Source organism: Ammospiza nelsoni, chromosome 3 (genome assembly GCF_027579445.1).
Source record: "Ammospiza nelsoni isolate bAmmNel1 chromosome 3, bAmmNel1.pri, whole genome shotgun sequence".
NCBI classification, from domain to species: Eukaryota; Metazoa; Chordata; class Aves; order Passeriformes; family Passerellidae; genus Ammospiza; species Ammospiza nelsoni.
Genome location: NC_080635.1, coordinates 15,681,393 through 15,824,778, shown reverse-complemented (window position 1 = coordinate 15,824,778; position 143,386 = coordinate 15,681,393). Strand labels below are relative to the sequence as shown.

Below are 143,386 nucleotides of genomic sequence, written 5' to 3'. Positions count from 1 at the left end.
CACTAATTAATGGCAGCTATTTTCCTAAGAGTCTGGCTAATGCACAGAACAAACCAGAATGCCTCTGTGGGTTTTATTTCTTCATGCAAAGGTCTATGCATTTTCCCAAAACCTATAATGAAATACAGAAAAATTCTGCAGCCTAAGTTGCCATCACAACCCATTTAAGGGTCATTTATTTGGTCTTAGTCACAAACAACACAAAGACCTCCTTTGCTTAATGCAAGGCCTGGCCAGTTGAGCAGTTCAGCCAAATAGTAGCAGCTTGGTGGTTCTGCTGCAGAAACTCAGCGGTTGATGTTTGGATCCTAATGTGAGACTTCTAATCTGGTCATTTAGTGAATTTTAATTGCTTCAACATGAAGTACAGATGAGCAGCATCTCTGGAAACCAGGCCACAGATCACTGAAAATAGTAGGTACAGGGCTCTCTAAGATGTGGGTCCTAAGGCTCTGCGCCTCATTGAATTTAATTACAGCTTGGAGTCAAAAGACACACACAAATTTGTCTTTGGCTTGGTTTCTTACAGATTTGTATTTGCACCATTAATCTTCTGCTTGTCCTGTCCATTGCTCCAGTAATGTTTCTTGAGCCACATGTCCAGGAAAAACCAAACCTAGATCTCGAAGACATTAATCTCCCACAGGCTTCATAAAAACAGGCATCTGGGTAAAACAGAGAGCTCTTAGTACCCTTGCTGAGCTCATCCCTGATTAGACACTGGGCAAACAGTGTGGGAAAATCCTTGTTACGAGTGCCTTACCTGTGGATAAACTCAGCTGACAGTCATGCCATGCTGGACACTAAACAGCCACCCCACAAGGGCAGCTTTGCTTTCACACCATACCTCTCACTTAAACAGCCAGTCGTGCTCAGACACATCCTTTAGAAACCAAGCCCTGTTTATTTCATCACTTGTGGAATACTTGTTTTAACATATACCAGTGATATCTAGGAGGGAAGTGACATGTTTTCTCAATCAGAGCAAAGATATGTGTCAAGTAATGCCCTGGGTTTTTTCAGTTTGACTCCAGCTCCTAGAGGGTCTGCTTCACAATTTGTTAATTCAGCTGCAAGTGTTGGCTGCATCTTTGAAGGACTGTATGTGGCTGATTTTTTGTTGTTGTTGTCAGATTGAAGTCTGCTTTCACCTTTTTTTACCATTTTCTTGTGCATCAGTATCAGTATTTTTCCATCTATGAAACTAAATTATTATAGCTGCAAAGCCAGTGATTCCAAGAGATTTCTTTGGTCCTCTGCTTGTATGATGAGAGAGATTCCTGCACTCCAAAAGGCTTAAAATGTCTGGGTCTTGCTAATAATAACAACCCAAAAGGGAATAGTCTAGCTGACTGTATGTAGGCCAGACTTAATCAATTAACACACTGAGATAATGACATACCAGCCTATGGAGCCTTCTAAATATAATTGTGTGTGAAGAAGGCCACTGGCTACAGGATGGCTTCACAAGTTAAATAGTACAGGACTGCCAATATTTAGATCTGGGATTTCCAGAAGACCACACAGAGACAGAGAGCAACAGCAGCTTCTGAAGAAATGTGCATCTTTCCATGCTAATATCTCTACTGAAAGCACAGCTCAGGGGACACTGAGATCAGAAATTTATTTCCACTGCCATCCTTTATGGCTGGTGGCTGCAGGCTGATACCTGCTGGAGTTGTTCAGCCAATGGGGTTGTTCCCATGTACATCATTGCAGAGCACACAGAAACTTTGCTTGCCTTGAAAGTTTCGGTTGTATGCGCTGCCGTATTGTTTGAGCTCATGTGAGCAGAAGTTTGCATAACAGCTCTTAAGCAAGTGGGCCTCAAAATGTCAGAGGGAGCCCCCTTTCATGTAGAAGATGAAAGCCACATTGTCTTGGCTGGATTCCAGCATCTATCCTTGTGTGTTCGAGCGGATGATGGAGGATTTCTGGTGGTGGCTCCTGAACCGGGCGCCCTTTTACAGCCAATAAAGCTGAGTTGATTTGCCTTGATTTTGCCATGGGCTAAGTTGGGTACAAAGGGGTTACAGTAAACTCTTAATTGGTGGCTGCTTGAATATGTGTGCAAGCCCCTAGTTCACCCATGTGTACAAGGAGGGCAAAATAGGGGTGCCTTCCTTTTTGACCCTTTTGTCTAATCTGGTTTGATTGTAAGATCTTCCAGGCAGAGATTGTTACCGCATGGTTGCACATTGTCTGCTGTACTGGGGACCCTGGTTCCAGTGGTATATAACAGCCCTCAGCAGCTACTCTCATGTGAATAAATTATGACCAGCAGAGTGGTCTGAGTAATCTATCAAATAATCCCCAGCTCCACCCACATACAGCTCCTCCATGTGAATCCTGAGGTTAATTAAAAGAATCTAGAGAATGGTAGGGTTAGAGTGATTTTGGTTGAGCGCCGAAGATTGATGTAACCTCACAAGCTCCCCAGGCTTGGGGTTTTACATCGTTGCTGGCTAGTCCCCAAAAGACCAGGACTAGGTTTCTAGCTGCTCTGTGGAGGCTATGCCAAACTACAGGTTTAAATATTCATTGCATTCTTCACATGCCAAATCATCTAAATTGGAAAGCAGGAGTCTAAGATTTTGCAAAGCTGCTCTTGCACAAAAAGACCATTAAAAATTCATCGTGACAGAGAAAAAACAACAACATTGCCAGTAGTAGGGAACTTTCTGTTGACTTGGCTAATGCTGTGTGGAGCTAACCCACATTAATCCACTTAAATGGAAGGGGTGAGCCTGATCCAGTAAAAGCAATAAATCCTCTTTAGAGCTGACCAGACTCCAGTTGCACTATAGGAGAACCAGGCTGAATGGCAAACAGTTGGCAGGGGGTAACTGGATGGGGCCTGAATTTCCAATGCACCAGATAATTTAACCCACAGCATCCCCTTTCCCTTATATGTGCAAACCAGCTGTGGGTATGACCATATCCCAAAGCTCTTGGCACCAGAGGTGGAATGATAGACTGCAGGACAGGGAAAGTCCCTGCCAGTACAGAACTGGAAAGATTGAAGCAGCTCTCTGTTATCACAGGGACTGGGTACCTGAAATGTCTGTGTTGGAAGAGTTATCCCAGGCAGCTCAAGCAAAAGGGGTGAAATGAAGGGAGCAGATGGGGACAGAGAAATGCCTGACCTGGACCTGGAGCTGCCTTGGAGGCAGTTTGCAGGTGTTAAGAGAGAACGGTCAGCTGCTGTTGCCTTGCTATGGGTGAGGGACTAAGTGGGTTGCTCTTAAACTCCACAGAATTACATCTGAAGCTGAACCGGCTTGGGAGCAAGAGGATCTGCGTGCCTGGGAAGTGGCTGTTACTATCAGAGAGCAATTTTCTCAAGGCTGACCCAAGACATGGAACTAAAGCCAGACTGGGTGAATATCTCTGTTTCCTTATTCCTCTGAGAAACTGGGCCTGCATTTAAAAGGCTGCTTAACACTTTGAAGCCACCCACAGTTCTGTCTTTGCCTCCCACGCAAGCTCCAAGGAACTGACTCATTCCCACCGTATTTTCAGCTGCGCATAGATCCTGCTCACAGCTCGGGAAGTTCCCCGTTCAGCCAAGCAAATCAAGTGCACATTGTGCCTTGAGTTAGCTGAGCTTGAAAGGGCTTTGCGACACCGACTCACAGCCGACTGTATCTGAAGACATCTGGCCTGCCTTTTTAAGTCGAGTAGGGGCCATATTCTTGAGTAAGCTGTATAATTTATGCCTTATCTGCTGCTCTCTATTCATGATGCTTCTTTATGTTAAATAGCTGTGAAAATAAGTGACACTGTCATCTGCAGTTAAATGGAAAGAGGTCTGCTCATGAGCAGGCATTCACCTCTCTTCTCCTCTTCCAAATGGCAAACTCTCATTTCTCTTGCCATGGGGACACTGTATTGGGTTTTGCAAAGCTTTCAAGGGTGTGAATGATACATACAGCTCTGGATGGTTTGTGACTCAGGAAAACTTTTCTTCAAGGAGAGACATAGGATCGTCCCTCTGTCTCTTGCCAATCTGGTGAGCTGAAGTGTTCTTTCCAGTTTGGACGAAAGTCCTGACATCCCTGGATTTCTAACTCACTAATTCTTTCACTGCTGAGGAGAATAACTCACTTCTTGCTGACATCATGCTGTCCTCCCGCTATGCCATATCCACTGTCAGTCTTTGAAGCTTCATGCTAAGCCTGAACAATTACACCCACGTTTTGACTGGGAAACAGAGACAGATGAAGGCAGTTAGAAGGAGGACGTGGGAGCCTTGCCTTCTATTTTCCTGTTCTTCACACTGGGCTCATTACTGCCGTCTCTTTCCATGCCTGGTAGCAAATTTCCAATAAATGAATTGGGGTCACCACTCCCAACTTCTCTATAGAAAATAACTCTGGTCTATTTGGGCTCTAGACCACTTCTGCATGCCATTACACTACAGCAGAGTCTTTACAGATAAACATTTGCAGGTTTGTAAGCACAGTCCTACTCACTATATCATTACAGAAGAGAGGGGGAGTAAACATCCTTTGCAGTACAAAGGAGTTGTCAACAAACTCAGAGAGAAGGGGAGAAATATCCAAAGGCACTGTCCATTTTTGGCTTGTTGCATTTGGTTTCTTTCATGCTACTCACTGAACGTTTGCTCCCTCTGCAAAAATCCAGGGCAAAGGCCTGGCTGTTGTCTGCACTATTAACTAATGAAGTCAGGAATTTACCTCTGTTGCCACCTGGGAATTGAATAATATAAAACCTATCTCCTCAGTCCTGCTGGTACTGGGCTGAGTTCCATCAGCTTCTGAGGAGCTTTTTGGAGTGCAGAGTCCTGACCTGCTCACAGTGGCTTGTATGAGCTGAGACATGAATAAACAATAAAGGAGATAAAGGAGAGGCTGGGTTGAAAGCAACAGCTGTTTCCTATGGACTCCTGAATAAACTCCAGCTCCTCTTGCTGATGGGCTGGGCTTTTGTCACTGTGCAAAGGAATGAACTGCTCTGGGAATCACATTCTGATATGAGAGCAGTGGTGTTTGTGTATCACTAAGTATAAAGGGTCTGCTCAAAACCTTTTAAGAAGAAAAAGATGTCTACTTAAAAATGTATTTATTTCAGGTAGTAAACTTTATTTGTATTATCTCACTTCAGCTGTGGTTCTAGAAGTAGAATTACACCCAGACTTGCACATGTAGCTCTTATATGGCAAAGAGCAAAGTCCTTAGCCCAAGATAAGGACCAAGATTTGCTGACTCCAGATGTGCTCCTCTACTGTAAAACGCTTTGGAGGCCCAATGCTACATTACACAAGCCACTCAGTGGTTTTAACATTCATTTCACCAGGAGCAATCCCTTCTCTGTGTAACTAAGCAAAAGGTTTGGCTTGAGCCTGTTGCTATAATGAATTTCTAAAGCTGGGCTTGTGGGAATGACTCCATTAGTTAAGCATGAGCCTCTGTCTCTGCTCTACCCCCAGGAGTTCATATCAAGTTTTGGAGCTTTAGGCATTTACTCCTGTTTTCCACCAGTGGAGCAGAGAGATGAGCTTGGCCAGGAGAAGTGGATTTTCCTTGTACTTCTGTTGTGCAAGCTCATCCCATTTGTTTGGAAATCAAGTATTTTTCTTTTATAGAGAGCCAGAGGTTTTGGTTATCTCAAAAGCACACCAAGAGAAAATTCTAATATCAGATCCAGGAAAGAGATAAATGCAATATATCTTAATGCAACAATGTCCTTTGCAGTTACTAGTACCAATTTACTGCATCTGAAAATCCTTTAGAAAGTCTATTCACTTAAGGTAATCTCTCACTTTGGGGAAGACCTGGTCACTTCTATTTATATGTGTAAATCCTCCCACAAATTATTCCAGATTAGCGAGTCCCTATCCTCCCTCTCTGTCTCCCAGCTGAGGAAGGGTGGCTGCAGACTTCTATTGACACTGTCACTGCAGAGACCTTCCTCACAAAAATGAAGATCTTGTAGGGAGCCAGAATTTCCATTTGGCTCCATAGGGAGCCATTTATAATTTTTCCTTTTTTTTTTTTTTTTTTTAACCAGTGTGTGTAACCTGTTCTAAAATGTGGATAAGCAGAACCTGGAGTGGGTCCACTGGTGCATCCCCTCTTCAGTATGAGGCACTTGGCTCCAGCTGTGGTGGGAATTGAGGGCAGCTGGGTCTAGTGGGCTGTGCTCTGGGCCTCTGTGTGACTCTCTGGGGTGGCTGCAGGGTACCTGGGCTGCTGGCAGACCAGAGCAGAGCATACCAGCCCCATCTCCCCCGTGAACAGAGAAATGGAGCTGTGACTCCATCCAGGTTGTCTGTATCTTCCTTTTTTATAGGGAGAAGGGTAGGTAAAATCCCTGGGAAAGTGAAATCTAAGGGCAATCAAGACTCAAAACTTCCATTTGTATATTTGAACTAAGTAATACCTTGCCTTAGAGCAAACCTAAATATATAAAAACACAAACCTGCTAGATTTCTAATGCTGTTTCTGAAGTCAGTGCATTTAAAGGCCAATATTAGTTAGAACTCAATCCCTTCAATATTTCCCTTTTAATTTATATTTTCTATTTTTCACCAAGTCTTGCCCATCTCAACTGCTTTCCTGAGGCTCTTTTTTGTTTATCCTACACAACTTCCTTCCTTCCTTCAAGTCCAGACCCCTTTGCTCCCCTGGGACTCTGTATGATAGCTAAGCACTAATCATGTACTTCTGCCCCAGAAGCACAGATAGGGGCTTCCTCCCCCTGCTTCCAGTCAAAGGAGGATGTAAGGCATAATGGTAATCTTAAACAACACTGCTATTCATTGTTTGAGAGATCTGGGAAATATCCTTGAATTCAGCTTGCTAAATTAGCTGCTTCTTGAGTAACCCACAGCTGGCTGCGTATCTGTCCCATTACATTTTCCAAATTGCAGCAGTTCTCATTACGTATGATATTCTCTAAACATATGGACCTTCCACTAGTTTATGTCTCTGTGTAGCTCTGTTGCCATGAATGTACACACAGAAACATTTTCTTTTGTACTTAAAAAAAAAAAAACCCCAACAATTCTTGAAAATAGATTAAAGACAGGCATTTGCAATTACTCAGATGGAGCAAAGATGTTGGAGTGCTTCAGAATACAGTCTCTGTCAGGAGCCAATACTTAGATTAAAATGTTGCTTCTGGCAGTAAAAGTGTAACTACCAGTGGTTTTAAAGCTTCATCCTGCCTGTTGTGCACATGAACATCTCTCTTGAAGTTGGCAGGCATCATCCTGTGCTTGCAAATCTTGAAAATCAGATGGACCATCAGTGTAAGGTGATGCTTAACTGTCTATATGAGGCAATGACATGGGTTTGGATTTGGTCTTGTGTGTTTGCTCCTTCACATTGATTTACAGTGGAATTTGGTTTGCAAGAAATTGTATTTCTGGTGTTACTGTGTTTACCCTTCCTACTCTTTGATAACTTCTCTGTATGTGCAGGGAACTTAAGCAAATCTTGAAGAGGAACATTTCTGTGTCTCCTCCCTCTTGTGTGTTTTCTAGGCTTTGTCCTTCAAAATGGAGCAGCATCCTTGAGGAAATCCCAAACTTCTGTATTCATTGTGTTCCTTGGGACACAGCTGGTTCCAACAGGGAGTAATTGAAGCATCAAGAACTTTAACTAAAAATGCACTGCTGAACAAGTGAAAATTTTCCTTGTACCCCTAGAACTCTGTTCAATGCCTCTGATCCCATTCAGGGTTTATTTCATTGACTTTAGGAGGAGTCTGACCAGCGAGGAGCATCTACTGCACTCTAAACCTTGGGAGAAGTGCCATGCATTTGCATTTTGTCTGTTGTCACATCACACAAAACAAGGGGTGACAAACTACATCCTCTGTAGTGCATCCCTGGGCTATGCTTGATTTTGTGGTCACCAGCAAGGGGCAGCAAGTGTCTCTGTCACATTGGTCTTGACTGTGTTATTAGGGTTAGTAAGCTAGTGGTATTTATCTCATCACCTTCCTTCCCTCTGTTCCTGGTCACATCTTATCCCTCTTCTGTTTTACTCCTCTTTGCTCCTTTTATAGCTAAAGATGTCCCTCAAACACACCCACCTAAGTACAGGTGCAGCCTGATTCTCTTCTGTATCTGAGGCTTCCTGCAACACACATTTCTATCCAACCCCTGCTTAGTGCTTTGGTGCTGCAGAAGGGGAGGATCATCTCTCTCCAGCAGGAGTTACAGAGCAGCTGGAGATGGGAATCCATGCAAGGATGTGGCTCTCCTGCAGCCTGGGGGAGCTGCCCATTCTGGGGGCTCTCAGGTACCACTTCCATGCTGGTGCATTTGGGAGGCTGTGTGATGGATCCCTAGGAGCTGGGCAGCTGTGGGCAAGGAGCTGCCAAGCCCTGGCAAATCAGAGCTGTGAAGACAGAGCTGTGGGCCCTTGAAATCAGCCAGGTGCTTCATCCTCTGTTACAAGATGTCTCCTCCTCCTCAGGATGCACAGGCAGGAACTCTGCAAGAGAGGCCCTTCTCACGAAATAGAGGAAGAGGGTTTGGGTTTCCTTTCAGTGGCCTCTAAATCATTTGTCCAGAACAGAGAGCTGTCTCTTCCTGGAAATATTTAGGCTCATTCCTTTAGAAGTCATCTATGATTGTGTTAGTATTTGTGCATAAATGAATATTAATAGTGAATGTGGTCTGACTACTGGGCCCATTTCCTCCCACAGCTGTTTTTGTGAGAGACCTGATGCAAAAACATCTTGTGCACACATCTTCCAGCCTGGCTCCTCCGCAGGCGAGCTTGATGGAAAACGCTTTGCTGCTTGTGGTTTAGGCATGGATGCAGCACATAGCTGCTCAGTGCCGTCAGGACCTCTACAGATCTGCATTCACCTCACAGCAGACATTTAGGTACCAAGGGAACTTGTGTTTTAACTGGAAAAAAGCTTATGTGCCAAAGGCCTCCTGTTATAGGGGAGGTTGTAGCTGAGCAGAGGTTTGGAGGGGCTTAATGCTGGACTTGGCTGCTCCAGCTGGCAAGGAAAGCCCACCCACAGCTTAGGTGGGACCAGCACCTGAAATCAAGTATTGAAACACCTGCATTAAGCCCTTTTATTTTATTTGGATATGATCCTGTGCAGTTCTACACTTACTGTTTTTTTGTGGATTTATCCCAAAGAGTGCTGGGAGTAAACCTGGGATTCCTGCAGAAAAAGATGATCCCAGAGATAACAAGTTCTGAGAAGAAATACTCCAAATGCCCCATTTTTTAATCATTAAATGACTATATCCTTACAGACGTAGATTGATTTAAGTAGGAAAAGGGATTGGCTGTATGACTCACATGTCTGAAGTATTGCTACTCATTTTTTGATGTAAAACCCTCTCAACTGCTTGCAAATGAGCTGCAAAGGATTCCTGTGCTGGGAAACTCTTGAGCAAGTGATTTTGGCTTGGAACACTTGAAGAGGTTGTTTGCAGATGATGCACATGCTGACCACTTCTGTTGAGAAGAAGCCTAATTCAGAGTATACAACAGGCAGCAAAAAGGCTCCCATTGCCCCAAATTAGTGACAAATAACTTGCCTTACTCCAGGTTTTAATAATATGATCCAATTACAACTTAAGCCTATCAATATGAAATAAATGTTCCCACCTTTGGTTATATTGTTGGTGTGGAAATCTGCTCACAGCCTCATGCCCAGCAACGAGTCTGTGTTTTGTGTTCCTGTTGCAGAAGAGGAAGGGGGACACAGGAAGGCTTGTTGGGGAAACAGGCAGCTTGAAAACCTTTCTTTCAGCCCAAAGTGGGAGCAGAGCAGCCCATGGAGATACTGTCACAGATCCAAGCAGGTTGGGGTTAAACGGTTTCCTCAGCTTTTCTTCCTAAATCAATTTGAATATTCTTGGCAAGCTCTGTTACTATGCATGGTGGGCAGCTGTGATTCAAGCAGGGAATTTTTTTTCCCCTTTCTACTGTCCCAGTCTTCCTGTCTTGTGCAGATGTGATCCTTTCCCTCTGTCTGCCTAACAGCTAATTATTTTACCAGATGAGCCAATATTCTGAAGAAAACAGACCATGCATATTCTTGAAAGCAGCAACTGTGTTACAATGTCGGGGGATGGGTAATTAAAAAAAATAAGGAGTCACTTCCTTCTGACCTACTCTACTCCTTAAGAAAACCTCCAGAAATAGCAAGCATTCTGATTTACAAGGGACCAACCTACCTCCCAAGTTAGTACCCCCCACATTTAACAGCAGAACTTTGCACTATGCTTTTTGGGAAAGCAGGCAAAAAGACAGTTTGAATATGTAAGACATCCAGCTAACAGCTCTGCAATCTGTGGCAACCCATACACACCCTTGCAGCTGCAAGAATGTGGACAAGAGTGCATCAGCTGCCCCCCAGAAACTGCCTGGGTGTCACTGCACTCACTGAACCTTCATTCCTAAATCACATTGTGCATTTCTGATTAAAATTGTTAGTCTCAGGCTCTGGGAAGGGCAGAAATTCTGCTTCTCGTGTTTGCTGGCTATGCTAGAGGGGGCTTTTCTGGTGAGGCTTTGGAGCTCCCTGCAAAGCTCTAAACCAGTGTCTGCCACTGTGTCCCAGGTGTGAGCTGTGAGCTACCAGAGAGCACCATAACCACGCAGGTGTGTTTTACAGCCTGCAGACTGTGCTTTGAGAATGCCTGCAGGGTTGGGTTACACGGGCAGGACAGGCAGGGAACGCTGCATATGCACAAATCCCACAGAAGCTCAGCACCTGTTGCTTGCTGGAGCACTGCTGTGGTAGAAGCTGAAGTGTGTGGTCCTGCTGAGCCGTGCCTCCTGCCTTCTTTTCACTCCAGCACCTCAGGAACAGCAGGTCAGCACTGTGGGCCCTGGAAAGGCTGGCATGTCCCTTGTGTTTGGGGGACCCTGGTTTAAGCAGTGGTTTTGCCAGGGCAGCAGTGGCACATGAATGCCAAGAGGCAGGAAGGAGGGCTCCAAAGGAGGTCATGTGGCTCAAGATGAGGTAGGGGCTGGAAAAGTCAAATTAGGGCGTAAGGTGCTAATCATTGCTGCATTTGGCAGGATAAGGGTTTTTACAGAGATCTACTACTGCTGGAGCAAAAGCTGCAGGGTCTTGAATCACAGGAAAATGCCACCACTTTTTTTTGCAGGCAGCTACTTTTCCTAGGCAGAAGCAGCATGCTTCAGGTATGGGATAAAACCAAGGCCTGCCCCTAGAACACAACATCCACATCAAGGGACCAAGTGCTCTGGGCATTTTATCTTTAAAATTCTGCACAAGCAAACGTAAAAGGTGACCCATACTGCTCTGAAGGCCAGCACCTGCTGCCCTCCTGGATAACCTGGGTCAATGAATCCTCCAGCATTTTGAGTTGCAGCTTAAAAGTTGAGGTGCTTACTTTTGACTAAGCAGGCCACCCTCCTGAAAGTAAGCTTCCAGCCTCAATCCCTGCAGCAGGATGGAGAGAACTCTGTCCATCCTGGACAGTCTCATTCACTTCTCAAGGAACACGTGACTTTGCTGACAGCAACAGAACAAGGGCCAAAAGAATGAATTTTCCTCTTTTTTTTTGTTGCCATTTTAAGAATAGATAACCATTTAATTAGTTTTCACCCTCTGGGGCTGTAAATTCTTGTATAATTAGATAATTATCATTACTGCATTTTGTTCTCACATGGCACTAGGTGGATTCCAGCAGTGACCACATTTCAAAGGCTCATGTTCCAGGTTATTACCCAGTAATGCTATGAGAAGCCCTAATACCTCTCTTACAAGAAGACTTTAGAGGGGACAAATCTACCAGTTATTACAGGTGCTAACATAAATCCCACCTGCTCTTACTGGACTTGTCCCACATGATTTGTGCCAATACCGACTACAACAGGAAAACCCTAAAATATTCCAGGGAGATTATGTGGTTGGGTCCTTCCCGAAATACCGCCTTTCATGTCCTTAATGCCACCCTTGCTTTTCCTGCTTTGGCAGGGAAAGCCAAAATCAGGGTTACACAGAGTGGTTTAGAACAGAAAGTTCCAGGCCAACATAAAGGTTTCAATTTGGAGGAGCACCCAGAAGAGCTGCTGTGCTAAGAAAAGTGCCTGATGGTAGTCAGGACTTACAGGATCTGCTTGCACTGAGGCCAACAACTGGCAATCAATTCTTTAAAATGCCTGGCGAGATTTTAAATGGGCACGTGGTGAGAACATGCATGCAAGAGGAAGGTCTTGAAACCACTTAGGCTTTAGGGCAAACAAAAACCAGATGGGAGATGGGTGCAGAGATTAAAAGGTGCAGGCAAGGGGCCCATATCTGTCATTATTCCTGCAGCTACACTTTAATTACTACTCCTAGGCTTTGGGAACATAGATTTTTTTTTTTAGTAATAATTTTTTAAAAAAGGTAAGTAAAGGAACATTAGTTCTGCAGCTGAAGATGGCCCTTAGTATCATCCCAAGTTTCTGCTAGGATTCTTAATATGCTTTATTCATGACCCAGAATAGAAACTGTTTCCCTAATCTTCAATGTTAAGATTGCTTTCAAAAGGAAAAACAAAATTTAAAAAAACCCAAATAAACCATTTGAGAAACAAAGCCCCAGGCTGCCTCTCCTCCCTGAACTTCTCCTTTTCCCAGCAGCACCAAAACAGATTTCTGCATGAGGCACAAAGAAGGCAAGAAGCTCTTCTCCAGCTGTTTGGGCAATAAGCAGATGTGCACAGAAATCTTGTTTTGTGCAGCTGCTAGTTGGTTCAATGGGCTGCAGCACCAGCTTGCAGGAAGGTAAGCAATTTACATGGAGGATGTTATTAAAGAGCTATTTTAATGCGGTAATGCAGTAAAGGTAAGAAGCAAAATTAGCAGCCTATTCTGAATAGAAGGGGTTTTCCTTGAGGCCTATAATGGCAAAGTTGCAGTGGCTTACAGCACCAGGACAACAAACCAACCCAATAGGAAGGAACAAGCATAACATAGCAGGGTCCAAATAAAGCAAAATTTTAGCTGAAATACTTGCTGAAAAAATCCAAATCCATTTTCTCAAATACCCTTCTTAGTTAGAACATAGAAGCAGATATACTTGGATTAAAAAAAAAACCCAAACCAAACAACAACAACAAAAAATCCCTCAAAAAACCCCCACAAACAAACAAGCCCTCAAAACTCCACAACAAACCAAACAAGCAAACTCCCCCTTCAAACAACAAACTAGATCTAGAAACTAGATCAAAACTAGATCTTCCACAGTTTTGGAACAGCTAATGGCACTTGTTTGTGGAAAACAGCTGAAGCGCCCACAGGGAGGAATTCACTATTGAAAAAATTGACTAGCAAATGTTCACACAAAAGCCATGTCAGGCAAAGCAAGCAAAAGGGGAGGAGCAGTGACCATGCATTAGTACTGAGCAGAGGTGTAGCCAAATGGATTTATTTTTTCCCAAGAATGCAAAGTGATGAAACACAAATTTGGGGTTAAGGGTGGCATTACTTTTTTTTCCTATTAAAATGCTGTGTATCTGCATCTGTCCCTAAGATGGCAAGTGTTTGACCCAGCTACTGAGGCAGATGCATCCAGAGCCAAACTGCACATAATGGCTCCATCTAAGAAAAGCAAAGCTGTTATTCTACCAGGAACAAGATGCCTGGGGAACATTCCTCCAGCCCAGCACGTGCAATGAGCTGGGGGGAAAAGCTGGTTGAGTCCATTTCAAAAGCCAAATAAATGCACCATGAGTGGTGGACCAGTCACTAATCCACCCAAGTCCTTCTAAACACAAAAGGTCAACCCCACGTGCACTTTTTCTATCAGGTAAAATCAAGGATGCAGGTGAAATAGCACATGAAGTCATAATGCCAAGGAGACTTTCCTAAACAGGGCATGATTATATGGCTTCTGAGCTTAGCCAAGGATGCTGAGGTCAATACAAGTTGAGGGCCCTTCCCACTTTGCAGTATGGAGGTTGAACTAGAAAAGGATTCCTGTCCAAGGATAAGGATTCTTCCTCTTTTTAAAGAAAAGGATGGAGGGAGTGGAGTATTGGCTAAAGGATGGAGTATGACAGCAATCAGTAGACAATGTGTTATTTTGTCATGTCAGATTTCCTCAGCAAAAGCAGCTCATGATGGTTTTGTGATGGAAGTTAAGTTAGAGAAAAACTGACAGAACTGTGATTTCCCAAAGGAAACAAAGCAAACATAATCTACTTTGAAAAAAATCTGATTTTATTTTTGTATTGAAAAGACCTGTCAATTTAAATAGATGTTTATTTCCATTCATGGTCTCAACCAGTGTTGTGTGTTAACATTATTCAGAACTGTATAAAAAGCCATCTGTGTTACATTGGTTAACATCCTAGAACACTGGGGGAGGGTTTGAAGCAGCTTAACATTAAAAATAGGATGTTCTCAAAAAACTTACAACTGATGCGGCATCTTCTATTCTAATTTTAAAGGAGCTAAAGCATTTTGCAAATACAATTCAAGTTATTTGGTCTTCAAAAAAACTTTAAAACCAGATTGCTTTCATAGCAGTATTGAAGCTGTCAGCTGAGAGAACACACACACAACACTTCTGTGTGTGCAAACACATACATGGAGAACCACACTGAACACAACTGGAACACCCCATTCAGTATTTGGATTACAAATGTGTTCCTCTGAATCCATGATCACAGTTAATTTAAAATGCTAGTTTCTTTTTTTAATATATACATGGTTTCCATGGAAACCCAAGATTCTGCACAATCAACTGACATTTATTACTCATGGTGCTGTGAAGTTCTCTAGTGAAGGGGCCAAATTCCAAAACCTTTACTCAAACATGCACATACCTCACTGAAGCCAGTGGTCAGGGGAGAAGATGGTTTAGAAAAGGGGTTGCAGGGTCAAGATCTAGATTTGAAAAACCACATGACAGATTGTCATTTAAAAAAAGTTTTTAAGTCATTCTTTGGTTTATTTCCATGATTCCCAACACTGTCTGAAAAGCCCAGAGACAGTCACATGAGAAATCATAGCTCTAAAGCAAGCCCACAGCATTTTTAAGTCTTGTGTATTAAATGTTTAGAAGACTACAGGAATTCAGAGTACCCCTTACATTCATGTCCCCAAAAATCTAGTAACTGCTTAAGTGCATGCACTGAGGCACGACCGGCATGCCTGGAAATTCGCATTGTTCAAGTTAAGAGCAAATATAGCTGCGAAAAACCCCACCCACCTATAATTAAATGGTCATCACTAGCAATGCTATAGTGACTGTCTTGTTATTAAAGAAATGCAGACATGGGTTCTGCCCCTTTGGCTCACTCGGCCAAAGGAAGCTGTCTGCTCAATTTAGAAAGGAAGCACATTTTAGGAGTCCAAGGGAGTTTAATATTTCCATTTAATATTTCCAATAATTGACCGTTTCTGGGGTCAATTATTAAAGATGTAGACAAATGGCAAGTATATGAAAGCATCTCTCATACATTCCAAGGTTTGGAAGTCAAGAGCAGATCTTGACTTCCTTATCCTTAAATGTTATGGTAGGCTTCAAAAACCAGTAAGAAGTAATATAATATTTCTATGGAAAGCAAAGTAGAACTAAGTCTAGCTAGCATTTGTATGCAAGCAGTTTTTGCTATGCTTAATGTAAGGCAGATTTTATTGCAACAATAGTTACCAGTCTGCTATAGGAAAAAAACACAGGCAACTATACTCAAAGAAGGTGGCTGATAATTATTAGTGACAACTTCTATTTTTTAGAACAACTCAGCTTTAATGTACTTTCTGGAAACAGCATTTTCATCACTGGTTTTCACTTCCTTCCCCATCCCATGTTAAGTATCAAAAATCAAGACTGGATAAAATGAATTGTGGCTATTTACCAACCAACATCTTCTATTCCAATATTATTCTTAACTGGAACAAATATAAGTCATTCTTTATAACCTACTGCCACTGGTTGTTTATAAATATCTGCTTGCTGCAATAAACATTGGTCATTGAAATATTCATTTGCAGTAACTACTTGGCACTAGGTTAATATACTTGTAAAGTTTAATGGAAGTGCTTCTGATGTACATACAAGCACTTAAAACATCAGACTTTTTAAAACTTAGTTCTGGGGCTTTAAATATTTATAGTTACAGTTTTCACAAGCATTTCTGAAAGTATTAAATCTGTTCAATAAGTTCAGAGTCTCCTGTCTCAGCATATCTAAGTTTCTTCAACAATTACAGAATAGCTAATTTAACATTCTTGCTTCCTATGCTGAGACAACATGATACCAAAATTTAGTTATAAAAAGAGGCATTTTTGGTCAGGCTGACCCCCCCATCTGTCCCTTAACAAAAAGAAACACAGCTCAAACCTGTCTCCTCTCTCCAGAAAAAAGACACCTAAGGCCACAAATGTACACTTGCCAGAACATCAGGTGTTGCTCCATTTGTGGCAACTGTACATTCATTCCCACGTAGAGAAATACAGTCTGAAGGCCCCACCACCACCTTGAAGGATGAACCATCTCAGAAGTCTGTTTAGGCAGCAGTGCATATGAAACCACATTACATCAAAACAGTGTGTTAAAGTCATTCCAGCTACTTCAACTAGTTTTTAACAATGTTTAATCAAAATTTCTAGTTGCAGGAAAGAAAAAACCCCCAAACTTAATGTAGAGAGAGGCATAAAGATGCAAAGATAACCACCACAATGATCCAATAGCAAAAACTCCTGTTTAAAGGTTTTCTTATGCTAAAAAAGGCACACAACCCTTTGTGAACTAGAGACAAAAGCTAGCAGGACTAGAGCAATAAACCCAGAAGAAAAAGCCTACCAGAATTACCCAATTGCCTACTGGGAGGGAACAATGAAGTAGACAGGCTGCTCTTGCCCTGTTTTGTTTGCAGGGAAGTGGTCAAATCTAATAGTCAAATTTAGCCACATTAAGAAACATTTAACAAAAGCTACCCCAAGAAACCAGAACAAAACCTGACGTTTGGGTCAAAAGGCCACAGGCCCTTCCATAGCATGTAGCTGAGTGAGTTCAGAGATTGGCAATGAAAGAAAAAAGCTTTAGACATGTGATGGGAACAAGCTTTGGGATTTATCGAACAGTCACACCAAGCTTCTCCAGCACACGCACTCCCTTCTCTTGGTACTCTTGTCGGGTCATCCAGAAGTTGTCTTTGTCTTTCATGATGTCTGCTAGAACAGCACCCCCCAGAAACACCATGTGCTTCCGACGAGGGGGATCTTCAATTCGGATCTTAAATTTCTGAGAAGAAAAGAAATCATTACTAGGATTCTTGAAACAAAGCCTTGCAAAATAAAATTGGGCTTTCCACCACAACAATGAAGTGAAAATTGTCTAGTGAGAAAAATGCAACTAAAAAACTGAAATGCTAGCACGGGGCACTCTGCGAGCTTCTGGCTTGCACAGCTGAAGTATACTAATGACTCTGCATTGCAAATTACACACAGCTATTCACACTTGCCCAAAAATTGTACTTTCAGTATATCAACAAAAAGCCCAGGATTCAGAATACTGACAGAAAATTAGAGACCCAATTTCTGCATTTCAGGAACACTATTAAAAGTAAAATAATTCCTAATCTTTGATGGCTGAAATTATCAGAAGTAACAAGATCATCAAATCACACATATTTTAGAATTATACCAATTTACACAATCTAAACCAGCTTAACTAATTAATATTCCCTTAACTTCTTCAGTGCTAAAGCTCTAACCTCAGGAGCTACAAAGAGAGTACAAAGCTATGACTGAAACACTGCCTCAGATGTAAAACATTCTGTTCAATTGAGTCATTCCACAGAAGACCTTCAGAGAACACTGTATTAAGAACCAGTGAAGTTCAATTCAGTTCACCATTAGAAACTCCACTCAAAGGAATTTTCAGTACAACACACTGTTACCTCTGTAACAAGTGTGGCTGTTGCCTGCTTATCACAGTAACAAAAGGAAAAGGGAAACTTACTCCACCTGAAAGTGTGTTAGAGCCCTAGCCTCTCTCACTCTTTTGAGTATTTCACTTGTAATATGAACCAAAATTTTCACAGACTTAAAAAAAAAAAAAAATTTTTTTACTCAATGACAACTTGAAGGCACAGAAACTCCTTAGCTTTGTTTAACCAACATTACAATATGTGTCCTGGTATTTCTCAGCCTATTTTACCCAAGACTTCGGGAATTACCGGCTACTAGCCGGGTCTAGAAGGTAACTTTACTGCAAGTATGCACCAAGCAAAGGCAGGAGTGTGAGGAAGGAGGGGCAGCGATTTCGCAAGCTGCAGGGAGGGCCGCCCGCAGCCTCCGTCATTTCTGGCCCCCCGGTTCCCCCTAGCGGGGACTCGGGGAAGCCTCTGCGCCCCCGGCCGCAGCAGCCGCCCCATACCCACCGAGAGCTTCTCCACGTCCCCTTTCAGAACTCGCTCCAGGTAGAGCTGCTTCAGTTCCCGCTCCAGTCGTGAAGGCAGCCCAGGGTACATGGTGGACCCTCCAGACAGCACAATGTGCTTGTAGAATTCAGACCTGACCCAAAAAATACATTTTTTGTAGTGCTGAACACTTTGCTCTGTACCTGTAAAGGTACCTGTACACACAGGGGAGTAAACACAAATCTAAAAAACAGACACTATGCAAAGACAGACTGCACAATTTCAGCAGACTTGCTCATGGAAATAAAAAAAAAAAAGTGCTTTCAAGATTTTATCTTTGCTCATTCTTACTGAAATAGTTTCCAGCAACTGGTTAAGCTCCAGAAGCTTAGCCTGAGCCCCATTCCCAGCATACACCCTTCTCCCAGGAACACACATTAGTGTCTAAAGCAAAAGATGTTACTCTGAAGACAGCTCCTGTGCCACCCCTGCACCCAGACAAAGGATTCTAAATGTTCTGCTCATACCTGGTATCAATGTCAGCAGCCTGGATGGTGTTGAACAGCAACTCAGCCACACCAACCCCTTCGACATTGATTAAGTGAGGCTGGAAGAGAGCCTCCGGTGCCTCAAACCGTTCTCCACCAACTTTGATAATCCTGCCATCTGGGAGCTAGGGAAGAAACAACACCATTGAAAAGACTACTTTTAGCCACTTGAATGCTAAAAAAAGCCAAGAGGAAATGACCTACATTGCTCCCAAATGTTTTAACACAGGAAATTGTTGATAATTGTCAGCACTGCAAGAAGTCATTCAGTAGTACTGAAAGAATACACAAATTCTTTAATCACTCTGCAATTCAGTTGGAGACATCAGGGACCAGATACATCAATACTGAGATACCAAATATTTCCTTGCAATACCAACTCCTAGTACCAATTTTAAAAATTATCTTACAAGCAAGAATAATAATTTTCTGCACATTTTCCCAACTGTGATCACAAAGTTTCAACTAAGAGCAAGTTCACCTTTCCTGACACCAGATATCAGTCTCATGTCTCAGCGCTGCATGGATGAAGCTGAAACAATTTCATATGCTAGAATAAGTCCACTTTCTCTACAAATTCCTGTACTATAATATTAAAACTTCAAAGATCTACAATGACAAAAGTGAGTACAAAGATTTACAGACAATTTGAAAAGAAAAAAGCCGGTAGAAGACTTTCCCAGAACGAATTAATTTGATTCTACAAGCCGAGAGGTGAGCGCTACTGCCAAGAAAAATTGTGAAGGAATGAAAGCTAAATGCTACCCAAATTTAAACCTAGGAAGTTTAGGACAAGGAGAGCTGTCTTGAGATACTCACCGTGTAGGATTCAACTAGAACTGTGGTCTCTAGTGCCAGCTTCTGCTCCTGCTCAATGTTGTATCCCACATAACACAACTTCTCCTTGATCATGCGAACCGTCTCAAAGTCAGCAGAATGGTTGAAAGCGTAACCTCGCAGCAAGAGAAGCTGGAGGGAGCACAGCAGGTTAGCAGGAAATGAGAGGAACTCTAGATCTCTCAGAAGAGGGGTAACACATTTAGACACATATCTCTGTTCATCTCCCTTTTTTAGTGGCAAATTTGGGTATTAAGAGAAATCCGTCCCAGTGTATCCATTATCCCCCGAAAAGCAGCAGCATTACTCCAAATGGGAAATTTTCTTCATTACAATTATCAGCATAACCAGAACAAAGACAAATGAAGAAAACCCAAAATAATTCTTGTCTTTAGAACTTCACTTCAGAACATTCCTGTATTCCAGGTTAACCATAAGATTTGTCAATCTAAGATGTTGCTTATATTTAAAACTCCCAAACAAATGAATTGTCTATCAAACATGTTCTCTTATTGAATTATCAGGGAAGAATCACTACACTATTATCCACACTGCAAGGATGTCTTTCTGAAAACAGATGAGTAGAGCTGAGAAAATACAATTTAGCTTCCACTTTAGGTGAGAAAGCCAACTTTTGAGCTTTTCCTTCCCAAATATGGAACAAATTCCCTTCCTACAAGATTGCCACTAAGAAAATGTGATGTCTCTGAATAACATCAACATCATCACTGTGATTTAGATGAGGAAACACAGTAAGAATACAGGACTGAAGTAACACAGAGAAAACAGGAGTTCTTAATCTAATTAACATGAATAATCAAGGGAAAATACACAGTGGTTTCTTGCTGTCAAGGGATTTTGACCTGAACCACAGAGAGCATCACCTCAACCTTAAACCCTCTTCCCTCCCAGCTTACCTTAATGAGGTACCTGGTGATATCCCTCCCAGCAATATCTAACCGTCTCGTGAGGTGAGGGAGGGAGAAACCTTCATAAACTGGGCAAATGTGAGTCACACCATCTCCAGAGTCCACAACAACACCAGTCAACAAACCTGAAAGAATGGGGGCAAGCACAATTTTACTGCACTTTCATAAATAGAGCAGAACAGCAGCAAGTTTAAGATATGTTTTTCACTGTAAACTAATACAACCTTTCCTCCCTCAGTCATCAGTAGATATTAAACTTCAGGTTTTCATAGTAACAAATGCTTTCATACATTTTTTTAAAATTATTACTTTTACCTAGATGTTTAGAATTGTATCGCTCACAATTTTATGAGGCATTTTAGCATCTTTAAATTGCATTCTAATTAAAGGGAGTATCTATGTTCATTAAATGCTGATTGGGGCACAAATTCCTCCACAGATTCAGTTGTGTAGTCTTATATTAATTTCTGAAATATTAAGAAATTTAGAGATATTCAAGCCACAAGTTTACCTTGTTAAATTCTTAGGACTTGTTGATTTTTACTGGTATACAAAAAACCATATACTTTCATAAGGTAGAAAATATTTGGGCTATACAGCACATGCCTAATATTTCTTCACACAAGTGGCATTAGGCTGAAAGAGATCCACTTTCTTAGACTAAAAAAATCAACTCTCATGAAAAAAAGTTCACTACAAGCTATTAAATTCTAAGCTATACAAAGCAGATATCATGAACATGTAGAAACAGGAGTTTCTATACTTAAGAGGGCAAAAATCAATAATGGAAGTTGATCAGAAAACAGTTTTATAGTGTCTCATAAGCTACCAAAGCAAGAAACCATATTTTAAGGACAGACCTCAGAAGTGTGCACTAAAATGAGGCACATCTCTATAAAACTTTAGCCACTACTTTAATTTTTGAAGGAATATAAATAAGTAAGATGTTTTAAAGAGCTTTTAAAAAAAATTTCCAAAAGCAAATGTTTGATTTATATGCCCCTTGATTTTTGTCTTAGAAGGTCTTCAGCTTTGTTTTAGATGATAGTATGTAGAAACTCTGCAGACTGCTCAAAGTTGTCTCACATTCTGTTATTCACGAAGCAATTGAGCACTACACAGTGAGGTACATGTACAATTACAGCAGAATTTAAGACTGTAGATGTCAGATATGTAAATAGTTGTAAGGAATCAAACCAAAGAAAACCAAGGAGGAAAAAAGGTAATAACACAGACTGCAGCAAATAAAATTACTATTCAGGTTTGCAAAAGTGGTTTTGGTTCAAGTAATTATATTGACTTGCATGGCAGAGCCACCCTTGCAGTACCCCACTGCTTTTGGTCCTGCACAGTGACACGTTAATGGACATGGATACTTGTGTCCTGCTATGTGACAGCTCAACACACCAAGTCACCAACAAACAGATCCAAGGAGTCATGGTATTAGAACTGATGTGCTTGAGTAACTTCATAGAATCCTAGATGGACTGAACTTGATGGTAGAATTTCCATTTAATTCAGTCAATCCATAATTTTCTGCTCAGGCTAAGGATCATTTCAATTTAGTTTATCTACAGCAAAAGACTCAACTTCCCCTCCCCCCCGAAAATAGTGTAGAAGTCATATGATCACCTCTTTGAAATTACTCTCTTACTCATGGTAAAAAGTTCTTCCTTTTTCAGAAAACTCAAAGTAAGCCATTAAGACTTGATGGCAAAGGCAAAATAATTACACCCTGAAAGAGTAAGAGTTTTGAGGAACACGGTTTTTTGCATTTATCCATGAAAATAACACCAACAGTGGTATCTAACAGTAGTTCCTCACAACAAAAAGCAAGCTGTCAGTCAGAGCCGAGCTTCCTTAGAGAACAGCATGGAATTAAGCCCAAGACACAGTGATGCCATGTTTGTACTTTGCCTCAGCAACACTGGAAACTAAAGAAATTTTAGGTTGATTTTGCCTACCTTGAGCATACAGAGTAAGAACAGCCTGGATGGCTACATACACCCCAGAAAACTGGTACGTCTCAAACATAACCTGTAAGATGAAGGCAAAAGTCAGCTTCCAAAACAGGCCAAATACCTCAAAGAAATTTCACTGGTGTTTGAAAACTGTATTTCTAGAATTTTGCATTTTTACTAATCAAAAACACTTCCCAAGAATTTTCATCACACAAGATTCCACAGGAACATTAGAAACCTATGTGCTTTGGGACAGTAAGAAGTACATTCAGTTCTGTATCTTACCTGTTCACACCAGACAAGCCAGGTGAGATATTCCACATCCATTAAGCAACAAAAGCAAACACAAGAAACCCACACATCAATTTTTGCAGCTTTACACAAATTTTTACTTTTCCAAAGTGCTTAATGAGTGGGAGGCAGTACTTGTAGACCAGCCAAGCAGCTCATTACTGAAGTGTGACTGGGGAATAAAATGTTTAAGATGTATGCTTTAAAACAAAGTTCAGGCATTTTTCATTCCTCATATTAAGCCATAGACTTTATACAACTGCACATTATGTCAAATAAAGACCAGACTCCTTCATATCTTAATCTAGAATGAGCCCAGTATCACAGGTTGCTCTCTGGATCTGGATCACTTTCTTCCCTTCTTTAAAGGGCAACCAATTACAAACTTTTAAATTTAGTGTAAAATCCACTACAGAGAGAAGACTGCAGGTTTGCAGATTTCATACTGAAACAGGAAAAGTAACTCCTTGTCTTGTGAACTAGGTTTCCCTAATCACTGAACTAGTTTCAGTTAAGAAGCAGAACAAGATTAAAGGATGTAGAGTTTATAGGATCTTGTCTTCTTCCTAAACACGAGAAAAGGCCAAGTAAACAAATCATGCTGTACAGCAATTTTCCCCTCAATAAGCTTTACCAGGAAAAATGGATGAACTCTGATTATTCCAACAAATACAGCTTTGCTTTTGCTACCCTGCAGCCTTCAGAACCCTTCTGCAACTTCTAGGGTTAGAAACAGATTCAATCCTAAGTGCTCCCACAGTTCAAGTAAAAGATATCTAAATATTTTTGAAGAAAAAAGCTGATGCCTGACAATTTTAGAATTCTGAACTATTTAAAGAACCTCCTCCATTAGAACAGTGTGAAAAAGAACAGAAAGGGAACAGCTGAAAGGGCAGCAACTCAAAATAGAACCCCTTTGAGTAGTCATTGTCTAAACCCAACACTATTCCAATGAATACTTTCAAACAACCTGAGTGCTTATTAAATCAAAAAATAATGTAAGAAAAATCTAAACTATCACCTTCATACAGCAAAATCAATATTCAAATGGCACTAGTTACTGCCTTCACATGTACCAAACCCTAAAGGCTTCTACAAAACCTTTCATAACCTTTGGGAGTGTTGTCATTCTTTCAAGAAAAAAAGAAATGGATTCTCCTCTGCATTACTTTATTTGACATGGAACGTGCCTTGACACAGGGCTTTTATGTTAACAAATCTTGAGATATAAATACTGAGCAATATGTTTCCCTGAAAAGATTCTTCTTCACATAACAGCAGATTTTTGATTCTATGTTCTAACTGGGTACAGAAAGAATTAAAAACTGGGAAAAATATAAGAAATCCTAGGTTGATTTAAATGGAAGTGACTCTGCAGTGAAGCATCTCTGCAGCTTCTTGATTTGCCACTACAGTCTGGCTGCTTCTGAGGGTGTTACACAATGAGAATGCAGCAGATGAAGACAAACAGTAAACACCCCATTAAGCTGAGGAGCAATCCTGGTCTTTTACGTGCTATGAAAGGAAAAGACTTTTTAAACATACAGCTGTATAGCTGACATGTGAACACTTGCTGCCTTACTATTGCAGGTGGGCCTGACAAAGTGATGGAATGAGGAGAGAGAATTACTGGAAACAGAATGAAGGACAGCATATATAATTATCTATCATCTTTGTATGGTCCAGATGACTAAGCTTTTCTTCTAAAACACTACTGCACTGTATCCCAAAATGCAGAGACATTATTACATTTACTGCAGGCTTTAGGAAGTATCTTCATTCAGTCCTCTGCCTCATACCGGGCTCACCTCCCTGGAAAGGAGGAGGCTATATCAAAAATGGAAGGAGCATACATTGCAGTTAAACTAAATATTCTAAGTTCTCATAACCTTGTGCTCCATTACAAACATTAGTAGAAACAATGAGCTTCTGTGTAACTCAAATTTAAATTTACAAAAATGGATTCTAGTTCTCACTAATCTTCTGCAACATGATCTTTCAATGTTATTCTTGCAACTTGCAAGGTTAAGTATCTATGGTCTCTGGGGTAGTGTTAAACAGGCAAATGGAGCAATGCAAATATTCCATCACAATTCAGAGGCCGTACTAGACTCTTGGATTTTTGGTATAAAATTATTTGGCACAAGAATAACTAAAATCTATCCTTTTGTATTTACCAGGAAAACAGAAACAAGAACACTACTGTTGACAACTAAAAAGCAAAGAATCCTGGGCAGGAAATAGAGCCATTCCAGCTCCATGGAGGCCACCCAGAATAACCTGCTCTGCCTATACACCACAGCTGGCTGATATACAGTGCATGATATTACTAGTGTTGCATTACCTGATACTTAGGTCACAGGACCTTAATGTCCACAATTGCTAAAAAAAATGCTGAATTTAGATTGCACAGTCTGATTTATTTTTCACTTAAGTTTTCCCAACTTTGCTAGACTTCATTTGCTCCCTGGTCACTGAAAGAAAGGATTAGTGCACACGTATTCACTGCCAAGTTGTGGAAAGCACTACTGTAGCTGTGACATCAAAAGGATTTCAAAGAAAGGTGCTAATAAATGTAAATTCTTAACAGACTAAGGAATGATTTTGGGAAATATATATACAGAAGTTTTGATATTCAAACTTATATGAACTGAAAATACCTATGATGCTTATGAGAAAAAAAATCAACAAAACAGAAAACTAAACATTCTGTTCTCATCAAACATTATCGCTCTTCAAGCCTGAGTCTTTATCACAGGTAGGGCACCTAAACAATATATATCTGACAACCTACATTGAATACAAAGCTCAGCTGGAGCTTAGATCACCCAGGGCAGCACTCTGAGCTTGAGGATGCAAGAACCAGGCTTTCCTTCTTAGAAGGCTTTCATTGATAATCCCTTGCACTAATTAAAGATTAGTGCATTGGCTGTCATCACACCTTCGTCTCAACCACCTCCAACAACACTGCTCCATCTGGTAAGCATCATCTAGCTCCAATCTCCTCTGCATTACTGGCTTATACAAGTCCAAGTCATTTAAAGTAATTAACATTCATCCAACAGCTAGTAATCAACGTATCCTGGGTATGTGAAGACAGACATGTATTTCCAATTCTGTGTTTAATGCTGCTATTAATGCTTGAGACAAGAAGCCTGCTTACAGCTTGTGAATGAGATCAGCTGGTTTGAATTTAAGCACAGTAGCATTCATGCCTATGGCTGAGAACGGGTTTTGGTTAGAGAACAGAACTGCTTTGCTTCAGACAGTCACTGCGTGTGGCTGGAACAAGGAATCTCTTAGCAGTGCTCCAATGTATATCAGCTGTGTATCAGCTCCTACTAGACACACATACCTCCACAATCTTCTCCCTATTTTTAGTCGGATTCATGGGCGGCTCTGTGAGTAGTATTTTACAATTTTTTGTGTCAATATTAAGTTTTTCTGGACCAAAAGTGTAATCCCAAAGGTGCTTCATATCATCCCAGTTTCGAACGATGCCATTCTCCATCGGATAATTCACTTCCAGCATCGATCGTAGTTCACTGGCTTCATCACCAACCATCAGATCCTGTAAAATTTTAACACAAAAACATGTCAGTGTTTACAAAACACCAAACTCCTCATGAATGACAGTGAACTGCTTCAGCCTGTGTCCAATGTGCTCTTAAACAATGCCCACATTTTTTAATCACTTGCAGGCACTTAGGAGAGAAGTAGAATATATTTCATGTAATATTTAAATTTGGCTCTTACCCATCCCACAGCTTTTCCAAAATAAACATTACTAATTTGATTTTTTTCAATTAACCAATAAACCTTGTTAGAGCTAGAGACTACAAAGACTTAAGTATAGGTGTTTCTCCACTGACACCTTCAAAATTATTTTACCAAATAGTAATTTCTAAGAGCCGAGATGCAAAACAGCACATAAGGGTAGTAGGTGGGATTGGCAGAATATTTTTCCATGCATGTTGCAAATTTCTGTGCACAATACCAAAAAAGGAATAATGAGTGGTGAATAAGCATACCGAACAGGAGCAAAAGCAAATAAGAGATTATAAATTCCACACCAGACATTAAAAGAAACAATGGTTTACATATTGCCTGTGTCAATAGGGTGTGAAGAGACACATCTGAATATAAAATATAACCTCATCTGTTCCTTGCCAGAAGTCCCAAGCCAGAAACCCCAGAAATGCATTCTTGCACAAACACAACCAACTAATGCAATTTGTATAGTCATTTCACACTGATTAAGCAATCTGTTTATTAACGTTAGTTAGGCAAACGCTGCACATTCAAATTAGTAGCATCACATCTTCTCCTTTCCCACGTATTTCCCACAGGAAGTATGCACAGTTACATCTTATCTTTGCTCCTCATTATATCCCATACTTTTCTAAAGAAGCCTGAACTGACTCACTTGTACTTAGGCTGTAAAATCATATTTCTAGGTACCATGAGTTCTGTAGTTCTGTGTCAATAATATTAATTGGGAAAAAAAAAAAAAAGCCAGCCGCTTCATCCAACCATATGCCACGACAGTTTGCAGTTGCTGTGGCACAGTGGAAGTGAGGGTTATACTATTCAGTGCCAGGGGAAAAAAAAGATGCACAAGAAAAAATCTGGCATGTGGTTTATAATGCCCATTTTAGAAGTAACCTAAGCAGTTGCTGTTGACTATATAAAAAGGAAGCGAATTGAAAATAGTTTAAGTGAAACCATTCCTCTTTCATCCCCTCTCCCTGACAAGGTGTTTTATTTGTGTCAAGACTCCAACACTCTCAATCCAAAGCACTCTGGTGAAATCATACTATGAGAACTCCACCATGTAGCCACATTACTCATGAGAATTTAAGACAACACAAACTCCACCAGTTAGAAGAATCAGAAATCAGAAGCCTTTTTTGTGCACTGCTCTTTGAGGCTCCAAGCTGCCCAAGAGGACACAGCCCAGGAAAAGCCGCTATTCAAAGGTGCAAAGCGAAAGTTGCACAAAACTTTCACATCCTTTCAAAACAAAGCTAAAGGGCAGAACAATTGTTCTCTCTTGAGAACATCAGCACTAGCACACTAACAAACACGTACACTTGGCAGTTGAAGAGCAAGAAGGACAACACAACCAAATTTGCAGACAGGAATCAGTATCGTGGCATCCACTATTTCCACCACTTCAGTACTCAGTAATATCTGTCTAACTGAAATCTGAACATTTCTTCAAACTCTTGGTTTGTTAGGTTAAATAGAGCAATTTCTACTGTTAAAGATGCTGAGTTCACGTTGATCTTCCAATGTTATTCTTGCATCTTGCAAAACTTCACGTTATATAGCATTTAAAAGCAATACATAAAATATTCTCATTAATTAGTTGCCAGTAAACCAAAGCAATGAACAATGTCCAAAATAAGTATGTATTCAAATGTAAAATGTAAGACAAGACAAAACAATGAATAGCATTTAAAAAATAACATAACAGCTACTAGGTCTCATCAAGCAAAAATGGTAAACAAAAAGCACAGGGGCACCTCACTTACCATCATTTTGTTATTCTACTTCAACAGGTCAAGAAAGGTGAAGAAAAGGTAGAAGCAAGAAAGTCAGAAAAGGCCTAAATGAAATTCTCAAATTATTTTAAGTACACAGTAGAATTAGGCTGAAAAGAGATGCATGTACAGCAGGAAATTATCTGAGTTAGTTTAGTTAGGGCCAAACTAACAGGACATCAGATTAAACTGTCTCTTTAAAGGAAGCTATTGCTACATGTCAGTGGCAAGTCATGTTTAGGCTTCCTAGACTGCAAGCAAGAACAGTGTATGTGCCTATCTCTCATAAATAGGAATCTCTGTATAAATATTCTGTAACAGTGGAGTGTTACCCTGGGCTAGGTGTATATCTGAACTAGACAAGACTCTGCACAGGACAATTGACTAGCTCTGACAATTGCTAAATTTAAATTTTATTTTAGAAATCCACTTAATATATTCAAGAACTGAAAACTACTCCTTAGTACTGACTTATTAATACCCCCCAAACCTGCTGCAGACTAGTAAGTCAGGAAAAGCCCAGAGCAATATCTATGCTTCTGGATTTAGCTGCAATTTTAAGCAAAATAATCCCAGTAATGAATGAATTCCTGAGTAGGAAAAAAAGCTATATCCCTGCTGCTAGCTGAAATGAGAATCCATAAGGAAAATGTGGTCAAAGCAACTTGAAATTGGTAACTTGATGGATGATAACCACTGTTTTGATCAGCTTCCAGGCTCCTTTCACTGCATTTCTGAATTCCACAGGAGTGTAGTTTTCCTCAATAGTTTTGAAAAGTTAAACTGAAAATCTCCTTGCCAGCTTCCCTTACTCAGTTTTAAACTTATCCCAGAAGAACTCACAGTGTATGCATGGAATTAAATTTTGGCATAAAACTCATCTGCTAAAATACATTTTTTTATGAAATCTGCAAGATTCTCATGAGGAAAAGCAGCACTCACACTTATCAAGTCTTTCTACTGTATTATCCTACTGGGATACCCAAAGTGCCTGTGGCAGAGATTTCTCCTCTTGATACACTGCCTCCTTAAGAAAGGGTTACAAGCTGTTAGGCAAATTATATAAAACTACCAGAAACAATCTAGACACCGTTTATACTCTTTGAAATACACCCACATGATCTGTGCTCAAGCAGAAGACCAGCAATGCATGCAAAATGATTGTTTAAGGTTCTTTTGCTGATCTCATAGCAATTACCAACTTCTACATCCTATCTTTTCAATGCACCACTGTTATCTGTAACAATATTAAATGATCAGATAATCAGAGGATACCAAAACTGATGGGGCAGGCTGTATTGAATCAGCTAGAAAGAGAACATGACTTCAACAGTGAGATTTCATGCAAGAAAATTCTGGGGGGAGTTTAGACTCAAATCACTGCATAATTTTATAAAACTTTAACAGGACCTCCTTTAAGGAGACTCCTCACATTAAGTTCACGAAGATACCCAAAGAAATACCTCTCCCCAAATCTTACTAGAGAAAGGATTGTTTTCTGTCTCCTTACAAAAAATCCTCTTTATTGTGAAAGGGAAAGATGTCTATCCTCTAAAACACTAAAACAAACTGTCCTAGCTGATACAAGGTAAAACACTATTGAGATAGTAACGAGACAAACCCACAATCACATTTTGGGAAGCTCTAGCATCTTTCAGCCTTTTGACTTCCTTGTATGGCCTTCTGCTGATACTACAACCATTTCACAGGCAGAAGCAGAAACCCAACAACTCAAGTTCCCCTTGTCAACAACAGGGTTCTGAAAATAAGGAACAAGACCGGACTGATTTTTTTTTCCTCTTCCTAAACTGCTGCTCAGACGAATACGGAAGGGAAAATTGAAATCCTGTTATGTGTGGCGCTACCTAACCTTCACTGGCCTAAGTGGGCACTTCTACAGTTCTGCATTGCCTCCTGCTTCTCCCTAACTCTTCTCTCCTAACTGGAGCTTGCACCATGGTCTAGTAAGGCTGTCATTACTTTACCTGACCAAGAAATCCCTCTTTTTCAGCTGGATCAACTCACAACACGCCTGCACAAGCAGCATGACCAGCACAAGGTGAGAATTGTGTGGCTAGAAGCAAGAAGGGAGGATGTGACCACAGCAGGGCCAAGACATTTACCAAAGCCTATATAGCAGAAGCAACTAATAACATTTGAAGTGTTACTCTCTAATTACAAAATAAGTGAAAAATTATAGCTCCCTGGACATTAGAAAATGAATTCTCCAACAGTGGTTCTCTCCTCATGCCTTGGAATAATGCCCCAAGACAAAGCAGCCTGAACAGAGCCTCTCCATCTCTAACTGGTGTGGAGCACCTACATCCATCAACAGCAAAAAGAAAACAAAAACCATAGAAACAATGAAACGCAAACACAGCCAAGGTTAAACATCTCATACAAGATCACAGATGATCAACTCTGAGTAGAAAGCAAACCATACAGAAAAACCAGGAAGCTCCAGCAGTTCTTCAGCACTGTCTTAAAATCCCACACGATAGCTTGGTGACAGTCAGTCACTTCTGTCTGATTTCTGCCTTCTGATCTTGACACCATTTTCATTACTGGCATTTGAAGCCCCTTTTTGCCCAGAACCACTCAAGCCCTACCTGCTGCCTCCTCAGGTGCACTATCTGAAGGCCTCCAATGCTTTAGAGCACCCTCTTCTTAACTTTGTAGTTTGTGACAGGCTAAAATCCAATACAGAAATGAGTCAAGAGATACTGAAACAGCATAAAAGGGAGTTAAGGAAAAAACATTTCCAAACAGTACACAAGTCAAAAGCTGCCCTACATATTTTTATCTGTCAGAAAGAAATAACAATAAAAAAATTTACCTTGATTTCAATGTTTCCTACTTTAGCAGTTGATCTTATAATGGGTCTGCCAACCAAAGCTGGAAAAATGTGCTCAGGAAAATTCGAGCCTGCATAGCCACATTTCACAAACTGAAAAGGAAGAAATAATTTTATTAGAATATGCATTATTTTTGTTTACAAATAGAAACCTGGTTTGGGGTAAAAAATTAGAAGTCCAAATTTAAGAGCATGTACCCCGCTGGAACCAAATGAATTTATACTTTCAAATCAATTTTACACATTTTAGACAATGCATATATTTTTAAAACAGAGTAAAAGTATTTTCCAGAATGTTTTCTGAATCAAGACTACCAGATTTTTGAGAAACAGTTTAAAATGAATACATTGCAAGGTGTAAAAGAGTCCAGTGTCTGAATTTGGATTTCCTGCCACTCTATTAAAAAAGTCCTCTAGCAACCTGAAATCTGTAATTTTGTAATGGATCACCTTATAATGAGTACCCAATGAAACCTAATTAAATCACCTCTCCAATTAGAACACATGGTAGCATAATGAATTACACAGCAGAAAAAGCCCCAAAAGCTTGTAAATTCAAGTTTTATACTCTTGTAAAAAGTGCTCAAATGTGAACTAGTAATTCAGACAGATTTCTCAATTTTCATAATTTTGAAGCTTTCCTTTAAGGATAAAGTCTGCTGCAAGCACTTCTAAAACCAACAGCACAACCAAAACCTCAGATGATGGCAGTTCACACCAAACAGGATAAAAAGAGTGTTTATTACCCAAATATATACAAAAGGAAGCTTTATATCACTGGGTTCCAAGACAGTATACACACTAAGAAAACAATGACAATTTATTGAACAATAAAAAAATACATAGTCACTAGAGGAAGTTCAGCTGTAAAATGTGAACTTTAAATGTGCCAGCAAGACATTTCGTTCATAGGGATCAGCAAGTTGTGCTCTTCAGCTCTCCTATTTTGATAGGGCACTTCCATGTATCATACCCTACTGTTCTGCCTGCAGCTCATACAGAGAGCACTCCTGGTTTACTCTGATGCACAGTTTGCACACCAGGCTGTATTAACATGCCAGAACAAAAACATTTTTATCTGCAAAATGACCCAAGCACTGAGGTGCAGCAGCAGTAACCCAGCACCCCGGCATCCCTGGCATTGGAGGGACCCTCAGGAGCTGTGTGATCCAACACTGGGCTCAAACCAGTCACTGCTGAATTCTGAGCAGCTTGCTCAGAGCTTGGACCAGCTGGCTGCTGGGAACCTTTAAGAACAGGCAATTCACAGACTCCGTGGGACCCTGTCCCAAAATGTAATTATCCACCACAGGTTGTATTAAAAGCCATCTGCTAGAATTTTCCAAATATTCGCCGAGTTTTCTGAAGCAAGGTCTGAAGACTGCCACTGGAACAATTATCCCAGCAAAGAGCACAGCTAATTGCAGCTGAGAGGAATTCTGTCATTACACTAACGGTAACATGAAAAGTCACTTGTGCTGCTGCTCGTAATTATTCACCTTACTGCAGTAAAAAAGGGCACCTGTTGTGGAAAGAAATTTAGAGAGCTGGTTACAGACAAAACCAATAGATATTTTAATTAAAGCTAGGGTAATAGAGGGGAGAAAAAATTTAGGTTTTTTGACCCTAGTTTCTTTCACTCCTTCAGTGCTTGCCCTCCAAAGGCAGAGCTGTTTGGAATACCTGAAGAATGACACTGTGTACACAACTCATTTCACTCATTCTACTTCAAACCCAGAATACTCTGAAAAGGCAAGTATTTATCAATTTTTTTGGTTATACTAAGGCCAAACCTGCCTAGGAGTTGCATAGATTTAATCTGTGCATTCAAAAATGCAATGCTGCTATGACAAAGCAAAGAGCAGCCACAAGCACTTCTGGATTGCATACTTGAATACACCAGTATATCAGAAGTAACAGGATAAGAAATATCTAAATAAATCTTTAAAACTTAAACTCCTGGAACACCCCCTCAAGAAGCTCCACTACTCAAATTTTTAAAACCCCTGTACTTATATAGCAACCCTGATGTATGCAAGCAAAACTACTGCACAAAAATCTGCACCTCTACTGGGCAACCTTTAAAACACCTCCCAGAATCACATACAACTACACTGACCTACAAACTGCTGACCTACAAAACCACAAAAATTCTTACTATTTGATATGAATAGCAACTTCCAGCCTCTTTTTGCACTAAGATCTTGATGCATCTTCCTGGGAAATTAACAAATTCTAGGTTTTAAAAACAGACTGTCATTTCTCCAACCAGCCTAAAACACAATCAAAACCAGATTTAATTGATGCAAACTACAGTGAGCGAGAATAAGCTTAGACACTGACAGTCTGTTTCCCACCTCTTCCTGGCCAGAACAGAGAGCCTTAAAAATTACATTTGACAAAGTTTGATGGACTCTGCCACAGATGGAAAGGACAGAATTTTAACTTGCCTTCAAATTTGAAATTTCTCCTTCCAGTCTACATAAAAATTTGGGGAAGATAAGAACAAGTGAGCCTTCTCTGTCAGCTTCCCCATCAATGGGGACATCCCCACTGCAGTATTCTCCCTGACAATATCCTGAATATTCAGCTGGTTCAGTTGGTTTGTGATCACCTAACATTGCCTATCATGGCTGAAGAAACAGGCTCAATAAAACCACCCACAGGAATACGCACAGATCTGTACAATAACAGACTTTGGACTCTTAGATTTTTTTTTTTTTGAAGGGGTAGAGCAAACATGAGATACCTCTCCCTCCGGTCCCTTACAGAAAATCCTTCAGAATCTTCAAGTAAATGTTATGAACTGCAGTAATCTGGAGCAGCTTCTCTTTTTTAGGGTCCAACATTAAACACTCACTGTTCTGCCACTCTCAGTTTGAAACTCTCTAATTTAAGTACAGCACACTTGTTTCTCTTCCACCTCTTGCCACGCACACCCCTCAAACCAATTATTGAACAATTTCAGTACAATGCTCAGGTTTCCAACAGTAACACAAGCACTCCATGAATTTACCCATTTCTGCAAGAACTAATTCATCATTTGTTTTTGCACACATTTGCTATACATTCAGAATGTTCTAAGAACAGCTATTTAGCCTGCCTGTGTGCAAGACCATGTATGTAACAATTTTTACCATATATAGTTTCTTCTCCATTTCACTGTGGTTTATACTGAGTCTTTCACTTCCTACTGAGTCATCAAACACTAACAACTTGCATGTATAAGTGTTCTTTCAAACTAAAAGAATGAGGAAGCTTGCAAACAAGTCACGTGACTGGTTTTAAAATGAATACTAATATTCTTATCACATCTCTGTGTTTGATCCTTTCCACTGATACAACTCTCAAACAAAAACCCTAAATACAGTTACAGCAATTTTACAGGCCAATGAGTAACTTTCTGTTTGGCCTCTAACAATAAGAATCCACCTCTAACACTCCAGACCCTTGAGGTGCCATTGCCTGCCTCCCACACCACATGTTGCAAGAACTTCCTTCGAGTCACTCACCTCTTCCTCAAAGACAGGCTGCTGCCTATCATCAGAAGTCCTGCTGCAGCCTAACAAGAACAGTAAATTTCAAAGACAAGCCTAATCTTAAAAATTCACCTGATTTTTCCAAAAATATTCTCCATTTTTTATCTATAAGTGTTCTGACGCCTGTAAAGAGATTTCATTGCAATCATGCTTTTAAGTGTGAGATATTAGAAATAACTCTAAAATAAGACATCTCTTGTCACATAGGCAAAATATTATTACCAAAACACTGGTTTGACAATATAGAACTACTTGATATCTCTACATGTAATTGAGACTCAAAAGTTTTACTGAATGGAATTTTTGTCCAGCTTCGTTATCCCAATCCTCATCCAATTACCCCAAATCAGTGTGAACACTTTGAGCTGATGGATTTCACAATTACTTCTGACACCCTGCTCTCCCACCCAAGGAGCTCTGAGGCTCCCAGACACACAGTGCTCTGCCCAAAGGCTGAGACAGCCCAAAGCCACACCAGCTGAAGTGACACAGGCCCCTCCTCTGGCACCAGGAAGGCACCTTCCACTCCTGGGGTTATTTATATCCTGCTGCTCCAACTCACCGAGGGAAAACCCTAAGGATCCAAGATGTCTCTGGAACTCACAGCACACACAGACACCCAGGTTGTAAAGAAATGTGTGTGGCACACCCAGCTTGGGAAATCTGGTGGGAAAAATTGCTTTTACCCCGTGTCACACCTGAGACCAGCCAAGGCACAACACTGCTGTCACCACCAATACACTGAACATTTTACAACTCAGTCATTATTGCCATATAAAGGACCACACCAATGGATGAAGATCTGATTTTTTTTTTTTAATTTAGGCCTCCCAATAGGAATATTAAAGAATAAAAAAAAAAACAACAAAAAAAAACCCACAACAAAAAAACCCTCAAACTAAAAACAAAAAAATAAAGCAGCTTCCATATCCCTGTGTAACAAGAAAATGCTATGCTATCTCTTCTTCTTTCCTTTTTCTAAATGATAGAGCAAAAAGCGCCCAAAGGCTCTGAACTCTAGCTCTATTAAAGATAATTTTTGCTATATGAGGGTTAACAGACATCAAAACTGTCAAATCCCTGAACTGTCAAATATGATGTTCTTCTTCCTGAACTATTCTAACAATTTCAGATACTAATTGAAAAACCCTCAAATTTAGGACACTGAATCTCTAATAAAATAATCCTTTGTCCCAACTATTCTTTCCTAGGCTTATTAAAAAAATATTTATCACAAGTATCTATATATAAGAAAACCCCTTGGTTTTTTTGGCGATTCAAGAGCTCTTAATGCACCACCAGTTAAGGTAACTCTCCACATAATATTGCTTTACTAGGGGAAACCCTAGACCACTAAAAAAAATTACCAAGGGGAAATATCCCCCGATAGCATCTGATCTCTTCCTGCTTTAAAATGGTATCTCTTTCACTTCCTGCCAAGGTGCCTCACAGCCTGACAAAAGGATGGGTTTGCCTGCACGCTGACGGAGGCCAGAAAAGGTGGAAAGGATAAGAAGAAAACCTTTCATTTTAAAAATGCCAATTTGGAGGTACGTGGCAGATTAGAGAAGTATTAAGGAAAGGACGATGCTCTATTTTGAACAGCAGCTGCCAAAAAGAAAAAATCAAAAAACCCCCACCAGAGCCCCCAAACATTTCTCTAAGCGAATAATCCTGCAGACACAGGACACATCCTAATTGCTCAGTGCAGAATGCGCTCATTCAGAATTTTAAAAAATCGGTATTTTTGTCTAAACGCGCGTTGCTCCATGGAGACCCGCTCAGGTCACGCAGAGAAACCAGGGTATTGACGGCACAACGAGAACGCGGCGGGGCCGGGGGCGGGCAGAGCAGCCGCAGCCCCGCACAGCGCCGGCCGTGCCCGCGGTTCGGGAGCACGGGCACACCCGCCCGAGGGCCGCCGGCCCCCCCCGCCCATTCATTCCGCGGGCCCGCCGGAGCGCCGGGATGGCGGCCGGGCCCGGCGGCGGCGGCAGGGCCGGGCGGGCGCGGCCCGCGGGCGGTGCCGGCAGGAAGCCGGGCCGGGTCCGGGGGCAGCCACCCGGCTTCCCCTTCCCCTCCGCCCCGGCAGCAGGGCGGGTCCCGGCGCCGCCCGCAGAGACTCACCCCGGTGCCGTTGTCGCACACGACCACCTTCCTGCCCAGCGTGTCCATCGCTGCGACACCGACACGGCTCCGCACCGGGACCGAGGGACCGACACCGACCGCGCCACCGGCACCGCCCCGACCTCCGCCGGGCCCCCCGAGCGCGCCGCCCGCCGCGCGCGCACGCCGGAAGCCGTCAGCGCGCGCCGCCGCCCCGCCCGCCGCCGGCCCCGCCCCCGTTGCCATGGCGGCGGCAGCGGCTGAGGGGGGACACGGGCGGCAAAGCGGCCCCGAAACCGAGCCCCAAGGCGAACTCGGGGCGCCCCAAGGCTCCCGCGTCACCCCAGCCTGCCACGTCGGCTCTTCGTGTTCGTCTCCTACCCATGCCCAGGCGGGGACGGGTCGCCTGAGGGACGGCCCGCCTTCCCCCTCACGCCTTCCCCTCCCCACGGGGGTCTCTCTCCTCTCTCTCCTCGCACTGGCGAAATCAGGCAGCTCTTAAAAGCTGTTTGCCATGAATATTGTGTTATTCCATAGCTCGACAGCCCGGAGGAATTTCTCCTCCTCCCAGGAGGCCTTGCCCAGGTCTGCCTGGCGAACAGTGTGCATTTGTGTGATGGGTTCTGAATGAAGGAAAAGATAAGTGCGATCCCCTGGCTCCTATCTGGCAGACCAATATTTGTAAAGGGTAAGCATGACCTCCTGCATTGTCTCTGGCAGCCCAATATTTGTTTATTTTGTTGCCCCAAATTCCACTGACTTCCACGAGAAGTCAGAACAACCCTCAGGTTTTTCCCTCCGTGCCCTGAACTGTGTGGGCCCATTATGAACAGCAGCCTGATACAATTGGGTATCACACAATATAACCACGAGGGGGCTTGTATAGTTAAGGGAGTTACATATTGTGTGGAAAATCACGCTGTGAAAGGCCAGTGTCTGCAAAGGAGACAGAGGAATCCTGCAAAAATCACCTTTATTTGAATAAAGAGAGAGAGCCCAGTGGGCCATACCCCTGTGGGGTTTCTCTTGACTTTTTGGAGGATGCATGTTGCCCTCCTCCTTTCCCCAGCTACAGCCTTCCCAAACCATCTTCTACATATTCCCCCTTGAACATGTGTCCCTCCCTCGTTGTGCACTTCATGACCCTGGGTTGAGATGTTAATACTCATAAGTCTCTTAGGTCAGTGCATTTTTCCCTGAAGTTCAGAAGTTTCAGGGATTGCACAGCTTGATGTTGGTAAAAACCCCCACACCCATTCTTCCAGAACCTGGCAGCTCCTTTCACATTAAGTCTTTGGTAAACACTTGAAACCCATTTCTCCTGTCACATATGGATAGATGTATATGTTTATGGTTGTAATTTTTTTTCTACCTTTAATTTTTCAGAATAGTGAGAACAATGAGAAATTTTATAAATACCAGAATAAAGGCCATAATATTTGACTTTTTAAAACTTTAATCACATCCAGATATTGAGAATGAGGAAACAACAGAGTTGTCATACCTAGAAGGAGGAAGGGACTATGGAAACAAACATGGACTGATCCAGTGGCATGCAGCTGTGATGGAAGGACATCCTGGTCACTCTGCACAGCTTTACCTGCCTTTCTAATATACATCTGATTAATGATCTTCTTATAATCTGCTTTTCAGAGCATGGCATGGTTTACACTGCTGGTTGAAGCCAGATGCATAAAGCAATTTCCTTAAAAGCCTGCTCTTTGTCCATAAAAATGAATTAATCTGTATGTTTTAAATCCCTCAGCTTGTTGGACCCAGCATAGAGGGCTCACTAGGGGCAGTACACCCTGTTTCCTACTCTGCTGTTGGACTTGCTGGGTAATTCTGGACACAGCCCTTAACCAGCCTGTGCCTCAGCCCCACAAAGCTGCCTATGGTACCATGGCACCTCATACTAATGCTCATGTAGAAAGCATCTGCAATCTCTGAGTGAGAAATGTTTCATTTTGGGTTCAAATTATTTGTCAGACAGAATGCTTCAGCTGTGCCTCCTCATGCACAGTGGTGGCAACATTTACTCTGCTCCAAGGCAAACTATGTTTTAATATGGCAGCAGTGAAGTAAAAAAGGGGCAAACTTTCTTCACTAACTTTTCTGAGGTTAGATACTCAGTAGATCCTTAAATAGGTTAAATATAACACACAACTCCTTCTTAATAATGTTTTGTAGCTTTTATCAGATGAGCCTTTTCCTGCCAGGAATTTAGGCCATCAGTTAAAGAAAACACAGTATGACAAAGGGTTACTTTGATAATTGCCATCAGAATTTATGGTGTAATCAGAGTCTCTCGGGAAATAGTGATACTGAAGTCTGGCAAATATAAATGGTTAATTTGCTGTTTGTAGCCCAGCATAAAGATTTAATATGAGGGATACAGGTTCTGTACCAGAAGTACCTGAACATGCATCCTGCATGGTGTAGTCAATAAATTCACCATTCTTCTTACTACCAACTGTTGTTGATGTTAGCTGCTGGATAGCTGTAAAAGAATTTTGTATTTCATTAAATGTCATGTACAGTGCAAGGAGAGGAAATTAAATGTGGTTTGAACAGACATCTCTTTTAAAACTAGTTTTACTGATTTAGCTGAACAGAGATAGTACTTCTTGTTTTAAAGATTTTTTAAAAAGCAGTGTCTGTAAGAAGAAAAGCCATGGAGAGAATGGAGAGAACTATCCACAGTTTCCTAAGCTGTGACTTCTGTGAGTGAGCTAGATGTCGTGATAGAAGATAATAAAGTATGATGACTAAGCAGAGTGCTGAAGCTTATCAGAGAAAGTACTACCTCTCTTTTATAAAGAGCTTGATAGACCTTTATGAACTTGCCAATTAAGTGCTCTGTGCTTAACCTAATAGTGCAGGCACACAAAGAGAGGCAGGAAATACTCAGAATTAAAAGGGAAAATGAGTTATTGCAGCAGCTGTCCTATAGCTCTGCTCAGTATAGAAGAGAAAGGAGGGTCTAGTGATATCTTGCTTGCAGCAAAGCAAACAGTGTGTTCCTTAGTCCCTCCTCCACGCCCCACAGAGCCCTCTCTCCCAGTGCAGGTGTGTGGAATTTGGACCTGCAAACTCTGGCTGGCTGGAGAAACTGAGGCCAGTTCATTCCTGTGCTGATGAGGCTGGTTCCAATGTTGTATTGGCAGGGCAGGAGAAAGACATTCTACCTGAAAAGTAGCAATCATCTTTTCTCTTCAATAATCTGGCTTCTTATTGAGGCATTTTACCTTTGACTTGGATTTATTTCATTACTTTACCAGAAATAGAAGACTAGAAATATTCACAGAAAATGTCCCCTGACTAAACACTAATCACTGATAGTTTTCTGGATTTGTCAAGCTGTGGATGTAGTAAGTTAAAAACAGTCTGGATACTTGTGAATAGATCACGGTTTAAAGGGCAGACAAGCCCTCAGCAGACACACCTTCAACATGGTGTGACTGCCTTATTAGCATTGAGGGACTCTGACCTTCCCCAGATCCTGAATATCTCACTTTCCTGCTTACCAAACCAACCACACTCAGGTGCCAGAGGCAGTGTGGCCATGGGGCCAAAGTAGGATAATTTTCCTGCTAAGAAAGGACATTTTGGTTGTCAAACTGCAGCAGCCCAGGAGTGCTGAGCAGGCCTGGATTTCTGTGAAGGACAAAAGGGTCTGGATTCTCCTCCCTATAAGCACCACCCATTCTGAGTCATTTGGGCTGGAAGCACTGGCATAATTGCAAAACATCTTCACACAGATGGCATGATCCACTGTAGGTTACATGAGGATTCTTGAGTGAGATATTTGGCTGTAATTAAAATACTATGAGGAGAGGTTTTTTATTGTTGGGTATTTTTCACAAACATTTCTTCACAGGGCAGAGAAAATGGGGTTTTTTTAGCATCACAGGGGTACAGAAAATGAACTTTTATTTTTGTTGGCTCATTTCCAGATAAACATAAGAACACATTGCAAAGGTCACTTTGTGTTTTAAATTCAACAAAAACTCCATTTTATGTAGTATGTATAGCCTATGTCCCATCTGCCTTTCAAAACTTTTAAAAGTCAACTTCAAACAAAGTTATCTTATAGATTTCAGGCACTGTAAATCATCATGAATTTTGACCACTGTAAATGTGATGATGCTTTGTCACAAAAGCCCAGATCCATGCAGGGCATATACTGCACTGATTTCACTAAAATTTAGGGGACACAAATAGTTTTATGGTAAAGAAAATCTGCCTTTATAGCTTTGCTTCTTATTTGAAACAGTTCTATTTCTGAGGCCTTAAGATGAAGCAGTAAAATGTGCAGATGAGATGTGTTGGACACTGGACCCATGGGAAACCCCTGGGTGCTCTCTCTCCCTGTTCTCCATTGCCCTAAATATTTTGTATTTGTTTACATGTGCAGCAGATGCAAGGTATTAATAAATCTGAATTCTTCACTTCCATCACTGGTAACATTTTGAGGCCACTTTCCAGAGATACAAATGGCACCCAATGGAATTTCAGAGTTTCAGAAACCTGATTTCCAGAGACTTCAAGTTCTTTTTATACCAGCTGAAGTGAATTAAACCATTTTCTGAAAATTGGGTTCCAGATATTAAAGTCTGGCAGACAAAGCTGGGTTATCCAAAATTAGATGGCAATTCTGAAAAGATAATTGTGAGTGATGATCTCATAGGGGATGTCTGAGACAAAGTTAAAACTAGAATCTAAATCATCTGACAGCAATCCTGTGCATTAACCACAACACTGATTTTTTAATACTGTGAGCTCGAATACTGACTTGTTAAAAGAATAAATGCAGTTTTCAAAACTCATCCACAGCACATGCAAAATAGTGTTTTGATGTAATTTACTGAATTCTGGTAGCTGAAGTCAATTTGCATCTCAAATTTTCAAAGAAAGTGGTTTGAAATAAATTTGTTTTTTAGCGTGGTGAAGTTAAGCCCCATGTGGTAAATATTGCTTTTAATTAATTGATTCATGGATTTTTATTTTTACCATTCTTTATCTGTTTTCTGCGCTTCTAAAGTCAATTCTTACCAAATACTTCTACATGGGAGTATCTGTGGTTGCTGTAAAATGCTGTACATATTAGATGAAAGAAAGCAGTGAGGTTTTCCATTTTTCGTTTGAAGGCAGGCTGAGTGAGCTGGGGTTGTTCAGCCTGGAGAAGAGAAGTTTCTGGGGAGACTTAATTTTGCCTTTTCAATACTAGAAGGGGCTTTATAAGAAAAGTGGCAGAAGACTTTTTACCAAGGGCTGCAGTGACACGACAAGGGTAAATGGTTTTAAACAGAGAGGGCAGGTTTAGACTGGGCTTAAGAAAGGCATTTTTTGTGTCAGAGGTGATGAAACACTGCCACAGGCTGCCCAGAGAAGCTGTGGATGCCCCGACTCTGTGACTATTAAAGGGTTTGACTAAATGAGAGAGACATTTCAGAGTGAACTGCAGTGTCTTTCATTAAGTAGCTTTTCCAGAATGCATACAAATTCTCAATATCTGTTATTGCTGGGAGTTTGAATTGCACCTTTCACTTTTTCTCAAAAGACTTGGTATTTTTAAAGCCTTTTGTTTCTGGCCAAGACCAAAAACTTACTAAGACTGAGAATGAAAATGGGGAAATAGCTCAAATATGTGGATACACCACTAGCTTAAGATAAGGAAAACCTCTCTTCCCTTGACACACTCAATATCACAAACTTTCAACTAGCAACTTTGTAGAGATTATTTGCCCTGAATTTCAAATTAAATAAGACAAACACGAAGGAAAGGAAATTCAGAATTTTGGGGGGTTGGTTTGTTTTTTGGTTTTTGGGTTTTTTTATTTTGCAGGTGAACATTGTACGTACTTAAAACTTTTGAATGAGAATTTTTGTGCTTCTTGATATTGATGGGAGATATTGATGTCTTAGGCTAGATGGTAAGAGAGGAACATGCATTTACTTAGATTCCAGTAGCCAGGCTCATGAAGAGAAAGTCTCAGATGCAAATAAAAGACTGTGAGGTTGTTGCCTAATTGATTAGAAGCAAAGAACTGTCAGACATCTGGAGTGTGCAAAGTGGAAGACTGACCTCTAATTTCTCAACTTTGGCAGTTTTGATGCCACTCGTACTTTAAATTAGTATTAATACTTGGAGGGGAAATGCAGCCTTCCTCTCTTTAATCTTTCTCTCTTTAATCAATGCTTTATAAATGCAGTAGCACATTTCAGATGTCAGTAATGCATTTTTATCTGGCAATTGATTAATGTGCATAATAAGATGGATAGGCCTGTCTGCTGAGATGCTAAACAGTGGCACACAGTGTAGTGCTACTTGAGGAGGAAATAATCTTTTATTGATTATTTTCATTAGGGCTCATAGCTTTAGAAATCAATAGCTGCTCTAAGATGGATATGACACACTGCATGGTTGCTCTAGTTCCTGTAACTTATGTAAATATTTGTTTCTAATTATTTTTGAGAAAACATCCTTTCTATGCAGAATCAGCTTTACAATCAAAGGCAGTGTTGGGAGGAACACCCTGATCAGATTATTAATCAGCCCGTGAGGAAGTGGAGATTTAAAACAGGAGGTGGCAGCCTTGAGTAGTAACTCAGTGCTGTCTCTGCCTAGTTAGGCTCGGATCCAAATGGAGTCAGAGCTGGGCACAAATAGCTCAGCATCTCAGCCCTTTTTCTGAAACATCACTACGGCAAGCAGCCTGGATAGTGAAGATGGCAACAACTAGCTTTGGCATTTTTGCTTGGTAATTAAAAATGTAGCTAATTAATTTAATACTTTTATTGTGAAGCTATGAGTTTTCTTAGATTTTTTAAACATTTGGATGAGTAGTTGTAGCAGGACAGACTGCATCACACTGCAGAGGCAGAATTTCATCTGTGTCATTCTCCTCTGGATCTGTTTCTTCTAACTAGGAAAATTATGTTGCAGACAAGAATAACTAATAAAATATGAAGTTGATTTATTCAAAGGAAAATTGTGCCTATTTCTGGTCTCCTTTTTGGTATCCTGGAATGCTGGGTGATTCTTCATCCCCTAATTGTGGTGTACAAGCAGGTCATGAGGTACTTCAGTTTTCTTCATGAACTACCACACAGTAATGCCAAAGTAACTTACTTTTATTAGCAATATCAATGAAATTTTCTAATCCATAAATCAGCAGAAACCCTTGCAACTACACAGTCTCAGCAGACAGAGGAACTTGATGACATCATTGTTTTTTCCCTGTGAAAATGCTTAGTTGGAAAAAGACAAAAAAAGATTAAATGATTCAGAGTAGCTCCATGCAACCTCCCACTTCTAATCTTTTTGAAGAATGTGAACAGTACCATTCACTGGGAAAAAATGTAACCAAGAGAGTTCTGCAGTGTTGTTAATTTCTGCTGGATATTCATAGTAGGAATTGTACTTGTAAATTTTGTGTATGTATTGATTGATTTTTCCCTACAGCTCCACATTTAAAAAAATTTTTTTGGGGCCAAATTTCAAATTACAATTTTTTCCTTCAGATGCATGTGAAAAGTCTTCATTTAAAAGTTTGCTAAGCAACAAATCCTTCAAATAGAGCAGCTTGCAACTCTGCTCTGCCTTGAAAGCACACATTCATGTAAGTATTGATCCATAACAGAACTAATTTTCTGAGCTTGTTTGTTTTTTTTTTTTGTCACAGTCTGTAGGCAAAAAATAGCATTTTCCTCTTTTTTCCCTGTGGCTTGAATCCTGCAGTTGACCTGTGCATGCACAGATCTGTCTGCTGCACACAGACACCATTGCCTGGATGGATCTCCATGAGAGACCATGTTTTCTGTAACAGTCCAGTCCTGTTAGGCACAGCAGACATTGTCAAGGAACCTTCTGTTTAATCTTTTTATTAAGCAAATATTTCCTTAAGTTTGCATAAGCAGTTGCCCAGCCATGGCTTCCACACAATCCTTTAATAAGTGGCAGGGTGTGGTGATTACATTTCCTCAGAGGCTTCTCCTCCATCTGACTACCAAAAGTAATTTATTCCTCAGTTCATTTGTTTTATTTCTCTTCCCTTCCTTTGTCTGTCACAGGCAGGCAGATCAGGGAGTTAATAGCTGTCTTTTTAGTGCAAGAAGTGGGTGGGGGATGATTCTTTGAGCTGGATTCCCTAAAGAAATAAGGCTTGTGTTATCATTCTCTGCCTAATCCAACCCTCAACATGCAACACTAATAATGTGGAACCCCACTGGCCATTTCACTTCATGTGGAAGAGGAACAGGGGACTCCAGTCTTCCAGCTTCCTAGCAATTTATGGAAGTGGGTGGCTGGGGGGAGGAAAGAGAGCCAACTACTGTCTTCTAGTATTAAGGTACTTGTTAAATTAGGAGAGAGATGCCAAGTTTTGAGTACCAAAAAACGAAAATATTTGAGATTTATTTGAAGTCAAGATGAGCACCTCCCTTTGTGTGTGTTTGGCCACTGAAACTGTGAAAGAATGTGCAAAACTTGCTTGATACAGATGATCAGTACTGATCACTACTTTTAGGTTGAAGGCTGAGTCATAACACTTGTTCTGTGCATTAATTTAATTTTCATTCCACAGCATTTATGGGATTGGAAAATGTGCCAAAAAGCATTTTGTTCTATGAGGAAGTGCAATAAACTTGGGCCTTATAATGTCTGTGTTGCTGGAGAAAAACAGTTTTCTTTTTTTTTTTTTTTTTGAGTAGGTAGTTTTGGAGTCTTAAGGGCTCTCTTTCTGATTGTTGCTTTCTTGGAACAACAATAGCTGCAGCCTTGGCTGGGTTAGGACATGGACAGATGTCTTTTTCCAGATACAGCTGTGCAGAGAAAAGAGGTTTTCCCTCCACAGCCAAATGGGTGCTTCTAGCTGTTACCAACTGGCCTGTCATGGAGAAGTTTTTATGGGTTTCCCCTAATTCATACTAAGCACAGAGGTGTATCATTTTAAGCAGTTTAAAATCCTGGTCTGAGGTATGGCAGCTGGCTCTGCCTCACCTGAATTAGCAGTACTGCCATGAGCTCTTCTGTTAGCACCCTGAAGAGTGGTCAGGAACTTCTGAGGTAGTTAATCTCACCCACTGGCACTTCTAGATGTAGAAGAAGCCACCTCTACATAGCCTGAAGCCCTTTTGGTAGTTCCCAAGCATCTGGCATCATGGGCAGGACTTCTGCCTGCACAAAAGGTGAGTGACTACCATTTGGGGATTTCAATATCTGAAACTGAAAGAAAAACACTGACTCATATGCTTTTACAAACCAGTTCCAGAGCAGAGTCACATTTTAAATTGGGCCACATGTGAAAATGGTTTCTTATGGTGAGAAAAGCTGTAGATATGTGGAAAAGGTATTTGAAGAACTATTTAGTGGTTTGAGGCACTAAGGAGATCTATTCTGAGAGCGTAGTTCTCAGAACTATGACTGTGACATATTTGGGGAACCCTAGCCTTGTGTGCGGCAGACAAGTCTAAAAGAAATGAGCAAGAAGTCCATGAATAATGGAATCACTGAAGCCTGGTTTCCAATGGATTTGTGCTTCATGCAAGTTCTCCCCCTGGCCTGTATGGTCTTTGTCTTAGATGGATTTTCTGATGCCTGGTAAGAATAAGCTTTTGCTACACTCTTTTCCATGGCTGGAGACACCATCTGGATCTCCTCTTTTTCCAGCTAGCTGCCTACTTTCACTAAACTTGAGATGATTTTTTGTCTTGAAACTTCTGATTAATTTTCAAATTTAGTTGAAGATCAGTATTGGATTAAAAAGTTACTCTAAGAGGAAGTGAAGACAGCAGAATAGGCACTCACGCACAAAATATGATGACAAAGCCTTTTTTTTCCTTAGGGAATCAGAACAGTTGGAGAAGGCACTTCCTTTATATTTAGTGATTTCCAGCACTGGCAAGGTTGCCTCATTGGGACATGGAAAGGGCAAATGGAAGCAGCTTTCTAAACTTAAACCTGCTTTCATCTTGTAGCCCTGTTTTATAGAGAACTGAGGGACAGATTTACAATATTGAACTCTTGTGCAGGGACTTTGTTGGCATTTATTTGGAAGTTGGTTATTCATTAGGTGAAAATATGCTAGGAATTGGTCTATATCTATATGTAGATTGCATTTTTCAACTGTTTCTTACATCAATATTACTGATAAGATTAATTTTGCTTAACTTGCTAGTCATTCCAAAATCACATTATTTGTCTAGTGGGGATAAATGAGAAAACAAAATCCAGTAGCGGATGCACAAAGCAATCTGCATGAGCATGTAGGTCAAGTTTAATAGGTACGTTTTGTGAACCAGGACAATTTTCTGTAATTCTTATCAACACCTTCATCTTTGATCTTCATCTCAGTAGGTAAGAACCCCATTGTTTTGCTAGTGCTTTGGTTGACTTGAATAATAGTCTTCCTTGGACTATTTGAGAACATGTAGCTGAAATATCTAGTAATGGCAAGCTGTGCTTTTCTCCCAGGGAAAAAACACAAAAGCTTAAATGGAAAAGGAAAGAGGAACCTATCAGAAGAACTGTTCAGAATAAACAGCTGTGTGCATGTCCTCTCTGTCTCTGAAAATTTCATTTAGCTCCAGGCCTGGGCTTGAATAACCTACCTCATGTTTGCTAGCACCAGCTGAAAATTTATTCTACACAGGGAATGTATACCATGTATCCCCTTGGTAAGAAGGAAAGGTGAGTTTCATGTAGATTATATCATTGCCTGTAAAAAAAGATACATCTTGACTGCAGAAAACAAAAGGGCTTTATCTAGGTGTTTAGCCAAGTACAAACCTTTTTTCACCAAATAGAAAATATCTGTTGACATAACTAGGATGGAAGAATCTGTATAGATAGGTGTGATAAAAAAACCTCCTTTGCCTCACTGAAATTCTCAGTAAAAATGTACCCTTCAGTAGGGCTTGTAACAGAATAATATTTCAATTAAACGAACTGTAACTTATGGCTCTGGAAAGTAATAAAGCTTCTACAAGAACTATATGTACAGTACACCCTAGGATGTGTTGTCTAACAGCACAGCTCCTATCCAGGGAAAAGTACTTCTTAAATCTGAGGAAATTAATTCCTATTCCCTGCTTTTATTTCTTATATTACTCTATTTTATTTCTTATATTACTCTATGAGATACCAGGCCTCTGCATTAAATTCCTGCCTTCTTGGCCTTACTTTTCCCATTTTAATAGGCAATCAGTTTGCAGGGCATGAGCCCTTCTTCCAACAGTCCCAGTTTATAATATTGACTGTCACTGAGGCAGTGAGAGCAGTGTTTCCCTCTGTAAGGAATTCAGGGTGGTGTCAATCCCACCAAATTACTTTCACAACACTCTGATACAGGTGGTGTGACTGGGGTTTGAGTGACTCCTGCCTGAGCAGTCCTGGCCTTGTAAACTAGCACTGCTCAGATCTGTGCTTGCATAACCTTAGCCAACATCTGAATCAGCTCCAGGGCCAAGAAAGGCAGTAGTGGGGGGTTTTCCAGGCTCCTTAGGCTGTTTTCCTGCACATAGTGTTTGCCAGCAGGTTAGAACTGAGCCTTGTGTATCATCTCTGAGTGCTGGGTAGGTATGGGAAACAAGAGCTGTCTTCCAGTACAAGGCCTCCTTTAGATACCGTGAAGCTCAAGTGCCTTCTCTCTGTTAATACCAACAATTCATCTACTGCTACCACCTGAATCTAAGTAGTTTGAGGTGATCTTTGTACTTATCAGACTATGCAGCTAAACTGGTTCTTCTGATTCTGTGAAGGGAAGGGGCTTGTTTGTGTGACCTTGGGAGCAAACATGGGTATGTGTTCCTGGCTGCAGGAGGAACAAATGGTTGTGGAATTTGGAGACTGGGAGACTGCTTATGAGAAGTATTACTATACATTCATCCTATCCTGGATAGCCTTTCTTTGACACTGTATATTGGAAGTGTCTGTGTCATGGAAGACAAGTTTTAACCACAAACACTGTCTGGAGTGTGGCATTGGTGCCTGAGAGCAGAGACCATACCCAAAGCAGCTGTGGTCTTCCTCTTAACATGCTCAGTGTAAGCACCTCAGGTCACATTTTCCAGTGCTATTTTCAATGGTCCTTGGGTAGTATTTTGAATATTTTCAGCTTAAAAATTAACTGTTGCCCAAGAATATTTCACTGGTGAATATCTAAGAAAATCTGAAGGCTACAGGGCAGTCTTTCATTTAATTTCTTTTTTCTTTCCTCCTTGCCCCATTTTTTCCCCCTTGAAGCTGGCACAGCTTCAGATATAGAGATTTTTTACTCTATGATTTCATGCCTTGAATTATGACCTCATCACTCCAGACCAATTTCTCGTAGTCATTTCGCAGTACCTCTGCCAAATGGGGATATGTAAGTTAACTGTGAGCACAGTGATGTTAAGAAAAAGCATGTAGTTGAACTTCTAGAACCCAGACTAAAACTTTAGTGCCAAAGCATGGAAACTCTGGGTTTTTCCTAATGAAAATGAACAAACTGAATTATTGAGACAATAAAGATGGTATTGTACACAGTTTTGCTTTAATTATTACACATTCTATTCATTTTTCTTATAGAAGAGAACAGAAGTAATTGAGAAAATAAAATGAACCACCCTCTAAAGGCCAGCCAGCTTCTCTCACCAAATGGTCAGTAGGCAGTAAACAGGCAACTCAGAAGATAATTTATTCTCTCCATCTTTGATACCCATTTCAGGTGAGAGGAACTCATCCCACAGAAGAAGGAAGGGATGTAGTTTTGTATGTGCAGCTATCAGTGCTTAGCTTTCAAATTAACACTAACAACTTTATCCAACCCGTTTTTGTGGCTGGAACCTAATGAAAATTCACTCAATATTTGCAAATGCAAAGCTCTGCAGCACTATAAGTGTTTCTACTATATTTCACCCTGTTCCACAGAGCAGCAGAGGAGATTTTTAATTTACCCACTCAGAACAAAGTGCTGATTTGGCTCTGTGCTTCTTGGAAACCATCTTTGCTCTGCTGTTTCCTGTTATTTTCTCCAGTTTTGTATTTCAGAAGAGAAAGGGAGCCCAGTCAGAATCTCTTTGTGTTTGTGGCAGTGTGAGGTTGGACAGATGTAGATGGGTGCTATTTGCAGGTGAAAAGGGAATGAAGAGCAAAAGCACTGCAGAAAGTTTTCTCCTTTTAGCTGTGAGGCTTTGATGCCTGGAGGCCAGCAGCCACAGCGAGCACAGCAGCGCTGGCCTTGCTTGACACGTTCAGCAGAAGCTGCTAAATCTCATTTCCTCAGACCTTCAGCAGTTTTCATGGCTGTTCCTCCTTTCGTGCTGAGACACAAACTGTGAGCTGGGTCGTGCTCGCTCTGGCAGCTCCTGTGACACCTCACCTCTGTAGGTGGCCTTATTTCAAACCTTTCTGGATGCCAAGTTGAATTAAGTGCTTCCAGAATCTGTGGATGACCTGGCAGGAACTGAATGATTGTCCATAAAACCATTTGCACTTTATGTTTTGTGCCCTTGACAGATAAGTGGTTGGGAAATTTGTTCACATGCCATCTGCACCTGCTAGCCTTGCCATGCAGGAATAGGTAATTTCCTTTCCAAACATGATTGGCTTCTGACATCAGTAGGAAATTGGCAGCTCTTCTATGAAAATAGTATCCAGTTTCCTCTTTTCGATTTCCACTGAGATAGGAAAGGAGTTGTTATTGTTATGGTCTCAGTGCTCTGTCCAAGTTCTCTTCCCCACATAACTGCTTTTTCAGTCATTCAAAGCCAGTTTGTCAATAGTACACAGCATCATATCTTCTACTGTGTATGAGATTGTTGCAAGATCACTTTTTCCCCAATATCACAGGCTTCATTCTAAACAGAATTGCACAACCTACAGTGAAAAGATCCTCCTTCTTTTGTCTCTTGGTCTTTCTTCCTCATTTCTATGAAAGGAGAAGAGAGTGCAGAATAAAGTGTCTATCTGGTGCTGGTGGTAGGGCTTAAGAAACAACATCATGGAATTGAAGTGTACTTTTCTTCCTTTTTCTTTGTCATATAAAAGCATTGATGCCAAGTGTCACTCACAGTGCTTTCAGTTTTCTTCTCAAATGGCAGGAAGCTGTTGCAATGACTTCTTTGTAAGGGGTGTTTAAATCAGCAGATAGGGAATCAGTTGTGCTGGGCAGAATGCAGGCCATTGCCTCATCTCCAGCCTTAAGTATCCCCTTTGCAGAGAGCTACAAAGGAGTTTTTTTGCTGACAATAAGCTGGTAAATTTTGTTTCCACTCTAAACAGCATAAAGCAGCTGTGTTGGCTTTACAAGTGATTTAAAGGTTTGCTCTCCCTTAAAGTTAGGATAAATTTTTTGGGCATCCAATGTGTGCCATATATCTTTTTCCTCCTGTCAGTTACTGGAGATGGAGACAGAACTGTGGTTTTGTCTGTGCTTTCATGTAGCATTATTAATGAAAAAGGTAATCCTATTTGTCTTGAAATCAAGGCAAAGATCTCTTGTGTTCTGTCCATCTGTTCCAGACACCAACAGCATGCTCATCACCATGGTATTGGAACAGTCTGGTACACAAATAGCAATCAGCAGTTATTAACATAATATTGTTACTTGGTCCATAAAGCTAATATTGGCAGAGATACAAGACATCACTCACTGTGAGACAGTTTCTCAGGTGATGTACTTTGTTCTGCCAGAATATGATAATATTCTGTATAAAAGTCAGTAAAAGGATGATTTTTTTTGTTTGTTTGTTTCATGAAAGCAGCAAAAATTGCCAGTATAATATAAATATATCAAAAAACTGTCTTTACCTCCAGTAATTTACAATCCATTGTCATCTAGTTGTAGAGCAGAATTCTTTGGAAAACAAAAGGGCTTTTTAAAAATATGTATTAGATCAAATCAAACCACTAAAAGTTCCTCTTTCCTTCCCTTTTTCCCAGTTGCTGATATAGACTGATACAGGACTGGCTTTTTGCATGCAGAACACCATTTATTTCAAACTGGACCTAGACAAGTTCAGGTCTATTCAGCAGGTGATCTGTAGTGCTGAAGGACTGGCATGTGATTGCAGCCCAGCAGGAATCTCCAAGTCTCCCAAAACATCCTGAGCACCCACAAAATTTGGGTGCTCCTTATTTGTCCTTACTCCCTTTCATACATCTCATTTATACATGTTCAAATGCCCAAATTCAAATGCCTCCTTTTTGTTTTGTCACTTTTCCCTTTGATGCAACCTAAGGATTTTTTTCAGAGTTGAACACACCTACCTTTAAAATCCCTGGTATTTGTATTTCTGGTCGAAAGGAGTATATTCCTCTGAAGCGGCACATTTGTGCCAATCCAGTTAAATTAATAGCCCATCTATACATCACTTTTCTTCCCTTCTTAATCAGAAAATATACCTGGGAGACCTATTTTGTAAGCTTGTCTACAGAGACTTCTATATCACAGCAAGATGGAGCCTTTTGATCCTGCGGCTTCACAGGGGCTGCAGCCATGAAACAAAAGTGAAACCAAGGCATTGTGGCTGCTGGGGTTTGTACACAACAACCTTTGCTTGCTCTAGAAGGCAAACTGCTGCCAAACTAAAATTTCTCTAAGCATTATAGTGCCCATACCAATGCTGCTCTAATGAGAGGGAACATCTTTATCTGAGCTGGTTGTGATGATGTCAGTGGGGATGAGCAGATTGTGTCAGCAATTACTACTCTTTCAGGGAACATGAAACTTAAAATGGTCATGGTGTTGGTTCACCCTCCATTTTTATATCAATGGCTTCTCTTTTTTTAAAGTTAACTACAATAACTAACTACTATTAATAATTAACTATTAACTATCACAATGAACTAATTTAAAAATGTAAATGGATTCTTAAGGATATTGTTGCCAAATGGAGCCATCCATTTGTTTGGAAAGGCCAACAGGATCTTCCTATAAGAAAATATCATTTTCTGCAAATCAGCTCTGTCTTGAACACTATTTGTGTTTAAAACTATTAAATTTAATAGCAACTAGCTTTTGGCTCAGCTAAGGGAAAGAGTCTAAAGTACTGAGTGATTCTCATACATGTCTAGATGCAATGAAGGGCAGAGGGCAGCATTTTTATCCTGTCATTCCCTGTTATCACTCTCAGTTATTAAGCAAGGGGTGGGTATTAACATCAACTTTGCCTCAAACATTTAGTAGATGTTACTTACTAGACAAAGTGCATGTGCCCCATGTTATTTCTTTCACGGCCTGTCTCTGGATGCATGCCACATTGTGCTTTGGGATATAGCCCAGTGAGCAGCAGAAATGGGTTTCAACTTGGCAAAATGGCAATAAGCATAAAGGTACAGTTGGAACTTTCCTGGAATACTCTCCCCTGTCTTATTATCCTAGGTCAGGATCTCGGTTGTCTGCAGTCAGATGCTTTGGAGCAATGTTATGGAGAGGAATGAGTAATTTCTGACTCAGTTTAGCGCATTTATCAGGACTGAAAAAGTTACAGCTGAACTAAATGCCATGTCCACAGCTTGTTTCATGAAGCTCTTTTTGTCATGTACAGTGACTGCCCACCAATAGAAAATGAAGATGCATTGCTTCAGCTTTTATAAGAAAGATCTGTGGCAAGTTGTGTTGCATCCCTGAATACAAAAAGTTTCCAGGGCCTATTAGGTCTCTCTGCTCCTGTGCCTGCAGTGAACATTGCAACAGTTCATGTTGCCACTGCACAGTCTCCCCTTGTCCTCTTCATTTGAGATAGGCTGCATCCTCCTCAGCAATCTTTGAGAGTTATGACTTAGAGCACAAAATGTAACCACTAAAATAAGGCACAATTCTGAATGACTAGTTGAAGCAGGATTTGGGGGAGAATGTGTCATAGTTTTGTAGAACTGGGTGCCTTTCAAAATATCTGCTTGGAGTGGGGTGCTCATTCAATTCACCACGTGTTGCACTGGGCACACTCTAGAAAAGATCAGACACTGCTTTGAATTAACAAGGAGGGCTGGGATCTCTGATATTGCTAATTATGTGTTGGTGGAAAGCACAGTGGCCCATTGTGCTTTCTGAACTAGAGTATTAGAACAAAAAAAAAGCAGTGAAAAGTCATCACTGCAGAAGCTGTCACCCTTGTTCCCTTGTGTACTCTGGCTCTTCTACAGGGAGGTCTCATGGACACCAAAGACAAAAGCAAATGTAGTTGTCCCGATTATTTCTTGATTCTTCAAATCCCATCACACACAATAATCCTCTGTGGCTTTCTGCCCCACCCCATGTTTTGATGCTCTTGATTTAGGTAGGATATTGCTATGGCCTTTGAACCACACATTTTAGCAGATTTTGTATTTGGACATAAAAGCCCAGATATGGAATGCATATTGCACAGGGCAATATTGTGTTAGAAAACAGGCAAAATTAAGTAGTTAATCTCATGTACTCAAACTGTCACCCTTTTTTGCAGGGCACCAAAGGAATCTCATTAGTTAATGAATAGAGGCAATGCATGCAATGTGTAGGGAGTGACTGCATTTAACTGTGAATTACTTGATCTTTGAAAAGCTTTTTTTCTTAAGGTAAAAGGATCAAATAATTTCAATACCTTATCTCAAATAATACTATTTGTAGATATTTTTCAAAATAGCAAATGGAATGTAAATAGGTAATGGTGAATTTATAGCTCCTGAAATTATATCTGTTCTCTCTCTTTTGCTAGCTTTCAGGAAGAAACTGGAGAGTTGCTTCATCAGTGCCAATCCAGACTGTGGCTGGTCTCATGAAAAGGATTTTATTGATGAATTAGTGCAGCTACCCTCCCAGCCATGGAAGAATACCTCATACAAAAAAATCCATAGGTGACTAATAGGTGTGGTAAGCAGCCTGTGAGATTTGGGAGAAGCATTCTGGTATACCTGGAAATCAACCTAGATCTAAATTACCTGCCATTGTGGATATTTTAGTCTTAATTGATGCTTTTCCACCACATTTCAGAACGTATCCTTTATCTGAACAGCTTTGCTTTCTTGTTTGTTTGTTTTTTTATGTTTGTCAGTCATTACACAGTACTATTTAGAATCAATTTAGCACCCTTCCATGTGTTGAGTGGTTGTGGTGAGTGATGATTGCAGGATTAGCCTGCTAGTAATTAAATGTTGCTGCCTCTCAGCTTGAAAATGAAACATCTCTATGGAATTTAAGAGTTTCTTGCTTTATTTAGGCTGGGCATGTCTAAATAGTAGGGGTAGGTTTACCAAGTCAGTACAGGCACAGTGCAATCATAAAATAATAAATTTTAAAAGCAAAATGAAGAGGAAGAGTAGAAAAAGAGGAAGGAGAGAAGAAGAAATTGAGAGAAGGGAAACTAATTCAACAAATCATTAAAACTTTGAATTGCATGGGAAATTTTCTACACTCTGCTGAATCTTGGGTGTAATTTCCTAATCTTGGCTTTGTGCTATCCAGACAAAGATACTCATTTTTACTCACAGTTGGGTCTCCAAAATTTGTAAGTGTCAGGCTGTGTAAAATAGGACATGTTTCCTGTCTGTTGAAGCCTAGAGGGGTACCTGTCTCAGTAAAGCAGAGGCTGAGTTCCTTACCATTTGTGAACCCACTGAATGCTTGAATTTCATATTGACTTTACTACTATGAAGAGTTTCACCTCTTGAATTCACTGATTAATGTTCTAAGCAGAATGAAGCCCTTTTTTATTTTTCTCAAAATCTGCTATCCAAAATCACATTATTTCAGCATTCAAAGACAGTTGTTTGCTTCTTCAAAGACTTATTAGACTGATCTGTCCCATTCTCCTCACAGGACTGTAGCAGTGTAACCTCATATGATAAAAAATGCTGAGCTTCTGTTTGAAATACTAGGGATGATGCCTAATCTTGAACAGACATCAGAAGGATTTTAAATAAAGGTTGTCACTTAGAGAGCAGTGCCCTCACTTAGTTTTCTGTCTGGCCTGTGTTAGGGTAAAGACAAAGGCATTTGAATGTCTTAATCGAAGCAGAGGGTGAGCTTTTTACCTTTAGCTCTTGTTACATTTAAGTATTCATGCTGAATAACAATAATAAAAGATTAATCTCATCTGGCTTTCTGTTGATTGTTAGTTTAATTTAGTGTATGACAACTCAAAGTTTAGTCTGCCAGCCAACAAAGGAATGGAGTTATCAACATTACTGATAGGATAAACCAATTATGTAAGCTTATTTTCAAATCTCCCCAAATCCCAGAATACTTAACCAAGTAAAACCCTTGAGCTAAAATGTACCTGTTTACAGAAAGGTACAATATCAAATAGAGGTTTCATTCAGAACTTTGGGTAGACTAATTGGCATTGTTGGCTGTTTTTTTTTTTCTCTGTTGCCATTTTTAGGTATGAAAAATATCAAACTGAAAAGAAAAAAGTATGAACAAGAAAAACACAGTTGTAAGAGAGAATTTTGAGAGTTTTCAGAAAGGTTTGAGAGTTTTCTTTGCTTGCAAGGCTGTGGAGGCCCAAGGCCTGAATAGTATGTTCTGAGTCTTGACTGTCTGGTTAGTGCTGTGTCTCTGAGCTGTAACAGTATTTCCCAAACCCTGTGTCTAACCATTGCCTTGGCAGGACTCCAGACTAACCCTGTGGGGAGAGGGAAGTGCCTGTGGAGCTTGGCAAAGTTGCTTATCCTTTCCTCCTGAAGATATGCATTTGTTCCTGGGTAGCGTGGGAGGTGGCTCCTCCTTCCTGCATTTGTAGCCACCATGGAGACAGATAATTCCAGAAAACGGTCTAATAATGTAATTGCAGACCCAAATGTCATTACAGAGGTCTGAGACTCTCTCTCCTGACACTAAATTGTACATGCATGTGCAAGCAGTGTCACAAGCCTGCTCATAAATGCCCCAAACCAGGTTAGACAGAGACTCCAAGGGATGAATAGGATGAGAACATGCCAAGGGCCAAGAAAGACAAAAAAAGCAGAAAGAGATTCAAAGTTTAGATCATGGAAAGTGTGAAATGATATTGTCAATGTCAGGCCATGAGAAAAGGGAGGCATTCTGTTGTTGAAATGCATGTTGCAGGCCCCTGTAAGCATGCAATACAGAAAGTATTGAAGATGCTGTGCAAGGCAGGTGTGTGTAAAAGGATGAGCAAACAGAAGAGGACCGTGAGCAAAGAAAAATTGAGAAGAAAGTTTCTGAAAGAAGAAGAGGTCAGAAGAGAACCTGGTGGCACAAAAGCTGATAGGGAAGAAAAGGGGCATGACAGCACAATGAAGGCTGAAAGAAAGCACAGCCATTGCTTTAATTTGCTGCTTTTCATTGGAAATGTATCCTTTTGCCTGTTCTGGGTGCCATGCACACGTGTAAGAACATACAAGCTTTTCAGCCTGCCAGGGTGAAAGTGCCTTCCAGAACTCTGGTGTCAAAGGCACCTACAAGACCCAGTGAAACAACCTTCAGTATGAATCAATGTCAGTGTTCAATAACATCCGGGGCCAGGCAGGGAGAGGCCAGCCCAGCTGGGTGAGGACGTGCCAGGGCATTTGGATGGTAATTGGCTGATGGATGGAACTCCTGAACAAACAGATACCTAGGCAAAGAGCAGAGCAGCCAAATTCCAGGGAGCACTGCCCTGCTATCTCCCTGTGTTGCAAAATCCATGAGTCAGAGGGAGAAGACAGCCCTGGGCAGAGCCTGCAGGGAGAACTCTGACCCCCACTTCTGCAAACCTTGTGTTTCTGTGTGCTCTGCCCCATGTCTGTGAGGAGGTGAACCAAGGTCTGCAGCAGGAACAAAGGGTTCATTTCCTGGAAGGAGATGAGTGCTGCCAGCAGGACATCAGGAGACAGCACCCTCAAAGCCCAACCTCCTGTTGCAGAGTTGTGGTCCAGAGTCTGAGCTGTCATTATAAAAACAAACAGGCCAGATCCTCAGCTGGCACAAAGCCACAGGAACTCAGCACAGTAGCTCAAGCTGTGTCTTCTTTATTGCTTGGGGCACGGAAGATTATGATTGAAAAGATGCCCAGGATGTAACAGATGAAGTAAAGTGTCCTGAATTTACCAGCAGCCTTAAGTAAAAGTCTAAGTTGCTTAATTTATCCTTGGAATCATTTTAGCAGTGAGCTTTTTTTACCTTTCTTGTGGGTGCTGCCATAAATGGCCTGTGGGAACAGTGGAATTGTCATATCTGGACATTTTCAAGAATATCACTATTGAGATTCAAATAGATGCAGCTGAAGCATAGGAACTTGAGTAGAACATCTCCTGGAGTCCCTTCCAACCTTCTTTTTTTCATAATTTTAGCAAATCTGTTCAGTTGCGGTCCTAAGCTGGCAATTTTATCCTGCTTCCAGAGGCTTGTGTCCCAGAAACTCCAGCTCCCAAACCCCTCTACTTCCTCCATGGCTACTCACACAATGAAAATGTAGTTTTGTCAGTTTTGAAAATATTGTGAAATCAAGATCTGAACTGTGGCAACAGTGTCAAGTAAAACAGAAAGATATCAAAGTTAATAGGTAACCTGCTTATTACAGTGTTTCATGTCCTGCTGAACATAATTTTCTACTTCAAATTTGGCTGACAGTTGCCCTAAAAACACAAATGTGCTCACAGCAATACTGAAGCAAACTAGGCTTGAAGAAAGGAACCAGAACAAGGTACTAGATCTCCTTCTAGGAGTTTTCCTAAAGAGATTTAGCTCACCACAGTTGGACATCTGCTCCCAGAGCATCCTGCTATATAACTGTGCTGAGAGGACTCCAACAAAGTAGGAATGATGAGGAGGACTCTATTGATATCAGAAGGTTAATTAATTATTTCTTATACTATATTATTTTATACATTTAAAACTGAATTTGCTAAGCACACAATGGTACTCATTTTGTGACTGTCCACTGACAGTCTGCACACACACACTTGGCCCTGATAGGCCAAGGAAACAAAACACCATGACTTTGGGTAAACAATCTCCATATTGCATTTTACTTTTGCACAAACACAGGCACAGAAAATGATAAGAATTGTTTTTCTTTTCTCTGAGGTTCAGAGAGTGTGAATTTCAGATATATTCTTGGGAAAATGTGCCTTGCTTTTCTCTGTGAAGAGAAATGTGAGGCTACACTGCTATCACTTCACATCCAAGTGCTCTTGACACTCCACCCTGCCAGTAGCTCTTGTCTGCTGCCTGTGGCTGGGACCAGTGTGGAACCTTGGGCTCCGTTCCCCTCGCTGTAGGAGATGAAAGCACAGGCCACATGTCCAGCCAGAGAGGTAGAGCTGGACATGAGCTGGTTCCTGGTAACTCATAAACCACTGAATTCCCTTAAAGCAATGTGTGATAGTGGACCAGCTCTGTTTAACAGTTCCAGAATACCATTTTCCTGTCCATGATTGTTTTCCAGACATCTTACTTCATCTGAATATGGGTACATTTGTACTTTCCCTCCCAGGGATACCACAGGTCTATCAGCAACTTCTCCCTTTTGCTTTAGTTCCTAAATCAAGAATTAATAGGAGGAATTTGTCGACACCATTTGAGGTGTGCTGCCAGCACATCTGAAATGGCCTGGTTCTATTCTCTAAAAACCACTGGCAGCTGACAGGTCCTGCAGAAAATGATGCACATGGGAGGGCTGAGCGAGGCGAGAGAGACGCTGCTGTTGATAAGCTGCAATCAGTGTTTGCTCCCAGCACTCCCAGCACCCAAACAGCCAGCTGCAATGTGGTGTGCTCCTGGTGCCTGACCTTCTCCTGAGGCTGCTGTGCCTCTGCCAGCCTGAGAGCTTCCCACCCCACAGACCAGACACTGAGAGGGGGCAGGGGAAATGCAGGGAAAGGCAAGTGGGGAAATAAATACCTGGATCACTTTTTTTCCTGATTTTATACATAATCCAGGGAAAAGGACCAAGCAGGGGGCAAATGATTTCTCAGCACTGCTGTGCTAACATGACAGCTTTATGGGGAGGCAGTTCTGGGTCAATTCCTCCTACCTTTGGTTCAAGAACTGTTATGCAGGGGAAAGAAAGATATTTCCAGGGTAAAATTGTGGTAGGGTGCCAGATAGCACACCTGAAACCTTCCTTTGCCCTGTGACTATGTGGTGTGGTTATATACCTTAAAAATATGGATGATTTTCTAAAAAGTAAGGGCAGAAAAGAAAGGCAGAATGGATCCTGTGCAGGTTGCTGCTCTCTGCAGGTGGTGCCATCCCAGTCTCACTGCCAGCCCCATGGCACGGGAGGAACTGGGGCTCTGTACTGCAAAACCTGTGCTCACACAGCTGTAGCATTTCTCCTCCATCATCTGTGCTATTTTTCCTCCTTCCTTTCCCCCCTTACAGCTGACTGCAGCCATCAAAGCTTGCTTTCTCTCTCCCTCCCATCCTCTGTCAGAGCTCTCTGGCACAGGCCTTTTGTGGCCTGGGGAGGAGAGAGCTGGGTGCAGGGGAGGGCAGATCACCTGAGTGGAACCAGGAACCAGCAGAGCTCAACCTCAGAAACACCAGTTAGTGGGTCAGGATGCTGCCCCAGGGTGGACAGGACTGAGGGTACAGGTGGAGCCAGTCTGTGCTCATGGCTTTCCTTGGCTGCTCTGGTAGAGCACTACAGCCTCAGCCGAAGGAAATTCTGCAGCTGATTTTACCAACAGGATGAAATAAACCTCTCTTTTCACAGGCAGAATCCAGCCCTGAAGGTACATGAAGAATGTCCCCTGAACTGGCATCTGATACTGCTCCCTGCATTAGATCCTGTTAGCAGGGAAACAAGCGAGGCCCCTCTGACCTCCCAGTGGTTGGTGGTGTTCAGGACAAACCACAAATAAACCCTGAAGGCAGGAGGAGGGACAGGACAGAATGTGGCAGAGGGGTATAAATCATTGCTGTGATCCCAGACAGAAACCAGGCAGGGGTCCTGAGCCTGCTCATCCAGTCAGACAGGTACACGTGCAGACACTGGGCTGCAGATGGTGACACCACGGCAGCGGGTGACACCACGGCAGCGGGTGAGCTCAGCCCGCCACATGGGAAGCAGAAAGCCCCCCTGCACCTCCTGCAGAGCTGGAGGAGATCCACGTCCCCACTTCTTCCCTCTGCCCTTACACCCTGCAGCCATGGGCTGCTATGGCTGCCACACTGCCCGGGCAGTCACACGGATTAAATACACTTCTAGACATGGAAGTTGTTATTTCTCTGAAATTAAACAGCTTCCCACACTCTTATTAAGCTGTGCCCTACTTCAGAAATAAATCTAATTTGGAATTTCATAGTTAGCTGGTGCTGATGTTGGTTTGTCCCTGCGTCTTCTCTGATTTGGCTGGGTACATTTAGCAGTGCCATATGTGGCAAAGTCCTATTTATTGTGGCTTGTGAGCACTATTCCTCACAACAGTGTAAGGAGTTGGAGTGGTTGGAGCTTTTTGTTTCATGGGGGCAGAGAAAAGTTAAAGCACAAATGTTTGAAATGTCCCTGTGAAACCACTTTTCCTGTATTGAGCAGAGAATGAATTGCTGTCTGCTAAATGAAGACAGCATTTGTCATCTGGGGTACTCCTGCACATCTGGTCACCTTCCATGGAGTGCCTAAAGGGAACTACTGTACCAGAGAGGAGAGCACATTTCAAAGGACTCGCTGGATTTCTTATGGCAAACATCAAACAAAACAGGCATTGTTTCACAGATACACAAAGTAATGGAGAAAGGGAAGTGGAAACTTCAGCAATGACCCCCACAGAAGCAACAGAACACACAGCAAGTTATGTGGTAGATTCAGCTGCAGATTGCATTACCCAGCCAGCAGAGCAGAGAGAGAGGAAACCCAAACCCTATGCAAGCAGCGCTCAGTGTTTCCTATTGCAGCCACCACACTCAGCTGACTTCATGTAAGGAACCGAACCTAACCAAAACCTCGAAGATGTGTGCAGCGTGAGTGGCTTTTCTTCATCTCATTGTGGGGAGAAAAAGGGGCTAGAGCACAATTTCAGTTCCTCTGGGGCTTCAGCTCTGGTCTGATGCTGTCCAAGTGAAAGACACCCATTCCTGTGGGTTATGCCAGTAGATGTTTGCAGTAACACCTCCCAGCTTGTAGCCCAAGTCCTGCACACACACCCCTGCACAGGTGTCTCAGTGATCTCACAGTCCATGTGCAGGTTGTCCCTCCTGTCCTTTGAGCTGGTTGGAAGATAAACTTTGGTCGTGTATTATACTGTGCCCTTTGTAATGAAAGAACGTCGGGTAGTGTGTATTAGTGGTGGGATTTAAATTCCCGAGCTGATTACAAGGAGCTGTTGTAAGGTTTAGCAGCGCACTGTGAGTCTGGAGTGATGTGTACTGTTCTGTGCTTGTGCTCTCTCTGGTGCTGTTGAAAAGGCCAGGGCTTTGCTAGGAACAAACCTGAGAACATCAACAACTGAAGTGTCAGCAATACAATTCGATATTTGGCAAGACTGTTAATAGTGGCTGACCAGAAACCAGTCTCCCATACTGTGAAATCATCCAGCTTTAACAGATTGCTTGCTCGGAGATCCCAGGCGTGTGGCAGTCTCTCCATGCCCACTCCCCAGCAGTCACTAGAGCATAGAAATATTTACTGTGCCTAAAGAATGTAGTGAAACGTGATTAATGCTTGTAAAGAAGTTTTGATAATAGATGCAATGGCAGATTTTTCTGATAAAAGATGCAAAAAGGGACAGTGACTTATAAATTCAGGTGAAGAACACAGGCCTTAGAGGAGCTAAAGATGCCCTGTGCTGCTCCAGATGCGCTTCCCACGTTCAAAGTGGGAAAGCCTCAGAGTGCAGAGCCTCCCTCCATGGCTGCCCGCGGAGGGGAGCGGCTGGAGGGGCTCCGGAGCGGGCTCTCCCTTTCCTGGCCGCCTCCCCGCAGCCGCAGGCCGGCCCGCATTGCCAGCAGCCTTGTTCCGCACGCTGTGCCCGCCGGGCCGCCTCCCCCGGCCCCCGCAGCCCCGGCACAGGGCGGCCCGGCTGAGGCACCGGCAGCCCGCAAAGGGAACCGGGCCCCGCAAAGGGAACTGTAGGGAGAGAGAACGCCCTGCGGGGACGGACCCAGGGCTGCCGGCAGGGATGGAGGAAGGGACGGGAGGAGAGATGGGAGGAGGGACTGGGGCGGGCATGGAGCCCGGGGATGGACGCCGGGGATGGAGCCCGGGATAAGAGCCCGGGATGTAGCCGGGGATGGAGCCCGGGACAAGAGCCCGGGATGGAGCCGGGGATGGAGCTCGGGCGCGGCCCAGCCCGGCCCGGCCCCATCCCGGCCCCGCCCCGCGCGCCGAGACCCCGCCCCCGCCCCGCCCGCGCCCTGACTCGCCTGAGCTGCCACGTCTGCCCGCTGACGTCACCCCCGGCCCGTGCCTCCCGGCCAATCAGCGACGTCGGCCGCCGCTCCGAGCCGACGGGGCCGAGGGAAGAAAGGCCGGCTATCGCGCATGCGCTGCCGCCGCCGCGGTGGCCGCCGGGGAGAGCGAGTCCGCAGGAGGGGGCGCGGCCGGGAGGAGGCGGCGGCGCGGACTCGGTTTCCCGTCGCGCCCCTCGGCCGCCCCCCGGCCATGTAAGCGCTGCTCGGCGAGCGGCCGCCCCGTTTCCTGGTCGGGCTCCGGCGGCCATTTTGGGCTGAGGCGCAGCGCGGAGGCCGCGGAGCGGGCGCGGGCGGACGGGCCGAGCCGAGCGCCGGGCGATCGCGGCTCCCTCGGACCAGCGCACCGCGGAGCGCCTGCCTCGGCGGCGGGAGGTGCCGCCGCACCGCCCCCTCACAGCGCGCTCGCCGTCCCTCGGGCCGCGGGCCCCACGGACATGTCCAGCATGAACCCCGAATAGTGAGTGCGGGACGGGGCGGCCCCGGGGCCGCGCTGGGGGCGCCGCGGGGCGCGGGGGGACCGCGCTGGGCCCGCGAGTCCGAGGACCCGAGCCCCCCCTCCCCCCGGTCCCCGCGGAGCCGCGCCCGGGCCCGAGGGCGGCGGGGGAGGAGGAGGAGGAGGAGGGTGGGGGGCGGGAGGCAGCGCGGCCGCCCGGGGGTGGGTCCGGCGGGGCCGGGGGGGGGATCGGGGGCCCTGCGGGGAACCGGCATTCGCCGCCCCGGCAGCACCGTGGGGCGCAGCCGCGGCGATGTTCCCGAGCCTCGGGAAGGCACGGCGGGGCCTGGGCTCCAACAAGTGACCGGGGGGACACCGGCGCCCTGTGAAAGCCGATCCCCCGGCCGGCGGCGGCTCCGTAGCCAGGGGTCCACCCTTCGGTTTAGCTGCAAGTCATGTGTGTGTCACATGGCTCTTGCAAAACACTTCTTGCCTATGTAGATTTTGCAACGCTGTGACTCGATAATAGAACGCTCTTGGGGCTGTTTCCAGCTGAAATAGCGCTTGCTGAGAAAGCCTGGTGATGACACGAGGGGTTTTTGGGGGGGGTTGTGTGAGTGTGGCCTTTTTCTTTAGCTGACCTGCTCGGGAGTTGGGCTGTCTGAGCTCTGTTCCCAGGGGATGTCTCTGTTCTGGAAACTCGGGGAGCTGTGTCCTGGCCACCAGGCTGTCGGGAACAATAAACTTTATTTTGTTCCAGACTTTCTTCTGTGAGTTAGAGGAAGGGCTGAAGCTTAATTTAGAAAGTTAAAAAATCAGCTGCCGTGTTTCCAACTCTTCAGCCTTGTCGGGTGTGTTTAGCATCCTTTCACTGTGTTTAGGATCCTTTCACTGGTGCTGGCTTTGCTGGCACCCCAGTTTGGGGTGGTGAAGCCACTGTCACCTCTGATGCCACTGTAGTGGCTCTGGTACTAAAATCCACGTGTGGTGTGACGTTGCTGCTCTGGATATCCATGGAAGCTGCTCTTGGAAGGCACCCACAATTTTGTCCTCTCAGCTCCTGACTCGTGTGGCTGTGGCTCCTGTGCTCTCAGCTTACGTCAGTGGGGTTGGTTGCAGGCACTGTGAGTCCATGAAAATCACCTGAGGAGCAAACAAGTAGTCATCGGCTAGTGAGGGAGCTGGTGACAGCCAGGAGGTACAGCCAGGAACTCGAGTTACATCTTGGCAAGATGACATCACAAACTTGCTCCTGTAGCTGTGGAACACACCAAAACAGTAACTGGAGGTGGGAAGTGGATGAAAACCCAACAAACTGCTGGTGCCTCATGGTCCTAATGGCTGTCAAGAGTTAATTTCTCTTGCAAGCTGTTGAGTTCTGTAGTGGGAAAGCTGCCTCAAAAGAGTGTTAGGCCACTAAGAGAAATGAGTTGGAGGAGGCATTTTCCACAGATTTTTTTTGCCTTTCTTGCAGTCCATGAGCCTCTAGACTGATGCAGAGGGTGGTTCCCTGCAGCAAGGTACTGAGTGCTGAGGTCAGTGTTTTCAGAGAGACTCATTCTTGGTCCTGGTGGTGAGCACGGCTGAGTTCTTGAAAGTGAAACAAAGAGGAGAAGCTGGAGTTGGACGTGAACTCGAAGTGTTAAATTGCCACTTCCTGAGAGGGTGGTGTCAGCAGGATGAGGGGAGGAGATGGGAAGGGTGTGGTGAGAGGGACAGAAAATACCTGTCAGTGTGGTGTGTGTACTTGGATCCCTGTTAAAACAGGAATAAGGTTTAAGGGATTATGACATTGCTGCTTCTGTTCCCTGCAAAGAGATGAGTCCATTTACCCTCTCAGAAGTGCCTTGCCTATAATGTAAGACGTTCTCACTTCCCTATCACAGCTTCAGATCAGGCTGCAGCCCCAGATCCTCTCTCCTGGGCCAGAACTCAATCAGAAGTCAGTGGCATAGCTAGTTAAAATTCCTAACTAAAGGCCGACTTCCTTCAGCTTTCCTGATAAAGCCACAGGGTTAGATCTGCTCGTGCAAAGGTTTGAAGGGGAGTTGTGCTTCTGAGAGCTTCCTTGGAGCTTCAGCCCAGTGGACTGTTAGTTTTTAGATGGAGTGAAGGAGCTGAAGAGGGGTGGATGTGATTCTAGAATCAGTGTTTGGAAGCTGAATTCTGAAAACATCTGCCCACCCAGCACTGGGATGTGTTCCCTGTGTCCCTCCCTGCCGGTGTTTGAGTGAGCAGAATGTCAATATTGACTCTGTTGTGACTAGATCATGTCAGGTTCGGCATTTCCTGCCCTTGGGCCGCTTGCATGGAGCACAAACACCCTGGGGGTGCCTGGGCAGAGCAGCCAGGTGGGATCAGGAGTTAATCTTGATCAGATCAGGGTTCTGCCTGGACCCTGTTCTAGATACCTTCCAGCACAGGTGAGGAAGCTCAGTGGGTTTTGGAGCAAATCTTGGGGGAGATCTTCCTGCATTCTGCAGAGGGGCTTAGGAATACCAGAGAGGTGGGTTTCAGTCTTGGCTGATGGTGGTTAGTAGGTGACAATTGAGTGACAGCTCCTAGGTTGCTGGAAAAATCTGGAAGTGTTTGTGTTCTAACCTTTCTAACCAGCAATCTGCCATGCCAAGTGGCATCGTGTCTGCTGGATTCTGTTTGCTTACACAGACAGAGTGTGATCAGAGTGACAGTCATGCACCTCTTCACCATGTCTGGGGTGGTAGCACCAAGAGTGGGGCTCGAGGCTGCTGTGCCTGTTTACAGTGAACCTGCAGCTGCCATCAGTGATTGAAGCCAGCCAATTCCAGCAGTTCTTGTTGCAGACGGGTGACTGCCTAGCTTTGTCTGTTTTGGCATAAAACCTTCCTGGCATTTAAAAAATCCCCACATGCCTCCTTATACAAATTAGATAAACAGCCCTATCTTAGAGGCCCACAGGTCCCTTGTTCCACACAGCTTTGGCCAGATCTGTCCTCAGCTTGATTTGGAGGTGCCTTTTTTTTTTTTTTTTTTTTCTTTTTTGGCAAGAGGCAGTTACATTTAACATCTTTGTCCTTTATCTCTGTGGCAAGAGGAAGTTATGGGGAGGATTTGAAAGCCTCACTCTTACTCACCATACCCACCTGCCTTGCTGCACATGCTCTTCCAGTGTGCTCTTGTAAACGACCCAAGGATGACTGGCTTATGTAAATGGTGAGAAATAATTGAATGATTAACCTGAATTCCCACTGTCTCCCCAGGAGCGTGGAGAGGGCTGTGCTGCACAGCTCAGCCAGCTTTTTGAAGGCTCCCTAAACCAGAGGAGCTGATGAGTTTTAAGCTTCCAGATTTAAAGAGCAAAATTCAGTGACTTCAGAAGTGTTTGTGTGGCTCTTCAGGAGTAAATACCAAATAACGTGAGTGGCTTGTTGGATGCATTGCTACAGTTGAACCCCTTTACCAAATATTCTATTGGTGTAAGCTCAGTCTAGAAATAGGCTTCTGCAAAGTTTTATAGCTCTTCAAAATTTTATTTGATTTTGTTGCTGTCCCTAAGAGCTGTGTCAAGCATCACATTCTAACAAACTGCACATTTGGTTCTTATGGCCCTAAATAGGCACCTGCTATATTTTAAAAGGTCTTGGGAGCTGTATATTTTAAAACTTTAAGCTCTACTTGGAAAGGAAGGCACTACAATATTGGAATATGGATTGTTTTAAAAAATTAAAACCCTGAGTTCCCAGAGTCTTACACTATTCCCAAACTGTTGAAAGTCTTGCCACCAAAATTAGGTTTTTGTGACACAACAGCTGTTTCTAAGGTCAGAGGCAGAGCTAACTCAGTGAAGGCTGTTTCCAGCTGTGCACCTGGTGCTGGCCCTGGTTTGGATGCTGAGGCAGGTGGCTTAAGACCACTGTGTCTCTGTGATTCTGGAAATACTGCAGCCCAGAGTGAGGGGACAGCTAAATAGCAAAGATACCAGATCCAGTGCTTAAGGCTTCTGAGGTCTCACTGTGTTAGCTCAACATTTGTTCCATACCCACTGTTACTGCTCTTGTTGGCTGCTGAAGGGTGAGAGATCTCATGGGGAGGTTTGGCTGGGAGCTGCTCGTAGCACAAGGAGTAGCAGAGGAAGAGAAGTCTTCATGTTTGGGGCCTGGGGAAACCTGGATTACTCTTGGAAGCAAGTGGAAGTTTTTAAGTGGATCTCAGACCCGCAGCTAAGCCTTACTTCTATCAGGAAGGAGTTACTTTTTCCATTAATTTTACTGAAGGCAATACAGTGCCAATATTCTTGTTTTAACATTCTCAAGGGTATTATAACATGCTACAAGCTGTAAGTAATAATTTGACTTCAGGGTTGCTGAAAATTCTGTTTGTAGGGAAGTGAGCAACACAAACTTCCTGCTGGAGTTGGAAGGAGCTGAGTGAAAGCTGAGGCACAGTGGTGGGGAGGAAGGCAAGGCAAGGTGTAACAGTGGAGCAGGTCCTGGAGCCCTCATACTTTACTTTGCTCTCCAGGTTGCAGAGTTTCTCCTGTTATTGGGGGTGAGAAGTTTTCTGGTCTGTAGTGGTGCTTCAGCCAGCTCAAAGCTACTGAGATGTGTGGGTTGTGGGGTGATGTACCTTGGGTCCCCTGAACAGTTGGGGTTAGTTGTCATTCTCCTAAAGCCATCTTGCCTTGTGGTATTATGTGACTTGACAGGTGGAGTGGTGAATTCTGTGACTGTAAACTGCTAGGTATCCTTTGACTTTTTTCCCATCCCTGTAGTGCTTTTAGCTGTACATTTTTAAGGATTGGGTTATTAGTTGCTACATTTAGCACTTCTGACTCCTCTCTAGCCTGGGCAGGAGTGCTGCAGAGACTGGAGGTTCCAGCTGGGTGTGTTCTGCAGCCTGGGCCCAGGCAGGTGAGGGGCACTTGAGCAGGAGTGGTGAGAAGCTGGCTTGGCCATCTGCTGGGCTGTTATCAGCTGGCCATGGATGCAGTTTCCTGCCTGGATTCCTGCCAGCCAGCAGCAGTGGCGATTCTAGGGAATAATAGATGGGACAGTGGACTTCAGGCACTCCACATATCTTTAATCTTTACCTCTCCTTGCTTAAGGGGACATAGAAATATGACTGTTGTGGTTAAGTGAGAAGAGGACTTTGTCCTGGGCCGTTACAGGGCCGAAGAGTTGTCAACTGAGAATGAGTTAGTGTAGTACTTGAGGAGCAAAATAACTTGTGTAATGGTGGGTTGTTATTTTTCTGTTAATTGCTCTCTAGCTTGAAATTTCCCCATTAGTCTTAGGACTAACAGAAAACCTCATATTTTGCCAACAGTGAAGTCTTCTCTACTCTTTGAAGTGTAAATATAGGCTGGTCGGTGACTCTGTGCTTATTCTTTAATGTTGGGAAAACTCAGCATTAAGCACAAGATTTGTCAGTTCTTCCAGTGTATCTTGAGATTTACTGATACCACACCTGACATCCCCCAGAGATGTATCCTCATCTGGGAATGACTTGAGCTTTGCTTTAGTTCCTGAAAGGCAGGTGTGGTATTGGTCACTGCTCATAGTCTGTTGGGGAAGGTGGGTATTCAGTTGTGCTGTTGCGTTCTGCTGGAACTAAAGATGAGTAACTTGCACTGAGGAAAGAAATGGCTGCATTTGGCAGCTCCCTGGTGTTGGTGAAGCTGGGCAGTGGAATCAAACCCTGAGTCCAGAGAAGCAAAGACAATGCCTCTGGAGGGCAGCAGGCTGTTAGCACCTCCTGTGTGTTACCAAGTTCCTCAGCCAGACAGGGGGGCTTGCATTCACTTGCAGGCACGGTTTCCATCTCAGCCAGACCCCAAAGGCTGAGGTAGGACTGTGCTACTCCTGCTGACAGTCCCTCTCTTATCCTCAGAGTAACTTCCCAGGGAGGTGAGTTCCACACAACAATGCTGTGCCCAGAGCACCTACCTCACACTTCCCTTACCGAGTAAATTGTGAATTTCTAAACCAAATAGAGAAGCTTGGAGTTGTAGGTGATTTCCCTAGCAGGGAATTAATTTACCCATCTCAAAAGTCGTAATTTACTGGCTGTAAGGAACTTCTTTTTTGACAGTGTTTTTCATTAAGTGAACTAATTTTTTTTTTCCTTCTGCAGTGACTATTTATTCAAGCTACTTCTGATTGGAGACTCCGGTGTTGGGAAATCTTGCCTTCTACTTAGGTTTGCAGTAAGTGATCATGCTTGGAAACTCTGTAAAAGAGGTACTTTAGCAAGAGCTTCCCTTCAGGTAGCAGGGCTGATGTCTGACAGGCCTGGTAATACCCAAGAATAAGTATAGTATTGCAAAGTCCTCCTGTCTTTTAAATTTGCCTCTATCTGATGTAATTGTTTCACTAAATTGGAAAGAAATAATATCAATAATATGTCCAGCTAAGATTAATTCTAATTTTCCTGTTACTTGAGAATGAGGTACCTTAATTTAACTTCCATCATTACAGTAGTGGTAGAATGCTGAGGATGGAAGGAATTCTGGGAGGGTGCCCTTAGGCATGAGGAGTACAGACCTTGATCAGTTACTACTTGATAAGAACATTTCAAGCAGATGAAGTTTGATATCTGCAGTAAAAAGACCTACCAGTTGTTTAGTCAGAGAAGTAATGTAAATAATACTCTAGGAATAATAAGGCCTTCTGCTTTCTATAGTGAATGTTAAAATTGCTGGTGAGCTGTTCTGGAAAACTAGAAGTTTTCCTGTCAGCAAAAAAAATATAAAATGGGTTTGATAGCTCTTGGTAGAAAAAGCTGAAGTCCAGTGAACTCCTTATCTGTGTCTGTGCCAAAGGTCAGCTTTCCATGTCCCTGGGAGGAGAGGAGGGAAGCAGGATATTGGGCATGAACTTAAAAACTTGAGTGTGGCACTGCTGCAAGGTGATGGCTTTGTTTCCACAGCCTGAGCAGTTCCTCTGGGCACCTCTGCAACGAGCCTGTTGTACCTGGAATTATTAATGTGAATTAATAATTGTGTGTACACACAGCCTCACTTAAAGCCATTGTGGCTGATGTTGGTAGCAGGACAAACAGTAGGAGGATGTCACCTGCTCTGCTCCCAGGAGGGAGGCAGTGGTTTGGAAGTGACACCACAGCTGGAGCAGTACTCCCAGAGTGGTCTAACCTGCTTCTCTTGCAGATACTTTTTGAATTAATTTTGGCTTCATGTGAATAATCCAACTTTTGTTTTTTGATAGCTAGCTTAAGTTTGTGCTCTGTTATCTGATGTTTCTGTGGCTGAGTAGCCTTTTCCTTTTGAGATGCATTTTTCCAGCTAAACTGTTTTACCCTGACATAAGGAATTACCACAGCATAACACACCTGTGTTTTCTTGCTGCTGTAGTTTAAACTTCTTCAGGCTTTTCAGACATACCCTTTGGAGTATTGAAATGCTAAGGAAACAAATGTCATGTCATTCTGAAGGGCTTAATACTTTATTCTTACTTGGATGTATTACCTAAGATGTCTTCCATTCACAGCCCAGAGGAATCCCTTGCTTTTTGTGATACCTACTGGTTGCATAAAGCCTTTTGTGGTACACTGTATGTGAAGTTGTACCCTTTGGGTACTTTAGGAGTAGAAACCTCCTTCATGCTGACAAGCTGGCAGTCACTAGAAGGTAGCAAAGACTGACCAGCAGTTTCTGTGTGCCTTGAGGCCTGTTGGAGACTGCAGTCAGGTCCCTGCAAGCTGCTGAGGCAGTGCCTTCCCTCCTGTATCGACACGGGCTGCAGAGCAGAGGCCTCAGCACAAGCACTCCAGCTGTAACTCTAACCTGCCTTAGCAACCAGCTGCAGCAGCAGAGCATCTGACACTCAGGTGGGACTGAGACAGCCTCTGACTTGTTCTAGGTAGCTGCTGTGTAACACAGATCAAAAGCCATCAAAGGAAAATAAAAATGTGATGTGTTTCAATAACTTGAGTGGTTATTATAAGTAGACCTTCAGTCTGCCACCATGAGCAAAGACTGTTTTTTACACTGCAGCTCACAGGGACTTGACACTGTAGGATTTGCAGAAAAGAGGCTTTTTTTTTGACTGTTTCTGATTGGTGCGTCTAAAAGCTGCAGAATTTTTGAAAAGTAAATACTTGGTGGAAATGCTTGGCCACCTCCTGGACTTTGCCATGAGAGATCAGGCTGGTTTTACAAGGAAATTAAGTACCTTTGTCTGACTGGTGCATAATGAAGTAGGTGACTGCAGAAGAGGTGCAGCTGCCTTGACTTATGTTCACTCTCTCTCCTAGGATGACACGTACACAGAAAGTTACATCAGCACGATTGGTGTGGACTTCAAAATCAGAACTATAGAACTAGATGGGAAAACAATCAAGCTTCAGATAGTAAGTAGTATTTCTCAACTCCTGTGTGCTTCAGTCTCTTGGAGCACGAGTTATATCCACAGCTACTGGTCATGTTGTACTTTAAAACACTTTGAAATACAAGGGGTATTTTCCCTGTTCCAAGAGGTGAGGCAGTTTTTTGCAAGACTTACTTGTCTTTAAAGAAGGGTGCTTATTATCAAGGCCTGGAAGAGGAGATTCTGTGCTGAAGTGCTCCCATATCAGAACTGGTGTAGTTCTGCAGTATTTTGCCAGGATTTGTCTAAGTGCAGGAATACCACACAGTTGTCCAAGATGCCTGAATTCCACAGCAGCTGTTACTACCAGGCTGCTGCACTGTCTTAAGTGCTGGAAACTGCTTTTGTTGACCTGAATGGAAAAACTGACACAAAGGCTTGTAACTGGCCTGGCTGCCTTAGCACTGGGCAGTGTTTTCTGGTTATGCTTTTGGCCTTTCACTTGGAATAAACAGGAGAAGAGACTTGGCAATTCTTTAATCTTGAAGCACTCTAGAAGGGTGACTGGTGTGATGAAATCTAATATCTGTGCAAGGTCAGACAATCCTTGTCAGCCACTGCTTCCAGCTCAGGCTGAGGCTCTCAGGACTTGAAGGCAATGACTCAGGGATTCAGTGTTGTGGAGCAGAGTCCAGCTTACAGCCAGAAGCTTGAGCTTCCAGTCTCTAATGTAACTGTCCTGAGCACAGAGCAGCCTACTAGGAATGCTGTTACTGCTGAAGTCTGTCTGTGAAGTCTGTTTTTAATACACAGCCAGTGCTATTCTTGACACAGCTCCAGGGAGAGAAATGTTTGGGTGAGTCCTGCTCCCATCCTGGGTGGGAGAAGAAGTCAAGTGCCTTATGTCCTTTCTTAACTCTCCCAGCAGGAGAAGGGAATCAAGTTTGGTTTGAGTTGTTGCCTTTAAATACCTTTGCTGAAGCCTGTGTGCCAAGAAAGTTGAAGGGAGTGGTCATGTTAGAGACCTGCAGCTCTCTGACCTTATTCCTAGCAGGTTTTCAAGTCCTGGCTTGTGTTTGCTCTTCTAACCATTGAACCATGGCTTCTTCATGGGTCAGAGCTGCTTAATGTTTTCCCCAGAGAGATCTCTTGACTACACTTGGCTGAAACCAAACAAATGAGCACTTTAGAAAAGTACGTACAGAGTGTAATTCTCAGTTAAAATGTGTGATCTCCTCGAATCCTGTTTGGTGTGTACAGCCCCAGAGCCCCTGCTGTGGCTGTGGTTGCAGTGGGATGGCTGCTCTGCTGAGCTGCTTCTGGAAGCTGGTGTGAGCACTGCTGAGCCACGCTGCAGGAGCTGACCCTGTCACTTGTCTTGCAGTGGGACACGGCGGGACAGGAGCGGTTCCGGACTATCACTTCCAGTTACTATAGAGGAGCTCATGGCATCATAGTTGTGTATGATGTTACAGATCAGGTATGTGTTAAACCTGGGCCTGCACGGTTTCTCCAGGCTGATGAGTAAATTGGGAATTTAACAGCTGGGCCCCTCTTAAGGGAGACAGTGACAGAGTTCTACAGGCTGTGTTAAGGCTTATCAAGCTAAATGTATGTGTTTGCCTCTGGTTTGGCAGAAATAAAACACAGAAATAAAGAGAGCAGTGGGATTTGTGGCTCCTAAGCAATTGTATCTTAGGCTTAACCTAAAACGTTGGTGAACAGGTAACTAATTGTCTTGTGTGAATACCTCTCACCTTGCCTTTGGTAGCAGGAAATCTGAATTACTGATGGAAATTGTTGAAAGATTTCTGAATGTACTTGAACTGTGGTCTGCAGTAAAGGCTGGCATTTGGAACAGAAAATTGCCAGCCTGGGTGCAAGATACAACTGAGCCAGTGTTTTCTCTGAAAGGATCTCTGAAGAACTGGTGCAGTTGTTTGAAAGGCACTTGGGAAGTATAGGGTTTCCTGAATTAATAGAAAAAGAACACTTGTGTTCAGTCACTGGAGTATCTGTCCAGCATTTCTGGAGTCAGAGGTTGTTCCAGCATATCTGCAACAAGGTGGCTTGCATGTAGCACCTGATGCTTAGTGAATATGTGGGATGCATCTGGTTTCAGCTGTGTGCCACATCTCTTATCTCTGCTACAAGAGGAGGAAGAAGAGCCCCAGATGGTAGAAGATGTAGAATATTCAATATATTGGAGCAGGGAAAAATAATAGGGGGAAGAGTGCAGGAAGGGCTGACTGTGTAGGGCTGGGAACAGGAGCTGGATGGCCCCTGTGGTGACCAGCCTGTCCCAGGGCCATCAGGGGAGTTGGGCAGATTGGAGAGTCCTCTCCCATGGTTGTGACTCTATCATATGGATCCATCACATGGATAAGTGCAGTGCTTCATACTCTTTGCTGGTCATGACCAAAGGGATAGTGCAGAACTTTCCCCTCCATCAAGGGCCTTGCTTACAGTTCTCTTATCTCGTAGGAGTCTTTCAATAATGTCAAGCAGTGGCTGCAGGAGATAGACCGCTATGCCAGTGAAAACGTCAACAAGTTGTTGGTGGGGAACAAGTGTGATCTGACCACAAAGAAAGTAGTAGACTATACAACAGCAAAGGTATGTTGGGACTCGTGGGTTTGCCTGGCTGAGCCCCTGCTCTGGTTTGTCATGCACAGAGGTGTCCTGGTGCCACGAATGGGGGCAGTTTAATGACCTCCTGCCCTGCAACTCAGACTGGACATGGGGTGTGGGGTGGGATCCAGGAACTTGTGAGTTATCCAGTGGTGCTCCAGGAAATGGAGGTGAGGTATGAACCTGCGTATGAGCTTACTGTTCACTGTTTCTCAATTTGCAGGAATTTGCAGATTCTCTTGGAATTCCATTTTTGGAAACCAGTGCAAAGAATGCCACAAATGTAGAACAGTCTTTCATGACCATGGCTGCCGAGATTAAAAAACGAATGGGCCCGGGAGCGACAGCTGGTGGTGCAGAGAAGTCCAATGTTAAAATTCAGAGCACTCCAGTCAAGCAGTCTAGTGGAGGTTGCTGCTAAAACTTGCCTCCCCCCCTTTTGTCTCACAACAATGAATTTGCAATCTGAACCCAAGTGAAAAAAAAAAAATTTGCCTGAATTGTACTGTATGTAGCTGCACTACAACAGATTCTTACCGTCTCCACAAAGGTCAGAGATTGTAAATGGTCAATACTGACTTTTTTTATTCCCTTGACTCAAGACAGCTAACTTCATTTTCAGAACTGTTTTAAACCTTTGTGTGCTGGTTTATAAACGTGTAATCCTTGTTGCTTTTCCTGATACCAGACTGTTTCCTGTGGTTGGTTAGGATGTATTTTTGTTTTGATGTTTCTATTGGCATGTTTAGATGTCAGGTTTAGTCTTCTGAAGATGAAGTTTAGCCATTTTGTATCAAACAGCACAACAGTGTCTGTCACTTTCCATGCATAAAATTTAGTAAGATATATGTAAGATCTGATTTGCTAGTTCCTTCTTGTAGAATTATAAATGGAGAGATCACACTATCTGATTAATAGTTTCTTCATACTCTGCATATAATTTGTGGCTGCAGAATATTGTAATTTGTTGCACAATATGTAACAAAACTGAAGAAATGTTTAATAAATATTGTACTTATTGGAAGTAATATCAAACTGTATGGTGATAAATATTGTCTTAATTTGTATGGCTAAGGGGGAAATCAGGCTTGCATTGTGCACAAAACAACATATCTGTGTGTGCAGCCATGGCTCTCAGACCTTCCCTGCAACTCGCCCAGTGACTGTGGCCCCAAAGCCTGAGCTGTCATGGTGCTCAAGGCACAAGTGCTGTACCAGAAACACCCAGCCAAGGTTCATGAGGCATAATGCACTCTGAATGTACAACAGTTCCCTAACTTAGTCTTGGAACTTAATTTATTTCTCAAGGACTCTTTGTAGGGAATTCCTGTCAGCTTTGCATAGCAGGGGAGAGAACAGTGTTTCCCTAACGTGAATGATTTCAGCGAAACCTTGAGGAGGTATGACTTTCTACCAGTATATTATGTCTTTTCTATATACTGTTAATTCCATCCTCTTTTAATCAGTACCTTCTGACTTAGTGCAACAGCTTAGCTTCTGTTCCCTTCTGCAGTGAGGCACCAGGAGGGTGACATGGGGATAGCAAGGCCCCCACCATACTGTTGCTCAAAGTAGGCGCTTTCTCAAACAATTTGGAACTAACCAGCAGCCAAGAGGTTTTGGATGGTGTGTGATTCTTTGTACAGAGCTAATCAAATCATTAGTGCCTGATGTCTAGCTAAAAGCCACAGGAAAGCTAGCCTATAACACTTCCTATACATGTAAAATTGTTCAGCTTTATCTAAACTCAAATGTTCAGCCTATTCTGTAAATAGTCTCATGTTTGAAAGACCATGTAACATTCCCCTAGTAGTAAATACACCCTGTGATAGTAAAAATATAGCCTAGGTATGTTGTGAGGTATAAACTAAAACTGGTGCAAATATCCTCTGATTTTTTTTTTTTTTTGGGGGGGGTGACTTTGGCTAACAGCTTTCTTCAACATAGTTGCATAAATCAACAGGCAATTGTAATACATAAAGTATTGTCATGGTTAAGTTGAACTCTTTCACTTGAGACCTTCACAATAAAGTGATGTGCTTTCTAGTAGAGATGTGCTTGTTGGTATAATTCATTATAAATGTGACCTGCTGCTCCTCAGGAGCAGGAGGAGCAGTGAGTGCTGCTGAGATCAGGAAGTGAAGCAGAAGGAGGTGTGTTGAGGGTAAAACATCTTCCCTGCAGAGAGTGCACAAATGAACTTCAATGTCGAGATGCCTGCTACCTACTATCCAAACCAATGTTAATATATACAGTAATAAAAGCATTGCAAAACCAGTTGGGCTACACCAGGTGTTTGGTGGTTCTTTGTTTCCCCCTCAGTCACCAGTGGGTCACTGGGCCAGTGCTGTTCTGTGCTGAAGCCTGGGCTTGTCAGGCTGAGCTGTGTGGTGAGGGTAGAGCAGGCCTACAACTCCTGGGAAAAGGCACTGTTGTTTCTTACCTGTGAGCTGAAATATTGAATATTTTTGCCACAATGGGCCAGAAAATTTGCCCTTCAAGCCAAGGATGTAGAAGATGGGAGAATACCAACCCTCCCCCACAAACCCCAATGAATTATTTGCTGTAACTGCTTCAGTTTAACTTTGCTTTCAGCTTCTACTTGTACAGAACAGAAACTTCTCTCTGTTCTGTTCATAGGAATGGGAGGAAATCATTGTGTTCTTGTGCAGAATACATCATTGCCGTTCAGGTTAAAGGTTAATTAAAGCCAAGTACCACATTCTGTGACTTTTTTTTGGCCACTTACCTTATGCTGCTTCAGAGCTGCCCTTTTTCTGTTGGGGAAAGGGTGTGGAAACCCTTGATGAATGTTCTCAGCACTGACTTAACTGCAGTAGCTGGAAGGGGGGAAGGCACAACTTCACCCCAGGAAACCAGCAGAGCACTAACCCAGCTCCTGCCAGCAGCAGGTTACACAGAACCTGGCTCCTCCCTGCCTGAACTCCCTTGTTTATTATTTTATTTGGATTCATTATTACAGCTTTTTGTGTTTATGAATAACAAAATTGAAAGTTAAGTAGGCTCTGCTTCAGCAGGGAGTGTCAATTATAAACAGGCCTTGAGTTTGCTATTTCTTGGCTTCTCACACCTATTTTTGACGAGCATAAACAAACCATGAGAACAGGGCTATTAAAATCACACGGCTTTACTTAGCGAGCGCACGGCACACTATGGATTGCTCAGTTAAAAAACTTCCTGACATTTTGCTAACACAGAACAGCCCACTTCAATAAAAAAGGAAAGCTATTAAAAAAACCAGAAAAGGCCAGCTGTACATTCCTTACACAACTCTGGACATCCCAGCACACCTGCTGTATGGAGCACCTTTCTCAAGCCATGGCACAAACCCACGCTGCAATCAGCCCCGTGGGCAACTGGACACAGATTTTGGCACCTCTGGAGAGGTGATGGAGGTGGTTTGGCGCTTGCTGCAATTCTTCTCAGCCCTCCTGAGATGGGCTAACGCAGCCTAGGTCTGACAGAGGCAGCACCTGAAATAAAATGAGGTGTTTGGTGCTGTGCTTTGCCTGCAGTCTGACAAAGAAAGAAAGCCCCATGCTCTATTCCCCCATCTCACCAGTGCAGAGAGTACAGCTGGGTAGAGGCAGCAATTCAAAAACCACAATAAACCAAACACTACTTAAGACACTTTTTCTCTTCCAAGAGGCTGGCACCCCTGAAACACTTGCCTCCAGTTTTCTTTGAAGGGAGATGGTCAACAAATAAGCAAACAAGTTTTCCAGCCCCTATACCTGAAATCACTTGCTTCCCTTCCCCACCATTATGCTGCAACCACAATGTTTCTGAGAAAATAAAAAACCAGAATGTAGCCTTTCTCATCTCCCCTGTGCTGTGCAAGGGATCTGGGCAGAGCAGGTGTCTGTGCTGGCCTGCTGCCATCCCCCAGTCCTGAGTGACAGGGACCTGCCTGCCCAGTCCCTGCAGAGCTGCCATCGCTCCCCTCATGCTCTTGGGTTTCATCAGCTGGTTCACCCGCCCTGCTCTTTCCCTGACACGGTTAAACACGACCAGGCATCTATTTTGAGTCTCCCTGCTGCCTTCTCAGGCTTCCCAAACAGAATCAAAGGAATAACAATGGAGCCTGATGTTTGGTGTTTGCTAATTGGAGAGTTTCTCTTGCTGTGCTTCCTCCCCTCTGTGCCTCTGCAGCCAGGCTGCTTTGCCCCAGCTTACCCAGGGAGCAGCCGTGTGCTGCACGCCCCGTGTCCTGCCCCGCGTCCCTGCCCCGCACGGGGCCCACAGCAGCCAGCAGGGACTCGTACAGGTGCTCCGCGTGGCTTTCCAGCTCCTCCGACTGTTGGGCAATCAGAGCCAGCGTGTCCTTCAGAGCTGGAAAGCAAAAATGCCTGAATGGAGGTGACAGGACTGCCATAATTCAGTGTCTGTCAGAGCTGACAGTTCTGCTGCTCCAGGAAGACTTTGGAAGGAAATCAAGTGTTAAAAATCAATAATGTGCTGTTCATCCCATCCCCATTGTGATGCAGCATTGGCAGGGGGTGGGACTGACCCAGGAGGCTCCAGGTTCATCATGAAGATGCAGAAGTAGGGGGTCCTAGAGAAAATCTTTGGAAGTGTGCAAGAAAGCCCATCCATAACGCAGCACTCGACCTCCAAAACCCCTCTGGTGACTGCAGCTACAGCCCACCCTTTAGAAATCCCTTCTTCCAAATCACCAGAGCAACCACTCTGTGCTGTGGTGCTGGCCAGGCTGGTCAGGGATTCTGGGGGGCAGATGCTCTGGCCAGCATCACCTGTGTCCATGAGCAGCCTCACACTAGGGCTCCTCCTCACCTGGGGAATTCGATGCCATGCAGTCCAGGAGAGCCTCTCCCCTCTCCAGCACGCTCTCAGTCAGGCTCCGGTGGTCGGCCACATCCTTCCTGAACTCCTGGCACAGCAAGGAGAAGAGCAGCGTTTCTTAGGAGGGTTTTTGAAACACACACCTGTGGCAGGCTGCCCAGGGAGCAGTTTCCGCCAAGCAGGTTCCTGGTGCTCCCAAACTTGGCTTGGCAAACGCAGAGCACCCTGGACCATTCCAGTGATGCCTGGCTTCCCACTGCTTGCTGCCTGCAGCACAGGAGAGGGGAGGAGGCAGAGCAAGGGTGACACCCACCAGGTAGCGGTGCAGCGATGCCAACACGCTGTCGGCATCCGGCGAGGGTGGCACCCAGCTGCCAGTGACATCCACCACCGTGTACAGCCAGTGGATCAGCTCTTCCAGCTGACAGCAAAACATCTGCTCAACAAAGCATAAAAAGGGGTCACTGATCTATTTCTGCAACAGAGATGGTGCAGGGACATGAAGAGGTGAGCCAGTGGTGTTTTGGAAAGCGTCTGTTCCCTGTTTCTCTCTGACCCTGGAACACAAACATCCCTAAGCTTGGGAAACCAAGAGTCCAATGGGAAAAAGGCAAAAAAACCTTAAACTCCTGAACAGTTCCAACACTCACTGAGGGGCAAGAATTGAGGGCCAGCATGAAATGTCTGCATGGAGAGGTGCTGGAGGCTGCTAGCACCCAGGCTGAAGGAGAGGTTGGCCTCCAGCACCTCCCAGCCCAGGAGGTATCCTCATCCTCTTCACCAGAGCCATACAGTTAATTTGCAGCTGGTTTCCCCAAGGGATTGTCTCGTTCAATTAAGTGCTTTCATTTATTTTTAAAGCGTCTCGGTAAGGGATTATTTTTGTAAGATGCTGCATGAAACCCAGGGGCCTCTGCTGGCACCAAAATCAGGCTCAAGACCTGTTCCTGCTCCTCGGGAGTTTGCCATAAAGCAGTGCTTTTCTCTGCCATTGCAATTTGGCATGACAAATACAGAGAAGATGCTTTTAAATCAACAGAGTTATTTCCATACCAGAGGAGGAGATGAGTTTGCAGCTATGTGCATGATAACACTCCTGTGCACACAGCCTAGCATCGTTTCCAAATTCGTCCCAGCACTGGGGTGGGAAGAAGATGGAGAGGAGGGTGGGAGCACAGTGCTGGGATGAATTTAATAATCCACAAAACAACCAGGAAACCCTTAGGAGTTGCTGCAGCTCCTGCCCAGTGCAGCAGCACTGCAGGACGTGTGGGCTGGGGGACCCAGCTGACATCTCCACCCAGCCTGGTCTGTGACACTGAGCCCCGGGGAAGGCAAGATGGGCTCCTGCTCCATCAGAAGGAATTATCTGCTCTGCTGAGCCCCCCTGCATAAATTACCACCAGCTGCCAGGCAGGACACATCATGCAGAACGGGAAGCTTTAATTAATCCTGCCATAAAGACAGGCACACTTTATGCGAGATCTTCCCGGAATAAACTTTATTTCTGGTCTCAGCCTACCTTAACACACTGGATAAGGGACTCGCTCTGCTGGCTCTTCTTTGGATGCCCCTTGACCCGTGGTTCATCCAGGCACATCCCATCCTGTGTGTCCCTGAGAGCAGCTGGCAGATGAAGCCCGCAGGGAGGATCCCTGTGGCTCCAGCCACACGATTCTGTGTTTTCCCAGCTGGGCTTTCGGGAGCTGCGGTGCCGCCACAGCCCAGTGTAACCCTCGGCATTCCCTCTGTCATCCCCACCTCTCCCTTCTTCAAAAGGAGCCAGCCTAGATGAAAGGGACTCCTTGCTGGTGCTCTGATGTGGAAGGTTGTGGTGGTCGTGCCCAGGCACCCTTATAGTTAAGGAAAGATTGGACAAAAACTGAGCCAGCCTTTCCAGCTCCTTCAGTCTTGGAGGCAGGGAAAGAAATTCTTCATCAGTCTCCCACTCCTTCCTCAGGGGGAGCACTCCTGTGGTGGGTAAAAACCTCCTGGTGCTTTTCACCTGCCCTGTGTGGTTTGGGCTTCCTCTGGTATCCCAGCTTCTCCCATCGGCAGCAGGGCGCCCAGGGGAGCTTGGGCCAGATGATTCCACCCTTACATCATTAGCAAAACCTCTGGAAAGGTGAGAGGAAGAACTCCTTCCAAATGATGCTTTGGCAATAGGTGAAGGTTCAAAGCATGAGACAGCTCCTGAGCAGGCTCTTTTTCCAGGCCTCGGGGTGGAGAATCTCTCTGCAGAGGCCACAAACTCCCAAAGTCCGTTTTCTCTGCTTCCCTGAGCCTGCCCAGCTCGGCCGTAGATGCTGGCGGACCTGGACACGCCCTCAGGAGAAGTCGAAAAGCTGTCCAGACCTATTCCCGAGTCATGGAGGAAAGGCTCCGGTATCCTTCCCAGCTTGTACCTCGGCTTCAGTGGGTAAGCATAGTCCAGCAAGTCCTCGTACTCCTTGTGGGGGTTCCAGTGGGGTGAGCTGCGGTCCGGAGATGGGGGCAGTGAATCCGGAATGGCACAGGCCCAGTAATCGGCTTGGTAGGAGGAGATCTCCCGGACGCGCCCCACGGAGCCGCGGTAATCGAGCAGAGCGCCGGGGGGCTCCCGCCTCTGCAGGGCGCTGCCTTCCACCCGCCATGGGCAGCGCAGGTCCCGGGCAGCCGTGCTGGCCGCAGAGGGGACAGCCGTGCTGCCCGCAGAGGGGACAGCCGTGCTGGCCGCAGAGGGGACAGCCGTGCTGCCCGCAGAGGGGACAGCCGTGCTGGCCGGCGCGCTGCCGCACGGCTCCTCGGACGGGCCGTTCCCTTCTGAGGACAGGGCAGAGAGGCTCAGCACGGAGCGGCTCCGCAGGGCGCTCTCGGGGCTGGGCGGGGTTTGGGGCCGCAGGAGCTCCGCCGTGGAAGGACACGGGGACGGAGCTCCCAGACTTTGCCTCCGACGGCCAACGTGGGCATCGTGGCGGCTGCCAGCAGGGATGCTCTCCTCGGCAGAGCTGGCAGGGCTGGACACAGGGCCCCAGCCGCCCGAATCCTTCACCTGCTCAAGGGCGGGATGGAAAAGGAAAGGGAGAGAGAGACATGCAGGAAATGAAACATCCGGACAAAAGGGTCCTTTGTGCTGGGATATGGAGATAAAAGCCCAACCTGGACCTGCCAGGAGCTGAGGCTGGAAGTGGAACCCTGTTCCCTCTGTGGGATGGCCTGCAGCTGCTCAGAGCAGGGCTTGCTTTTAAGGAAAGGCATCTCAAGGGTTTGGGAAGCTGCAGCAGCAAGAGGCTTATCTAAAGTGCACTGTCCTGAGCAAGTTCCCAGCTCTGCACTGGCAACGTGGAATGGAAGCTACAGCTTGGGTGTTGGAGCCCAAGCCCCTCCCCACCACACATCTTAGCCTGGACAGGGAACACTCTGTCTGGGAGAGATGGAAAGCCCTTGCTGGGAGAGCCCTGACAAACTCCTGGGACTTCCTGGTGGTGCAGCAACACCCACAGGCACAAACCCTCTCACCTGCAGCTACCAACCCTCTCACCTGCAGGCACAAACCCTCCCACCTGCAGGCACAAACCCTCCCACCTGCAGGCACAAACCCTCTCACCTGCAGCTACCAACCCTCTCACCTGCAGCTACCAACCCTCTCACCTGCAGGCACAAACCCTCTCACCTGCAGGCACAAACCCTCTCACCTGCAGGCACAAACCCTCCCACCTGCAGGCACAAACCCTCTCACCTGCAGCTACCAACCCTCTCACCTGCAGCTACCAACCCTCTCACCTGCAGGCACAAACCCTCCCACCTGCAGCTACCAACCCTATCACCTGCAGCTACCAACCCTATCACCTGCAGCTACCAACCCTCTCACCTGCTGATCTTCTGAGGAGAGGAACCAGTGGCCAACTCGACAAGGCACAGGGCCACCATCAGCAGCTCTATCCACCAACACCCCTTTCCCTGAGGAGTTTGCTCTCGCTCTGGGAAATCCGGGTGCAGATGCTGAAGACACGTCTGGGCGGCAGCTGGAGCCTCCGTGGGTGACATCAGTGGCCTTGTGACCGTGCCTGCTCACTGGCACACCCTCTGTCCCTTGCAGGCTGGGCTTGGCCTCCTCTGTCCCCAGAAGGCGGTGCAGGCCCCCTGCCGGCTCCGGGAACTCCATCTCCGTGTCTGCGCCGTCCCACGTCCCATCGCCCTCGGCCTGCCCGCTCAGGGTCTCCTCAGAAGGCGATTTGCCCACACCCACGGCCATCAGCACAGAGCTCCTTCCTCGGGCTCTCTGGAACACACAGCACACAGCAATGGCATCTCAGCGTCCCCCCTTGTCTCCGTGCCAGGAAACCGGGCTTGCCCAATAACAAAGAGCTGAAGCAAGATCAGGGTGAGACCCCGAAATTCATAAAGGAGCATCTTGGTGCACCAGGTGGGGCAGCGGTGAGAGCAAACTCTCCCATCTCAGCAGTATTTTCTGCTTCCAGGGATGTGACACACAGGGAAAATCTCAAACGTGGGCTTTATACCAGGCAGTGATGGCCAATGTCCCCAACACTCTGTGCCCCATGAGGTCACTGGGCTCGAGTGAGACATCCTTAACCAGGACATGAAGCACCTCCTGGCGTGGCTGAGCCCTGAAGCTGTTGGGGTGGAAAGCTGAGTGTTTTCTAAAGATACAAACCCAAAACCTTGAAGCAGAAGCCACCCAGAAGCAAGAAGCAGCTATAGAAAGTTAGAGAGGGAGGTAGGAGGCTGTAAAACTCAAACCTGGAGCTCAGCTCTGCAGCTTCTACCTCAATTTATGAAATTAACTCTTTGGGAAATTAATTAATTAATGGAAAATCTTTCACTGACTGGGCTTGAGTGAGGAGCTGCTGCAGGATAACCCATGAGCCAAATGAAGGAATCCAACACAGCCTCCTCCAGCCCAAACCAAGGTGCTGGCAGCAGGGAAATGCCAGCAGGGTGGTTCTGCTGGTACTCCCTCCCCAAGCTGTGCCAGCAAAGAGGCCAGCCAAGGGAGCACCCACAGCAAACTCAACTGAAATGAAATTTAAATTATTTAAAAAAAAAAAAAAAAAAAGAGGCGAGAAAGAATTCCCAAACAATACTTGGAAGTGGGAAACGAGATTATACTTGCCCTTGGAAAGGCCAGATCTCCACACAAAGTGGTGGGGTTGTTGGGAAAATGCCATCAATAAATCTGCCCTTGTTTAAAAGTGAATGTGCTGTAACCAAAAGTCAGCCTCAGGACAGCTTTATTTTTAAGATGCCACAATAAATTCAAATTTGTACATCTTTACCTCCACCAGATTTGGTGATTTGGGTCAGGTGTCAGCCCAGTAAAAACAGCTGTAAAAATCATCAAAGTTTGACCTTAAATCTGAAAAACATGCGTTAAGCAACATAAAATAAAACTTACAGGTCATGACCCATCTGTTATTTTCCTGACTGTGTGGAGGAGGGCAAATATTCTGAAGTTAAGACCATTTGTTATCTTATGGAGGCAGCAAGCAGTGATTTACATTTCTACCATGCCATTGGTCTTTAAAAAAAGAGCAAGTGCTGGTTCACAGGTTCATTAAATCTCCAGAAGCTAATTGGATGCTAAAGAGAAACCAGGAAACCTGCCAATACACAGGAGTGAGAGTAAATCTGCTTACTGCAGGATTTGTGCGGGTATTTAAAGGGACACCAGAGATCTCACTGCATTTTCCAAAGGCTCTAATTCGGGCAGCTGATTTCAATTAACTTCAGAGGCAGCTGGATATCCAAACCACACCCGGACACAGACGAGACGGGGATGCCGCACACACCCCGCACACAGAACAATCGGGCAAAAAGTAATATTTAACAACAAAAATCATATCTAACAACCAAGCGAGAACGCTACTGCCGCTAAGTGCAACTCCCAGCTATGCGAGCGTCTAGCGAACGAGCTTTCTCACCATTTTCCAACAAGCCCAAAAAACTCAAAGGTCAGGTTGCCAGTGGCAGCGACGCATCCAGATTAACCCCGGCGACAGGAAGAGGCAATCCCAAATCCTCGGGCAGGACTGAGGAGGGATGCAGGACCACAGCTATAGGCACGGTGGAAACTTTCCACTGGCCTCAAAAGCACAGGAAAACAGCCCGAACAGCCAAGCCCTGCATTGTCTCACAGAAATGATACCCGTGGATTTAGATAAAAGAAGACAGTGGGGCTATTTCATTCATTTCAAAGGGAAGGTCCGCGGGGATTTCTCCTGAAAAGCGATCCCGAGCTGTTTCAGGCCCCCAGAAGGGACCCGCCGGCACAAAGGCGGCCGGACAAGGAGGACTCTGCCCAAGGAGCGCCCCCGCCGCCCCGGGATCGCCTGCCTGACGGAATGCACTGAGCGCAGCGGATGCTGATGGAATTTCCGTCTCCCGCCAGCTCCGCTTTGCCTGGGGAGCATTTCTGGGCTTGTTTTGGGGAAAAACCCACACGGCTCTCGCCCCTCAGGCCTGCGGGATTCGGAGGGTTGCTATATTCTGCTCCTCTCCTTGCCCGCTTTCTGCCCGCCGCTGGAAAAAAACGGCAATTAACCAAAAAGACAAGAAGTACAGGCAAAGAGGCCGAGGAGGCGCCGCGCCCAGGGGTACCGGGGTTCCAAAGGGAACGAGGCCGGGACCCCCGGGATCCCCCCCGGGGCCCCCTCACGCCGCGCCCCGGCCCCCACTCACCGAGCGCCGGCCCCGCCCCGCCCCCTCCGCGCCCGCAGCCAATGGCAGCGCCGGGTGCGTCAGCGCGCGCGCCCCCGCCGCCCGACAGCCAATGGGAGCGGAGCTCGGAGGCAGCCCCGCCCCGCGGCCGGTGCTGACCCCGGCGCGGGAAGGGCGGGGGCGACACGTGCGGCCCCGCCCCCTGACCCGCCCTGGCCCCGCCCCTTGGCCCCGCCCCGGCCCCTCAGGGCCTGGCCCGGGTCCCGGCGGGCACCGGGAGCATGAGCAGCGTCCCGGGCCGTCCTTGAGGAGCTCGTGTCAACAGCAGGGTGTTTCCTTGTACCGCTATTGACCTTCCCGAGGCGGAGCTGTGCCCCGGCCGCGTCACCGCGCTGCGAACCGACTGAAACGGGCCTGCGTGGGTGGCGACTGCCCGCGCCACGGCCGAGGGGTCCCGGTGTCCCCCAGGCACGGCTGCGGGAGGCGGTGCCGGTGCCAGGCCTCCCCTGGGGGTGATCCCTGTGGGATGCCGGCCCTGCCCTGCCCTCGGGGCAGCTTTCTGGGAAGATCCCCAGGCCACGCTTTAAAGCTCACTGCTCTGGGGTTTGTACCTGGCCAGACCTTCCTTGGAGGCTGGAGTGCACGTACCCTGACAAGTTCCCATGTCATGCAGAAATCCAAACCTTTCTCCTTATTGATGTCCATTGGCTGGTTCTGGTTTTTGTCCATGTCACCTGCTCCTGGAGATTATTTCTTAGCTAATGCTGCGATTTTCTAGAGGTCAAGTGTCTGATAAAGTGCTTTATGGACAATACTGTTCCCAGCTTTAGGCCAGGAAGGACCAAAGAGACATCCTGGATTTGCTCCTCAGTTTGGCTGCAGGATGAGGGGAATAGCACAGCTACCCCAAATCCCTGGCAGTGCTTTGGTCCTGAGCACACTCCTTGGCCCTGCAGCCTGCTCCAGGCCTGCCATCCCAGTGTTATGGTCCAGATTCCCAGTGGCTTGGAACTGGGTTTATTCTGCTGCACCCACTGGAGCCAGCCCCAGTTACATCCAGAAGCTGGCCTGTTTACATTTTTCTCTCTACAGTGGCAATATCTTTTCCGGGGCTGCTTCAAGAAGCGGAGCTGTAAGTCTGCAGTAGAACTCACAGTAGAACTCTCAGAAGAACTCACAGCCAGGAGAGATCCAGGATCATCTCTGCTCCTGTGTAGTATTTCTGTATTTGGGGTTTCTTTGATGAATGTTACAGCAAGTGTTCCTGCAGGCTGCACATCCCTCTGCCCCGGATGCACACTTTCAGGAGTTGCCTTTTTATTGGCGTTCACACAGGCAAAGCCCTTGTGAAAGAAAATCCCTGTGAAATGTTGTTTATTGCTCATTCTCCGGGGAGCCGCCTGCCTGCCAGTAGGGGCCGTGCTGATCTCAGGCCCGTGAGTGGAAAGGCGGAAGCAAACACGGATGGGCCATGATTCATGCCCAGGCTGGGCTGTTTTTAGCCGGTGTAAATTCCTCGGGAGCTGCCAGGCATTGTTCTGGGAGCTGAATAGCAGCCGGCCCCGGCAGGAAAGGTCTGCGTCCTGTTCCGCCCCCATCAAACAAGTGCCAGGATGTCTGCAGAAACCTTTCCCCTCCCCTTGGACTGAGTGGTGTCAATAAACAAGAGGGGAATCGGCTGGTGATCTAAAGGAGATGTTTCTTAAGAAATTCAGGGGGACAATACCGATTTTCTTCTGCTGGCATCTGGCCGTCTTTGTTAGGAACTTTGCTGAAGGGAAACTGGCTTATTTGATCTGTAATAGAGGGTCAACCCAGCCAAACTCCCACCCAAGCTCACTCAAGGCTGGCAAAGAATAACAAGGATATTTTCTTGCTGATTTGAGACCTCAGAATTCTTTCAAACTTGGGTTTTTCCAGTAAAGACAATGCACCTGTGCAACTGTGGACGCAACAACTCATCAGTAATCTCCATATCTATGACATGAACTAGAGCTTCCTTATGTTGATCAGATTTGAAAGCAGTGTACTTCTGATATATGAGAAGTTCCCTTTGTGGTGAGAACATGCATGTTTTTTGCACAGAACTGGACCCATCATGAACACCAGCTGTATGTGTTCAGAGTTTCAGTATGCCCTAACTGCAGTGACCTGCAGTTATCCAGGTCTTTGGCACATCAGTGTGTCACTTCTTTCTGCCCTGAAGGGTTTCAAGCTACAAGGCAGACAGTCGGCTCTCTGGGATGAAACCTGAAGCCTGGAGGTGCACTATGTGTTCTTGCTTAGCATCTGCACTATCTTCAGCATCAAATTTCAGTCTTGCAGTGCAAATGTTTGGGATGGATGAGACGTCAGCAAATGCAGGGCTTGGACCTAACCTATCTCTTCCCTGACTGATAACAATATTAATTAGTCTTTGTACAAACTGCTCAGGATGCTGTTTGGGCTGCCTAACCCTTCTTTGAAAAGTGTCTGTCCTTCTCTTCTCGAGGCTTGTTAGCCTTTTCCTTTCCCCAGAGGTCAGGATTTCCACATTTTGGACCATTCTCTCTGTTCTCACTTCATTCTCATTCTTTGGAGCACATTTCTTTGAAGCTCAACACTGATCCAAAGCTCCACCATGGGCTTGGCTGTACTTAGGCAGAACTGGTGGGGTATTCCAGGCTGTGATCCTGCTTACAGGCTGTGATCCTGCTTACACACCCTGGAACAGGATCTGCCTTGTTCACAGCACAGGACTCCTGCTTCTGACTGCCTGTGACTTCCTGATCCTGCTTCTTCACCTACTGCTTCCCACCAGCAGAAGTGCAGGTAATTACTCTTATCTAGGTTAATTCCAGCCTCTGTTTCCCAGACTTTCTCTCAATTTTTCTGATGTTGCTGTGAATTTCAGCCCTGCACTTTTCTGTTTTCCCAGACCTTCTTCTCCAGGTGAGGCCTCCAGATTTTCTCTGTTCTGACATTTGATGTCACTAATCAGCTACTTATGGTCCTGGAACTACAGCAGGAATCCAGTCATTCAGCTGGACAGCTACTCTGGTAATGCCTACATAAGCAGGTTCAAGCTCAGCCATGTTGCTTTAATTTCTTTATAAAGCCATGAGAAGAATTGCCTGAAGCCTACAGACTTCCCATTGCTCCTCTAGATCAGCACTGCACTATTACTGAATATTTCCTAAAAAAGGGAGCTGCTGCTTTTTCTTCCTGGCTTTGGAGAACCACCTGAGAATTCAACTTAAGCATACCCATGGCAGCTACAAATGTAAGGCAGGATCAAGGAAGAACAGAGGGAAAACTGGAGTGAAAGTATTTTAACGTCAGCATGGAAGTGCTGAGTTGGGTGTGCTGTCCAGTGCTAGAGCTGGGCTATTTGAGTCCTTTCACCACGTGTTTGCACAGCTGGAGCGAGTGGCAGGATTTAGCTCAGGGAAAGGTCAAAACCAGGACGTGCACTTCTCCTGTCTGGCCACACGATGTGCCCATCGCACCGCGAACACAGCCCGGCCAGCCCGCCTGCAACTGCAGGCGTAGCCACAAAGGCAGGGGGGGTTCCAGGGGTTTGTATTCCCTCACAGCACCTCCTTGTCTCTGGCCAGGCCCCCTAAAACTCTCACACAGCCGCAGTTCAGGGCCGGAGCCGTGGAGCAGAAGGTGCTGAATGGGGTGGAGTTGGTGTGGCCCAGGTGCTTTGCCTTTGAGGAAGGTGACAAATGCTGTGAAAGAAATAAGAGCCAAGAGGTCAAGAGACAATGGCAATTCTTCATCAATTATTGACTCTTCATCAATAATTCCAATTATTCACTGCCCAATTATAATGGGCAGTGCACAATTGGAATTAAGTTGCCTTACTAAATGTGAGATTTACTTCTGCTTTTGGTGGGAAATTGTAAGCAACTTCTTTTTCATTCTAATTGCTGGGATGTCTTGGCCCTCTGTCATTTGTATGTTCTCTTAGCAGAACCAAGAGGCTCTTCAGAACTAGAGCTGGCATCTGCAGGAACCAGTCATCAGCACAGAGATTTGTAAAAGAAATATTTGGATTAGCACAGATTAACATCTGTTTATGTAAGTGCCAGAAGAAATAGCAGAGCTGGGGGACTAAGAATGGCTTGAATTTATAACAAATGACACCAGAAAAAAATTTGGGACTGATAATTTGAGCCATTGCTGAGACCACAGGACACACAACTCACTTGAGGGAGAGCCTCCTCCCTGACAGCAGAGGATAGACATCTCCCATTTCCCTCCCCTGCAGCCAGACAGGAAGAGGGACTGCAGCAAAGGATCACCACAAAACAACTATTGATTGTTAAGGATTATTAAACAACTGCCTCACAATGGGATATTTAGTGAAGAATTCACAGGCATCACCCCTTGTGGTGTAGGTTGTACACAAATGACTGGGCTGGACAGAACTGGTTCCATGACAGTGAATGAAATCTGTAAGAGAACCAGTGCAGGTGGCTACAATGAGCATAAAATGTAAATAAATACCATAGTCTCCTTCTGTAATATCTCCTAGAATGATTCAAAGAGACTTTAATACTTATAATGGGGACATAGCAGAGTTCTGACTTCCAACAAACCTACACATTTTAAAGGTGACCAGTGAGTGCAGCTGTACTACACAACCTGTGTGAATAAAACCATTCATTTGAGGGCAGAATAAATGACACTGTCTTCTGTTTAACTCACAAGGGACTTTCCTATAGTTCTATCTACCTTAATCAGACAAACTGGGGATTTAAAAAAAGGACTAATCTGCTCATTGGCCATAATTGCATTTCCTCTGCAAATATTAAGTTAGAACAATAGCAGTGGCTTTTGTAATAAATTTACTTTTAAATGCTTTTCATGTGATCAAGGGAAATGTGTGTTGCCTGCCTAGAGCTTAGAAGAAAGAGGTGAGGAGCATTTTCCTAAAAAATGCTTCAAAAAAACCCAACAAAATGAAGAAGTTGCAAAGCAGGTGGCCAGATTTGTAGGTAGTGGTAGAAGACCAGAATAAAATCAATGAACTTTAATTAAAACTTCTCCATCTTTTATATCTTTGTTGAAATAGTACAGGAAACCATCTCTTTATCCACAGCAATGCCTAACAAGGGCTAATAATGTCTGCCTGGAGGCACCTGGGACTCAGCCTAAGGCTTAGCTCAGCTCCCATTAAAGACAAGCAACCATTCCACCTTTTCCATGGGTCTCACAAATCTTTATGGGTTTCACACAGAAAATCACTATGGCTCTGCCAACCACCCCAGTAGACTTCAGAAAACCTGTATGCAAAGCTGACATGTGAATGGCTCCAGGCTCTGGTCCCAGAGGACCACAAGTGAGCTAGTTCAGCTGGGAAGTGAGAAGCCAAAGACACAACCATGGAGTCAGATAGGCTTTTTGGAAACCACCACATTGATGGTTTTGTAAGATTTACATTCCAGGGCATAACACCAGTCACAATTTGTAAATCATAAATGGGCAGGTCCTTCAAATTCTGCTTCTTTCTTTTGGTGCTTGCAATTCTTGTGAATTTTGCCCCCTTGTTTATTTGTTTTGGGAGTTAAATGATTGAAGCTAACCCACCTACCCTTACATAGCAGATGCTTTTCCCTGGATTTGTGATGTTATGTGTGTGCATCTCAGGACAGACTCCACCCTTTGGAGATATGTAAGCTTTTAATGGGAAAGCTGTATCAAACCCACTTAGGGCAAACCCAGGCCCAGTTCTGAGACCAGCACATTGCCTGGGTGGCTGTGTAGCAAATCTAAAATTACCCTGAACTTACCAGCCTGGCTGCCTATTGAAAAGCATTTCCTAATGATTACTCCCACTCTTCAATCCTTCTCCAAGGAACAAAGTCAGTGGGCTTGGCCAAAGGCAGCAGGTGTGTCTGTCAGCCCTTCCACCCCACCACTGCATAACTGCTAATCTAGCTCTCCCAAAGACCCTTTACAGCCCAGCACCTGTGCAGAGGGCTTGGAGAAATGCCAGCAGGGAAAGGGTTAAATGCTGGCAATCAGTGACACCAGCATGCCAGCAATGGGCAGGGTCTGGGAAAGCAGAACCAAACACCAAACTGCACCATTCCCATGTAGGGCCATTTCCAAAGGAGCCTTTCCTCAGGTGGCACAGCCTGATCCAGCACGATGTCCCACTGCCTCTGCAAAGCTGATCCAACTAAAAGGCCAGGTCTCCTCCAAACAAAGATGGAAACATGAATTCTGTTGGGGTGGTTTTTATTTTAGACTGAGAAGCTACACAAACAGAGAACAAATATACATTTCCATGAGAGAAGGGAAAAAGAGAATATGCCATTGTGTCACCCTCCTAATACAACCACTCCAACCTGAGCCACAGGACTGGTTGCTCCCAGGTAGGCAGGGAGTCCTTACTCCAAAGGGTAAAGCACACAAGAAACATCTGGAACATCTGCCCCAGGGTCCCACACTCCCAACACAGCGGTACGGTCTCGTCTTTGCATCTGTGCACGGACATCTGTTCCTGGCAGACAGTGGAAAGGCTGATACAGAGTCACAAGGGAGAAACCCACAGCTTTGAAAGAGGAACAGCTACTGATGGGCACAAGGATCAACACACCCACATGGCACAAACACCTCTTCAAAGGAGTGGTTATTCTAAGCACAAGGCAGATACGTTTGTATCAGTGATTCTGGATTGTACTGGAGTGGATGGCAGTGAATTTCAGAGTTCATCTTTCTCTTTATTAAAGTAATTAATCAAACTGTTTAGCATATAAAAATACAATAATCCTTCCTCCTAATCAGAGCAATTTGTGTTCAGGTAGAAATAAAAGCACACACACACATACACACCTCAGGATTGCTGCCAGAGCTCGCAGGATAAAGAAAAGAAAACCATTTTCCTTGTCTCACACCAGGATATCCCATTCTCCCTCCTGTCTCCAGGGATAATGGAGTCTTTCAGCTTTGGTGCATAGTTATATTTGAAAGCCAAACAGCAACTTGGAATTTGTCCTGAAGGGAGCCAGGACAAGGCACCTTTAAGGATAATAAGGCAGAAGGGGACTCCTCATGTGCAGGGGTGGTCCTGCTATCCCTGAATCTGAGGGATTAATCAAAATCTAATCAAAGTCTTCACCCTCACAAAGCGTGAGTGAGTCAGTCTCAGTCTGCTGTAACCAAGAAGCCGTTCAGGAGCAGAGGTTTGCTCAGCTATTTGCAGTGCTACACATGGTCTCCATCCCATACAGCACAGCCTTACAAGAGTGCAGCCAGGATAGGAACTATGGAAGTCTAAATAAGATTGTGTCCTTAAAAGAATGGAATTCTCATGGATGGCAAACACACCATGAAGTGAAACACGTGTGAAACACATGATGTCTTCCCACAGTGGCCTTCAGGGAAGACAAGTCAACAGAGCATCTGTTGTGGAGTAGAGCAGGGAGGCAGTGACAGCTGGGCCACCTTGGTCACAATTATTTGACTAATTAAGTGTAAAATGTCATTAAGGTATTGCCTTAATGAAGCAAGGTTTGTTCAGTCAGACACTCTCCAAAGCTGAAAACATGTCTTTGTCCCCTCCCAACAGGACAGGAAACAGTCCATGGCCTCAGATGGGGCCAAAATATCTTTAAGTTTGATCTATGTACTATAGGAGCCTGATCCTGCTGGGATCTGGGCAGACTCCAAGGAGCAAACAGACTCTGCAGGAGGGATACAGAGAAGGCAAACTGAACAAAACATGAGGAAGTTTCCTTCTGCTTCAACACCGACCACAAGGAAAACACTTTTTTATTAGAGGCACCACATCATAAGAATACTCTGAGCATGTAAAATGCCTTTAGTTACAGCCAAGAAAGATTGCTTTAAAAACATTGCTTTGCTGTTGCTTGTTGATCATGATCATGTTAAAAGGCCCAGACTATTCATCTAATGCTGCTACAGAGGTATCTCCATCAGAAATCCAGAAACCACAGAAAACTCAGGAAATTACATCAATGCACATCAGTGAAGGCCCTGGACTGTCCTCTTTGCGGCATTCCTTCTGGTTCTAAAAAAAGCTACAATCCAAACCAGTTAAGATCTAGAGTATTTTTTATGGTTAAGCACAACTTTTCCTGTGGGAATGTAATCTGGGGGATTCAGATATTGTAAACAGTTCCTTGAGAGAAGAGTTCCCTTAGTAATTTCCTTCTGTAACATGTAACTGCAATTAAGTTGCACGCACATGCCACGTGCAGTTTAGTTTCAATTACTAAATACATGCTTGGCAAGGAAGAGCATTGCTTTCTCAGTGTTGTTTTACCAGAAGGAGCAAGTGAAAACTATCCTAAGGAACATCCAAGACCAAATTTCTTGGTCTCTGTGGCTTAAAACCACACTGTTAACTTTGCATTACAACAGAGCCGGCTCAAAATCCATTTCCTCATACTGGTTCCTGTTGGTAGCCCTGCTTGCCTTGCAAGCAATATCTGTGGCCTTGGGAGACAAGTATAAATGCTTCTTGAGCAAGATTTTACATAAAAGCTGTGGGCCAGCTGAAATGTCCACAGTCCTCACCTCCTGCTGGCACCAAGATCTGAGGTTAAATCCAAATGAGATTTCACAACTGTTAAGGATGATGCATCTGCTGACACTGAGATATAATTTGATAAGTAACCACCCTGTGAACTCTTGAATGAAAGATTTTTTTTTCCTCTCCTATTAAAATCTCTGTACAGAGTCAAATATATTTATAAGCCCTCAGATGCGGATTCTTTTAAGGAGGTGATAGTTGTTAGCTAACAATGAACCCGGCTTGGGGACTCAGTCTGCTCCTAGCCAGCTTGGCAACTCTTCATGTGACTCAAGAGAGAGTTCTTTCACCTTTTTCTGTATTCATTCACTTGTGCAGATGTGAACTGATGCCTGCTGGTCACAAATTCCTGTAAGGACCCCATGCAGAGTATGAATTCTGTGTTAACATTAACTTCCCAAGACAGTGCTCAGATGTGAAGACCTTCGTGAGCCAAATAAGGCTCTGGATCACTTATTGTCAGAGTTGAAATATTCAGAGGCAACTGTCTCAATGTGTTTCCCAAAGTCTGGAAGAAGTTTTAGATCATTTGTCAAATGATCCTTTTTCCTCCTGCCAGAAAACTGAGGCAGCAAGTGAGCATGGCTTTCATCAATATGCTCCCATAGATAACAAGTTGGTCTTTGTCCTTGGAGAATAATGGTCTCCATGCATTTCTCTGAGGAGCATTTGTCCTAGCTATCCTGCAAGGAGGAATGTGGGTCAATCCCTGATCCAGAACTGCACTGCTGTTCCTCTGGTCATGGCCAGCAGCCAGCAGCAGCTTATCAGAGCTCCATGCTGGCCCTCTGCATGCTGCCTTGCTGCATTTCGGACACTTCAGCACTCCTGCCTCTCCCTGCAACCCCACCCAAGCAGCAGGCAGGGATTTGCATTGTCTCTGCTACGTGCCAGACAAATGCCTGCAGCCTCTTTGATCCTGTCCATATCAAAATGCCAAGGAAAAAATGCTTCTGTATCCTCTTGCTTACCCTGTGCCTCTGCAGCCTTCCAGCTCTTCCTTCTTTTTCTCCACCTTTGTCACCCGTACTGACAACAAGACAACTTGTTCTTTGAGTTGAAAAGCTTTCTCCCACTGAAACTAGTCAGGAATTAAGCTGTCAAGACTCCCAATTTAGATGTTGAATCCATGGTGATGTCTGTTAATTTACCTGAGCCTAAGCTTTCATGGCATGTCAGGTGGAGATGGAAGGAGGCAGATAGAACAGGGCACTGTGTTGTCCTTGACTAAGTCACATCCCCTTTCTGAACTGCAGCTCACACTGACACCAGCTCTCCCCAAACTAGCCCAGCAAATGCATCCACCTGATCTCTTTTCCATCAGTCATTCCTTCTCTAGCACAGTGCAACTCTGCATAATTTCATTACTTGATTCCTTTAAAATGTTTGAAAAGTTCATTATTCTTCAAGACTTACTGCTCTGTGTCGAGTGCTTTCCAAATATTGCAACTCACTATCTTCCACACTATGGCCTGTGAGAGACATCTAAGTATCTGAAAACCTAATTTACAGAAAAGGAAGCACAGGTATAGGACTTATGCAACCTGCCTAATTCTGTGCTGTTCATCTGTCACCAGATCAGTCACTACAGGCAGCTCTGTCATTATGGACTGCCAAGGCTCTGTTAAAATCAGTGAGGATGCAACAATTTTTCTTTGGTGAGAGTTTGTATTTTGGTCTTTTGACTTGGTACCTGAGGCCCACTGCTCACTGCCTGTGGGCGAGTCAGGATTAAAAAATTATCATTTCCAACAGGATGATGCTTTACAGTGGCTGCAGAAATGCTCTGTGCTAGCAAAGGACCAGAGTGAAGATTTAGCCCAGACTGTTGACCAATGCTGCAAATCTTTGCACAAGAGGTGCTGATTTTGGCCCTTTTGCAAGCTCTTGAGGACACAACCTACAAAATATGGCTGGGTGGTCAGTCACAGAGATGACAGGGACTCTGACTTGCCTGAAAGAGGAACTGTGTAAACACCTCAGATTTCATTGTTCTTGCTGCAAAATAAGGAGGAACCATAGGAGAACAGGAATGGTGACACTGGGTCAGGTCCGTATCTGGCACTGGTCACAGCAAATGCCCAGGGAACACAGCAAGCACCAGGAAAGCCTGCCCCTCACAGCCTCCCCCCAGTCTCTCACCACCTCAGGGCCATGGCCTCCTCAGGGCTGCCCAGCAAAGACAAAGCAGAGATTGTTTCACCAGCCCATGTGGTGCTTTGGCTGGCTCCACATCTCTGTTCTACCTGAGGGACACTGTCCCATCTGTCACATCCTGCCAGGGGAAGCCCTGGGATTGGCTCTGGTCTGTTCTCAACACAAAAGCCATCCTGACTGCAGAGACATTCCCAGCAAGGGTTGAAGGGGTTTGCAATTACCCAGCCTTGTAGAGCAATTACCAACACCGAGACTCAGCTAAAGCCCAGTTCTTTGGAATACCAGATCTTTACTGAAAATACCCCACAAGCAGTCAAGTCCTGGCATCTTCCACTGCTCACTGAAGTTTTTCAGGCATCCACAGCCACATTTCACAGCACAGAACAAGCACCTTTCTCAATATGAGAGACAGAGACTGCTTGGCACTCTCAGAGCAACTCTACATTACCAAGGCTCACAAACCTCTGCTGAGGCCAGAACTGGAGCAAGGCAGAATGCAAACTGGAGCCCTCAAAACTCTGTCCACTCTCCCCTTTATTCCTGAGCCACTGAAACATAAAAAGAACATAGGGTATCCCAGGAAACAGGACGAGATGAGGCAGTGATAAATAAAGCATGGAGTGAAAAGTCAGTCCTAGAGAAGAAATAAAAGATGGTGCAAAATGGTCAAAGAAACTTCAGTGAAAAAAAAGGCTTGCAGACTGTTCAATATTTTATAGAATATTTCATAGTTGGAAGGGACCCATGAGGATCATCGAGGCCAACTCCTGGCCTTGCACAGGACACCCAAGAAACACACCATGTAATTTCCATAACTTTCTCTCAAAAAGCAATTCCTGTACTAGAGGGTAGGACATGAGCTGAGGAGAGAACTTGTACCTTCCAGAAAAAAACCAAAACAACAAAAAACAATAGAAAATAGTGTTTTCTGAAAATAGTGTTTTCAATATGGAATTTATTTCCTCTTAAAAAAAAAAAAAAGCAACTGACTAAAGGTTTCCGATTTACAGTTATGCCATGAGGACAGAAATATATGTCCAGACAAGAGACACTGGAGTTAAGTACCACACTGGCACCAGATAGTGGAGTGCCTGGGTGAGAGCAGAGCAGAGCAGGTACCCCTGGCTGCACCCACAAGGCTCCTGAGCACCTTCTCAGCTCACAGCCTCCTGGAACAGGAACCTCCCAGGGTAACACATTACACTGCAGGTCAGGAACAGCATCTCAAATGGACATCCCCCAACTGCCCTTTCATTTTTCTCCCAGCAGCCTGAAGACCCTGACCACTTGGAGCAAATGGCAAGTCTTCTATCTCATCAGGCTTACCACCAGGATCCACATCATTACAGTGGCAGTTGTTGGAATGCATCACATTTTTTACAGTCTCAGAGAGTGCAATAATGGACCTTTCATATTCCTACCTTAAGAAAACAATCCAGGTAGAGAGTTCTAGAATGCATCATGGCTATCGTGAGGAATGGGAACATCACAGAAAAACAAGAAATGTAAATTTTGACACAAATGATTAAAAAAATGACCAAGAAGATGTTCTGACAAGCAGTAATTATCCAGCACTACTGCTTCCATAGATCCTTCTTGTTGTGCACAAACAACAAAAGACCTGGCACATTTTTAAGTAAGGCTTCTGTAAGACTACAGATCAGGCAGGTTAAGAGCTGAATACTCATGGTTCATATAAATCTTATGATACCTGTCTCCAAGAAAATTAATATCAGATTTCCTTGATTAAATTCCTGCTATGAGAATGATTTGACCTCCTTAAATCCAACTGCTCTAACAAGCTTTACATGGGACTAGACATTCACATCCATGCAGAACAGGGCGACCCATAGTGGGGACTGGGAGAGGCATTCAGTGAAGACTGAACTTCTGCATTGCTATTGGAAAATACTAATCCTGGGGGATTTGCTTCAATCCTCCATTTCCTGGGGTCCCCTGTCAGGAACAATGTACCACAGCCCATGGCACACTGCTACAAGGATGAAGCAAGCTCCAGCTGCAGCACCGTAGGGAAGAAGGATCATATGGCAAAGTAGTGCCTTGCAAGGAAGCCCAGCCCTTGGGTTTGCCCAGGGCAGTACTTCTTCCTGTGGGCAACAACATCTTTGGGGTGAAAAAAATTAAAATTGTGATTTCTTCTCTGAAATGGTGAACTGTCAGGTTAGTACTGCCCTCATGTGCTGATCCTAGCTGCATGTGTCACAGTGAGAGAGAGCAGCACAGAACCACAGAATGTTAAAGGGCTGGAAAGGACCTTATAGATCATCCAGTCACAATCCCCCTGAGATGTGCAGGGACAGCTCCCACTAGACCAGGTTACTCAAGGCCTTATCCAGCCTGGCTTTGAGCACTGTCAGGGTTGGGACATCTACAACCTCCCTGGGCAACCTGTTCCGGTATCCCACCAAATTTCATCTCTTGCAGTTTGTATCCATTGGTCCTTGTGCTACCACTACAGTTCCTGACAAAGCCCTTCTCTGTAGGCCCCCTTCAGATACTGGAAGGTTCTCTGGGCTGAACAACCCTGTCAGCCTGTCATTGCAGGGGGTGTGCTCCCATGCTCTCTGTGGCCCTCATCTGGACTTGCTCTGACAGCTCCATGTCCTTCTTGTGCTGGGAACACCAGAACTGTGCACAGTATTCCAGGGGGTCTCACAAAGCACAGGAGCTAAATGTCTGATGAGGGACAAAATTAAACTACAGAACCCAGCCCACAGGAGACAGTCAAGATTTTCAGCTTCCTTGAGACATCCATATACTATTTTAAAATCAAAGTATTTGGGGTTCTGGTGCAGATATTTCAAAGAGATCTGGGGTTCTCAGATATTTCAAAGAGATACTTAGACCTAAAAATGTGCTTTTGGTTTCCTGAGTTGAAAGAAGTTGGGATGATTCTAACAGGAAGAAATGCAAAGTTGATCTGCTGGGCAAAAGACATCCCTACAGAACTGTGTTTGTCTCCTTCCATTTTGAAGGTGAGCCAAGGAATGACCAAATTTTGTGGACATGGTTACAAATAAATTGGTTAAGAAGAAACTCCACCTGCAGTTTCCCAGAGGGCTGACTAATCCCTTCCTACTTGGATTGTCTGCATGGCTGCAGTGCCTGGATTAACCAGCCAGTCATGACACACTCACAGTGCTCTCCCTCAGGGGTGGCCACATCTCACTCTGAGTGTCCTCCTGCAAAATCCATTGTGTCCCTCTACCAGGAGGGATGCTTTGCAAAGGAAGGCAGCTGCTGCTATGGAAGTGGAGTTGCCTCTTCCTAGCACTGATATCTTTCCAAGATAGATTCCTCTGAAGTAAGAAAGGAAACAGTAAAAGGGAGACTTCAGCATTATGTTATATCAAAGCTAAGTGTAAATATATATTGCTGAATTAACAGTGTGGAGATGGACAGTATGTAATCTCTTGTTGCAGTAGCCAAGGGAAAACATCACAAGTCCAGGCAAATCTTGGCATGTGTAGTTATAATTTTCTAACTATTAGCATCCAAAGAGCCAAGATAAAGCAACAGGATCTTTGTAATGAGTTTGCCAGACTTTGTTCAGGTTTGGGATGTAAATTCAGGAAGGACAAAGTAAAGGCAAAAAGGAGGAGTAAGAATCCAGAAGCATTTCAGCGAGCTTCAAGCAAAGGTTACCACCTGCCATGAAAGCATTATCCTGGCCCAGCACCACCCAGAATTAGTACAAGTAAACTGCTGCCAGAAAAACATTTATGGCAAGACCAAACTCCTAGCAGGAACAGGTAGCCAGCTCCCACACAGAGATCACTGGGGTCATAAACTCACCTCTTCTCTTCCCCTTTCAAGCCAAGACTCAGAGTTGCCTGTCATCAGTTCTCACATGATGTGTGTTCAGAATTTTTCTTCCCCTATTCAATTTTGCTGAAAGAGAGCATGACTAAAGTTGTTTTGATTGACCCATTAAATAAACATAAGCAGGACAGGGCGTGCTAACAGAGAATCATGTGTGTTTTCATGAAGGGAACTGACTTTTGGATTTATGGATGTTGTAACAGGGAAGCCTCTTTCAGACATACTAATGCTGGAACAGGCTCTACATTTTTTTCAGCTCCAAAGGGATTGCTTTAACAAAATTTGTTCTTCCTCTGGATTTTTTCCTTAACAGCTTTGTTAGAAGAAAGGAGGAAACCAATCCTTGATCTGCATGAAGATCTCCTCTGTTTGGTCCCACAGTTTGGGAGTTACTAAACAAGGAAAGCTGCTATGAGCTGCAAGGTAGAGAGAGAATGAAACAAGTCCCAATAAGCTATTAATTTAGGTATGAAACAAAAAAACTTAAAAATAGAAAACAACTAGTTTTAAGGACATATTTAAGGTTTTTAATGGATCGGAGAACATGAGAGGAAGGGGAGTGGGAGAAAAATGTTGCTTCATATCATGGCTGTAATGGTTGGTAAGTGTTTCCAGGCTGGAAAACAAATTTAAGCAACATTTTCACCCACTCTGGAGTTTTTAGACTGCTACTCCATTCAAACAGCAGCAAAAATTTTTCCCTACAATAAGCATATACTGGGTTTGTCTACCTCCCTATCTTCAACCCATCTGAGCCTTCACTAATGGAAGTCTTGTTACACCAGGAGCCTCGATGGCAGTTCTCACGTACATGTACACAAGTGTGCAGCGCAACACGCATACATGTACACACATAAACTATCAAAATACTATTATAAAGCGAGTGCTCCTCCTCAACACCCCTCCTCTGCCCACCCCACCTCCCTCCCCTTCCCCAGGCCAGCATATTTCAAAGCAGACTGGAACTGAGCACTTCCAAGAGCCATCCAGCCCCAGGTCGCACTGCAAAGGTCTGGGTGCGTTGCCAAGTCCCTGGACCGCCTCGAGTTCACAATACTGATTCCTTGGATTCAGGGTCTGCTGTGCTGCTTGTGTTGGAGACTGGGTTTTGGTGGGTTACCAAGGGTGACGTTTCTGCTTCAGACTTGCTGTTAGCAACTGCTTCTACGGTGACTTCCTTGAGCTCCTGCTCTCTCTCTTTCTTGTCTTTTTCATTCAGGTAATTAAGGATGCCCGCTCCCAGGGCATCCCCTTCCACATTCACAACTGTGGTGGTTCGGTCCCTGGTGAAGATCAGAAACAAAAACCAAAGCAGCAGGGTTTTAGTTTTAAGAGAGTTGTAACACAATAAGGGGTGCTGATTCACCCCTGCCAAACCACAAACATCAGTGGAACCAGACAAGGGAGATGCAGTTATTACAGGTCTTTTCCACAGAAGCATCATCTCTATTTCAGAACTAAAAATGTGCACCAGAGCAGGTTTAAGGTCAGTCAAACTTACTATCAGCTGGTTCTGGTCTCTCTGTGAGTTGCAGCACTGGCACTGCTCTTTCTCAGGCATCCTGCTTTTCACAGGTCACCTCCTTCCTCTTCCCTTTCTGCAGGCCAGCATTTTTCAAATGCACGTTCAGAGAAGGAACTTACTTCAGGCTTATCCAGTAAGTGACTCAGAACACCCAGCTCTCTTTTTTAACTACTGTGACTGGTATCTTAATCCAAGCACCTACTTAAGGGATCCTTCCAAAAGCAGGCAGAATGACTTGTGTTCTCTGCATTTGTTCCCCATGGCACCTGCCCTAATTTTTGGTCCTATAACACAAAACTCGTGTGCCAGGGTGTAATGGAAGAGATTTACGAGTCATAAAGATGAACAATGTTCTCATGTGGCTTTTGAGACTTGCTAGTCATTCTGCAGCCTAACTTTACCAGAGGCTCAAATTGTAATTGTGGTCCTCTCTGGTAATTAAACAGCTGGCATTTAAACAAGACATGGGACTCCTTCCTGCCTCTTTTCCCCTTTTGTTACAAGGCTGAGCTCCTTGACTAGAACACTGCTGACCACAGAGGGATGCTACCTATTTTAAAAGGGAGGCAACCAGGACAACACAGGCTGAGAGCAGCCCAGAGTGAAAGGATGGGCAAGTTTTTCACTCTTACCTCAAAGCACTTGCAAGTATAGGTGTGGAACACCCAGCCACTACTGCAGCTCCTTAGGAAGACAGGATAAAAAGGGCTAGCCAGTGATTTGCCTGTCTCTCCTGTCCTCTGGAGGTGGCTGATCCCCAAGAGGTTACAGTAAGAAAGAGTGTGATGACCCTAAGGAAGCTGTAGGAACAAGCTCCACAGATGTGTGCTGTGTGGGAAGGGAAGGTAATACAGCTGCCACATTCCCCAGTCTCTGAAATTCAACGGTGTCCTCAGGCATCCTAATTTCCACATCTGCTGTGGGAATGCACCACCTGCACAGAGAGGCTGGTGTTTCCAAAAAGCAATGCTGAGGCATTACATGCAGTCCAAACCAGGAGCTGCCCAATAACTCACCAAATGGAAACAAACTACCTAAGCAGGATTCAGATCACTTGACCCATACTGACCTCTAACCTCCTTCCCTGAAGATGGAAAGGAAAGGTGGTAATACTGCCTGCTAAACTTGTGACACTCAGCAGTGTGTTCCAGCCATGACAGTGCCCAGGGCAGTCCCAGGTGTCACAAACCCTCTGTGTCCCTGCCCTGCCAATGGACAGCACCCCTCTATGACACTTGTGCTGGTACTTTGACCAGTCTTGAAACTATTAAAAAAGTTCAAACAATAGCTGACAAGAGCTTCTGATGGAAACTGCTTCCCACACATGACTAAGGAAGTTTTCCACAAGTGATGTTCAAACTCATTTCCTTTATCCTCCCCTGCCCTTCTAGCATCCAATTAATTTCCAGCAATATCAACACATTCTAAATGGAGTTTTAGCAGCCATTCTAATAGGAACTGAAGCCAAGAAGAAATACATTTCTACAAAGGCTGAATAAAAAAGCTGAAGAGGGATTTCAGCATACTGACTGCTTTAAATGGGACTGACTGCTTTTCCATTCTCCATCACAAGTTACCTGTCCCATAGGGTCTTACTTTCTACGGGGTTATACTCTGTACTTTGACCACATTTCCAGCTAAGCATGCTACAAGGATGCTGTAGTGATGTGGGTGTCACTCTTTTCCCATGTAACAAGTGACAGGATGAGAGGAAATGGCCTCAAATTGCACCAGAGGAGATTTAGATTTGATACTATGAAAATCTTTTAATGCGAAGAACTGTAAATCATTTGAACAGACTGCCTATGGAAGTGGTGGAGTCCCCATGACATGGCTTAATGGGGAGCACGGTGTGTAGTGCTATATTGACAAAATCTGAACCTTTTTTCCCAGCCTTAGCCATTGTGTAATTCATGTTTCCATGCCTCCCAAGAGCAGATAGGTGGGGCCTGCAGTACTCACACGATCCAGTCCACAGCCAGGATGAGGGACAGGTCGTTGGTGGGCAGCCCGATGGCCTCGAGGATGATGGCGATGGTGAGGACGCCTCCGGCAGGGACGCCGGCCGCTCCCACGCTGGACGCCGTGGCCGTCACGCTGCAAAGACACGTCCATGCCTGGTTAGGGGGCTCCCAGCTCTCCTCTGCTGCACTCTGCCATCTGCTTCCCACCATGGGAGCTGTAAACAAACGCTCCAGCATGGGACACTACCAGCGTTCCCTTCCCAGGCAAACCCCTTCCTGCTCAGCAGGGATCCACAGCAGTTACCGTGGCGATGGCTCTGGGGTCAGCACCAGGACTGCCTTCTCAGGATAAGAAACAACCAACACAGCTGTATCCTGCTGCCTCACTAACACTCCCAGCTCCAGCATGCTGGGGGACTTACAGCTCCTGACCCCACGTGTACAAAGGCAAACTCTGCCATGCGGGCACAGCACCTTCTCTGTGTCTTGTTTGCATCCCAACACAGACCCTAAAGCAAGAGCTGGAAACCTGCAGTGCCTGTGCTCACCACATCTTTTTGTGTGAACATGTCTGCAACTGAGCTCTCCTTGGGCTATCACTGCATCATCCTCAGACCTGTCTTACACCTGATTCACTGAGAGTACCTGAAAAGCTAAATTGGCTACCCACCCAAAAAAAAAACCCCAGTGTTCCAGCCCTGCCTTAAATAGACAAACAACATACTGGGAAACATAATCAAAAAGAAAATAAAACCTGGCCAGGAAGGGTGAAAAATGCCAGGAACCAGCCCTAGGAGGCATGTGGTGGATGCAGCTGTGGTTGCTTGGCACAGTGAGGAGTTTACAGAACTGCTTGTAGCATCCTCATTTAAGGGATTTTGAGGAGAGAAATGAAGATAATGACACTTCATGGGATATGGGGCATTGGAGGATATTCCAGGCATAGAAGGGAGAGAGTCTTAGAGAAGGAGGTAGGACTGGGGAGGTGGAGGGGATAACGGAGCAAAGCATTAGGAGGGGAACAACAAGAGATCTGATCAGGAAAGCCAGCAATGTGATGGCAGGAAGAACAGAGATAAACAGGAACAGAGTCTTTAGTACAAAATTCATGCATAAGGAACCAAGGAGCTGGCAGGAGAATTTTCTAAGACATTCAGAGGGGGAGTCAGGGGCTGCTTTCTGGGCAGTGCAGAATGGCTCAATTACCCAGCCTAATGGTGACTGAAGGATGAAGGAGTGAGATGCTTAAGGAAGGAGAGGAATTTCATGTGAGAAAGAGCTTTAAACAGCTCAAAGACTGTTTCAGAATTCAATTACCCCTCCCAGGTTCCACCTTTCATTAAATCGAGACTCTGGCAAATCTTGTAAAGGTTTAAAGACTCCATCCTTTAATCACCCTATAATTATGTTACATAGCAGTTTGTAAGCTTTAGGTCAGAGATGTGGAATGCTAACTGTTAGCTATTAATGGAGAGACCACAGCTTGAATGTGTCTGGGGGCCAGAAGAATGTGGCTGCAAGCAACTTACAGAATTGTGAAGATCTGCCCAGGGTTGAGGTCGACATTATTCAGCTGAGCAATGAACACAGCTGCCATGCACTGGAAAATAGCAGCTCCATCCATGTTTACAGTGGCTCCAATGGGAAGGATAAACCTGCTGATCCTCTTGTCAACCCCGTTGTTCTCCTCGATACACTTGATCATGGATGGGAGTGTGGCTGAGCTGGAAACAGAGCAGGAGAAATGAAACAGAGCACCAGGGTGTTCTGAAAGCCCCATCACTGTCCCATGGCTTCCATGTTGCTGGCATGCTGCACACAGGACTGCAGTCAAGGCAACAATGCCATTTTACAGTCCCTCTCTGGCATGATGGCAATGAGGGACCCTCCTGGTTGAGCTTTGAGCAGAGGTATTTAATAATCTGCTTTCATCCAGAAAGAGCTGATAAGGACTTTAATCTCCCAGAAGCAAGAACTCATGACTTTACACAGTATGCAGCATTACATGGCTGTAGAATGAACAAGTCTCAAACTACAAACATGCAGTAACAGATGCAAATATAGCAGGGGAGGTTGGAACTAGATGATCTTTGAAATTCCTTCCAAGCCAAACCACTGTATGATTCTATGATAATATAAACACAACAGATGCAACAGCAATCTCTGTTAATGCTGTATTAGTACCTTCCCAAATGAACAGAAAAATAATTAAAAATAAAACACCACTCTTGGATTTACTCCTTGCATTATAAATTAGATGGTTTTATTCATAAACCCTCTCCTACTATGCAGAAGGAGAGAGTTTATAAATAGTATTTCAGCTCCATCAGCAGACATGCGACTGCTTTTGGGGATGACCTGGAATGATTTTATATAATATGTCATCTGATCAGGTGTTTCTACCTGAGAAAAGTGTAAGTGACACACTCAATCATTTGTTTATAACAAATAAAAGCTGATCAGGCCAGATCTTTGAAATAAATAATGTTAAATGCCTTTACACTAACAAGCAAGTCTGCTTTGCTCCTACAAAATTAGTCTAAATTTGTTCCAGGTCCTTCCGAACTTAAAAAGTAAACTTCTGAGGACAAAGTCACTCACTACTGATCCTCACTTCAGTAAAATTGAAAGGACAGCTGGCAGGATCATTTAAAGAAATTATTTTTTTCCTCCCAAGATATTTCCAACTAAGCATCATGCTATGGCCTCAATATTTGAGGAATTCTTTTCAACAGCTGATAACCAGCACGTGCTGTGTGGCAGGCTGATGACAGCAGTGAGCATCTCTGTGCTCAGAAGACTCTGCAACCTCAGGAACAATAGTCACACCTAAAAGTAAAACTGGATACAGCCAGTTTAGGGTGACAAACATACCCAGGCTACAGTCTCAGAAGTGGCACAGAAACCCACCTGGAGCAAGTGGCAAAGGCAGTGGCAAGTGGTGTGATAAGTCCTAAGAGAAAACTATATGGATTTTGCCGTGTGGCTGCAAAATAAATAAGCGGCAGAATGATTCCTCCGTGGATGACGTGACCCAGGATAGAGGCAAAGATGTATTTTCCCAGACTGGTCACCAGAAGCACAATATCTTCCATTTCCACAATCTTGCTCCCAACTAGGAACATAATGCCAATAGGTACATACCTGTGTAAATGAAATATTGGCTATCATTAAGTAAAAACAACAAGCCTTGGAAAACACAACACTTTCTGTCCTGGAGATAATATTCCCCTAAACAATCTGCTGCCCCTACTGAAGGGTAGTTCTTTATTCACCACACACTCGGGTTAGGCAAATTTGGAAGGCTTTTCTATGACTCTTGTTTGGTGGATGGTAAGCAGTTAAATTTTAAAAGGTCTGTTCACTGATGCCCTCAGAGACAGGGCAAGGAGAATGCCAAAGGGAAGGTGAGTGGGAAGCAGAAATGCTGCCAGGAGCCTCCAGGACAAGACACCAATGAGGAGAGGAGGGAAGGGAGCAACATCACATCACTGGAGTACAGAGAGGGGTCAAAGAGTTGGGTTTCAGACATGCAGAAACTGCCAGCAGGAGTTACAGAGTCAGGTCATTAAAATCACAGACACACTGGGTGCCAGCTCTGTGGAGGTTAAGAAAAAGCTGTGCACATACCAGAGAGCTCAGCTAAAGGCTGCTGATGTATGTGCCAAAGACAGCAATTAACTCTGCTATTTGCCTAAAAAGGACTAAGTTAAATGATCAGGCTCCCAGAGCTTCCCCCAAGCCACATCCATGCCTCCTATCTAGAAACATGCCACGTCAGCATTTGTTTGAAGTTTCCTTTGTAAAGAACACGTGGAGCTGCTCCAGGGGAAGGGCCACCTGCAGGCTACAGCCACACCTCTGGTCCCAGTAGCCCTGAAAAGACTGAACTGCCCTTGCACCAACAGCACAGCAGTTCTAAACACACTGTGTGAATCACTGCAGGCCAGGCCCTGCTCCTTCCTAAGCTCTACTGGGGTGTTTGTGTCTGAGTACCCCTGCTGATGCTGTCCACACTTCATCCCTTTCTTCTAAGATTAAGAAATACGGAAAGACCACCCAGCTCCCTAAAATCCTGCCCCAGGAAAATGTGTGACTAAAAAAGATTTACCTGTACATCTCAGGAATAAAAAATCCAATGCCCATGTTCAGAGAAGCTGATTTGTGGAATCAGGACAAACTTCAGAAGGTTTGGTTAAGCATGCAAAGGTCTGGAAAGGTGGGCAAGCCTTAAGGCAGCTCAAATCACTCAGTTTTTCCTGGCCTGCCTCTCCCTCAGTGCTTCTGCAGCTCCTCTGTTCCATGCAGAGAGCATTTCCCTATATCCCAGATCCATGTGAGCATCCTCTGTCCTCCCTTGACCAAATCTCTAGGGGAGCCTGTGGAACATCCCCCACTGAGCCTCTGCAATTCTGCCTTTGAACTGTGTTTCTGAGGAGCCTGATTAGCCAGATCCAGCTGAGCCCTGGTCCTGCACTGCTCTGAACACTGAATTCCTCCCCTTGAAGAGGGAGGCTGGAGAGGAAAGAACTGAAAGCTGAGACCCAAGTAAGTGCTGCTAAAACACAAGAGTGGCTGTTGAACAGGACCAGATATGAGCTCAAGCTGCCTTTGCTGCTGGTAGTGTGGTTTCACCATTTCAAGGTATCCCCTGGGAAGCACATGCAGCTTTACAGATTTTGAACAAATACCAGGACTACACAAAGCCTTAAAGAAGGAAAGAGAACAAGTAAGGGTTTCACTGTTAAGGGTCAGCAGTGGTCCCTATAATCCACAAAATAAAGGATTACATACTAACTGATTGGCTTGAAGTGCTAGCACTGTAATAAGCTGAATGCATGAACTGCCTCTTATCAGTATTCAGTGTCCAAGGAATTACACTCAAGAGCAAAAAGCTTAAGCTGCTTGGAGACTGAATTTTTCAATCCCTTATGATACCAACTAACACAGAGATCTGCCTGTGTAAAATCAGGTATTTTGTTAAAACCCTTCTACTTCTTAGGGAGAGAAAAACAGTAGGAATGAAAAATGCAGAATGAAGGAAGAAAGAAAGATGTTTAAGTATACATTTAATATATGCATTTAAAAATACATTTAATACATTAGGTATATTTACAGCTTTTTCATCAGCTTTGGAAAGGGAGTGAGAAATGTCCCACTGTTAATTTGTTTGCTAGCTATCTTTATGAATATGAATATTTTAAGGTTTGTATGTGAGGTGTTAGTACTGTTGGTTTCAGAGGAGCAGCCTAACTCCACAGAGCTACCAAGGACAGCCATGATACTGCTCTGAGGCCCAGGCTTATCCCACCTGATGGAAAACCCAGCCAGGAGGCTGCTCCTACCCCAGCTTAGGTGGCCTGAACCACTCTCTAGAGGTGCCTGCCTCCTCCAAAGCTGGTTTCTTGCCTAATGAGAAAGTTTAGTGTGCTCCAGCTCCTAACTAAGAGACTTTTTTTTGGCATCAAAAGCTTTGTGGGATTGATCAGAGCACCAGTCAGCCCATAAACTTTTCCAGACTCCAAGGAATCAAGTGAGATAATGTACTTGCTTATTAATAGGCAAGAGAAAAAAAATCAGCATTAGGAAATACTGAGTTTTCTTTCCACTAAATAATCAAAATGGAGTCCTGGAGAGGATTTATAGGCAACCCTTTGAAGTTCTCCATCCTGATACCTTAAGCTATGAGTGATTGTCTCATTACAGGGCACAAGCAAGGAGAGAAGACCCCATGGTGTGACATCACAGCATTCACTTTTGCTGTGATGAGGGATCTCACAGGAAAGAGCTGGACAGAGAGATGAAATGTGAGTTTGCTGATCTGAGCACAACACTGCAGTGCAGATGTTTCTGCAGCCACACACTCACCACATAATCCAGGTAACCAAGACCATAGTTGCCTCATTGAATGAGTTAAAGAAGCGAATCAGATCCTCCCCCTCCGGGCCAAGCTTTTTCAGTGCCACTCCTAAAACCAGAGCAAACAGCACCAGTCCCAGGATGTTCATCCCTCTGATATCAGTACCTACAGGGACCTGCAGAGACAAAAAAAGAAGGCTTGTTACATGTGAGAATAGGACAAAACCCAACAAAAGGGTAATTTTGTTGCTGTCTGATTGATCTGAAATCAACAAGCAGAGCCTATTTTGTCAAAGGGAATCAAGGAGATCTGGATGCAGCTCAGGTACAAACCTGCCTAGTTATGAGCTGGCATGGATTCACTGAGAAGGAAAGGGCCTGCCCACGTGCCCTTCAATATAATAGTTGTGCTCTCAGTGACCTGAACAAGAAAACTCCCCAGTTTACTCAGGACTTAAGTGCAATGATGATACCAAGGTGAAAACCATGAGAAAACAACGAATGTTATGAAGCAGAAGGAGGGGAGAAAGGCAGAGAAAGGCAGCAAACTGTGGCAACCTACTCCTTCATTTGTCCATGTCAGCTGTGGGAGATAGGGAACAGAAGAGAGATACCTGTTCCCCTTCTCAGAAATCTGTCACTGCCTGGAAAAGAGAATAAAAACAGGATCCACCTATTGACAAAAACTAGTCTGCCCACAGGTCTGCTCTGTGGTTAGTCCTTCACGGTTTGCTTCTCAAAGAGAGCCAGAGCTCTCTTTGGCAATGCAGTATCATATGAACTGAATGAGTACTCTTGTGGCTACATAAAAATATAATTGTTTTGACAAACTGGGTTTTTTTCTCTCCAACTTGGCAGTACAAACATGTCAAATGGTTGTTTTATTTGGAAGAATTTCCATAACAGATGAAGTTTGTGTACAAGTTTTGGCCTTTTGGCTAGTTTAAGTGGACACTAGCTCAATACTAGGAAAGAAAATACATTCTGAGCTAAAAGTTTGAAAGTAGTATCAACTAAAAAACTCAGGATACTGATCTGCTAAATCTGATAAAACCAGCCTGCTTAAGATTGATGTTTTTTCTGGAAGTACACTGCTGGACTGCACTGTCTCTCAATGGCAGGTGGAAATAAAGTCCTGCAGGGAAAGGGATAAAATGTAAATTATACACAAAAGCAGGAATATTAGACTGCTGTTAAGGGAAATGTTTACAAACAGTGAAGGTGCTGGCTTTTTTTATTCTCTAGGTAAAAAAAAAATAGTTATAGAATCTGCAATTTTTACGGTAGTTGCTTGTTCAGGGTTAAACTGCCACTATTTATTTGATTCCTGATTGAGAGAACTGAGAACATAGATACTAAGCATGAGGTACAGTGTATCTCCAGAGATGTCTGAGGAAACATGCTGTCACACACACTAACACTTTCCTGTCTGGATAGTTTTGGCTATATTGTGTTTTTTCTGAATGAAAGCTCTAAACTCTTCTGCAGTGAGAAAAGTAAAGACAAAACAAATTACCCCCTCCTATGAACTAAACAAACCATCTGTGCATGTGGGATGTTATAAAATAACATATATCATTCTATACTGGGTTTGTTTGAGACAGGGGTACATGAAAAGTTCAGCTGGAACTGAATTTTACCATAATGGGCCCAAACCATTCCACAAAAAAAATCCTAAAAACAGTGAATACTCTCTTGTTTTGGTTCCCATTCTGAAAAAAAAAAATGGTATGAAACTTTGCCATGAGACAGAAATTCAGTGTTTCAATGCTGTAAGAGCCCAGCATTCCAACCTGGATGCTGCTGGGAGAGAAACTCTGTACCCTCCAGAATGACAGTACATGGACCTTGGAGAGGTCTCTGTCCACCTTGCCCCCAGCACTGTGGTAACTCCTGCTGCTGTTCTCCAAGTGCTCACACTCACCAGCACTGCAAGCCTAGATTCTGTGATCTGGGGACCCCTGACCTCTTGGTGACCAGAAGATGACTGTGTGTGCCACTGCCAAAAGCTTGTGAGCTGTATCCCCCTATTTGCTGCCATCCTGTCCACACTTTCAGGCCTTGCTCTCCCCTTGTCTCTCACTGATTTCTTTATGACACACAACACTCACCATCACCTCCCAACACTGCAGATGTAGGCAGGAGATGCACCACTTCCCTACAGTAGTAACTTATTGCAAGAAATTTCTCCCTGCAAATCCAGGGCACGATCCTCAGCATTGAGGGAATTCTACCTCATTGCGACACCACACGGAACGAGTCCAGCAGAAAATCTTCAGCGGAAGATCCTCACAATCCCAGCCTCTAAAACTGGCAGATGCTGAACAGCCTTTTTGTACTCTCACACAAGAGTGCATCACCCCAAAGGGGCAGCCAAACCAAGCAGCATTGTGGACACCAAACAAAAACAGCTTTAATGAGAACTTTGTTCCTGGACAAACTACGGGACACGTTATTGTTTGCCTGAAATTATGCATTCTCTTAGGAAGATTCATGGAGCTCTTCTGGTCCTTGAATCTCTCTGAAGATCCCATTGTTTTTTAGCTCTTGAAACAAAATGCTTATCAAGGAAACAAGTGCTGACATTGAACAGTCCCAGTAGTAGGTGGCTGAAAAGAAAATGCAGCCATGTGATGTGAGGAAGAAGAGCAACCACTGGTTTGTGTATTTTTACTCCTGTCCAAAGAGGAACTGAGCCCCCCCAGGCTCCCAGTGCTGCAGATGGTAAAGTGAGATAGTCTGTGCCCCAGGAAGTCTTGCTGCCAATGAGACAGAGAGGATGTAGCCATAAAAGCTGGGTAAACATGAGGTGAGCATGTGAAACAACAAAAAAGGACATGGCTGAGCAAACAAGTACATGTCCCACTGTTCACTTCATCAGTGAGAGAAGACAGAGCCTAGTAACCAGTGGCGGGGGGAATATAATCAATGGAAATTTTTGCTCCACACTATTCATATGAAAAGTTGAAGGAAAATATTTCTCCTCTTCACTCAAATATTCTGCTGATGAAAGAAAAAAGTAGATAGGAATATGATCTTATTCCTCTGGAACCAAACTTCTGTCACTATGATATCCAAAAATCATACTCTTCTTTCCAAACTTAATCCTCATCTATCCATAAATACTATGGCTAGACCAGTACTAAAACTGAGCTGACAAAACTGAGATGATGCTCTCTTTTTATTTGGTCTGTTCTTCCCTAGAGACAGTAGGGCGTCTTCTGGAATTAAAGAAGCTCAGTCTGGTTTTGCTCCAACAACTTAAAAAAGGTTTTGGAAAAGTAATAGCAGAAATAACCTTTACATCATCACAACTGTTGGCAAAAACAGACAGCAGTGGCACATTCAGAATATTTTTTCTGATGTTACATCAAACAGGAGACTGATAAGCAGGAAAAAGAGAGAGGAAAAATGAAACAAACAATGTTGCATTTTAAAGGGCCAAAAGATGCATTCTTATCTCTTAAGGAAAAGTGAGGGTGTTGAACAAGCATTAAAAAAGTACTTGACAGCAGCACCATTTTCAATGGATTTGGTTAGCCTTAATCCATGCTTGGTTGCTACGGAGCCCATATCAAACCTGACAGTGAAGATAAACAAAAGGCTTACTCACATTTCACTTACCCTTACTTAAATGTCAAATAACTCAGCACTCTGCAACAAACACACAAATCCAAGTGCACGTTCCTACAGCCTCTCATACCGAGCGTGTTTCAGCAGCACGAAGCTGCAGGGGCGTGCCCTGCCTGAGGGCACACAGACACAAAGCGCTCCTTTGGGATTCCCGGTGACCGCTGCATCCGTGTCACACGGGGTGACCGCGGAGCCGGCCTAACGCCACCAGGCAGGGGGAGCAGCCTGCCCCCGAGCGGAGCTGCTCACCCTGGGATGCCAGGCTCCCGGGCAAGGCACAGCTTTGAGCGCTAATGCCATCCAGCAGGCACCAGTGCAGCTGCTCACCCTGGGATGCCAGGCTCCCGGGCAAGGCACAGCTTTGAGCGCTAATGCCATCCAGCAGGCACCAGTGCAGCTGCTCACCCTGGGATGCCAGGCTCCCGGGCAAGGCACAGCTTTGTCCCTGCTCGGTTCACGCGTCATCCCAGTCACCTGTCACCCTGTGTCTCCGGGGCTGGTGAAAGTTCAGGTCAGGGCTGGAAGCAGAGTTCACAAACGCTGTTTTGCATCACCTGCTCACACACCAGGCATAGGGAGGAGACAGTAATGAAGCCAATGCTTGCTGTGCTCAGGGATAGGCTCCAGAGTCCCTCTGGGTAAGCATAAACTGCTCTTTCCTTGATGGTTTTACAAACTGGTGGGGAAACCCCAGCTGAGCCCTTCCATGACAAATGCAAACATTACAAGTCTCTTGCCCTAGGGGAATTCAAATCATATTAAAAATGTATTTACCCAGCATCTGATACTGAGCTCAGACAGCCAGAATGAGCCTGAGGAAGAGAAAATCACCTTGAAAGTAATTTCTCAGACCAGTCTCCCAAAAATCCCATGGCAGCACATGAGACACTTTATTTGGAGCAAGGTGACACCTTGCAGGCTGGGACCCTGGGTCTGTTTCACAGCATGCTGCTTGTAAGACAACAGTAACTATTGCTGAGCCTGCAACATGTTGGCTCTGGCCAATAATAAACATGTTTGATAGCCCTGTCTGCAGGAGAAATGACACTTAGTGGGATACAAAGCATCTCTGGAAGCCCCACCATCTACATATGGAAGGTCCCACTCTACTTTGCCTACACCTACACACCAGTTCCCTTTTTGACACCATTGCAACAGTAGCCTATTTGTAATCTTCTGTCTGTAATTTTTACTCCTTCAGACCACTTGTTACTGCTTCAAACAAAATTTCAGCAACGAGAAAAAATTCTCAACCCAACAAATTAACAAATTAAGAGCCTTGAGTAGAGGGATAAAACCTCAATCTCTCCAAACTCTTAATGAAGAGTAAGGTTTAAGGGACGTACTCAGCCAGCCTGATTGCTATTTAGTTCCAAATCTACAGAAAGTTATCTGGAAACATCAGGTAGACTCACTAAAATTTAGATCAAGTGAGACCAGGTCTAAGAAAGCATGGCCTAGAAAAATAAAGTGTCAAGGGTCACATCAGTTGAGCTCAGCTCTTCTCTCAAGCACAGCTTTCTGTTGTGGCTGGGGGTACTCATTCAGCTTGTGTGTGTCTCAGTTCCAGGCAAATAAAAGTACTTGTTTCTTTCTCAAGACTGCTGGAAAGGATTAAAGGCTGTGAAGTAGTCAAATATTACTGACAACAATTTGTTTAAAAACCTAAGAAATGACCTTACCTTTTCCCACGTGATATTTCCAGAGGTTGTGTTCCTGAGCAGCAGCTGATAGTCTGTCGCATACTGCAGGTAAGAAAAAAACCACAACCAAACAAAAATGGTGAGGCAGGCATTAAAATTGTCAGCAAAATACCTAAAAACTAGGGCAACAATTACTTTGATAAACAAACTAGACACCTCACAAAAGCAGGGCACTTCTTTGGGCTTGTTTTCTTTCAATATGAAAGGAGGGAAGGAAAAGCCTCTGTCCTTGTCAATTCCCTGTGACAACAGCAGCACAGAGGAAAAGAGGACTGCTTTATTTCATCCCTGAACACACACAGCCCTGACACTAGAGGCATCACAACACATCCTTTTCATGGTGTTATTTTTGTACTGCTTCTGGTTTTACTCATGGAATATTGACTCGTACGGTATTACATATTCATGCAAAATGGAATGTGATTTTAAGAGTTTGCCCCTGGTTTTGATACAAAAGCAAACCCACCATGAAGGCAAAAGCCATTATTTTGCTCCTGTATCATAAAGAATCATTCTGCCTTATGACAATATTTTCAACACTCTCTATCCTGACATATAAAAGTAGCATTGACAACTAAAATCAAAATCTTTTTGGAGCCTTACAGCTCCTATCCATCAGTTTAAACCACACTATGTTCTGGTGCCAGTTATCATCCCACCACACTGTCTCTGTTGGAAGGGAAACCAGGCTGAGTAATTAATCCAGCAAGGGATACAATGGAAACTACTGAATAAAACCATCAGGCAACAGGTAATGCTTACACACATGGGAGCCTAAAGGTCTTCAGCCCTGTCTGTTCTGAGCCCAGCTCTAAACTTCATAGCCAAAGGATTCCCAGCTAGCTCCTGCAACATGGTCAGCAGCCTGCACAGGATTGCCACTGCTGCCTAGCATGGCACCCAAAGTTTAAAGAATATTTTTGGTGAAGGTAGAAAAGATGGGCTTTGAACATGCTTTTGTTTGAGGAATATTGTTCAAATAATTTGCCATGGAAGTTGTATGTCTGACTGTATCATGTGCTTTTTAAAACCCTACCTTCTGTAAGTAAATTAACTTCTGGTATTTTCTACACCATCTTTCTGGTCCTCTTCTAATAAAAGAGCCTATGCACTGTAGCTCATGTCCAAAGTCCTCACAGATCTTACCGTTTCAAAAGCTGCAGCAACAAGATTTGCAGGGAACAAGTTTCTGTAAAAGACAAACAAGAAAATGAAATATGTCATGGAGAACTTCTAAATAAATGCACCAATGTGTATTACTCTCAGACAGAGTGGCTTTTCCAAAGGCAAGCACATTGGCACTGGTGAAGTGTGTAGCACAGAAGATTCTCCAGCAGTATGAAGCTTGCTTGGCTCACATGAGAGAGGTGACAGGTGCTTGCTGCCACACCTCACCTTGTGGGCAGGGCCACAGAGGCAATCACACACAATGCTGGTTTTACACACCCATTGCCCAGTGGCTACAGAAACTGGTTCAGCCACACCACCTGCAGCACCAGCTTATGGCCTCCAGGGTCAGGCAGGATTTTAGCATTGCTCATGTGATTACTCTTCACTCACAGCATCCACATGAAGGACAATCCAATCAGCAAAATCCACTTATGAGAATGGCTTAACCCTTCAACACAGCACAGCCAGCTTCTGACCACCAAGGCAGAGCACAATAACATCACAGGCCAGACTTCTCTGCAAGGACTTAGACAACACAGGTGGAAAGTACAGGCAACTCCTATGGAACATCTGAATCCAGCAGTGCCTTCACACAGAAATGTCAATCTGGCATCAGGTTAGTGCAGAGAGGACAGCATGCAAAGTGATGTACACTCTTCCTGACCATCCAGTATGTATCTGCATACAGGAAATCAAAATCATGAACTGGACCAAGCAGGGCATTCTTCCAAACTTCTTGTGGTATCTTATAGTTGGTTTTAATGCTCTAATTCCTTTCTCACCTTAGGGAGAAGAGCATGTGTTCCCCTAGCCAAATGACAGCTCTTGGTTTTCTGTGTCAGAAAGGAAAACAGGAATAAAAGCTGATCTCTGGGGTCATGGCAGGACCACAGCTGGCAAGGGCAGGAACATGATGAGTATCAGCTGAAAGTACTGCCAGCAGAAGGCATCACAGAGGCACTTACAGTGCCTTATGGTAAGGCAACACAAGACCTTACCCAGTGCCAGTTAATTGTGGTAAAAAACATTTGGACAGCTGCTCCCCATCCTTTGCTCTCTGTGCTGCTCTGAGGAAGCTGCAGCTCCTTCCAGGCTGTGCCCTGCTAACTTCCCCCCATTTTTGCCACAGTTACCCAGGCAAACATTAAACCAGGCTGTGGTCGTTCCACGAATGGCACGGAATGCGCAAATCCAAACCAGAGCAGGAAAAGGAGCAGCAGAGTCAAATCTTTGAAATCAAGAGGGAGATTAAAATGTGGTCCAGATAAGGACTTTGGCCTTTGCATGGCTCTGTTCTCCTGCCACACAGAGAGTTTTCCCACAGCCTTGACATCAACTGTAAAGGACATGGAACTTTGTCAAGCACCTGTCTGCTGTGAAATACCTCAGCCTCTCTCTCTCTGATGCACCACAAGTGTATTAGGAGGATTGCTGCAAGAATAATTTGTCTTCTGGAGTCTACATTCCACCAAGCATGAAGGAAAGAGCAACTTTTTCTCCTCATAAGCTGACCATGCAGCTGTCTGTCTGAAAGCAGGAGAGCGAGCTCTCGCTCAGTAAAGACACTCAAGAATCGGCCAAATAAGATCAATGGAACAGCTAACATGCATCAGTTCTTGCACAGCTGGAACTCTCTGGTGGATAAAAACCTTCAGTAAAGTAAAAGCAAACTTGCTTTTATCAGGAGTAAAATATCACATATACAAACGGGCTCATGCTGTTGGGAAAAGAAAGATATTTCTTTTCAGCTTTTCATAGCAGGATGATTATTTTTCTTCAAAAAAGAACTGACTGGACTTTGAAGAAGCAAAGAGATGAAAAAAGACTGAAAATCAACCAGAAATCAATTCTTTTTTTTTCTTTAAATCAGCTTTTCCATCCTGATGAAAACAAAACCAAAGGAAGCAATACTAAAGCCTAAACAACATGGTTCTCCAATGTTTAAATGTGGCCAGGAAACCAAACCCTCCATAATTTGCACAGTATGTCAGGCATGGGCCTCAGTAACTAAACATTAACTTATCTCCAAGCATATACTTAAAGCACACAGTGAAGTGATGCCAGCAACCCTGTTACAGCAAGGCAAGGGGCAGGTTCTTACTTCAAGTGTGAACAGTGCTAAAAAATAACCTAGAGACTTTGCTTTTTTCCTCCAGCACCAGTCCCAGGACTTGACAATTTGCCAAGTAAAAAATTTTGATCTTAAGCAGCTCATAAGGAGTTTCATGTTCTGTTCAATCCAACTTCTAAGTACACCTGACTGCAAAATACCAAAACTACATAAAATAAAAACAGCTCCTCTGTTTCAAATCCCAAAGCTTAAGAACAAAATGTGTCGGCTCATAAAAAGCAATCTACAAATAAATGGCTTATCTTGGAGGCACGAGGTCTGCACAGACTACACTTATTGCTCACCTAAGATCAGCCAGCATGTGAACTAAATTAAACTTTAATTACAGGTGGGTCAGATCACAAGTTCTTACCTTTGGATGGATTTGTGCAAGAACACCACTGCAGTGCCTGAAAAACGGGGCAAGATGCTGCGTGCTTTGGGGAGAGATAAAAGCTGGCTGGTGACCTGCCTGGGCCCATCGTGGACTTGTGCCTGCAGGGCTTGCTCTTCATGCCTGGTAAGGCGAAGCTCACCATCACAGAAACCCAGACACAGCTCTGTCCCTGTGAGCAGAGGAGCTGCATGGGGAAGTGTGGACATCCCTCCTGTGAGGGTGAACCAACAAACAGGAAAGCTGATGAACTGGGTAATTGGGCATGCAAATGAAACTTGGGTGTCTGCCAGTTGTTTTTTCTGTGAGGACCAAAGGTTTAGAAGGTTTTTGTGCTTTGAAAGCCTGTAGCAAATGTGAACATGGAGTTTAGGGAAATCACCCTGGCTGTATGGCCGGATTGTTGACTGTTTCTCATGGCCCCATCCCCATGCCCTGTGCCAGAGAACACGGTCGCCTTTCTGAAGCAGATGTGGATTATCACAAGAACACGGGGCTGGCCAGACCTGGGTCTGGGTGATAAGGAGCCCAGCACAGCAGTGTGGGATCAGACAGCCTTGGCCCCAGATGCAGGGAGACAAAACTTGCTGTACGTGGCAGGAACCAGACAGGCCAATAACACACCACCATGGCAAGGGGACAGACGTGCTCCCCTGCTGCCAGCACCTCGCTCCACACACATAGACCCCAAATCCTTTGTGCCAGAAAAGTGAGGCACAGAGAGGCTTCACTCCCCTCACCAAGCAGGAAAGCCTCTCTCTGCCTGCTGCAAGTTGTGCAGACAGCCCCAAAAAAGCCATATCAGAAATCCATCTGACAGCTGCCAAGAGGGACAGCTGTGTCCTGGGGCTGAAGCAACAGCTGGGCTGAGCCAAGAAACCTCCATGTAACCACACAACACAGGGTGAGAAAGCACTCTTCTCAGATCCTCTTAAAACAGGAACAAGAAAGTAGCAGCACCAAGGGCAGATGTTAAGTGTGTATTTCCTGCTTGAATACTGTGCTCATCACCCCATCTCCCTGGGCACAGCTGGATAAATGCACCTTTCTTCCTGTGAAAAGCTGCTCCCACCAGTCAGAAATGGACCATTACTCCCCAAAAAGATCCCACTGTATTTCTGGTGTAATAGAAATCTTCAGTTTAGCTGCAACATCCACTCTTGGAAATCCCAGACAACTAAGGGAACCTGGAGCTGGCAAATGGAGAAAAGGAGGGCTGTAACTCTCCTCCTTCTCCATTTTGATATTATGGTCAAATTGCTCTCTTCCTTACAGGCCTGTATCTTTCCACCAGAGGGATGAGGATTATACAGGAACTCCTCCATTGTATGTGTAAGGGATTATTATTAACAACTGTTTCTAAATGATTCGTTTGCTAGAGCTCTGCAAACAACTTTGCTCTGGCAGCAAAAGCATGAAGGGAAATCCAGGGAAATGGAATGAAACCCTAAATACTATGCATTCCTCTCACATTGCTTCTTACAGAAAGGTTCCACTTCTGAGGCCAAAAACCTTGGTGTTGAAAAACTTCCTTTTTTGAGGAAGTCTACAAAAAATATTCTGTGTTGGTTATCTCCAGTTTTCAGGGGTTTTTTCAATGGTACAAGTCCACTTGCAGCAACTTTTATTGCCATTTGTGGCAAAATGCCAGAGCTCAGTTCGAATTCCTCCAGAACCTCTGGTTATTTTCTGTACCAAGATTCTCCTTCAACAACACACAGCAATTTTCTTCATCTGCTTTTTGATATGTGGATGCACAACACATGCCCTGTACATACTCATATCTGTGAGTGTGTGCATTTGTTTTAACACAGAAACTTGAAAATGTGTTTACTTATAGCAGATATTTGACACAATTTTTGTCTTAATGGTCCAGTCTGTATTTTTGATGCTTGCAAAATAAAAAATAACTGGGGGGAGTTAGTTGTAAAAGGCAACAAATGAAGGAACAGAAATGTTCAGAGGCTCACTGAAAAAGCCCTGCCAGAGAGTGCAGGCACATGAATGAAAACAGAGTTCTTCCTACAGAACTCACTCCAGACTCAGAAAGTGACACAAGCAAGGTGGGACAGTTATCTTCACTTTAAGAACCAGCCATCAGCTTCAAACCCAGAGGTCAGCCTGTCTCCTGGGCTAACTGCAGCCACTGCCTGGACACTTTTTATTCTATTTATGAATTCACAGGTGGCAACTCCCCCTCCCCTCTAACAGTCACATTTTACTGTCTTTCCACACTGGGATTTCAGAGATGGGGCCTTCATGGCTGCTGGTTTGGGGTGACTCACTGGGAAGAGCAAGGCTACAAGGAACAAGTGCTACTGGAGCAGCTGGTGCCCAGGAGAGGGTCACTGCCACTCTGGCCACCTGCTCTGCAGCCCAGCCAGCAAACATAACTGATGCTTCTCCCTGTGCTCGTGTCTGCCTTCCCTATGGCTCTGAAGACTCTTGGAGCAAAGGAGGAGCTGCTGTGGGTGCTCCCTTTGGCAGCTTGGCTGGTAACATCTGGCAGACAGACAGAAAGGGCATTGAGAAGCAATAAAATTTAAACAGCTTTTGCACTTGCTTGGCAAACTGGGAAACCCTGACCTTACTGCTTGGGGCAGACATGTGGACCTCTGTGCACTCTCCCTATTAAAAAAAAGGGATTACCGCCTTCCCTTCCCAGATTCTTACAGCTAGGGTTGGATTAAAAACAGAATTTCCTTCTCCAAAGCCAATTTCACAGTTGCAAAACATGTTTTCATCCCAAAATTGGGCAAAGAAAGCCTGTTTCAGATCCTTTTTTCCACTAAAAAAAAATTTGTAAAATACTCTGTTGAAATGTTCCTTTTTTGATGAGTGAGATTCTCTACTTAAGTCCTTTGTATAAAATGACAGCAAAACATTGACCTCACTGAAATGAAATGCCACAATCACCCACCATGGAAATTTTGACAGGATCAATAGGTTCCCTGTGAAACTGTTCAATTTTGTTGAATCAGCAAATAGAAATCAGAACTAGAACAAAACTCTGACCTTATTGAAACATTCAGCCGTGACAATTGCCCATCAAAAGTGTTAACAGATCAATAGATTCTTGCAAAACACTTGATGCTGCTGTTCCAGCTGCTTTCCAGCAAGCTGCAGGTGGGCTGTGTGAGCAGGTGGATGGAGTCCCATCCTTGGGACTCCCTCTCCCTGGTTACAGGCAGAGCACAAACACAGCCAAGCCGGCTCTCCCCAGTGTCACCTTCTCAGGTGGGGGCTGAGCCCCAGAGCCCACCACATCCCAGCCAGCCCCTTCCTCCAGCTGCCAACCACTTCACAAGCAAGCTCACAAGCTCTCTTTTTCTCTATTGCTTGATCTTCTCCACCAAATGCATGAGTAAGGGAAAACCCCAGGAATCCCAAAATTTCCTTCACTCTCCTAGTCTTCTGCTGACAGACTTAGGGAATTTTAAGATCCTGCCCTGAGTCCAGGGAACACCCCACTTTCTGGGTGCCTTTTTTAAAGCCATCAGCCTTGTGGAAGTAGCTCTTGGAAGTAACTCTTGCTGGATCCCCTCCCATGATCACTGCCCTTGGCCATGCCTTTAGGAAGCTCCAAGGAGCTGCCCACATGACAGACCTGAGATGAGATGAGCCATCAGCATTCCTGCCTCGGGGCACAAAAGCACCTTATGGCAGCTCTGCTGTCCCCTCCCCATGGCTGGGGCAGAGGACAGTGTGCCTAAGCCCTGACTAGACATGCTTAAGGCTCACTTGCCAGAAGGGAAACCAGGAGGGTGCTCCAGCACCTCCAGCCAGACAAATCAGACCTGGAGGTTATGGCCAATGGACAAACCCAAACAGAGACAGCCTTTGGGTTCACCAGTGAGTCATCTTTCATTTGATATCAAAGCCCAAGATAAATCTTTTTTCCAGAGGTCATTTGTCCATGCCTAGATGCATGTTTGTGGGGAAGCTTAAGACTTTGAAAAGGAAAACCAAGAACTAAGCTGGCTTCCAGACATCACTGCACAACAAAAAGCAACACCTTGAATCATTACCTAAAAGACTTCCCAAAGTGATTGCAGAACCAAATAGTGACACACAGCTGAGATTTCCTCTTTGCTATTTCTTCCTTGGGTCATGTTTTACACTGGTTTTCAGTGCTGATGGGGGGACTCAGTTTACTCACCTGCAACTCATTTTTACCTCTCCTCTGAAACCAAGCAGCAGCAAAGCCTTGAAGGACACAGTCTTGTGCTACACTGAAAACAGAGTTTTCTTGCATGAAACAGAAAGTTTCATGGCCAAATGAGATAAAAGGAGAAGCAAAGAGGAGGATGCTGTAAGACCCACCTACACAAAAAGCAATCATTTCAACCCTCCAGGCCCTATAGAATCATGGCTTTGTTATCTCAAAATGAGTTTACTAAGTTTCATCACAGCAGGGACCAAGTTCAGCGCTCAAACCAGAACACCCAGGTTTTCAAGAACAGTTAAAAGAATAACATTACACAGCAGAGAGATCCTATTTCCTGAACATCACATACTCTCTCCATCCCTCAGTCTGTCAGGGATTTGTGCTAAGACTGAAAGCTTTAGTGATGGCTGTGTCCAAACACAACTTTTCTGGACTGGATTTCACTGTCACTGCTGTAACAACCTGACAGCCCAACAGTGTGACTGCAACAGCCCTTCTCTGGGGTTCCAAGAAAAAGCTGTATTCACAGCCCCCATACATGCATTACTGAGGGAAAGTTCCTGTCCCCTCACCTCCAAGAAGGGAACTCCTCTGTGACCCACCATGCTTTCCCCAAGCCTCTGCTTTGGAATTAGGGACTCAATCCTATCACCATCATAACCCCTTTGAATATGAACTCTGCACCTGCATTTACAGACCAGACCAAGAAACAGCTGTCTCCTCTGAACTTCAGATATTACCCACAGCCTGAAGCTCACTGGAACATCCCTGGCCTGTTCCTCAGCTCCATCCTGCTCCATGCTGCCAGGTGACACAGGGATGTAACACCAGGATGTGCTGGGCAGCCACCACTACAGGCACCTTCCCAACTCTCCCAGGTGTGCCTACTCCTTTTTATTTTTTTGGCAATTTTCCTTCACCTCCCTCCCCTCCATTCAACAACAAATCACCACCACAGCCAGACCACCTACTCCCATTCCTGCTATTCCTTCTTAACATGCTGTCAGGAACTGCTGGTCCTTAAGAAAGGTCCTTAATTGTTGGTTCTTAGGAGAGGGAGAGGTGAGCTGAGGACACTGAGTACATGGCTGCCAAAGGAACAAACCAGACTTACTTTCTATCCAAAGGGAACATACTTGTCTCGGGGGAAGAAAAGGACATTAACCTGAATTTGTAAATACAGTTCTGGGTTTGGGGTCTTTTTTTTTTTTTAGAAAATCTTTTTATCTTTATTGAGACATCCACTTATCCAGAGAGAGCAAACCATCTCTCAGCTGAAAAACTGGACTCATAAAAGCAAAGCAAACAATCAAAATAATTAAAAAAAAAAACCCACTCAGTTTTGTAATTACCGGGATATCGACTAAGCTCAACTTTCCAGCCACTTCACTGTAACACACACAGGTCACCTCCCTTATTCTTGTGTTTGTACCTGGGTGCAAAGCACAAGGAAATGCAGCTGGAAGCCCAATACTCAAAGCACCATCTGGATGCCTGCCTCGTTTGCCTGTGTGCTCCTACCCCAGACAGATCTCAACAAGACATGGGATTTGAGAAAAACAAAAAAGGTGAAGTTTGCAACTTTGCAAGGAGGAGTAAAGATACACTAAAACACTATCATCTAATTAGAAGTGCTTCCAGATAGATTTGGGGAATGCAAGTCTTGTCTTTGAAAGATGCAGAGGTAAGAAGGGAAGCTCACAAACCTACAGAGCATCCTTACACTGGACTATGTTCAGGCTATGTCCTCCATGGAATTACAGGGCTGCGTTTCCACGTGCACATCTAAGAGGCAGGCAGGCATTTGGGTGAGGAGACTGGTAAAGTGTTGGAGAATTAAAGAAAAAAGTGTGTGTGAGGGATGAGAGGAGCTGCCCAGCCCTGCCCTGCCTGCAGGAGACAGGCACCAACAGGCAGCAGGGCAGGGAAGGTGCCAGGGAAAGCCTGCCCTGCAGCCGGCACCCAGGAGCCGCTCTCCCTCCAGGCAGAACCAAAAACGGGCCTAGGCACCCAGAACTCCGAGCAAGCCTCGACTCATCCTTGCAGCCACCCAGGCAAAATTAAAAACAAAGCGGGGAGAAGCAGAGCACCAAGCCTACACCTGACCGGGCTGCGGGTACTTGGGCAGAGAGCCCTGTTTCTGGAGAAACCAGGATTAGAATGAGGAGGATGGTAAAATGAAGGAGATAAAGAAGGAGGTTCAGGAGAAGGAGAAAAATGAGGGGAAGGTGCAGAAAGAAGGGTGAGAAGATGCAGGAGGACAAGAAGATGAAGGAGGCTGAGAAGGGGGAGGAGGGCTCCCGGGCTGCAGCGTGCAACACTGCCGGGTCTGTCATCATCCTCGGGCGGCGGGAGGGCGGGGGAAGGAGGGGAGCGGGGCGGCCTCACCTGATGAGGTCCAGGAAGGAGTCCACCGTCTCCTTGCTCTTGGGTAGCGCGCCCGGCAGCCCCAGCTGGGTGTTGAGCGCGGAGGCACCGGCGCCGGGGCGAATGATGAAGCCGAGGGCGACGGCGAGGCCGGAGGCGAGCAGCGTGGTGCCCAGGAAATAGGCGACCGCGATGCCCCCGAGGCGGCCGAGCGAGCGGGTGTCCAGGCTGGCAGCGCCCGACACCAGGCTGCAGATCACGAGCGGCAGGATCACCATGCGCAGCATCCGCAGCAGCAGCTCCCCGGGGAAGGCCAGGTAGGAGACCTGTGCCGGGCTCAGCTCCGCGCTGCGCACGGCGGCCCCCAGCGCCACGCCGGCCACCACCCCCGACACCGTCAGCAGCACCAGCGCGTTGCGCCGCAGGAACCCGCGGCAGCCCCGCAGCCGGGCCCCGCCGCCTCGCCGCTCCTCGGCCGCCGGGCCCTCGGCATGGCCGTTCCGGCCGTGGCCCGCCTTGCCCTCACCCGCCGCCGCCGCCGCCGCGTCCTCCATGCTGCGCCGAAGAGCGGCTCCGCGTGTGCCGCTAGCGTGCGGCGCTTCAGGCACTGACTGAGCGGCGGGCCCGCCCCGCCCAGTGCCGGGAGCGGCGCCGGCCCCGCCCGGGGGAGGGAGCTGCAGCCCCCGGCCCGCCCCGTGCTTGCCCGGCCCGGGCTGGCTCGGCGCCATCGCCGCCTCTGGGCCCGCGCTGCTCCCCCGCGCCCGCCGTGAGGCCCCTCCGCGGCCTGAAGGCCCCTCCGTGTCCCCGCGGTGGCCCAGAGATCACGCGTGTCTCCCCACGGCTTACACATATCCCCATCACCTTCCTGTCCACTTTTGTGTCCTTGTGGGTCACACTTGTCCCTCCATTGTCTCCCCTCAGTGTCCCTATTGTTCGAACACACCGCTGTAGTGTCCCCATAATTCACCCGTGTCCCCTCAATCAGGTCCCCTCGGTGTCCCAGGGCTCACATGTGTCCCCTCTGTTCATGTCCATTTCCCTGTGACTGACATGTGTCCCCTCACTGTTCCCCCTCATTATCATCACAGTTCCTACACACCCCTGCAGTGTCCCCATAGTTCACAGATGCCCCCTCAATGTCCCTACAGCTCACACATGTCCCCCTCCCTGTTCTCGTGGTTCAGGAACGTCCCCTCAGTGTGCCCATGGCTCACACATGTCCCCCTCAGTGTCCCCATGGTTTGCATACATCCCCATCAGTGCTCCCACAGCCCACCTGTCCATTCAGAGACCCCCTCAAGTTCTTCACAACTCACACATTGTCCCCATCAGCGGGGTTCACCTGTGCCCTCAGTGTCCCCCTCTCCTCTGCAGGAACCTCTCACAGAGGCAGGAGCCACTCTCTGCACCAGGACAGGTTGTGTCTGTGTCCCCTGTCTACATGATCGAAGCCATTCAGCAGGTCCGTGGGTTCATCCAGGGACTCTGAGCACCCTTCCTTGAGGAACCCATGTCTCACTTCACAAGCTGGTTGTCTGAGGAGCAGACAATGTCAGTGATGATACACAGAGCTGAAAAAGGGCACTTAGGGCTTTCAAACCCACAAGAGCCTCGTGGGTGCACCAGTGTCATGTTTGCTCACAAGGGCACTTCCAGGAGATCCAGCTGGTGTTTGGACTCTGTCAGGGGCTCCATTTCAGCTCATTCCCTTGACATCAGCAAAGCACAGCCTAGCAGAAAACATGCTGTGAAAACAGCCCGCCACACATCTGCTTTTCGAGTAGACTGCACTAATTAAGGTGACTGACAGGGTGTGATGCAACAATAATCCCGATTTAATAAGACTTTTCTGTTTTCCAGTCTCATGGATAGGCCTGAAAATCGCTATATCATGGCTGGAGCTCCTGGGAATTGTTTGTGTGTAAATAGGTAACAACACCACTGACAAGCAGCTGTGTCCACCACCATCCACTTTAGACCTTGATGAAAATTCTTGATTCGCTCTTGCTCTGAAATTAAACTCATGATACCAGCACATTCTTATTGATTTTGTATTTTTTCCTTGATAACTTTCCCTTTGAGTAACACTTGGTTTGTGGAAGTCTGTGAATCAATGTCCCATCAAATCAACAGATGTTGGAAACAGAGACTAAACAGGAAAACAAGTACCTGCAAACACTTTTAAAGACATACAATTCCACAAACCTCAAAAAGAACAAAACAATTATGAAGATCTTTTAAAATTAGGTTTGAATTTTTTTCTGCAAATAGGTTTGTGAATAATAAACAAGTTACTGTCCAACATAATTGTTTCTTTCTCCATCAGAAGCATTTCTAAAATGGTTTTTAATTAATATTTTCAGAGTGGTCTTTGTGAAAATGTCATGCTTCATTTTATCCTTGCATTTTTCCCTGCCCTTCTCTCTTGATCTCACATTTTTTTTTCTTTCAATTTACCCATGAAAAGGGAAAGAGAAAAGCAGAAAATAAATTACAACAGAAAATTATAAAATAAATATAAAAACATGGAAATCTATTCCTTGTTTTGGATGAGAAGAGATTCTAAAACCGAACAACAAACATAAATGCTGTTCTCTTGAGCAAACAGAAAGCAAGGGGAGAAATTCAGGAAAGTGTAAACAAGAAGAACGTATTAAATCAGAAAAGTCACTGATAGCAGCACATGTATGAGACCAGTGCAAGAACCAACACAGAACATTTTCCACCATATGACAGTGGACTCCTTCTCTCTTGGAGCATCGCCTGTGTCCTTGTGGGACTGAGCTTGCTCAGAGCAGTGCCATAGAACAGCCAGGGGGCCTGCAGAAACACACACCTCCAGAACTGTAGATCCCAGTGAAAGTTCTTGAACCCATGCTGAGGCTGTTCAGTCATAGCCAACCCTTCCAAAACAACACTTTGACATAGGGATGCTGGTGTCAAGCTTCCTTGTCAATGAAACCATGAGAATTCCCCCTAATTTCCCCTTCCTTTTTCCCCCTCTCTTGATTGTTTAATTCAAATACTGATCCAAGCAGTTATCCTTCCTCACTTGACATACCTCCAAATGACAATGCTTTTGCCAACAAGAAGACAACAGAGCACATGAACCTCCCACCACACAACTGGACATCATCCCAAAGATGTTCTAGGCAATGCTAACTGTTTTTCCACTCTGTGAGAGTTCATGGATGGCTGCAGTGATTAACCCTGAAGCCCGCTGGCTTATTCAGTAGTAATCGTTGACTGATCCATTGTGTCATGTTTTCATTTCAGCGCTTGTAGATCTTGGGAGCTTTCCAGTGAGTGAGTCTGCATGCTTCCAATGTCCACCCTGCTGGTGCTTCAAAATTAGGGATTTTGACTTTCCCTCTTGGAACCTGAAGATTCTTTTTTTGGCTTAAGTGGCTTTCAGCTGCACAGGGCTAGGGTGCTTCCTCCAGAAATCAGCAGAGGGATCATGAACAGGCAACAACAACAAAACAACCAGAAAAAAAAATCCAGTTACTTTTAAATAAATTTTTAAAAATCCTTTTGCTTTCAGTGAAAAAACAGCCAATATAGTTTTCACCACTGGCCCAGTAGGAAGATGTCATGCTGTTTTCCAGTCAAATTCAACTTGATACCAGTTTTTGATGGTAGGTATTTGAATTCTGGACTCAGTGGAAGGAATGAAAAAATCTTAATGGCTGTAAGGGAACCAGGATCTTCCCTTCTATGTTTCATCTGCACATCAGTGCAGAGGGATGCTGATAATAACACTTGGAAATGTAGGATTGTAATGCCCCTAGGAAACAGAGGTGATTGTTTCTCACACCTGTGGAAGGTCAACACAAAGACTGGAAGAAATCAAATTTGAATTTCTTTGCTAGGGGAGGAGAGGACTGCCTTTGAAGAGCTGTTTGCAGCTCCCTGAGTCTCATGCCTGCTACATACAAATCTCAGCAGCTGGCACAGGTTAGAGTAGCCCTCAGGCCACATTTCCTACAAACCTGCATAGCGGCAGGAGTGCAGAGAACACTCATTGTACCACCTCTGCTTTCCACGTCTTCCTGCTGCTATTTCCCTGTTCCTAAGACTGGCAAGGTCATCTGCAGCTTTTTCTTTGGGTCTGGCTGCTGTTTGCTCTCTGTTTTTGGGAGACCCAGTAGAAACATCAGCAGGATTCTAGATAAGTCATCCATCAGGCATCTCCTGCAACTGCTTTGATTTGAAGTAGTTTGAAGACTGATGCCTCAAAGGCTTGGTGGGGAGGAGGGAACAAGATGAAAGGGAAGACTGCAAGAAGGGGTTGCATTTTGTAGCCATGTTTTTCCAGACAAGCCTGAATAAAGGTGCTCCCAAACTTCCCACCGGAGATGTGCTGGGCAGCCTGCAGTGTCCTAAGGGGCTGTATTACAATGTGGCCTTTTTCTGAGGAGGATTCATGAAGAGCACATGGGAGAGTTCTTGTTTTCTACTGAGCAAATGAAGTCCTCAGAAGAGCCACAGCACGGGAGCTGAGGCAGGAAGGCCCAGAGCACTTTCTTGGTATGCAGACTTTAGTTTGGCAAGAAGACTTTGTTGGGCCTGAGATGCTGAGCAATTTGGAGCGACTCCAGCCCCGTTGCAGAAATCCTCTATGTCTGCATCTGGGAGGAACATGAGATGTGTTCCTTGGCTCTTCCCAGTGCCCCTGGCCTGCTCACCTCATTGCAAGCTCAATGCAGGACCAACCCCCCATGTATGGTTACCTGGATTTACCAGAATGAGCCAGATTTCAAGACATCTGAAACCACAGAAAAAAAACCCTGGCCTCCTGTGATGACAGAACCAAAGAATATTGCTCTGGTCCTGCTTCGTTTAGGTTCCTGGCCAGCAACTGAAATAACACAGTCCTAAACACAATCCTACCACAGTGTCACATGTTGATTCAGCATTTCTCCAGGCTGGGTACGTGTTCACACCTGATCAAAAATATTCTAGGCAGGAAAAAAAAATGTTGTCTGTAAATGCATTTTCTATTAGCAGAGGCAGGCAAGGAATTTTGCAAATACCACTTGCTTGCCCAAACTCCAACAAAATATAAACTCTGCAGACAGGGATGGTTGACCCAGGGTAAATATTTAACTTTATCCTTCAAAGGTACATGCAGTTTTACCAGAAAGAAGATGAAAAATATATAATAATACCCACACACACATACCTTGTTCACTCTAAGGATCCTTTGAGGGCTTTGGAAACAAAGTTATACTGAGGCAAGAGTAATTTTTAAACTGTGTGTGTTGTTCCCTTTTTCAAAACTATTATAATATGAAAACATGAAGAAAAACCAATCACCCCCCAAGAACAGTACAATTTTTTTCCTTCATAAGCTCTCTCTGAGGTTTTTCTTTGAGTTTAAATCAAGAAAAAGTAGGGAAAAGTAGGAAAAAAGGGCAAGAACAAGAAGAGACATTCAAGATCTTGGATATGTGACAACCTGTCCTAGCAGGGGACATTGCCTCTAACTGGTGGGTGAAATTCAGGGTCAGGGTTTTCAAAACAAGCTGGGCTGATCTGAAAACAAGCAGTGAAGCTTTGCTGCTGAAGAGGCGAGGGAAGCGACCAGAGCGTCTCAGCCATGGGAAGCGTGCTTGAATGAAGAGCTTGAAAATGCTCCAAGTGCCTGCTGATTTTTCCCATGGTAGTGGGTTGATAAAGTGCCTTGCCACTGGCAAGGCACATCTGAGGGTTTGCCTGGCATTCAAGGATCCATACACAAGCAAAGCATGCATTGATTCACATCAGTCATATGGAATATGCTATAAAAAAACACATTAGGAGGGAAAAAAAAAAGCGTGAGCAATTTCTGAACGCTGATTGGGATTCAGTAGCTAAAAACAACAAGGAGAATCTCTATCCTTACGTATTTCATCCCTGATTACAGTATGACAATGAATACTGTATCCCTATTATGGGTGACAGTAAACTGGGATGACAGCAAACAGGAATGACAAAGCTTCTGCCAAGAAACATAGGGGAGCAGGCAGCTGCCCTCTGTCCACTGTAAGGCTGTCTTCCCATGGCCCCAGCTCACTGCAGGATGTGACAGTGGCCACACCAAGGAGCTGTGGGAGCCAATGTGAGGACCAAGCACATCTGAGAAGTAACTGGCAAAGAACATAAAGGTAAGCAAAGCAAGAATGTGGTATTTTCAGAGAATGCTTTCCAAGTATCCAACAAACTGCATAATTCCAGGTGGTCCTTCCATTAATTTTCCACCTGGAAATTTGTTTGCTGTGTTTTTTCAACACCATCATCTCTTTTCCAGAGAAGTGGTTAATCCTCTGCAGAGCTCACTGTATGCTTCTGTTGCCCTCTGCACCTCTCCTGATGGAGACAGGTAGCTACCAGGACTGCATCCACTAAAATTCTCCATGTTTGCTACAGTCTGTGAGATACAGATTTAAGAAGGTTTTACAGCCTTCTGCCTCTGTCCTCCAAGGCTGCTGTTCAGCCACCAAGTGCAATTCTCTCCTTCATGAGGAAGGGAATTTGGCATTCTGGCTCAGGAGACATTATTAGGCTCATGAGTCTAAAAGGTTGTAGGTCTCTGAGGCTGTCAGTCCTTGAATTTCTGCTCAGAGATAATCCCAGGCAGCTCCTCAGTGGAGGTTTCTCTTCAGCCAACCTGCCCATGGTTTTGGAAACTCACAGAAATACACTTCCTGTGAGATTTCTACCCTTCAGCAAAATATTCAGTGGAATTGCATGTTGGAATCAAGTGCTGTTAATGAGGGACTAGATGGAGTCAAGCAGAGACACATCTCCCAGTGGATGTGCCAATGTACCTGGCTAAAACTTACCTTTATGTTCACTGCCGTCCCCGCTCTCTGTGTGACTCACAAAACAGTTCTCCTGATCTGGGAGAAAGGGCTGATGCAGATTTTTCCCTTTAATCCTGAAAAGACCCATAAAATATTTGGAAATACAGGGCAGTCACATATATCTCAGGCAAACAGTAAATGCATGCTCAAAAGAAAGGAGAAACACAGAAACGTGTGTGATGAGTCTGCAGGTTAGTATGAAAATAACCTCAAAGTCTTCAACATCACAGCAGGGTGTTGCATTGCCACTCTCTCCCTTTTCTCCCAACGTTTACATCATGGAAAATGAGCTTTTTGCTGCTAAAGTCCACCGTTTCAGACCCATTTCTTAGCTAGACCTAGGAAAGTACATAGGTACCTGATGTTTTTCTGGGGCTTGTAGTTCTCAGTGATCTCAAAGCCTTTGAGAATCTGAGCTTACTTTATCTATTGTACAATTTTCAAAGCTGCCTAGGCTACTGTATGTGTGTGGGATACCTGCTGGGAGCTCCAAATGCCCTTTTACTTGCCTGAACTGAAGCAATTTTAGCTCTCTAATGAAGCAGCATCATTATCAAAACCATAAAATCATTATATTAGGTGAAACAAAACAAACAACAACATACCTGTGCAGAGTAGATTACACACCACTGTGACTATGTAACACTCCTGTTACTGCAGGTTTTGGAGTAATAGCCCAACTGGGATTTAAGATAAAAGAAACAAGGCAGGAGGAGTGTGAATGTTCCACCTACCTGAGGTCAGAGCCAAGACTGCATCAGGGAGTGCAATTTACCCCTGGCACAGTGAAGGCAGTCAGCCCCAGGGTGAAGTCCCTGATCCTGCCCTGGGGCTGCTGATCTGTGGGACACATGTGCCTCTGGGGGGAAGGTGAAGAGGTCCTACTTAGCCTTTTATCCCCAGCTTGCAAAGGAGATTTGAGAAAAGTGAAGAGAGGCAAAACCACCCTCCACTCCTTGCTCACACGCCACCTGTTTTCAGAGGTGACAGAGTGGCTCTATTGGCAGCAGAGGATATGCTGAGCAGAGCCACCACATCTTTCTGGTGGATAAGGAGAGGCAGCAGAGGCGGGTGCTGGAGCACACTGAAAGTTTTTTCTGAGTGCCACAGGAAAGGAAGCCATTATGAGAGTGTGCTAAAAGCCTATTCATTGCTAAGGAAAGGGTTGCTGAAGAATGTGGGATGCCTGCCGAAAACTGCCAGCCAGAGCAACAGAGAGATTATTAAAGCCCTTTGCAAAGACCCCCGTCTCCTTCCTTTGGCAGTGGCAGCTCTGGACATGGAGTGGTTTTGCCCTACCCATTGAAATCCTGTAAATAGCTGTGTGCATGGAGGCAGGAGCTGGGTCACAGCTGAGGGCCCTGTTGGTGTGGGAACTGTAGGTGGCAAACGTGGCTGTGCTGAGCTGTGCTCCTGCTGGGAGCGGTGCTGACAGGAAGCTGGGGCTTTGCTCTTGCCCTGAATCAGCAACTACCTGTTCTGGCAAACCTGACAGCTGTCTCCTGCTTTCTCTGTCCCATTTTCTGCCTTCCTTGCCTGCCTGCTCTTACATTTCTTTCTTTTACCACACCTTAGCTTTTTATCTCCTCAGTGTTGTTTGGGATGAGTGCCTGTGAGACAAACCCTAGCCGAGGGGAACCCATCCAAGGAACAAAGCCTCGGAGAAACGACTCCTACAAGACAGGCTCTTTGCTCTCTAAAGTGAAGCTGATCCTGTGAGATTGGGGTGCCCATAACTATTTTGTTTTAGGACCTGTTGTTCTCCCTCCCTGCACGCACAGCCTGGCGGGAGTCCTGTAGTAGTAGGTGCTGTACAGACACACCAGGGAAACTCCACCCAACAAGGGTTTCTGCAGGATGAGTAGAGAAGTGGAGGCACAGGAAGGTAGAGACATGCCCAGGGTTACTCAGTACACCCAGCTCCTTCATCTGCTTTGTCCCATGCTGTCCCCTCTGGCACCTGTATCCCATATCAGGATGCAATAGCGCAGCTCCAGGCTATGAGCATTGCTTTCCTGCCTCTAGGAGTGGCATGGCAGGGAACCAGCAGCAAGGAGGAGGTGAAGCTCTACCTTCTGGGGGTTGAGATGATATATTAACTACTCCTGGCTTCAAGAAGACTACAACATGACTGTTTCCATACCTAAGGGTTTAAAAGTCATGAGTCAGGTCCCTCCAAAAGCATGAGACTTTATGGTTTCAAAAACATGAGGTTTGAAAGAAAAGCAAGTGCATGCTCTTAATTTGCCTTTGGTACTGGAACTCTTGGATCATATTTTTGAGGTTTTAGCCCAAAAATCAGTGTTTATTCTGCCATTTGGTTAGGCAACACAGAGCATCTTCCTTGTCTGCTTATTCAGACATACTCATGAGACTTTTCAGAACCTGAAGTCTTTGAGCCCTCTGACCCTCTGTCCACCTTCATTAAATTTCATTGATGTGTTCAAGTTGTGAGGGAATCAGCAACTATGCCCACACATAGTACCCTTAACTAAACCTTGTGTCCTTAGAAATGAAATCTTCTTGGAGTGGAGGAAAGACATGGAAATACTTCATGTGTTGGAAAAGCAGCTCAGAGGCTGGACCAGGAGTCTCCCTGGAAAGAAGAAAGCACATTTAATAACCAAATTCAGCTGAAGCAAAACCACAGAAAACAAACTGCCTGCATAAAGAATTTGGGGGAAGAGCCAACACTGGGAAAGTGGGAGAAAAAAGCACAGGGTATTATTTAGTTCAAGTAAAAACAGAGCAGTGCATCTGAAGAACATAACGGGGAGGTGCATGTTACAACTGGCCAGGATGAAAAGAATCAGAAAACAAAGAAGGAGAGGCAAGGACAGCTTTAGGAGTAATAACAGGGAGATCAGATTTTCAGGCAGAGCTCAGACATGTCAGCTAAGTGGAGCCTTGTGAGTGCTGCATGATGCTTAATCCAAAAGGCATCCCAAATTCCAATAACAATATCCACCTCAAGCCAGCAGATGCACTGCTTCACCTACAGCCTTGGGGCTCAGAAAAATACTGGTGTTTGGAGGTTTGCCCTTTCTTCTCTGCATCCATCTCAAATCCTGACTTACCTTTGCAGGGGCCACAGCTCCTAACAAGGCAGGAAGGGAGATGTTCAGCTGGGCCCAGCTAATGAAGGGTCAGAGATCTGCCTGCCAAAGCCTCATGGCATTTTCACCCCAGTGCAACCTGGAGATGGATGGCTGAGATGGAAGTACAAGTCACTTTGGTCTCTCTGCTTTACATCCTCAGAATTAAATGAAGGCATTCTTAAAATTTCTTCTCTAGGAGACTGTGTGCACTGTCAGGAAGTGTTCAGATCCCCCGGTGCTGCAGCACATTTATGCAAGTGGTGGCCGGGCAGTACTTGGTCCCTTAATGATCTGGTACTGAGCAGGAAGACAGGGGAGCAGCAAGGGTTCTCCAGGATGTGCAAAAGGATGAACTATGTGAGGGAGATACTCAAGGATATAATACTAAGGATGATTCCTGTGAGTCTGTGATGGGAAACTGGCCACCCCTTGCTGCCAACTGGAAACAGAGAAAGTGTTCAGGAAAAATTTTGAGATGCAGTCTGAGCTGAAAACAGAAGCTAATAGGGACAGGAGATCACTATGGTGGGTCTTGCAAGGTAGGTGGGAGGTAGGAAATTCCTCCATGATAAAACAGCAATTCCTCCAACTTCTGCTCAATCCAAAGTGCAGCATGAGCAGCCAGGCACTGCCGTGTCCCACCCTTGGCAGCACAGTTACCTGTCTTGTTGATTCAGTTCATTCTCAGTGGGACAGGATGGGGCAGGATTTGGCCCTTTGTCTCTAGATGTCTGTCCAACTGTGGGCTTGCAAGCAATGAACCGTAAAAAAAGAAGAGTTGACAATTAAATGCTCAAAATCTACTAGGACTTTGTCCAGAGTGGGCTAAGCAAACAAGCGCAGATGGGGCAACCTATGATCTGCACAGTTACATGAGCTGTACATTTAAGGGTGTACTTTATGCTGCTTAATTGCTTTAATCATACTAATTTATGACCCAGGTTTCTTGCTTAATTAGTGAAATGAAAAATGAAAAGTGAATACATAGAATTAAGTCTTGACTTGTTAATTTGGCTTATAACCTCCATTACTGAGCTGGGAGAGCTGTGTTCATTTGGTGTCTGGATGTTTAATGTGGTTGTTCACATGGTTCAGAAAAATGGTGAGGAATCAGCAAAGAAAGGGATTGAGCTGATCAGCAGCCCTCAACCTCAGGGCCTCTCAGGGAAGGCTGAGTCAGTGACCATATGATGTCCTTGGAAGGGCCATTTTGGGTGAAGGGAGATGCAAACTTTTGAGGTGCTGCTGCTGTGCATGACACAGCATTTGCCTGCACATCTGGGGTGAAGTTCCCACTTCATCCCCAAATGGTTCCCCCAGAACTCAGCATCTTTCACGGGAGAGCGTCACAAGCCAGCTCCAGCAGGTTCTGGATGCATTCTTCTTCATGGGACATTGACCAGTGTTGTTCCCACTCATGTGGAACAGGGCAACACCATCTCTCATGCCCCCAGGAGCCCAAAGAGGACCTCAGGGAAAATGGCACAGAATCTTCCCCGCATTAGCATTTTCAGACAGGAAACTGTTTTCAAAGAATGAATTCTAGTCATAAAGTGGAGTTGGTTTTTTCCCACTCTGAAACCAATCTTTTTCTAGATGCAGAGGGTTGTTCCCACCATACTGTAAAAGAGGAAAATTAATTTTTAAAAATCTGATGCAAATGCCGCTGTTTTCTTTTGTCCTCCTCTTTTTTCTTTCTGCTGCTTTTAATTTTTGGACTTGTTCTATTATTGAATAATTGCATTGGCTAATTGCATTTAAACAGTTTTAGCAAGATTGGGAAATTAAATTCAGAGCAATTGGGCTGAAAATGCACAGAATCTGGTAGAAGTATTTCACAAGAGGCTGAACTAGATAAACAAGAAGGGATGTGTTAGTTTGTGTGAGGGTACACACACATACTTAGGGTACACGGGTCCAGATCCCAGAAAGGAAATGCCATATTCATGACTCTGGGCCCTTCCCCAGGACCTGGAATCAATGGAAAACAATTTCAACTGGCAATGGAGGGAATTCGATTTTCATTAACACCAGATAAACCAATTCCAGAAGTGAAAACCCCACAAGTATCTTAGGAGTTTCTCTTGTCACTGTATCAGAAGCCTCACTGGCAAATATAGCTATTATTTCTCAATGCATCCAGTGAAATACAAATTTCCAATAATTCAAATTTCTAATAATTAAAAGGTTGCAGCCTGGTGTGTAGCTGTACTCTTGGCTCTCCTGTAGCCAGCAGGAAAACGACAATTTTCTTTTAATCTTGGGCATGTTCTGAAATTATTTCTTGGGACCTTTTCCCTCACCATGTGTGAAGCAGGTATCCAGCAGGAAGGGACATGGGACACATGTCCCATGTTTTACCCAGCTTCTTGTTGCTGGCTCCTTCCCCACTCCTCCCTGTGGCTGCTTACTTCATGCAGAGTTTCCTCCTGCAGATCTCAGGCGTGTGGGAAAGCTGGTGGGAAATGCAACAGATTTTGGTGAAGGTTTTCCCAGGCAAACCCAGCAGCCCCAGTGATGGAGCCCTGTGCACTTCTCATGGCAGTGCTGCTTCTCAGGCCCCACAGCACACAAGAGGGAGGAGTTATTTCCCCTTCCTAGCCCTGTGCTTTGGTCCTGGTGAGGAAATGAAATCCTCTCATTTTCTGCTCAGAGGGAAGGAGCAGACAGGAATTGCTTGTCTAAAGCCCACCAGCAGCGTCTCTAATGTAGTTAAAGCAATTTGCAGAGCCTGGAATGAAACTTGCACCAGTCTGCCTATTTACCCATCCTTCCTCTATCTCTCTCTCTCATCTGAAAGCAAGACACAAGTTTGTGAGTCACAAGCAGACTAATTTCAGAAAAGCCACTTCTGAGAGCCTCTGGCCCCTGGATGAGACACTGGCCCCGCTGGAGCAAAGCTCCCCCCAGTCCCAGCGAGGCATCTGACTGAGATAAAACAGGGCAAAGCACTTCTCATTAAATGACCCTGGCTGAAATCGTTTCATAAAGGGCATCTTATTGACGGCAAGGACTTCAGGCCAGGGCTGTGACTCTGCCACACCAACCACCATGTCCACACTTGGCGTGATGAGGAGTGATGGTGAGCAGAGCCAGGAGAACAAGTCTGAGCCAAGCGCTTCAGCCTTGGGCTTTTGCGAGCACTGCCGCCTGTGTGGGCACCGGACAGGCGCAGGTCTGGGCAAAGCCTGGCGGTTCCCAGCTCCAGAGGCACAATTTCATTTTGCCACTCAAGGCATGTGGAACTGAGGCACGTGATGAACGGGAAGGGGATGGTGGGGACAGATCTTGGGCGATGGGCTTCTGCTCCCATTGGAGTAAGAAAGATGGGAGACTGGTGGGGGGAATCTCAGGGGAAACTCCAGAACATTACAGGACACCTCCAGCTCTCACATAGATGACAGGGCCATACTTGCCTGACTTGCCATAAAACCTCACAGATTTCACTACCAGTGCAGATTTTGGCTTTTCCACCAGCATATACAAAACCCATAAGCATATGGACAGCAACCACAGCAGCAGGTGGTGTCTCTCAGTGCTCTATTACACTGCCCTTCCAAGCAGAGAAGATGTTGTGAAGGACAGGGTGAGGGTCTGGCCCATGTGGTCTGGCCCCCTGAGCCCCAGGTCCTCTGCAAGAGGGAGCAGGGGAGTTCATATTGTGTGAGGTCTTTGCCTGTTTGGATCCTGTGGTGTACAGAGTCAGTGTGCCTCAGGGAAACTGGTGTTTCCTCACACCCAGGCATCTCCCCTGGGACAAGAACATCTTGTTTTTCCCTCCAGCCCCACTAAGATGAACCTTGCTGGAGCTACACTGCATTGAGATCTGACTGATGTACAGACACTGTTGAGTCTGAAGTGCTGGCATAAAGCCCATGGAGTCATTTACTTTAAAATAAAGAAGAGCAGGGTATGGCTGTGAAAGGAGACACACACTGTGTGCACAGAGGGTTTGGGATTGGTCATGTGCCAGCATCATAGCAGCTGTCATCCCCTGAGGTGGACATAGAGACAAAAGTCACCTGCTGGTAGCCTGCAAAAGTGGAATGTGCTTTGCAGTTGCCAAAGAGGTATCTTCTGGAAGTGGAAAAAGCAGGACTCTCCCAGCACATTAATGTCCTTTTGGTGGTGTAGCACTACTGGGGTCTGCAGTGAGTGTCCACCATGTGGCACCAGTCCTGTGTATGCTTGCCCAGCCTCTCACTGCACCTCAGAGGGATTTTACAACCATCTGCTACTCTCCCTGCATGTAGGGACTGCGTTTCTGAGTGCTATGAAAGTCTTTTCTCTAGTCTGGGCCCCCAAAAGGAGCACTGTTATTCTTCCAAAGGCTTCCTCCAAACATCTAAGAGAACCATTAGTAGCTTTCTGAGGTCCTGAGGGGGCTCTCTTTGGGAAAAGAAGCTTGATCCCATGTCACCACCACAGGCAGGGTCACCCTAAGCCCTCCTGGCTGCCAGCACGAGCACAGGCCCCATTACATGACACTGAGCATTTCCAGCTCAGCAGTCTCACTTTGTTTGCATTTTATTGCCCAGGCATGACTTCTATCCCTGCTGATGGATGTGTCCACAGTCAGTGTGCCAGGCTGGGCACAGCCTGTCCTCTAAACTGACCTGAGCTGCTGCAGGCACAACCAGCAGCTCCTGGGGTCACACAGCATTTTTGGCTTAGGAGATGTTTGTGTTGCAGTTTCCTCACTTGGGTCCTCAGCTGCCTCAGGGAAGTTGAACTGGCCAAGACTGACAGAGTGGAAGGGCCCTCGAATAAAATATCCTCCAGAGAGATGGTGCATTGTTGTTTTACAAACCCTCCTTCAGCAGGCTGCCACATTAACTTGGGCCACCTGACTAAAGTGTTTTGCTCCTATTTAGGGATCATTTTCACTAGGGTGAAGCCCTAGTGAAAATGAAGATGCACCCCATGTGGGTATCCCTCCTGTTCTATCTGAAGAACCAAAGAGAAGTTTAATTCCCCTACTGACCCCTATAAACTCTGCTGTTTTGCTTTTGTGGACTGTGCTACTGTTGAAACCTGGTCCCATTCCTCTGCTCAAGGGGCAGCTTTCCATTGAACAGATCCCAGAGCCCCAGAGCTGCAAACTCTGAGCAGCTCCCACCGTACACTCTCTGCAAGCACACAGAGCAGAGGCAGGAGACACCGACACCTCCTGGTATCCTGTATCACTGGGAAAAGAGTCACCAGCCACTGCCTGAGAAACTCTGCTTTGGGCTATACCCAACACAACACACTGGGCTTTGCTGCATGGGCCCCCTTGGAACCTGGTCTTGCTTTGAGGTGTCAGGAGATTCTGCATTTTTGTCATGAATATGTGGTTGTTTTCTCATTGTTTCTTTATCAAATCGTGGTTTCCCTGCCAAGTTGTGGTTTAGCTTAAAAAAATGCATTCAGCTTTTAAATACAGTTTGCCATACAGCTCAGTGTTTGCTACTACTGCAGAAATTTTCTTAATTTTTTTGAGAACAACATTTTCATACGAGTCCAGCCCAGCTGGTGACCCCAGCAATTTGGACAAACATTTCTGTGTCCTTTCCCCTCATGATAAACATGACTGTGCCATTGCTCAGAGACTCACAGACCACACTCTTACTGTTTTTCACATGAGGTCCGTTCCATTTGGCAGAATTTTTGCAATGGGAGTTAATTAGGGAAAGCTTGCTGATGAGAAAATACTCAGGCAGACGAAAGGCTCAACCACCTCCCTTGCACCGCTAACAGAAGTGAAACCCAAATAAAAATGATTGCAACAGATGCCAATCAAGTTCCACATGTCTTCTTATCAGGAGCAAGTCACGACACTGAGTCTCAGTATTTTGAAGTTGTACATGAGACAGGGACTGTCACAAAATAACATCATCCTGGAAAAGTAGACTAGAAATTATTCTCCACATTAAAAAAAAAAATGGGAGGGGGAAAAGCAGCACTCTTACTTGATTTATCCTAATAAATACTTATTGTTCCTTAAATAATAGAAGAAGTAATGAAGAGCATAGCTCAAACCAAGCTCAGCCTTTTGGAGAAAATTTACCATTTCTGGTTTTCATAAGGAAGCATCCTCCAGTTCCCATCCTATGAACCTCAGCTTTCAGATGCTGTCGGTGCTGACCTCCCTTGTCCCTGCAGAACCGCAGGGCTCAAACCTGGAGGATGAAAGCAGTGGAATAAAGGGAGAGCCAAGCTCTTCTGATTGCACAGTGCCACCCACTGTCGGAGACACAGACGGCACAGGGGCCCTGCGCGGGATGGGCGGCGCTTGCTGCTGCCATCAGTAACAAAGATATTTATCCGAGATGGATCATTCCGATGGCTAAGAGAGCCAGACGTCTGTAAGGCGGCTCTCTACATACAGTAGGACATATACACACGGATATGTACATACTGCTGGGACGAGCTGTGTGTGTTTATATATAGATAGAGATATAAATATTCAATAGATATAAATCTACATCAAGAAATGCCTGTGTGCCATTCTGAGTCTTGATGGGTCACAGAAAGCTGAGCTGAAGTGAGTGGGGGTCCAGCGAGGAGGAGACCTTGCTGGAAAGCCTTTGGATGGGTCTGGAGGTCACAAGTGTCTGGTAAAATATATCATTGGGTGCCAGCCCCCCTGGGTGGCCCGCAGGTGTAGAAGGGATAGTCAAGGAGATGGGGAGGGGATGGAGATGGGTGGTGCAGGGAAAGAGGGACCCATGTGCCTGCTTCAGTGAAGATGCTTAATTTGTTTTTTGCAATAGATACATATTTTGATTATCAGCTACTTATGTGTATCAGGATGGATGGAATTATGTGGTGAATATCCTCTGTATGGACAGTGGAAAATATTTCACTAAAAACACCACGTCACTCTCTCGGTTATGCCATTTTGCATCTGCAGAAGGGAAGATATTTCCAACAGTTTTATGAGGAGATCAGACCAGAGCATCCCAAGACCCTTCAAGCCTACAGAACTGTGTATCCTGGGAAAAGACTGAGCTGTGTTTTTCTATCCATCCACCAGCCATGGCCAAAGGCAATCCAAGCAGCCGGAGAGCAGGGCGTGCTCTGGCCAGCAGGGAGCTCCTGCAGGATGGTGTTCTCTTCTGCACAGACGCCCTTGGAGAAGAGATCTTTCATTAAGATTGTCATTTGTTACCGTTTCCATCTCCACAGAGGCTGCCTCCTCCTCACAGGCAGCATCCCCAGGGAGGGAGTGCTTGTGAAATATTCATACATCAGAAGAAATTACATTTGTAAGCGTGGACTGCGAAGCGACAACTGGCTGGAGGGGCGAGCAGGGAAAAACAACAGGAGAGAGGGAGGGAGGAAAAAAAGGCAGAATGTGGGAAATGGAAGGTGAGCTGTGATTTCTCCCTGCCAAAATGCAGCGAGGAGCTTTGTGGGCTCTGCTGGGTTCATTTGTGAGGGCATGTGTAGGGAATAGATTTTCTCCTCATTCGGGGATGTCTAAACAGCATTCGTGTTCATGCTTCTGTGAGGCTGGAGATGAACCTCACCCAAGCATGTACCAGGGACAAAAATGCCCCCTAACTACTGGCAGATCTGTGTCATGGTTTGAATAGTTTGGGCATTTCTGCAGGGTCTACTCCAGCTTTAAAGAACATTTTAAAAAATCCACTTTGGGGAATTTTTGGTGAAATGGGATTGAACAGCAGGAAAAAGGCAAATCCAAGACCATTTAGCCCTGCATCTTAGGAGACTTCAGGCCCACGATCAACAGGAGGCACCTGAGTGCTTGGTGCAGCCTTTGGGTATCTCCCACACACAGCTGCAAATCTTTTACATGCTGATGGACCACTAATGCTCCACAAACACATTGCAAGAACTCCTTGACAAATACATATTCCCTCTT

General features: G+C 44.8%; 4 protein-coding genes across 5 annotated transcripts; 1 reads left to right on the top strand and 3 right to left on the bottom strand.

Annotated features, from left to right (window-relative positions):
• Positions 1 to 14,168: 14,168 nt before the first annotated feature.
• Positions 14,169 to 37,139, bottom strand: ACTR2 (actin related protein 2). Of its 2 annotated transcripts, XM_059469547.1 has the most exons (10): positions 36,973 to 37,139; positions 31,289 to 31,399; positions 28,444 to 28,458; positions 26,262 to 26,477; positions 22,619 to 22,691; positions 20,643 to 20,779; positions 19,708 to 19,857; positions 18,868 to 19,013; positions 18,362 to 18,494; positions 14,169 to 17,220 (listed from the first exon to the last, which is right to left on the bottom strand). In XM_059469547.1, the coding sequence occupies exons 1-10, from the start codon at positions 37,018 to 37,020 to the stop codon at positions 17,050 to 17,052; spliced, it is 1,200 nt and encodes a 399-aa protein (XP_059325530.1). In that variant the 5' UTR covers positions 37,021 to 37,139; the 3' UTR covers positions 14,169 to 17,049. The 2 variants fall into 2 exon arrangements, with proteins under 2 accessions (XP_059325530.1, XP_059325531.1); XM_059469548.1 differs by lacking the exon at positions 28,444 to 28,458.
• Positions 37,140 to 63,345: 26,206 nt separating this feature from the next.
• Positions 63,346 to 76,693, top strand: RAB1A (RAB1A, member RAS oncogene family). Its single transcript, XM_059468269.1, is given in 7 exon segments — positions 63,346 to 63,375; positions 63,377 to 63,732; positions 69,820 to 69,892; positions 71,959 to 72,054; positions 73,396 to 73,491; positions 74,496 to 74,627; positions 74,866 to 76,693. Coding segments are annotated over 7 exon segments (981 nt in total). The 3' UTR covers positions 75,064 to 76,693.
• Positions 76,694 to 77,776: 1,083 nt separating this feature from the next.
• Positions 77,777 to 84,284, bottom strand: CEP68 (centrosomal protein 68). The gene is made up of 7 exons (XM_059468268.1): positions 84,210 to 84,284; positions 83,317 to 83,727; positions 80,989 to 82,497; positions 79,780 to 79,902; positions 79,458 to 79,554; positions 78,840 to 78,995; positions 77,777 to 78,136 (listed from the first exon to the last, which is right to left on the bottom strand). Exons 2-7 carry the CDS (start codon positions 83,698 to 83,700, stop codon positions 78,105 to 78,107), a joined length of 2,301 nt encoding a protein of 766 aa, XP_059324251.1. The 5' UTR covers positions 83,701 to 83,727; positions 84,210 to 84,284; the 3' UTR covers positions 77,777 to 78,104.
• An 8,056-nt stretch (positions 84,285 to 92,340) lies between these two features.
• SLC1A4 (solute carrier family 1 member 4) lies at positions 92,341 to 126,124 on the bottom strand. The gene is made up of 8 exons (XM_059469693.1): positions 125,592 to 126,124; positions 116,508 to 116,550; positions 115,341 to 115,403; positions 110,035 to 110,201; positions 107,077 to 107,310; positions 105,696 to 105,890; positions 104,165 to 104,299; positions 92,341 to 101,960 (listed from the first exon to the last, which is right to left on the bottom strand). Exons 1-8 carry the CDS (start codon positions 126,122 to 126,124, stop codon positions 101,726 to 101,728), a joined length of 1,605 nt encoding a protein of 534 aa, XP_059325676.1. The 3' UTR covers positions 92,341 to 101,725.
• Positions 126,125 to 143,386: the final 17,262 nt, after the last annotated feature.

Excerpts from the sequence above, each read along its gene's own strand:
- CEP68 (XM_059468268.1), bottom strand. The coding sequence starts at position 83,700 with ATGGCCGTGGGTGTGGGCAAATCGCCTTCTGAGGAGACCCTGAGCGGG. Across the intron at positions 79,555-79,779 it reads CATCGCTGCACCGCTACCTG|GAGTTCAGGAAGGATGTGGC; the intron begins GTGGGTGTCACC and ends TTGCTGTGCCAG. Across the intron at positions 78,137-78,839 it reads AGCACACGGCTGCTCCCTGG|GTGCTGCCTCTGTCAGACCT; the intron begins GTAAGCTGGGGC and ends ATTTTATTTCAG.
- SLC1A4 (XM_059469693.1), bottom strand. The coding sequence starts at position 126,124 with ATGGAGGACGCGGCGGCGGCGGCGGCGGGTGAGGGCAAGGCGGGCCAC. Across the intron at positions 107,311-110,034 it reads TTGGTTACCTGGATTATGTG|GTATGTACCTATTGGCATTA; the intron begins GTGAGTGTGTGG and ends TCATTTACACAG. Across the intron at positions 101,961-104,164 it reads CTGGCTGTGGACTGGATCGT|GGACCGAACCACCACAGTTG; the intron begins GTGAGTACTGCA and ends GATCTTCACCAG.
- ACTR2 (XM_059469547.1), bottom strand. The coding sequence starts at position 37,020 with ATGGACACGCTGGGCAGGAAGGTGGTCGTGTGCGACAACGGCACCGGG. Across the intron at positions 31,400-36,972 it reads TGTGCGACAACGGCACCGGG|TTTGTGAAATGTGGCTATGC; the intron begins GTGAGTCTCTGC and ends CTTCCTTTTCAG. Across the intron at positions 20,780-22,618 it reads TCTTACTCTGTATGCTCAAG|GTTTGTTGACTGGTGTTGTT; the intron begins GTAGGCAAAATC and ends CCATTCTTTCAG.